The sequence below is a fragment of the Vigna radiata genome, chromosome 5 (genome assembly GCF_000741045.1).
Source record: "Vigna radiata var. radiata cultivar VC1973A chromosome 5, Vradiata_ver6, whole genome shotgun sequence".
NCBI lineage: Eukaryota > Viridiplantae > Streptophyta > Magnoliopsida > Fabales > Fabaceae > Vigna > Vigna radiata.
The window spans coordinates 23,842,687-23,967,239 of record NC_028355.1 but is presented as its reverse complement, the minus strand read 5'-3'; the positions used below and the strand labels follow the sequence as shown (position 1 = coordinate 23,967,239).

The window sequence follows — 124,553 nt, the reverse complement described above, 5'->3', positions numbered from 1 at the left end:
AAAGGTTATGGGGAATGGGAATTTACTCACCAGTTAGAAAGAGGAAAAATTGATCAGTTGAAATTGGTAATTCTTGAAGATTGGGCACTCAATCAACTTCTGTTCAACACAGAATGTTCAAGCTTGAGTTTAGATGGAGAGAAAATTTTGTACAAGAGAAAGGGAATGTTAGTGATGGAACGATGCAGAAAATGAAATGAATTGGAAATCTGAAGTTTTGTGAATTTGAAAGAGAGTTATTCCAACCTATCACCAGTTGCCAAATGTCCACCCAAAATATATTTATTTTCTAAAACTTTACATAAATCAATTTTAAAAAAATCATTTCAAACTTAAATGTTCCAATCTTAACAAATTTCACATCAAAATCCTACTGAAGAAAGAAAGAATATATATGTCGAGATTTCGTGTGTGTGTATATAAGATTTATGTGAATGTAAGTGATTTTAATTTAAAAAAGTTAATAAGAATTAATGGTTTAATTTAGTAGTTTTATGGTTAAATGGGCCATGAAAGAAGTTGTAAGTGAGGTCCATGAATAAAAGAAGAAAATGTTGTATACCCTACAAGTGGGCCAAGAAATAATTTAAGCATTAAAGGAAATTAAATATGAGTAGTATATAGTCTACAAATGGTCAACATTCATAATTTCTGAGGTCTTTGTCTCTTTCAAGTGGGGTATGCCATTCTTCCATTATTGGCCCAAATAGAAAGCCCTAGAACAATATTTCCCTCAATTCAAAAGTTTAAGTGAGTTCAATTTTGAATTTTGAAACTTCAAAGGACACTTCACACACATAATGTATAGAAATAATGTCCTTTTTATAATGGTATAAACTTATTATTTTGATAGTTTAAATTAATTTTAGACATATATGTTATTTTTTATATAAATTTTATTAAATTATGAAACTGTTTTAATTATTTAAAAATGGTAAATATTGTGCATAGGTTTGATATGTGTGTGGACTTGTGTAAATTTAAAAAAGAATATGTATACCACTTTGAACAAGTAATTCAAGTAGACTTATATGATTCTCGCAAAATAAGAAAGACATTACATAAAAATGTGTTGGTAACGTTTGTATAAAAAACTAAGCTTTAAATTAATTAAACTTAGTGAGTAATTTATAAAATCCAACAGTAAAATCCCATTTATTTAACCATCATATTATACTGGATTAAATTTAAAATATTATAAAGTTTTACCAAAAAATCACATAAGGATATTACATATTATTCTGCATGTCACACTTCGTTCTACATAAGACACATTTTTTAGAAGAGTAATAATATTACAACAGATTTTTAGATTCATTTGATAAAGAGTATAAAGTTAAAATAATCATAAAAATATAAATAATTATATTTAAATAAAAAAGAAAAAAATAAAAAATAGTAGTGTCAGATGAACTTAACAAACTTAAATGTATAAAAAAAATATTTTTCTTTTGAGAATTACATAGGACTGTCTCCACATCATCTTTCTAAAATTACTCTCAAGATATATTTCTTGACATAATATTCAACTTTAAAAATAAATATATTTTAAAATTGATACATTGAATAAAATATAAAAATAAAAATAAATTTATTTATGTTTATACCAAAGTGCTAAGGAAGTATTTATATACACCTTCTTATAAATTCAAATGATATCTCAACCGTTGACATCCTAAAATTTATTAATTATTTTCCATCGCAAAATTTATTAAAAAATAAATAAAAATAAAAAACATAAAATCATATGAAACCCGTCATAAGAATTATACGGACAACATATGAAAAAATAAAAATCTAAATAAACCTTGTTTATTAATTGAATATTAGATAAGTATTGGCTACCAATCAAGATCAAGAGCAACGTGTTAACATTCATGATTTATTGGTAAACCGTAGCATTATTAAAGCCTTCACTAGAAAAGCTCAAAATTAACAATTTAATTTATCATCCACTACCTGAAAAGTCTTTCAAATTGATTATTTCATGCTTCACTTTCTGAATTTAAGAACGTGAACACATGATAAATCAAAGCAAAGCTTAAATTTGGTAAGATAATAAAATGTTTATGCCAAATCAATTAAACTATTTTCAAATAATGTACAATCTCAGTCAATTGGATTAGGACGTAAACTCGTTGAATTCTACGCACGATCCTAATATTTTAACAATTTATCTTTTACAAAAATATTTAAAATAAATCAATAACAACCTATTCTTTATCAAAAAATTGTTAAAAAAAATTCTTAAAATTTTTTTTCATTATTAGAGAGCATAAAAGCTCAGAGGACGACGATTATCAAAAAAAGAAATCCTAAAACACGAATAATTAATACATTATTGAACTAAATTTGTTTCAATACATATTTTTTTTTTCTTTTACTTCAAACAAACGAAGTTATGAAAAAGAAAGAAAAAAAAGGAAACCTAAACAAGCTTTTGTATATGCAAGATAGATACATACACAATAATAAAAAGTAAAGTATGCATCAAGAAACACGAAAGATAAGAAACCCCACAAGGCTTTGATATGATGAAAGGAAAACAAAGCACACCACAATCATCTCCAACAAACCCAACAACAAAGAAGCCTTGTCTCAATCTCAGTGACCACCACTCTCCTTTTCTTTCTCCTCCTCTGTTTTGGAGTGGTAACCAGGAAGCTTCTCCTTTATCTTCTCCAATATACCTTTCTTCTCCTTCCCTTCTCCTTCATGATGACCACCCTCACCGTGTTCTGATGAGGTCGCCGCAGGTGGTGCCGGTGGCGGAGGAGAAGCAACCTCCTCGGTCTTCTTGTGCCCTGGTAGCTTCTCCTTAATCTTGTCCAGGAACCCCTTCTTTTCCTCAGTTTCAACAACCTCCACTTTCTCAACTGGAACGCTTGTGTCCTCCTCGATTTTCTTCTTTTCCTTCTTCTTCTTCTTCTTTTTCTCTCCATCTTCTCCTTCCTCCTCACTTGACTGCAAACACATTCATAGTTTAATAAAACGGATATTCATCAGTATTTTTTAATCCATTAACATAAAATTTCATATAAAAAAACATTTCAACACTGATTAAAGGATATGATATAATCAACAACTACTGCATGAAGAGGTTGACAAACTTATACACAGAAATATATAGATATTTGCATGGAAATGAAAAGAAAGACTTACAGAGCTAGAGCTGCTGTCAGATCGGTGAAGCTTTTCCAAGAGGCTGTGCTTCTTCTCTCCTTCTTCTTCCTTCTTCTCCTCTGACACTGTGACCTTTTCAAACTCGGTGACGATCACCTCTTCCTGAGGCTTCTCTTCTTCCTTTTTCTTACCGAGAAAGTCGAAAACTCCACGATCCTGGACCTCCACCTCACTGCTCTGAGGGGACTCGAACTTGTTCTGGCTTTCCTCTGCCATGATCGGATCTGTAACTGATTTTACAACAATAACAAACTCAACAAAAGAGACTTAGTTGGCACTGCAAAAGCAAACTGATGAGTTTCTGAGAAGAGAAATGAATTGAGTTGGATGATTTAAGCTGCAAGAGTGGGACACCATTTATACTTGCCATCACGCGCACTATCCGCGATTAAGAAAATCAAAAGGTGCTAACCGACGTGTGGATTAAGTTAAGGAAGAAAACACTCCATCCACGCGCCTTTATTTGCATCACTCTATATCCACGCTATGAATTTGGCTCCAAACCCAACCTCCTGCATCTGTAATAAACAAATTCATCTTAATTAATTAATATTTCTGTTTTACAGTAATGCATGTCATATTTTAAAATTACTGAAATACTGATTTCATGTTTTTTCTTTTATTATAACTATAGAATACAGATATTAAATCTATTCTTTTTGTTGTTTGTTTATTTGTTTTTTAAAATGTTTATTTAGAAACAATTAATCCGGAAAAAAAAATTAAATAACACATGAGGATTATTTTTAATTTAATTAATTGATTTGATAATTTTTCTCAATCTTTACGAAAGAAATAATTGAATAAATGAGTTTGTTAACTTTTATTCATGATTTGAATAATAGAGCGCGAGTGAAGATGGTGTGAGGGTGTGCGAGGGTGGGAGGAAAAAGAGAGAGTGATCTGTGATACGACGAATGAAGGAGAGACACGCGGCGAAAGAACGTGGGGAGGCGTTCAATTGACAGAAAATGCCGACCTCGATGGATAAATGTGCATAAGTCGGTGCATGTGTGGCGTTTGCGTCGGGAATCACGATTCTGTACGACACTCGCTAGCTCGACGGCGACGTCGTTTTAATCCCCTGTGTCCCAGTTTTACTCTTACTATAATAAATACAACTAGAAATTACGTGAGAACTGTTCTAGCTGCTCGATCTTTCTTAATATTATAATTTGCATTTTAAAAGAATATAATTTAAGATAAACTATAATATTAATGTATTTAAATTTGGGTTTAGTTGTAGTTGCATTGTGTTAAAAGTGAGAAAGTGGAACCTGAATACAGGAAACATTACTTCAACTATCATTAAATATAGAAAATATATATAAATATAGTATCAAAACTAATGACTTTTTTAATTATGTTTTAGATATAATTTGTGAAGAACTTTTAATTGAAATCAATTTGAAAAATATTCTTATTAATATCAATTACAATTATTTAAACTGATATTAATATTTTTCTAATATTGTTTAGAATTTTTTTTAAACTTACATATTAGGTCCTTAACGTGTCATCACATTTAAATCAAAAAGTGTTGCATGTTTTCTCGGTAATATTAAAGGCTTATTGATCTAGGATTTTACAATAAGCTTTGAAATGCATCATGTGAACAAATAAGTTAATGTTTTAATGGGATACGTTATGGTTATTAAGAAGGAATAAAGATACATTGTCATGTGATTGAGATAATGTTGATTAAATAGGAGTATATATGAGGATGATATCTTATTTGAATGGTTGAGTAATCCAGTTATTTACTTCTATAGTGTAATAACATTTTTAATACTTTTATTTTTCTCAACTAATTTTCTTCCTATATATTCCCATATTTTTTTTAAATTCTAATTATTCTCCAACTGAAATTAATAAAAAAATAATAATGTAAATTTTGTTGTTGTTTTAGGTTGTGTAATACGTAGATATTTTTTATCACATGATCTGAAATTCAAAAAATTATTTTTACATGTTTTAGAATGTAAAATCCGTAATGTATATATTCTTATTTTGAATTATATTTATAAAATAGGAGTTTGCTAACTTGCGCCTGTTTTTCAGTTGGTACATTTTAGCAATGTGTACTGGATTTCAGTAGACAAAAATACCCTTATATCATGAATTCTAAGATTTAAGGTTAAGGGTATTTTAATAATTTTCATTCTCATAATTAAAAAAATAAAAAAAAACCCCTAATCCCTTATCAACCTCTCTCATTCCTCTCAACCTTTCTCTTTCATGGCTTTCACTCCAACATTTTCTCTGTCATCCCTACTCTAGCCCTAATTGAAAAAAATAAAAAACATTTATCTTATTTTAATAATTTTCATTCTCAAAATTTAAAAAAAAAAAAAAACCTCAAACCCTTACTCACTTCATTCATTCCTCTCAACCCTTTCTCATTCATCTCTCTCACTCAACACATTTACTCTCTGTGATGCTCTAACTAAAAACACTCATTATTAAATAAAATAGTTAGAGAAAAAAAATACTTACATGATTTTTCTTTATATAATTATAAATAAAATTTCAAGATTTAGAATAATTTTTATTGTTTGATTTTATAATTGAGAATTTTATTGTATTTTGATTTGTTTTTTTCTTTAGTAAAGGAAAACAAGTTAATGAATTTCTACAAAAAAAATTAAATGGTCACGGAGCAATGTTACGTAGTAGTCTCATAATGTAAAGGAAGGATGCTCATAAGTCCTGGTGCAAGTTGTGTCCGTCGGCTGTAATATATATAGTGAAGATAATGAAATTAAAGAGATTTTGAATGAACTTTTTTCGAAAGGTGAATATGACTCAACTCTTTACAAAAGTAAATCGTTTAATAATGAATGTTTTTTTAGTTGGGGCTAGTGCAGAGATGACAGAGAAAATGTTTGAGTGAGAGAGATTAAGGAGAAAAGGTTGAGAGGAATGAAGGAGGTGAGTAAGGGTTTGGGGTTTTCTTTTTTTAGTTTTGAGAATGAAAATTATTAAAACAAGACAAGTGTTTCTGATTTTTTTTAATTGGAGCTAAAGTAGCGATGACGACGGAGAAAAGGTTGGAGTGAAAGAGATGAAAGAGAAATGGTTGAGAGGAATGAGAGAGATACCTAAGGGGTTGAGAGTTTTTTTTTTTATTTTTTTAATTTTGAGAATGAAAATTATTAAAATACCCTTAACCTTAAAACTTAGAATTCATGATATATATGGGTATTTTTGTCTACTGAAACCCGGTACACATTGCTAAAATGTACCAATTGAAATACAGGCGTACGCAAGTTAGGAAACCCCTATAAAATAAATTTAAATATTAAAGAATTCTAACGGAAAATTTAATGAGTATTCTAGCCTACAGGCAACAGCAAATGGTGAAGATTGATTCATAGTTTAAGAGGTATTTGTCTCTTTGAAGTGGGGTATGCCACTGCTTACATTATTGCCCCAAATAGAATGCCCTAGAAGGGAGACCAAGAATATTATTATCTTTCCCAATTCAAAAGTTTCAGTTCAATTTTGAATTGTGAAAGGACACCTGTACACATATAAATTCAATCCATAGCAATATTAATTCTGGTTCTAAGATTTGGAATAAACTTTTGCAGGAGTAATTTTAAAAAAGAAAAATTAGAAATAAGCAATTAAAGTTTTAAGTAATCAACAGGTTAAAAATGAAAAAAATAAACATGTTATCTTGTTAACATCTATTATTTTTGTATAAAATAGATCATGCATCTATTGTTTTTGTTTGTTTATTTTTAAAATATTTATATAGAAACAATTAATCCGGACAAAAGTTAAATGAACAAATAATTGGTTTATTTTAATAATTTGCAGCATTTATTATTCATAAAATGTAAAAGTAAAAGTATTTTACACAGAAAATAATGAATGGACTTAGTTACATAAATGAAGTTTTGTTTTCTAAATACTACTTTGTTTTGAAAAAGTTATGACGTCAGTGAATGATTTTAAAATATGATAATAAAATCGTCAAAATAGATAATAACTTTTTCATATATTAAAATTTTGAATTGAAGTTGTTATTTCGAACGAGTATAATTGATTTTGAATTAAAGTTTTAACATTTTTTTTTTAAATTTTCAGTGTTTAAATTCAATTATACTAATGTTACTATAAAAATATGATTTTTAATTCAAATTTAATTATAATGAAATTGTCATAAACAATGCCGATTTCAATTCAATCTTCAATTGACACAAAATCACAAAATTATTAATACCGATTTTAATTCAAACTTCAATTAATATCGACTTCTATTCAAACTTCAATTGACATAAAATCGTTATCGGTTTGAGATTTCACTTCTTTATTTTAAAGTCGTCCACAGAAATAACAACTTTTTCAAAACAAGATCGTGTTTACACAATACAACTTGACCAACAAATAGTTTTTTTAAGTAAAAATCAAATTATAAATTGATTTATATTTTTAAAGATTCTATCCTATATTTTTACAAAATATACTATTTATATTTAAATATATATTAACTTTCTAAACCTACAAAATCATTTTTGTAAACACGGTTCAAACCTAGTTAATATAAAAAAATTTAACATTTTTGTAAAAGTAAATTATTCTGAATCCTTCCGATGGAAAAAAAGAACAGTATTTCCCAATTTCGCAGGACACTACGTAGAAAAATGATACAAGACCGAGACACTATTGGCATGCAATTCAGCGGCGGATTGAAAATCTAGATCTCTGCCTATGTTTATGAGTACAAAGAAAGAATTGAGTGTCTACTGCTCTCATAAATAAGTAAAATACTTTACAAAAGTTCATCCGACTCAGAACAAGGACCAGAAAGAAGAGACAGAATCTACACTATATAATTACATAAACACGTCCTCCACTTCAAAGGAAACTGCATTTGTCCTCCAACCAAATACACATGACAAGTTTCCAAACTAGTCTCTTTCCATGTGAAAGTGAACGACTACAACATAGAACAACATAACTTTGTCTCCGTCTTTGTCCGGCCCCTACCCAGGATTAGAAAAGCAAGTTCTCCAGTACATTCATTACATATCTAACTCATTTTATCATGCTTTATATACTATCACACTATTACCTACGACGGCGTTTAGTGTCCACCTGCATAATACCAACCAACACACAGATATTAATTAATACATTAATCCTTCCTTTTTTTCAGACCAATACCATTCAACTTCAACAATAACAGATTAATGTTATTCCATGGCAGGCCTAAGAAGAAGAATCCAGATATCTACACTATTCGGGTGGTCAAAACTGATAATTCTTATGTGAAATATCATGGCAGGTATAAATGTTTACCACAAATAAAATGGTGGCACCGTCCTTAGGCATTAAAGACATACTAAAGGAAGTCCTAAAAATCACATTAACCAGAAATAAATGTTAAGTTAAGCACAAAAGGATTGGAAAAAGAAACAAAATACCGAATGCATGTCAGTCACAACAACTTTTTGTTATTTAACAAAAGAAATTAATTTGCAATGATACTCGTTCTCTTACTCAATAGGTGACTTCCTACATACAAATGAACCAAGTGATGCGCATGTGACCATGAATCACAGGATATTGAGGATATAATCAATTGACAATGGAATAGAATTTAGAAAACCAATAGATGATAGATGAAGATATAAACTTCTCCAAAGCCTCGGTGAGTCGATTCAATGGTATAAAGTTCAGAAAAGTGAAAACAACTCACGTTATCAAACAACAGTTATTTGAAATACCTTTGTATCCGAGAGTCTAGAAGCGGAATGAGAGTTCTGCAACTTTTTTTGACCTTCGGCAGAGCAGCTTTCACAAAAGAAGTGGTCAAGTCTTTTGGCTTCTTCAACAGTCATGTCTATGCAAGCAGGATGGAACCTGAAAAATAAATTATCGTGCTGAAGACTATATTCACGCAGCCCGACATCCATAAAATAATGGCACGTGTTGCAAAACAAGTTATTTTCAATGCACAAATGTGTTAATTTTAGAGATATCGAAGTCAATAATCTTCTATTCATCATGGTTTATAAATCAAACTAATGGCCCTAGATCTCAAAAGCCCATTCTTAAAAATGGCTTACCAGTAAACCTTACATATTTATCGTGCCTCCAATAACAATATGTAAAACATCTCAACATTCACAAAGCAGATCTTTAGTTAGTTCCATAGTAAGACTGACGAGGATAACAAATTTGCTATGAATAAAAGTTATGTTCTCTTCCCTTAAGACTAAGGTTCCAGGATTTTAATTCAGTTTTGCATGAACTAATTAGTTGATCGTCACGTCCCATCTAAAGGCTATTGCTTAGCTAGTTTGTGGACGTGCTGCTGTTTGAATTGCCAGTGGAATAATTATGCACATGGATTTTATCGTACATTCACTATTCGTATAAAAAAAACATAACAAATTAGATTAAAATTAGCAGAATGAAGCTTAAAGGAAAAAGATGAAAGAAACACTGAAAAAAAAAATAGTCTTATAAAATAGGAAGGAAAAAAATGTCAATACAAAGGTAACTTTCTTATGTAATGCAGCAATGGGCAAGGAAGAAGAGTTCAAATCCTATTTTTTAAAAGCAAAAAATACATTAGAAAATGGGGGAGAAATTGCAATTTTACACTTAAAAAACCTGAACAGTGTTGCTTCCCGTGAACAAGGTTATCAAACTCTTGAGTGTACGATCCTAGATAGAAAAGAGTTTATAAGTTGAATAGAAGAGTAAGTATACGAAAGTCCCACGAGTTTGAAAATCTTGGCCATCAATAACCACTGGTTTTGACACTATTTGAATCCCATTAGAGCCGCTCCCCCACTATGCTATAGTATGCTATTGACTACAATGGTTTAACCATGTTTTATCAACTCAGACAAATATTTATAGGGAACATCAGATTTATGCTATGAATTAGGCACATTAACTTGAGTGTCACTGCATGCATACATGAAGAGTGGAAGCACTAAAGTACAATAATGAATTCAAGTGCATGATCTTTTTTGATGAATTTGTTACGATATTTTAGACAAGATATGAAATTCCTGAAACAAGGTGGCTTTGATAATTGTCTAGTAGATAACCACAATAAGGAAAGAAATAAGAAATTAATGAAACACCTTATCAGTGGCTGATGACATGGATTGCCAAATTAAGAAAGACGAATAACACTGCCAACTAAAGTATTGTTTGCTTTAGGTTCCATCTCGATCTTACTTATATGGCCAAGAACAATTACAAATAGTTATAATTAAAAGAAACTTAGTTCTCTTAAGCTACGACCCAGATGTCAATAACCAACACACAAAACAGTTGCATAACACTTAAATGCATGCAACAATCCATGAATATACGCAATGTGTGGGCAGCTCCATAAATTCCATAAGAGTTTACTTCATATATGCCTATAAATAACGTAATAATTGGATGTTTCAATCCGGCAATGAAGTAGCTAAATCTAGTATTGCATTCATTACTGGTAAGCAAGTTCAATCAACACCAACTAAAAATGTGGCATAAGTGCATACAACATTATGCTTTAAATATTTTTTCATACTTTGCAATAATATCATATTTTTTATTATATTCTATACTTTTATTATATTACTATATATTTATTACACTTTATTTTGCAATTATTAGTATTATTTAGTTTATTATATTTTGTTAGGTTTTACATAAAAACAAAGAAAAATTTGTTGGATTCAAACTAAAACATTGAAACCCTAAGTATGACCTGGCTCATCAGCTGCCCATTAACTAGAGCCGCCCCCAAACATTCAAGAGAATGTAGAGGAGTGGGAGGTCATGGTGGCAGTCGGTGATGGTGACAGTGAACATGCAATTCCATGCTCTGCAATGGCAAAGGTCGCAGAGCCTTGTCTGTTAACAGCACATACAGAAGCCTGCAAATCATGGAAATGGCACCTTTACATCCATGTGCTCGGTCACGAGTGCCTTACCAGCGCCAAAGGACCACTCTGTTTCACCAACTTACAATTGAATACTGGTGATTAATTTAATATTTAAGCTCACATGATTTCACCCAGCTTGGGGTTGAACTCGTGAGTTTGGCAGAATTCATTTGAGTATGTCATAAACACATTTTAAGCAGACGTTTTAACATAGTTGGAGGTCTTATCCTTTCTTTAGTGTATAGAGGTTAATTCTTAGTTTTAGTAAACTAACTATAAATGAGAAATTAATCAAGAATGACCTTGATTGTATAAATTTTAACTGGCATTGTGGACGAAGACATCAATCAGGAAAAAGAATGGGCGATCTACCCCAATCCTACTGAGTTCATTGAACCTATTATACATTTTAGAATAAACTCGGGCAATTTTACCAGTTAAATTGCAAGTTTGATAACTTTGAATAAAAGTATATGCATAAATAAGTAACCATTTAAAGAGAAATGAGAAGGGTAGGGGAGAAATTACCAACAGCCTAGTCAAAAGCAAAAAAACCAGGTTGAAAAAAACAGCACGCCGGACCAATATACATAACACTGGCTGTTTATGGTGAAGAATAATCCAAGTGAAAAGTGACATACAAGGCAAAATGATGTCTGCATAGTTACTGTTGACTTAAAATACTCTCTTCAAATGATACAGCAATGGAAAAAAAAAAAAAGACAAAGGACAAATAGAACTGAAAGTTCCATCAGAGCGACGCAAGATATTCAAAGAACTGAACATTTCAGTCTTCACAAAATCAAACAGACATCTTACATAGATCAGGATAAGAGGGAAGGCCAATAATTTAATGATAAAATCACTTTAAATATTTTACTTACCAGTCACTGCAGCCCTCACATTGGACCATTAGGTCATCAGGATTGTAAGGCATCTCGCATTTACAATACCTGCAATGAAAGTTTATACAACTTCTATCAGGCAGAGTCAGCAGAATTCAAGGAAGATCTCACAGCTTCTCGAATCTAACAAAAAGTCTATACTTACCATTTCCAACTCAACATATAAAATCCTAATAACATAAACTGAGTAAATATATTCCAGAATAACCCGTAATCTGAGCCATTACCAGACTAACCAACAGAAACCTAGAATTTGTCATTAACCAAAGCACATCCCAAGTTAAGTTTCGAAATTGATGGCAGCTAAGTAAAAATAAAGAGAGAAAGTCCATTCATTCCAACAAGAAATTTTACCAAAAATCAAACAAATTTTGAAACCAGGACAGCAGAGAATACAAATAGAAAATATATCTGAGCATCTAAAATAAAAGTGATGGACTCACACTGCAACTCTGTCAGGATTGAAGGCACCTGTGGAGGAATTGTACTCAAACCGACAGAAGAAATCATCGTTACCAACGGCATCCAGTTTTGTGTAGCTCTTGAAGCTGTGGACCGTACACTTGCCTTCGATTGTGTCGGTGCTCTGAACATCAAAGTGATCAGAGAGAAAAACCTCCTTTGAGCCGTGAAACTGGCGGCGACCCCCAATTGACTCCTCTGGCCTGTAGTACCAGCGAACATGAATTTTCACATTTGCGCCACGCGCATCCGCCTCGATCCTTTCAATCCTGGCCACATACGAGGGTTTTGCCGGATCCGACGGTCGCATGAGCACGCAATCACCAGCTGAGAGACAAGAACAAAAAGAACTTTCAGAATTGGGAAAGCAAATGGAGCTAACACAAAACAAAATTAGTCTGATTTAATCCAATAATTTTTTGTCAAAATTGTTTTGTGAGAAATAGAGTGAGTTTACCTCTAATGGTTTTGTTTATGTGTTTGACTGAGTATGACTCTAGGGTTCGTCTTGGAGCCTTCGGCTTAGCCATGGGATGGAATGGAAGCACAGGATGTAGAAGATTGAGGATGAAAAAAATACAGAAAAATATTAAGTTTTTTTTTTACATGTAAGGCTTTATTAATTTTTTGTTTCAGTGCTGCGCTGAACCATGGGTAATGGTGGGGCGACTTTTATCTCAGCCTTCATTGAAATCCGAGTACACGTACACAAAGAATGGACCAGAAACTTTTGTATTTTTAACTTTAATAAAATGAAAAAAATATCAAACTTTGGTAATAATTCCACGTGGTACTCAGTTACGGTACTGTGCACATGTAATAATAATATTAATATTAATGATAATAATTAAAACAATAATAATATTATTATTATAATTAGAGATATCTTAGGATGCTGAGATAAACTAGTATTTTAGCTATATTTTTTTGAATTTGACTCATTTGTATTAAATATATAAGGAAAAATAATAATGTAACTTATTAAAGTTGAAATCTGATGCAATGATGATAAAATTATAAATTATAACGTAACAAAATATAATAAAGTTAATAAAAATTCATCATCTTTGAATACTTAATTACTAAAATTAAGTTCTCTATTAATGTAATTGTACAAATAATTAATGAGAATGTGGTTTTTAATTGATTTTTATATACTGTTTCTTTATTATTTTTATCTTGGTATATATTATTAATTCTATATAGTAAAGAAATTACAAAAAATTCAAAGAATTGTAAGTGTTATGAAAAATAATAAAGTATAATTGTTTTATGTGTATTATAATTTTAATATAAATGTATTTTATTTTATAATATTTATTTTAATTCATTTGATTTTTTTAATTAATAATTTTATGCACTAATAAATAAAATATTTACTTCTTTACTTGAGAAATTAAAAAATTAAATAGTTTATTATTTTAAAAACATTAAAAAAAATTGTGGCATAAATTTATAATATTATTTTATAAAATTATACATTTTAAAATATATTATTTTATACTAATATTTAAAATTATATATTTTAATTTAATAAAATTTAAATGTATGTCCACTTTTAATTAAAATAAAGAAAAATGCAAATCAAATTATATGCTTGAAATTAAGAAGCAAACCAGTGTGCACACAAGAAGAGAGGATAAGGGCAATGACAAAGGAGTCCCTTTAAGGTGTAACATGGTCAATTATTTATTAAATTTTGTCTACCAAATTTGTATGATTGATGTAGAAATCTTAGCTTAGAAGCTATGTTATAACTTGATTTTAAAAATAAAAATAATTTATTTTTCAATATTCTTTTAAAAAAGTTAACCACTATTGATATAATTAATTAAAATAGTATTCATATTTTTTATTAAAGTTTAAAATTTAATATATATTAATAATAATTTTAAAATTTTTTTGTTATTATTAATGATTTATCTATAAAGTTAGTATAGACAAATGTTTGAAAAATAAATAATATTAAATTTTCATTCATAATATTAAAATTTGATTTATTCCTATATAAATGTTTTGATAACCTGACATTGATAAAATCATTTTGTTGTGGTAAAAAACTACTGGTAATAATAAATATTTTATGATAGTAATTGGAATTGAGATATAAATTATAGAAGAGAATGTGAAATATTTTTCATTGGGATTTAAATTTATATCTAATATAAGTAAAAGTGAAATAAAACGAATGAGACAATAAATAAACCAAAAGTTATATATTAATTAGTTTTTCTTCATTGATAAATAATTCTAAGTTATCAAACTTTACTTCTATTATGACATGTGATTATAGCATGTAATACTCAACTATTTACGGGCCAATTGTGTTTAAATGCAATTTGTGGTTTTTACATTGTTCATTATTTGAATGATTTTGAGTCTTTAACATAAATTATTTTGGTTAGTTGAGATCTGTTTGATGTTATGTTAATCAAATGGCTAAAGCCCTAACATTTTAGTAATACAGTTTATTGGTGTTTTTATATGAACAATACCAATGTTATTAATGACGGATATTTATAATAATTATCTTTTTATAGTAATCATCATCCATATATAGTTAGAGATTTTTGCACTCTTTTGAAATGTGATGATTTTGAATTTTTTAATATAAATGTGTTTTGATTTGAATACAGTAATAGTTGTAACTTTTACTTGGTCTTTTGTAGTGATATTTATATTAATTAATTTTTGTAATTTTTAGATTGAAATAAATAAACGTGATTGATTTTTATTTTCTAGAATATTATAGTACAATATTATAGATGATTTTATTGGCAGAGTACATTATATATATATATATATATATATATATATATATATATATATATATATATATATATATATATATATATATATATATTGAAAAAATTATTTAGGAAATATAATAATAATACGTGATATAATCAATTTTCTATGATTTAAGAATATAATCATGTTATTATGTAGAAATATTATCAGATCTAAGTTATTGAAGTATATTATTAGATTTGTGTGATTAATTATACATTTTAATTATAATTTACTAAATATAAAATAATAAAATATGATTACTACAACTTTCATAACACTGAAATTAAAAGTAAAAACTGTGTTTAATTACAATATGTGTCTTGCATTTTTTTCAATTTTTATTATTCTTGATTTTGTGAAGAATAAATGTCCAAGTTAAATTTATCATTATGAAAGTGATCAGCCCATCAGCTGATATTACAAAAAGAATATGAAGAGAGAAATTAGGGTTTATAACAAGAAGAAGAAAGCAATAAAAATTTGTCAAACCTAAATTTAGGAACAATTTATAATTTTTTATCATCAATTTTTATATTTGATTTTGATTACAAATATAAAACAAATGTGAGTGTTATAATTTAATTTACTTTTGATAGGGAGAGTTTAAAAAAAGTTAGGACACTTGCACAACAAACAAGGTATATAATAATAGAATAAACATCATAATAATATATATATATATATATATATATATATATAATCTATTAAAAATAAAAACATAAACTAGTATAAATATTATATAAGAGTTACCATAATGAAAAAAATATAACAATAGAAAAATATAAAGTTGATTTACATTTATATAAAACATAATTACAAATAAAATTTCATACATAAGATATTAATCCATAACTATGTATAAAGGTGGTTTTTTAAAACAATCAAAATAAAGCATTCATATTAAGTAATTATACATCATTGTCATCTCTATCTTATGTCTGTTCTATAAACATGTCTTCTTTTTATTCACATCCATCAAATGATCATCTTCTATAGAATCAACCACACAATAATAATAAAGAAAGAAACACACCAGAAGGTTAAGCTAATGATAAAAAAGAGTCAACGTAGTACATTGAGGTTTCATCATATATAACATTCCACACATAATTAATCAAACATCCTGATAATGCCTTTGACCTAAACTTGACCATTCGGATACGATATGAATGTCTATATATGACGGGTTATGCACTTGTGATGGTTTTTATTGCTTTTCATAGTTACTGTCAATGGGTTTCACCCTATCATATACAATGTTGGTTTATTCAGCGTCTTAGGCCATATTAGGGCATCTTAGACTTGGACTTAGTACAAATCCCACCACATGCATCATTCATCTCTAATTGAGAATGAATGATCATTAAAGTATCAACATAACCCCAAGACCGAGCTTCCTACATTCATATTAACAACACTTTGATACAACCACAAATAATTCTCCTCATAACTCTTACAAACCATATTTCAATACCATCATATTTTAAACCATATCACTAAGTAAACAATAAAAGAGCACACCATTTATATCAAACACAGTAGAGGAAAGAAAAGAAAACAACCGATAATGCCCAAACATACTCACCTAGCGCCAAAATCATGGCGCCTAGCAAACACCATCTCGCATAGCGAGCAAATCTCGTTGTCCAGTGATAGCTCAAACAGAGAGCTACTTTAGCCTAAGGAGCTAGCGAGCCTAACCTCTGAAATCCATTGCCGAAACACCCTAAGTACTTGCCCAACAAGTTATTTTCTTACCAGGTACTCTGCAGAATTATGTAGAACACCAATTATGCAAAATTTACACTCTCTCAATCTCACATGTTCAATCTTATGCACTTTTAACAACTTATACCACTTCCATTTGATATTTCAAGCCTTAATTGACATATCCAAGTGTATATGATCCAACTTAAACTAAGTTTAACTCATTTTATCAAGAAATTCCAACTCAAGCCAACTAAAACACCGTGATATAAACCATAAATCAATTCTACCAATTTTAACACATAACTTAACAACTTAAGGGGTTTGAACAAGTCCAAAATGACCCAATAATAGACCTCATACACTCCATTTTGCCTTAGACCTTCAACATTAAAAACTCACTACTTTAAACTTCTAAAAATGCACTTAAAACCATTCAAAACACAACCAATTGGCTACCACCCTGTTCTAGATCACATATCTTCTAACTTACAACTCAAACAAGTTTCAAATAACCATAAAACAAACCCTGAAGTTCAATTTTCTCCCTTTTACTATTAATTCAAAATCTCATTTACCAAAACTCCTATTTTCTTTAAAACCAAAATAACCTTAAACTCAGCATAAGTTTTGTTTTCTCCATGCTACACCAAATTCATGCCATTAATCTTCACAAGATCAAACCAATCCACAACAGAATCACACTAAGCATCAAGCACCACACAACTAACTAAACACATTAAAAAAAAAAAACAATGAACACTAAAACATATAATGCAATTACACTCAATCAACATAGTAGTCCAGCCATTATCAATCATACTTGTAAATTTCAAAATTTAATCTCCCCTTACCTTGATAAGAATGTTGCCAAGCTTTATACACGCATTACCCTTGCTTCAAAATCAAGGAACTCTAGAAACATCTAGAAACTTCATATTTGTGATCGAAGTGAGTCCTTAAAACCTATGGTCAATAAAGAACTAGAAAATGAACTCAAATTGCACATGCAAATGAACTCCTAGCCATGGCCTTAAACTAAGAATTAAAGAAAAAAAGAGCATAAACTTACTCTACAAGGAAAATTGATCAGAGAATGATGGAGAATGCACTACTGTGATAAGCTTACTTGCTCTTCTAGACATTTTTTTTATTGTTAGGTAGATGATTTTGAAGTTAGAAATTGTAGAGAAAAAAAGAGAAAACTCATAAAAAAAGTCATAGAGGAATGACAAATGTTTTAAATAACGAGACATGTTTATGAAATTTTATTTATATTATTGAATTATTTTAATATTAAAATACCATGTATCATTATTTTATAATATCTATCAACTTAAATACTTTATTTTATAGGTTCTTACATATAATATAGAAAATTGAATTTTATTTTTAATTTTTATTAAAATATTTCTTATACTATATATCATCCATTAACACATGTTTTTAATAAATTTAAAGTAATATTCAAAATAATATATAAAAGTATATTTTCTGAAATATCTCAACTTTCGTGCATTGGTGGGTCTTCGAAATCCTTTCGCTGACTTATGTTGTGTTGAAGAGATATTTATATGAAAAGACAATCCTATTTCTATTCGATTAATATTTTTTATTAGTATTAAATTCGTTTGAATTAGTGATCTCAGCTTAACTAATCCTTTCTTCCGTAATCAACTGTTGATACTAATCTTACATTTTTATGTAGGAGAAAGAGAACCTCTACATGAATTTCAAAAAATTATACTATAGACAATGTGATGCAAATTTTTGTCTCCCATCGTTATACATTTACTTATACTTGCGTATTAAAAAAACTTAATTTAGTGATTTAATTTCTTTAATTTATTGGTTTAGTTTATTTTTTTTTCTTTTAAAATTTAAATTAGTAATTCTTTTTAATATTCAATTTAGTTATTTTCGATGATATTGAATTAAAATATTAAATAAGGGACTAAATATAAAATAATTACCGATAATAATCCTACATAACATTGTCACGTTAAACTATTAATGTCAAAAAGATTATTACTATCACATGACATAATCACCATATCATTTTATATATTTATTTTAAATTAAAAAACTAAAAAAATAAAAAATTTCATAAATTAATACCCAACATACGAATGCATCAAGAAATACTAAATTATTTTTTTTTTAAAAAAAAATTATAAGACTAAATGAACAAAATCATCACATAGTAAATCATTAATTAATTCTATTTAAAAACTTCAATTTTATAATTTTTGCAATTAGAAAAAAGACAAAAAGTAATTTCTGAATATTTAAAAGTTAAAAATACTTTTAGATAGTACAATTTAAAAGGATTTTTTCCTTAAAAAACTTATAAATCGTATAATTTAGAAGTAAAAAACAACTTATAAACCATGTAATTCAAAATTAAAATAACTTGTAGATTATATATTTTAGAAGATAGTTACTTTTTATTTACATATTACACAATTCAAACATTATTTTTGCCTCCCAAAATATATAATCTAAGAAAGCAGCACAAAATGATTTTTTTTTTATATGAAATGCAGGAAGAAACGGAGGTGCAAGCAGCCCACGAATAGGCCCATCGTGCAAAGATATATGAAAAGGGAAAGTTAGGGTTTATAGCAAAAAACAAAAGGAGGTAACCAAGAGATAACTGTGAGGAATTGTTGGCCGAGCCTCCATTGTCTCTCTTCAACCTTCTGATAATGGTACGATCTTGAATTCTGAATAGCCAATACTTTTCGTTATTCAGTTAAAATTTGATTCTTATGTTTGCGTCGGTTTTTGTTTTTTCAGATCATTCCGGAGAAGAACCGTAAGGAGATCTGCAAATACCTCTTCCAAGGTAGGTGTCTGAGTGTTTATCCCCAATAATCTTGGTTCGTCAGGGTTTTAACTCGTTGAGTAATCTGAGACTGTTTACGGTGCAGAGGGAGTTTGCTATGCGAAGAAGGACTTCAATTTGGCGAAGCACCCTGAGATTGATGTGCCTAATTTGCAGGTGATTAAGCTGATGCAAAGCTTCAAGTCCCGCGAGTACGTGAGGGAGACCTTTGCTTGGATGCATTATTACTGGTTCCTCACCAATGATGGCATTGAGTTTCTCAGAACTTACCTTAACCTTCCTTCCGAAATTGTCCCTGCCACTTTGAAGAAACAGGCCAAGCCACCTGGCAGACCCTTTGGTGGCCCATCCGGTGATCGCCCTAGGTATGTCAAGAAGATCACTGTTGTAATTGATTGAATAATATCATAGTATAAAGCAATAGAATAAGTGTGTTACTAAGTGAAGTGGTATGACCTTACCTAACTGAATACAAGGGGCGCTATACAAGCCAATCCAACTGAGCTAAACTAACTACTTTTTCTACTGGTTGGCTGTCATGTGGATGATCTGTGTTGCTTTGAACAGGGGTCCACCTCGCTTTGAAGGCGAACGGAGGTTTGGTGGTGATCGTGACGGATATCGTGGAGGTCCCCGAGGACCTGGTGGAGACTTTGGAGGAGACAAAGGAGGAGCTCCTGCTGACTACAGGCCCTCTTTTGGGGTAATTTCACTGTCAATGCAGTTCTACTGTTGTTTACTGTTGCGCATAGTCATCATGGTTGCCGTTTGTTTTTGGCCTAGTTTTCATCATCGTGATTGCTGTTGTTTAGTTTTTAACTAAATAGAACTTTTAACTTTTATGACTATTTGTTTTCAAGCTCTTACAAATGTATAAGTACTTGATGTGCAGGTTAAAGTTAACTTTTTTTCAACAAAGGTTGATTCATTCGCTATATTTTTGGTTTTTCTCTGGCAAGCTCTTGGTGATAAGTTTACTCGAATAGATTGAGTCTACTCGATTATAATTTCCATGATTCGCACCTTTTAGTCGCAGAAAATGTTAAACTAAGTCCTTTGCTGGGAACCCATCTATATCATGTAAATGTGCAATCTTTTCTTCAGTTAGGCGATGCAAATAAGCTATTTCCTGCATTTTTGGAAGCTTGAGGATTAAGTGATATAGTGTGATGTGATTAATGAAGATTTCGGAAGGTTTTATGGTTAATGTTTTGATTGCTGTGTCCTTGAAGCTGTACAATTAAATTTGTTGATAATCATGCTTGCATCTTCTACGGACATTTCATTTTACGCAGCAAACAATATATAGAATGGTTTTTGGTCTCTTTTCATACCGTTGTTTTCCCCCTCTCCTTATCAATTGGTTTGCCATATTGCAGGGATCTGGAGGAAGGCCTGGCTTTGGTCGTGGATCTGGTGGTTTTGGGGCGCCAACCAGCTCAAATATTCCTTAAGTACTATGATTTCCGCTTTATTTTTTGCTTAGTTTTCTAGAATATTGCCCTCTCCTATAGATTGTTTTATGGGCTTGACAATTACATTATATCCAGTTTTTCTTTCACTGAAGATTTTGATTTGAGTGTTTCTGCTAATTTGTGGCCTTCTCTCCCAACTTTGTGAAAGTTTGGTCAATACATCAGTATTTTTTTCTCTACATTGTAATGGACAAATTTAATATATAATAAAAAATAATATAATAAAAAGGTTACATTTAAAGAAAAAAGTCGCTTAAAAGGTAAAATATATTTAAAGGTAAAATATTGATGCAAATAATTATTTTAATTTTAGAAAACTTTTATTCAAATGGCTAATACTCAAGTTGGAAAAATAAACGTAAGTAATTATAAATGTTGAGGTAATTTATAGAATTGACACCGTAAAAAATGACTAAGATACAGTAGGTATAGGGATTATTATGGCTCCTAGAAGAAGTGGTAATAGTCTGGATATCTATTTTTTATCATTATTTATAGTTGAAGGGAAAAGAAAAATATAAAAATGGAAATTAAGAAAAAACTGATGAGTGTTGTTGATTCAAACTACACTCTCAGTCGCATATCAATTACCTATTATTACATAAATATAAACTTTCAATCTTTTTTTCATTATAGTTTGTGATAAAAAAAATCGAGATAGGTTTCCCTATATTAAATTTTATTATAATAATCAACAAGTTGGTTTGAACTTTGTCCTTTCAAACATTTTTTAATTTCTGCATTTGGTGAATGGAAACAACGACATTGTGATAGAGAATTCCATTAGAGATGTTTTATATTTTCAAGTGCTGTTAGGGATTAATTAAAAGATTGATATAACAACATTAAACTTTTAATAATAAATTAAATGGACTCTTAGAAACTAAAATCCTAAATTTTAAAGGTATCTTGCATCATTAGTTTAAATAAATATAAAAAGTAGACAAATAAATATTTAGAAATACATATATTTTAGAGAAATTTAAATTAGCAATTTTTCAAAGAAATGCTTTTGTGAATAAAAAAAGTTCAGATTTATTAAGAAAGTAATAGAATAAATGTAGTATAACTGAATTTATTAATTGTAAAAAATATATTATTTTAAAAAAATTATCTAATAAATAATTTATAGACTAATAAAGGTATAAATAAATAAATAAATACTTTAACTAAATGTATCAGAATCTATTTATTATTTATAGATCTGTTTAGTATTTATAGACGATAAATTATTATTTTCAAAGAATAAGAATTAATTTCATGGATAAAATGTAGGATGATTATTCAAGTAGATACACGACACAAGAGCAATGAAATATATACTTAATATTGGAATATGTTAACTCATTAATCAATATTTATTTCAAAATTTTATAAATCACTTGAAATTTGATAGAAACATTACAACTTAAAAAAGAAATTCAAATTGTATTTACAGTTTCGGTACAGCCAGTTATTCTCAGAGATTAATCAAGGGTCACACAATAATAATAATCATAATAAGAATAATAATAATAACTACTTTTTCTTTTTTCAAATAAAAGTCACACTCATTATAAAATACATGGAAATTACTGTTTACTATACAATGACTTTAATTATTTTTTTTTCTGTATGAAACTTAATGAATGATCACAAAATATTTACACTTATCTTATTCTAAAGAAGAGAAAGTGGTAATCGTGTAATATTTCATATAACATTTTTATTTATCTTACTCTAACATTATTTTTTATTAATCTCGCCATTATTAGGAAATATAATAGTAAATAATATGAAGTGAGATAAATACAATTTTTTTTATAGAGTATTATATTTTATCTTTAAAAGATGAGGAAAACCGGAGCATACACAACTTTGAATATGAAACATATCTTATTCACTAGATAAGTGACATTATAATAGTATATTATGAAAACTACATTGTCCTTATCTTTCTGAAACATCTTAGTAATATACAGCTCAGAATTAAAAGAAAAACAAATCTGCTTACATTATGGTGTTAGTGTCTTTTACGATCTTTGACCTACACTGTTATAATAATACTTTTATTATGTTTATTTTTATTCAATTTTGACAATTTTTAAATAAACATAAATAAAATTTTAAATTAAATATAAATAATAAAAATGGACAATAAAATATTAATAGATTTAAAATAAAATCTATTTAATTTATATCTTTTTTATATGAACAAAATAAAATAATATTATACTTAAATAAATAAAAAATCAAAATTATTTATAAAAATAAATATTATTATATTAAAACTAATCAAATAGAATTTAAACAAAATTCATGTCTGAATTCGGATTCGGCTGAAGAAAGACAGAAAAAATGAGGAGATAAACAATCGATCGATAAAACAGAGGAAAGGGAACAAAGAATATAAAATCGAAGAATAGAAAATAGCGCCAACGCAACCATACTTGAAAGGGTAAGAACATTATATTTTATTCATTCATTGGAGCAAGTGGCTGACTGTAGGGTTTTATTTTTGTGCCACTCCAAAACCCTTTAATGTCTTAAGCTAACTACTGCGTTTTGTTTTTCTTCCTTTCTACTTCATTCACGCCCACGCCCTTCTGCTCAGTTCCCTTTTCAAAGTTTTTATTTTTCCCCCACTTTTTTCTGTTTTAGAGTTTCCCAACACTTGATCGAGGACATGGCTGCTGTCAAGGAATTTGGGGTGTCTCAACTCGTGCAGGTTTGATTTTATTCCATCTCTTTGAATTAACATCGTATGATGCATCCTTTTTATTCATGAAATGTTGTTTTGGGTTTCATGATTTGATGATGTATTGGCATGTTTTTGATTCGTTGAAGGTTTGTACTTTTGCCATATCTTTGCTTTGATTTGTCACTTTTTCTTAGATCACTAGGTGCTGCGTGTTTAATTTATCAGATGAAGTGCAACAGTGTTTCATTGGTCTTACCTTTCCCTTGTGTTTTCCCCCCCTTTACTGTTGTACTAACGTATTGGATTGACTTTCGAGTTTGCATCGTTGACATGGCTTTTCATTTTTTAACTTTGTCACTGACTAGTTCGTGACCATGTTTAATTTGGCAATTTAAAATGCATCTTTGCTTATGGGTTTTGTGATTTTCGTTCCAGGGTACTTCTAGGCAAACTTTGTTTTTGAAGAAGAAGCCTCATAGACAGAGAAATCACATGCTATGGGGTACGCTTTGGAATAGGAATTGGGCTCTGGGATCAACTCGTAGAGCTTTGCATTTAAGGTGTCAGGCTCAAGAAAATCCCAGAGCTGTGGTTTCTGGGAGTGTGAGCTCTTCTGTAGAAGAACAACCTGGCTTGGTTCAGAAGCCTGCTTCAGAAGTTGATCATCTATACCGAGTCCCATTTATGCAAGAAAGTGCAGCTGCCGAGCTTCTAAAGGAAGCTCAAGTGAAAATATCTAGTCAGATTGTGGAAATACAAACGGAGCAATGTTATAATATTGGCCTTAGTTCACACCTTTCCACTGGAAAATTTTCAGTTCTTAAATGGCTTCTTCAAGAAACTTTTGAGCCTGAGAATCTTGGAACTGAGAGCTTTCTTGAGAAGAAGAGGAAGGAGGGTTTGAGTCCAATTATAGTTGAGGTTGGTCCCAGGTTGTCATTTACCACAGCGTGGTCTACTAATGCGGTAGCAATTTGCCAAGCCTGTGGATTGACAGAAGTGACTCGTTTGGAACGGTCAAGGAGGTACTTGTTATTCACCACAAGTGAGCTGCAAGATCATCAAATCAGTGAATTTGCATCTATGGTGCATGATAGGATGACCGAGTGTGTTTATTCTCAGAAGCTAACATCCTTTGAGACCAGTGTTGTTCCTGAGGAGATTCGTTATATACCTGTTATGGAGAAGGGACGAAAGGCATTAGAAGAGATTAATTTGGAGATGGGTTTTGCCTTTGATGACCAGGATTTGGAATATTACACCAAACTTTTCAGAGAAGACATTAAGCGCAACCCAACCAATGTAGAGTTGTTTGATATTGCTCAATCCAACAGTGAGCATAGTAGACATTGGTTTTTTACCGGAAAGATTTATATTGATGGGCAGCTTATGGATAAAACTCTAATGCAGATTGTGAAAAGTACTTTGCAGGCAAATCCCAACAATTCAGTTATTGGCTTTAAGGATAACTCAAGTGCAATCAAGGGTTTCCCAGTGAAGCAGCTCCGCCCAGTTCGGCCTGGTTCATCATGTCCACTAGAAGTTGCAGTACGTGAGTTGGATATATTGTTTACAGCTGAAACACATAATTTTCCGTGTGCAGTGGCACCTTATCCTGGTGCAGAGACAGGTGCAGGAGGTCGCATTAGGGATACACATGCTACAGGAAGAGGGTCCTTTGTTCAGGCAGCTACAGCTGGTTATTGTGTTGGAAATCTCAACACATCAGGTTTTTATGCTCCATGGGAAGATCCCTCCTTTACTTATCCATCAAATTTGGCACCACCTTTACAGATTCTTATAGATTCTAGTAATGGTGCATCTGACTATGGCAACAAATTTGGAGAGCCATTGATTCAGGGTTTCTGTAGAACTTTTGGAATGAGACTTCCCAGTGGGGAAAGGCGAGAATGGTTGAAGCCAATCATGTTTAGTGCAGGCATTGGACAAATAGACCACCTTCATATATCAAAGGGAGATCCTGACATTGGCATGCTGGTTGTCAAAATTGGAGGCCCAGCTTATCGCATTGGCATGGGAGGTGGAGCAGCCTCAAGCATGGTCAGTGGGCAGAATGATGCAGAGCTTGATTTCAATGCTGTGCAACGTGGGGATGCTGAGATGGCTCAAAAACTATATCGTCTTGTTCGTGCATGTATTGAGATGGGGGATAAAAATCCAATTATTAGCATTCATGATCAAGGTGCTGGTGGTAACTGCAATGTTGTGAAGGAAATTATATATCCAAAAGGTGCTGAGATAGATGTCCGAGCAATTGTGGTTGGTGATCATACGATGTCTGTTCTAGAAATTTGGGGAGCAGAGTATCAGGAGCAAGATGCAATCTTGGTGAAGCCTGAAAGTCGTGATCTCTTGGAATCAATCTGTAGCAGGGAAAAAGTTTCAATGGCAGTTATTGGAACTATCAGCGGCGATGGACGTGTTGTGTTGGTTGATAGCTTGGCAACTCAGAAGAGTATTTTGCATGGACTTCCTCCACCTCCTCCTGCGGTTGATCTTGAACTGGAGAAAGTCCTTGGTGACATGCCCAAAAAATCTTTTAAATTTAATCGGGTCGTCTATGAGCGAGAGCCACTTGCTATTGCACCTGGGATTGCAGTGATAGATTCTCTGAAGAGGGTACTGAGTTTACCATCGGTCTGTTCGAAACGCTTCTTAACTACAAAAGTTGATAGGTGTGTTACTGGTCTGGTGGCACAACAACAAACCGTTGGCCCTTTGCAGATCCCCCTTGCTGATGTTGCTGTTACAGCTCAAACTTTTAATGATTTGACCGGAGGTGCTTGTGCCATTGGAGAACAACCAATCAAAGGCCTGTTAGATCCCAAAGCAATGGCTCGGTTGGCGGTTGGAGAAGCATTAACAAATCTTGTATGGGCACAGGTCACTTCCCTTTCTGATGTCAAGGCTAGTGGTAACTGGATGTATGCTGCCAAGCTTGATGGGGAAGGAACTGACATGTATGATGCTGCCGTAGCTTTATCTGAAGCAATGATTGAACTTGGCATTGCTATTGATGGAGGGAAAGACAGCCTTTCTATGGCAGCCCATGCTGAAAAAGAAGTGGTCAAGGCTCCCGGAAATCTTGTCATCAGTGTTTATGTTACTTGTCCTGATATAACAAAAACAGTAACACCAGATTTAAAACTCAAGGATGAAGGTGTTTTGCTTCATATTGATTTGTCAAGAGGTAAGAGGCGATTAGGAGGATCTGCTCTTGCCCAAGCATTTGACCAAGTTGGGGATGACTCTCCTGATCTTGATGATGTTCCTTATCTTAAAACGGTATTTGAAGGTGTTCAAGATCTTCTTACTCACGAACTGATTTCTTCTGGTCATGATATTAGTGATGGTGGGCTTCTTGTTTGTGCATTAGAGATGGCATTTGCTGGTAACTGTGGAATTAGTTTGAACATGTCATCTCAAGGTAACAGTCTCTTCCAAACACTCTATGCTGAAGAGCTTGGTTTAGTTCTCGAAGTAAGCAAGAAAAATCTGGCTTTGGTAATGGATAAATTAAACAATGTGGGAGTTTCAGCTGAAGTCATTGGTCAAGTAACAGCCAATCCATCTATAGAAGTCAAGGTTGATGGCGAGACTTGTTTATCCGAAAAAACTAGTATCCTGAGGGACATGTGGGAGGAGACCAGTTTTCAACTTGAAAAGTTTCAAAGACTAGCGTCTTGTGTGGATATGGAGAAAGAAGGACTGAAACATCGTTATGAGCCCTCATGGGATCTGACCTATCTTCCTGTTTTCACTGACAAAAAGTTTTTGCTTGCAACTACAAAACCAAAAGTGGCTGTGATTAGAGAAGAAGGGAGCAACGGAGATAGAGAAATGGCTGCAGCGTTTTATGCTGCTGGTTTTGAGCCATGGGATATTACAATGTCGGACCTTCTCAATGGAAAGATTTCTTTGCATGAGTTCCGTGGAATTGTGTTTGTTGGTGGATTTAGCTATGCTGACGTGCTTGACTCGGCAAAAGGCTGGTCTGCTTGCATAAGATTTAATGAACACGTTTTGCAACAATTTCAGGAGTTTTACAAACGTCCAGACACTTTCAGTCTTGGTGTATGCAATGGGTGTCAGCTAATGGCTTTGTTAGGGTGGGTGCCTGGTCCGCAAATTGGAGGTGTGCATGGTGCTGGTGGTGACCTATCTCAACCAAGGTTCATTCATAACAAGTCAGGGAGGTTTGAATGCCGCTTTACAAGCGTGACCATAAAGCCCTCACCGGCTATAATGTTCAGTGGCATGGAGGGTAGCACATTGGGTATATGGGCTGCTCATGGTGAGGGAAGAGCTTATTTTCCAGATGAAGGTGTGTTTGACAGAATAGTTCACTCTGACCTAGCTCCTGTAAGATATTGTGATGATGCTGGGAATCCAACAGAGGCATACCCTTTCAATGTGAATGGCTCTCCCTTAGGGGTAGCAGCTATTTGTTCCCCAGATGGGAGGCATCTTGCCATGATGCCTCATCCAGAGCGTTGCTTCTTAATGTGGCAGTTCCCGTGGTACCCAAAGCACTGGCACGTGGAGAAGAATGGGCCTAGTCCTTGGTTGCGCATGTTCCAGAATGCAAGAGAGTGGTGTTCCTGAAATTATATAATGTTGCTTTTCATTTTCCCATAAAGTGCTTTCCTTGTTTTAGTTGATGACTTTTCCATCTCTCATCAATAATGAATTGACAGGTTACTCCACAACTCTGCACTTCACTCTATGTAGAATTTCACATGCAAGACAGCTTTCTAGTAGAAAGCTTGGGAATTTTCAATACCCCTCTGTATATTGCTTTTTTATTTAATTGTTGATGTCAGAAAATAAAACAAGTTAAAATGCTTGATCAGTGGAATGAACTCGATTGGTCCGAAAATGGCTTCATGATTAAGTCTTGACGGTTGGTAAATATAATGATTATTGGCTGAAAAAATCGCAAGCGGTAGTGCAAGTGTATATGCATAAATCTTGCGTGGCCTAAACTGAAAAAGAAAGCTTAACCCTATTAAAGTTCATTATTCTTTGTGTATGAAGCTAGCCCTTATCCTCTGCAACCCGGTGTACGTCCTACCTATGACCTCTTTTTGTTTTTTCTGGAATTGAGTCTAGAAACCAAACATCCGTTCTCTCTGCATCTTTCTCTTTCCAAGTTAACACTGTTAAGACAACTTTTACATGAATTTGGTTTTGTTCAGTGACTTTTGATTTTACTTTATTCTTTTTGAAGTTTAATTCTTATGTGTGTAGGCCTTAGATTTAAGTTCTGCAATTGAAACATGATGTTGGTGACATGTTAATTAATGGTGATGTTACTGCATAAAATTCAGTTCATGAGGAACACAACTTCTGTTTCAGCTTTCATCATTAGGCAATTAAAGTTCCAAACTTTGTAGCAACCACCATTTCTGTGACTTCTAGGTGGAAATAAAAAAGATATGACACTATCGGTCTCATTTACTGTTTTTTGGTTGTAGGCTGCCTAAAATTATGGAAACTTATGATCAATGTTCAAGTAATCAAAGGGATTTAATGCCTATGCTGTGTCTTAGGGAGCCTTTGCATAATCTGTATATACCAATTTTGGCTGGCAATATGTCATTGTATTTGAACTCTGCTACATGTTCTGAAATTCTCTTGCAGAAAAGCATATAAATTATTATTTTACTTCAGATTAATATTTGTATAAACATGATGGGGTAATGTTTTTACCTGTTTGAAGCTGCTTCCAAACCGACAGTGATTCTGCATCAATCCCAAAGACAGGGCAGCGTTATGTCAAATCACCTTCACACTGCTCTCTGTGCTAATTCCCTTTCCCTCTTCACTCACTCTTATCTTCTTTCTTTTTTCTTGATTTTTCTTCTCTTCCCTCCCACCATCTACACAGCACAACCCTTTGTCTTTCTTTTCTTTCTCCGTTCTCACTCAACTCACTCATTCTTGTTTCACTTAGGAGATGTTGAGTTGAACTTCCATTCAGCTTCCATCTAAAGAGTAACAAACACAGTTGCAGCAGCATACCTTCATGTTCTCTGCTTCTTATCCTCTGCAACCCCGTGTTAAGTCTTTCTTATGTGCCTCTCTATCATGGCAAAGAAAAACTTACTTTATTTTTCTGGAATTGAGTTGATAAACCAAACTTTGGTTCTCTATGCATGTTTCTCTATCCAAGCCACCTCTGTTAGGGAAACTTTTACATAAATGTGGTTTTGTTTAGCGACTTTAGATTTTATTTTCTTCCTTTTGAAGCTTAATTATCTGTGTAATGCTTGGTATACCTGAGATTGAAGATCTGCAATTGAAGCATGATGTTGGTGACATGATGTTGGTACAATTAGTTCATTTGAGCAGGCTTTTCTAGGAGGGAATCAGAAAAGTTCAGGCAGTATTTGTCTCATTCAGTTAACATTTCTCTATTTAACATGTTTCTAAGCTTAAAATCATGCAATGTATAAAAAATAAAGTAGATAAGGGAAGAAAATGTATGATAGGAAGTTCTAATATTTCTGATAAATGAAGATGTTCTTTGTATGTTTACATAAAAAGTCTGATGGCTTTGAATACGTTTTACAACAGGACCCTAAATTACACCCAGTAAAACTTGAATAACAAACGTACGTAAAAAAACTGCTGCAAAAATTATTTTTATTAAATATTTTAACAGAAAATTTAAAACATGCAAAAAAAAAAATAACGGATTAAATCAATATGTATGTTAAAATTTTACAATAAAAAATAATGAAAAATGAATAAAATTTTACAATAAGAATAAAATTTGTTATTATGTGAAAAAATGAATGAAAAATGAAAAAGAGATAAAATTTTACAACATTATAATTGTTATTATTATTTGTTTACATAATTTTTATTACAATATTTTTTTTAAAAAAATTATTGATAAAAAGTTTAATTTTAAATTATATTACAAAATAAAAATTTATTCACCTTTAAATTATTCTTTTATTGATTATAATTTAAACTCAATATTTTTAGTTATTTATTTTAAGTTACGTTTTCATAATTTTAATTTTAGTTTTTAATTTTTTAATTTTTCCTTCCCAGTTTAGAAAAAATTAAAATAAAATTAAAAATTCCTTTTGAATTTGATTTCCAGAAAAGTCGAATTTTGAAAAAAAAAAAATTGAAACCGGATATAAAAAATTCAATTAAAAATTCGATACTTTTAAAACTGAATTTTAAACTCTTATAATTAATAGGTCTATTTAGAAAAATATATTTTAGTACATCTATTTCATTTTTTTTTTAAAAAGTATTATTTTGGAAAAATAATCTGCGTGTCTTTATAAGTAAATCACTGAAATAACTATAGCAAACAAATCTTCATCAGTGTATTATATATTATTTTTGTGCAATTATTATTAATTTGAATGAACTAATATTTAAGTTGAAAAAATAAACATAAGAAGGTACAAACGTTGTGAGATAATTTATGGAATCCATTGACTGACACAGTACAATGTGACTAAGATACTAGAAATTGATATAGGTATTATTAGGACCCTTTTCTTTACGTATATGTGAAGTGAAAATAAAAATGTGTTATGGATGTTTGTTGCTACACTGAATATAAAAATTTAATATAATTAATTAAATTGAGTGAGACTGTTAGTTTAATTGAATTCAATCTAAATAAAATTAATTGAATTTAGTTTACTTATTTATGAAATTTGTGATTTACAAATTCTATATTATAAATAAATAAATTATGAAAATTATTCTATAATTGATTATTATGTATTATTTTGACGCTATATATATAAATCTATAAAAAGTTAATGCAGAAAGATAATATTTTATGAGTATGGAAATTTATTTACGTGTGTTGAAGCTTGTATATAAGATTGTGAAATAATAATGTAAAAATACAAATAAATTATATATTTTGTTTAGATTAATGTTTGTATAAAGATTAAGGTATATGTAATGTTTTTAGTTGTTTGAAGGTGGTTCTAAAGAAACAGTGATTCTGCACCAATCCCAAAGACAGGCAGCATTATGTCAAATCACCTTCACACTGTTCTCTGTGCTAATTCCCTTTCCCTCTTCACTCACTCACTCACTCACTCTTATCTTCTTCTTTCTTTTTCTTCATCTTCTCTTCTCTTCTCTTCCACCATTCACACAACACAAGCTTTCTCTTTCTTTTCTTTCTCTCTTCACACTCAACTCACTCATTCTTCTTTCACATTATCACATGTTTAGTTTACCTTTTAATCTTGCACTTCCTTTCAGCTTCCAACTAAAACAGTAATAAACACACGGTTGCAGCAGCATACCTTCATGTTCTCTGCTTCTTATCCTCTGCAATCCTGTGTAAGTTCTTCCCGTGTGTCTCTCTCTTTCATTCCAAACAAAAGCTTTCTTTATTTTTTCTGAAATTCAGTTGAGAAACCAAACTTTGGTCTTTTAGGAAAACTTTTACATCAATGTGGCTTTGTTTAGCGACTTCAGATTTTATTTTCTTCTTTTTGAAGCTTAATTATCGTGTGTAATGCCTGGTACGCATGAGATTGAAGATCTGTAATTGAAGCATGGTGTTGGTGACATGCTATTTAATGGTTGCGTTACTGCGTAACAATTAGTTCATTTCAGGAGGCATTCTGCTTCTGTTTCAACTTCCATTTTTGGACAATCTGAAGTTCCAAACTTGGCAGCAACCACCAATTTGTGACTTCTCGGAGGGAATCAGAAAAGTTCACGCAGTATTTGTCTCATTTAGTTAACAGAATAGATTGTGTTTAATAGTTGCGGCTTTTACTTACAGTCTGCCTAAAATTATGGCAACTTACTACCCATGTTCAAGTAATCAAAGGGGTGCCGTGCCTATGCTTTGTCTTAGGGAGCCTTTGCATAATTCGTATCCCGAGACACCAATTTTGCCAAGCAATATGACATTGTTGTATATGAACTCTGGTTCATATTCTGAAGCATTACCTGGAAATTCTCAGCAGCAAAGCAATTGCTTTGTGGTTCCATCACCGTCAGTGGGTGCTTCAAATTCCACAGCTGAGCAGCAAGAAATATTGGCTAATATTGGTGGATACCAAATTGGGATTCATGATTTCAGTGCTTGGAGGGAGGGTAGAAGTGAGATGTTAGTCAGACAATCTATAGATGGACATAACTTGCAGGGCCAGGGATTATCTTTAAGCCTTGGAACCCACATGCCCTCAGGAATTCAACTGCCTTCTGTCCATGATAGGAATCATTGCTCAAATCTTGATTCGTTTTTGGGTGCAAATCCATCACTTTCAGCCAACGAGGGCTACCAAAATGGCTCCTCTAGACATTCTGAAAATTTTCCTCCCGTGTTACCTGAAGCTAGTCATGATTTGAACAAAGCAGATTTTTCATTTCCTGGAATTTCCAGTGTTGGAAGAACGGTTCCTAGCTCCAAATATCTCAAGGCAGTGCAACAACTGCTTGATGAAGTTGTTGATATCCGACAAGCTATTAAAAGACCTGAAACGAGAAGTCACGGAACACATGAGAACTCTCCGAAGAATTCCAAGGAGGGTGGTGAGCTCCTAGAAAACGAACGGCCTTCTGCAATTGGTGTACCAAATTCTCAAGCCTCAGCCAGCAACTCTTCTTGTGAGCTTTCACATGCTGAAAAACAAGATCTGCACAAGAAGTTAGCAAAGCTTCGGTCAATGTTGGATGAGGTAAAACCTATTTGGAAAGATTTCCACTGTTTGGTATCTCTGATTTCTTCATTCGGGTGACCATTCTTTCAGAGCATTTTATTCATATGATTGTTCATTGTGTTCTGATGACTGTAACCTTCCCCAAGTTGAATATTTTAAACTCTTTATATCCAGTGCCTATGTTCATGTGTGTCAGCTTTTGTTAAATAAACACCCTAAACTGTCTTAATTGAGATTGACTTTCTTTCCTTGACGGCACAATAGTCGTGTTCATGATTTCAGTAGTGGTTTAAGCACCTTAAAGTATGCAAATGAAATATGTCAACGTGATATAAGTCCAAATTCTGGATCTACTTCCAGCTCTTGCGTGCTGCAATGGGGTGTGAAAGAAGGAATTTAAATTCTAATGTCTGTACAATTAATTATATCTTTTATGACTGATATCTATCTGATAACAAACCTCTCCTGTGATTATGAGCATAACATGCTTGGATAGAGCTAATTGTTATTTCCTCTCCTTTTTGTGTAATTTAGTACTTAAGATGATGTATATGATACTAATTTTATTGTTAAATACATAACGTTGACAGAAGATTCACCAAGATAAACAATGATTCTGCTCTTTCTTGCAACAATATAGTTTTAATGGGCACCTGTTAAATGATGTAGGTTGACAGTAGGTATAAACAATATTACCAGAAGATGCAGAACGTGGTGTCATCATTTGATGTGGTAGCAGGATGTGGGGCAGCTAAACCATACACAGCCCTTGCTCTACAAACCATTTCATGCCATTTTCGGTGTTTGCGTGATTCAATCACTGGTCAAATTCGTGCAACACAAAAGAGCCTCGGGGAGCATGATGCTTCAGAAAGTAATAAAGGAGTTGGAATGGCAAGACTAAAGTTTGTGGACCATCAAGTGCGACAACAGAGGGCTCTTCAGCAGCTTGGTATGATGCAGCATGCATGGAGACCGCAAAGGGGGCTTCCAGAAAGCTCTGTTTCAATTCTCCGCGCATGGCTTTTTGAGCATTTCCTTCATCCGTAAACCCTCTCATATCTATCAACCTTGATCTTCCGTTTTTTAAACTTTTGGATGCAACATCACCGTGGTTGTTTAATCTGGTTGTCATTTTCTATTTTTCAGATACCCAAAGGATTCCGAAAAGATCATGCTAGCAAGACAGACAGGCTTGACCCGAAGTCAGGTACAAAAATAAAATACTTTTATAACTTGATTCATTGTGGTTCTTTGTTTCTATTGTTGCTTGAAATTATTGATGTAAAAGAACAATAGAGGATGATATTTTTATGTATTTGAAATTTGGTTGAATTAGGTCTCAAATTGGTTCATAAATGCACGTGTGCGTCTGTGGAAGCCTATGATTGAGGATATGTACAAGCAAGATGTTTCTGATGTGGACATGGACTCAACTTCTTCATCTGAAAATGTCTCCAAGGCAACAAAAAGTGATGTCAAGATCTCCAATGATACGGTTGATGATTCACAGCACTGTCAGAGTCCAGTAGTAACCGATACAAATCATGGTGGTGGACAAGCTAAGGACTTTGGATATGATCAAGTTCTTGATGCAAAAATCATGGCATCCACTGGATTAGCTAGTCATGAGGTTGAAACAGAACATAGGTCAGGAAAGCAGTCTGGGGAGAAAAGGCCAAATTTGGATAATTGTGGTCTCTTCTCTGATAACATGGTTGTTCAATCTGATAGAGCTACTAATGATGACAGGTTTATAGCAGTTGGTTCAACGTGCCAAATGTCAGAGTTTGAGAGCTTCAAGTCAGGAAATGGAGTGTCTCTAACTTTGGGTTTACAGCATTGTGAAGGAGGTAATTTTTTGCCTGGTGAGACCCATCTCAGTTTGGTTTCCATGAGGGAAAATGGCATCTACCGCAGTGCAGCTGCAGCTTCTACAGTTGGAGTACATACAGCAGAACTTGAGCACGTTGGTGCTGGAAACCAGCGACAGAGGTTCAGTTCACCTCATATGTTTCATGATTTTGTTGTGTGATGATAATCTGTTGAGACCATTCTGTGAATGGCAAGTGCTGATGTTGGGACCAGTTTGCAGACAACGAGTCACAAAAGGAACGCAGTGGTCCCTCAAGGGATGATAGGACTGACAAAAACAGATGTATGATATCCTGAAATTTATTGGGAAGATCTATAACTTATGATTAATGTGTAGAAGGAAACATGAATATTAGGCCTGTTTATGCAATGAAGAAATTAAGAAACATATGACAATGGTAATAACAAATGGATTGGCTGACTGTCGTACTAATTTTGCAATTTAGCTAATCTAACATCATCAACAAGAATAAAAAGGCCTTTATCCATCAGGCTGGGTCAGTAACTTAGATTATCAGACGCCATGAATTTTTGTTGTGTATTAAGAATAGAAATAGACCATTTATCACTAAACCTTTCTTAATGGTTTGACTTGTTAATTTTTCTCAGTCTGATTCTACCTTCTACTATTAGACTCTGCAATCAAAGAATGGTGGGAATTCGTAGAGTTCTCAAAGCAAAATTGTTTTCCTCATGCCATGGTTTCTTTATAACAGAGAAAGATGATTGAAGGAATTGGAATTGCAGCTATTACAGAAGCTCCATCCTTAGAAAGTTAGAACTGATACATATAGAACATGAAAGTTTAACATATTAGCTAAGTTTTATAGTGAAACGAAAACGTATTTGATAGGTATAAAAAATTAATCCTTGCAGTCTTTGTTCTTGAGATAAAAACTTGATTGCTATTTTATACTTTTGAATTACGATTATACGATTTTAGTTTCTAAACTTTTACAGAATCAATTATTTTAGTCTCTCATGTTTTTAAAGAGTCAATCTGTAACTTTACAATTAAATATCTGAATAGAAAAGAATGAACAGAAGATGAATTTTGCCATTGAGTTAAAAAGTAAAGAAACTTAATTGGCTTAAAAAGATAATCAAAGTTGTACATAACATCAATTAAAGAAAGTAGAAGTCCAGTTCTCATCAAAATATAAATCAGGGTAAGTAATGTACAGACATGTCTTATTGCAAGACATATCTACATATAAAAACACACACACATACATATATTATTATTAGATGTTGATAACATGACAATATGTGAAGAAAGAAGGTGTTTATTTGAATTGGTGCAGCAGGAGGAAGGAAAAAGAATGGGGAAAAACTGGATAATAGATTGTTATTTGAATTTTCTGGAGTGATACAGCAAAAACCACATTTCAAGCGTGAACAGTTTGGCTTGAATTATAAAGTAAAATGAATGAAATCAATATATACATAGGGGCATAGGAAGGTAGCATATGGAATGAGTTTGAGCTACAAAATTGGAACTTGGAGTAAATAAAATGCTAAACGTTGACGTATGGAGTGGTTAATTGAGTGCAACTTGGTGCCCTTCGGCAAGGATATGGAGCAAGGTTGAGCAGTTCCTTCCTCTGAGAACGTTTCTTCCTTTTCTTTGCATCAGAGTGTTCTGGTTTCTTCAAATCCTCCACAGAGTGTACATCTTCCATGCAAACAAATGATCTTGATTTACCAGAATAATACCTAGACAATCCTCTCCTGTTCATGCATTCAACCAAATTTTCAAACACAGAAAACACATTAATTAATATATATTCTTTAGAAAAACCTCTTACTTACTTTTGTGGAAAGCTGGTTCCAAGAGAGCCCATGTTCATTATCAAATTGTCTATTTCTTGGTCCATATTCACGAGAGGCAAGGAAGATGAAAATGCTCTGAGAAGCTCAATTCTTAGGAAAAGGATTTGCTTTGGGGTTCAATAAATATTGTACATTTTTAAGCAAATGATGTATAAATTACCACAACTTTTCTACACTTCCTCCTGATCATTCAAGATGCTACTGTTTTTGGCTGAAATGCATGTTTTTTAAGCATGTTACTGATTTTAGCATGTTACTGCACCAATGGAAAATGGCTAAGAATTTGAGGCTGCCACAACCATCCATTTCAGAGACCAAACAAAGCTTTGCCAATACACTCACCTTACTCATCTACAATTTTTCTTTTCACCTCACCAAACAAAGTATAGATTATTTCTTTTACATAATTGAAATATTTAGTAAACGGTGATATTTTTAAATATATTATTAAATTATAATTAAAATTTATAACAAATAAATTGTATTTTAGATTTACAATTAAAAAAATTAATACTGTGATATACAATCATTTTTAACTATTTAGCATTAAAAAAAAGATTGAATTTGGATATAGAAGAAGGTAGTTTGAAATAGACAAACAATTAAGAAGTTAAGCATATGGTAACAGGTCTAATTAAGAGTGAATTAAGGATTGCAATATGAAAAAAAAAAACAAAAAAAAATTGTCTTGCGTAATATTTACATTTATAATATTTAATCATGTTAAATAAACATATTTTCCCCGAGTGATGAAAATAACAAAAAAGAAATATAATATTTGATCATGAAAAGGAATTGAAAAAGAGAAGAAAAGAAAACATTTATTATTTGAATGTAAGTTTCTTGGTGTGAGAAGAAGCGAAGTTCTTTAAATATGATTCCAAATTCTTTTGGGGAAGATGAAAGAGTAACGCAGAAGGAAGAGTTGGTTGTTGCTGTAACTGAGAGATGTCGGAGGTGACAGATGAAACTGAACGACGTCGTTCGGAGGAGACTTGGTATCGCAAAAAGCTTTCCCTTCTAAGAGATATGAGAAACCTAAGAGGATTAGGTCGCCGACCAACCCTGTTTCTTTTCTTTATCTTTTTTCACCTTCAAGTTTATGCAGTTTCAAATCTTTTTCATTCTTTTGATGTTGTTTGGTTTGGAATTGCGTTGTACTCAGTGAGATTGTTGGAGGAGGCTTTAAAAAGCAGTCTTGCGAAAACTGAGCAAGATCTCAGGTACTTGGAGGGTGCTGGTTTTTGGGTTGGTCGTGTTGTAAGGCCTAATGGCAGTGAACGCTGTAAGCATATACTCATGCATGCATGCATGGATGCATATAACTTGTTTTCTACGTTCAAGATTCAACAAATAGCTTATTATTTGATGCTATAACTTGTTTGGCGGATTGGTTAGAGATGAATTAAGCAATGCAAGCTTTTTTACTCCTTTCAGTTATTGTAGAATCAGAAGCTGGATTTAGATATATAGTTGACTATGATAGGAAGGTGGACAAGGAGAAGATAACTGAAGAAACAAGAGTTTTCCTGCACATGAGGACGCTGACCATCATGGGAATTCTTCCTCGCCAAGTATACATTTCCATGAGCCATTATTCTTGGATCACAATATTTTGACATTTATGCATGGATTCGTGCATTCATATGTTACTGTTTTATTGATCATGTGCCAGGTTGAAGCTGAGGTACAGAATATGATTGTTGAAGACCCGGGAAACGTTAGTTACAATGCACTTGGAGGGCTTTCAGATCAGATTCGAGAGCTCAGGGAATCGATAGAACTGCCTATAGTGAATCCTGAGATTTTTCAAAAGGTTGGAATCAGAACCCCCAAGGTATGTTCACTATATGGATGTTTAATTTTGGGAAGATTTTATATTGGATAAATTAAGATTCATGTTAAAAGGGAAAAAACTACTGATAATGTTTCTCACATACAACGCAGGGTGTTCTTCTTTATGGACCTCCTGGAACTGGGAAGACACTCTTAGCGAGAGCAATAGCCAGCAATACAGATGCTACATTCTTGAATGTTCAATACTTGTATTCTGTTCTCTGTGATTTTTACCTATTGCTTAATGGGGTACTCCATAAAAGAAGTGTACTTTCTTTACTTTATTCTAGATTGTAGGTAGTGCTTTTTCGGTTAAATATCTGGGTGAAGGCTCAAGATTGATTAGGAACATGTTTAGATATGCACGCGATCATCAGGTATTGGAAACTTCCATTGCTTGAAAATGACCTTTTTTTTTTCCATGCTCATCTGAAATTTGATTTTTACTGTTTGCATCCTTTTGTTTAGCCTTGCATCATATTCATGGATGAGATCGACGCCATTGGAGCACGACGTTTGAGCATGAGCTCAGCCGGTGATCGTGAAATTCAAAGAACCCTCATGGAGCTGCTTGACCAGATGGATGGATTTAATCAGCTAGAAAGGGTGAAAGTCATTATGGCTACAAATAGGCGTGATATTCTTGATCCAGCCCTTCTTCGCCCGGGTCGACTTGATCGGCAAATAGAAATACCATTACCAAATAAGAAGTCAAGGATGCAAATCCTCAAAATCCACGCTGCTGGAGTTGCAAAACAGGGCAAAATTGACTATAAAGCAGTTGTTAATATTTCTGAGGTATATATATAATAGAAGTGATACCTGTGCATGCATGCATATTGAAAGTGTTATTTTGCATTATTTTCCTAAATGGTTTTGTTTGACTTCAGGGATTCAATGGTGCTGATCTTCGTAATGTTTGCACTGAAGCTGGTATGTTCGCTATTCGCGAAGACCGTGATTATGCGATTAATATAGATTTCATGAAGGTGAAGTGTTTATAGTTGACAATGGAATGTAAATTTTGACTCACATTTATAATAAACACTTAATGCTTTTGACTTTGTGATCCTTCAGGCTGTGCGCAAACTGGTTGAAGCGAAGAAACTGGAATCAGCACCGATGTTTTTCTGATGTCTGCTCAGTTTGCCACTAAATTGTCCAGCCCATTGTGTTCAGTGATTAAACATGAATTTGATAATGGTTACCATATTACCTTAACCCCTTGGACAAGTTAGAAAACGAGTGGAACACAGTGAATTTCTTTAATTTTGAAACAGTTCAAATTCTAGTTTTGAACTTTGTTTATATGTCGAATTTTTGAACTTGTTTATCAGGTTTTGAGAGTTCATGAATCCATCCAACTGAGATAGAGATTAATTTCAGCAAGAGATTCAAGATTCCGAGTATACAGTTTTCAACTTAAATAAATGCCGAATAATAATGTTACGATTATTCCTATAGAAAGTTAATTCAAGCTATCACTTCCATTGCAATGAATCAAGAGCCTGTTGATGAATCTGTTTGTCACCCGCAGCCACAACCTCAAAACCTGTCACGTGATTTGTACAACTCATAAAAATTTCGTAGGTTTTGGCAGAAGACCAAGAAAAGCAACTAAGAATGATATTAAAATTAGACGAAAGGATATACTTGTCGCGATTGAAAATGGAGAAGCTTCCCAAAACAGTTTATCTCCTTTCCAATCAGTTATGACACCTCCAGCACCTTCAATAACGGGTACTAGTGCAAGAAAATCGTACGGCTGAAATTTAAAATTTAACAAACAAATATTGTTTTAACCATCTTGGGATCTTTATCTACATGGGTCAAAAGTTAAATATGCAACTAAAGGTGAGTGTGCAGCATACCTTCAAACCAGACTCAACAACGAGATCCACAAAACCAGAAGACAAAAGAGCATATGCATAGCAGTCACAGCCATATAATGGAATTTTAACCTGTAAATGAGCAAAAAGGAATAACTGAACGACAATAATATTTTGGAAAACAGAAAATTTTCATTTTGAAAATACTGCTTGATGTAGTCTTAGAAAAGTTAGATGCTAATGTACATAGAGACATAACAAAGTGGAAGACAGGCAACGTAATATTTTTAACAGAGTCAGAAATGTAAAAAGTACATGTTATTCTGGTGTCTTATATTCACATTTTCTGTGATACTTGAGTAGTTCAGAAGGCTGACTTTGAAATGATGAGAAAGGTGTTGCAAATAATATGTATAGGTTTTAAAAGTAAATTAGAGGTTGGTTTCAGCAACAATACAATAACAGATTTTTTACGAGACAAGTGGATTAATGTGCACTAACCCTGTTTGTTTTGAACTTGTGATCAATGCTTCAGTGGAAACTAAACAACCTTAAAAGATTGGAAAAAAAAACAGGCCTCAAACAAAATATTCTGACTAAATATTTCATCCTTTTATGATAGTATGTGGAGTCCCTATATGTTAAAAAATGTAACAAACCTTGCTTCTAACACGGATGAATGCCTCTTCTGCATCTCCACTGAACAGATGTGGGCTTGTGGTGTACCTATATAGGGAAGAAATGAAATTAGATTTGATGCCTGCTTTGTAGACCTATGCTAACCGTGTCTAGAGCTGCAAATAATGAAAAAGAATGTAAACTACTCTTCTAACAAGCTTCTTTTCTCTCTTCCAATAAAGATGAGGAAACAATTCATAATAAAGTTTGTTGAGGAAAAACAAGAAAAGTATACAAGTATGCTTGAGAAAGGTCTGCACAAGTGCGGGTAGATATGTCTTGTCCATTCAGTGTAGTTCTCTTTCCACTTATCCCGATCCACCTCTCTTTTAACACAGGTTGATCAATTATGCCAAGGATCTATCGAAAAGGAAACCAAACTCAACAACATAAAGTTTATTACTTGATTAACTGAATGATGACAATATCAATTTCAATTTCATCTGCACTTTGTCTACAATATCCTATGTTGGTAAAAATACAAGTAGCACTTCCAATCAGGCAAGTTGTATAAGTTAACAGAAAACAATGAAATCGATTGATGTTGATATTTTGCATCATTTTCTTTTCATATTGTAATGGATAAAGAGAAAAGACTCCGTTTTGTTTAAAATATTTAACAAAACAAGATGATTGAACATCCAGTTTTTCTTCATTCTAAAGTCAGAAAGTTGCAATAATTCAAGATGATTCAAGGAAAATAAAGTGTGAATGGGTCCGATAAGCATTCAAGTTATAAGAGACCCTTACTGGTATTCCATTTTGTAGAAGAGCAATGAGAGTACCAAATACGGGTTTCCCTGAAATGGAGACAAAACAAACAGAGCCAAAGTGAAATCTGGGAACTCTCACCCAATAATAATTAAAAAAACCATGAAAGAAAATCACCAGTAATAAAACTCTTTGTCCCATCTATGGGATCTAATACCCAAACGTAATCAGCAGTCTTTTCTTTACACCTCCACCCATTTTCCTCTCCATAACTGCAATTCAGTGAAAAAATCATGGTTGAGCTTCAGTCCACCTATTGCATTTACGGACTATTCAATGGATGCACCTAGCTGATAAATCATGCACTTAGGCACCGGGAAACCGAAGCATTATACATTACTCTCCTGTTTAGTTGTTTTAGTTGTAAGTTATAAATTGCATAATCACAATACAAATTTATCGATCTAGAGGCCAGAATTATGGAGCATTGACAAACTCAAGTTTTCTAATAGTAAAATCCCCCGACTCATTTCAATGGGGGTAATTCCTTCAGGCTAGTAGCAAATACTTTATTTCAATAATGTTAGCGTTTCAGTTATTGAATTACAACGAACTGAATGACATGCAATGTAACTGCAACACTCAACCCAACAATGATCCCATTCTCTTAACCTCATTTTCTTCTAAGAAAAATTGTTTAGTCTCTGTACTTGTGGTACTTCCTTAAAAACAAGATGAATTCCTAGAGAAAAGAGACTAAAGCCACATGCTTTGGAGTACCAAATTAATCAATAAGAAAGTGTATGATCCTTGATCACATTTGACCAAAAGAATAGCAACTAAAAACACATTTTCGACGAAAATGGAATCCACACAATTAGTCGGCAACAGAAAGAAAATGATAAGATTAAATAATTACATTGCATGAGAAGGGAAATTGTCAAGTATAATTGAAACCATAGCCTCCTCAGCCGATCGATCTGCAATGGTTACTGGACCTGCAACATCAAGTAAAAGCGCAAAACATAAGCATTCAAATAAAAGAAAATAAAAAACACTTTAAAAGTGAAAGGGACAAAAAAAAAAAGGTAACTAACTGAGATCATGTTTGTGAAGAACGTCGAAGTTCTTCCTGAAGTATTTTCGGATAACTTCTCCTGCAGCATCTGCGACAGCATTACCGACCTCGGCGAAGCGATTAAGCTGAAGAGGCGTGGTGTGAGGCGTCATTGCTCTGAGACGGAAGGTTGGGGAGAGAGAAGAATTGGGTATTGGGGAGTGAGAGTGAGAGAGAAAATGGCACTGTGAGAACATTGCTCTGCAATTAACAACCAAAAATCAATCTCGAAATCAAACTCACTCAATCTCTTCAAAAACAACACATGCTTCCACGGTAGCAGACACCCCTCTCATACCCAAACTCTCAGAATCAAACGAGGGTTCTTTAATCTCGCTGTTCATTCAAAATCAAAACGTTGCCGTTTCTTGAGATAATTAAAAATTTTTAATAGTTATTTTCCCTCCGTTGTAACTGTAATATTGTTGATCTTTTTAGAAATAAATTGTGTGGAGATGAGACTTTAAGAAATGTTTTTTCTTTACATTCTCAAGTTATTTTATTCTGAAATTATCAAAACAGGATAGCCCTTAAAAAATTATGTATTGAAACGATTTTACTTTAATTAAAATAAAATCATATCATGTCAGGAATTTCATAAAATATTAAAATTATTACGGTCGAACGATAATGATTTTAATGTTTTACTAAAATTATATAACATTATGATCTCATTATAATTTCAATTCTTTTATAAAATATATTAAATTTGTTTTAAAATATGACAACTTCAACTTTTTTTATTAAAAACATATTTTTTAAAGTGAGTCCTGTATGGAGCTTGCTTATAACTCATTGCATTTATAGAAATTATGAAGCTATTGCTTCTTTAGTTAATTAAAATATATATCTAATACCATATCATCAAAAATAAAAATCAGTGGAATCTTGAAACTTGTCCATGACAATAGTAATACACCGTTTTAAAACTGAAGGGTACATGATTTAAAAGATAATCACGTCACATAATACAAAGCATATATAATATAACAACTACGTACTTAATTAATTATTAATCACTCACATTACACAATACAAACCTATAATAACAACTAGTTAATTAATTAATTAATTAATTATTAATCACTACCCAAACTATATCAGAACACATAGACCCACAGAGAGAGATTTTCAGTGGTTGTGGTGGCCAGGCAATTTTTCTTTGATCTTCTCCATTATGCCCTTTTTGTGATGTTCAGGGTGGTTAGAGTTAGGGTTAGGATTTGGATTAGTGGCGGTTGGCCGTGTTGGTTGTGGAACACCAGTAGCAGCGGTGGTGGTAGTGGTGGTCGTTGTCGGTGAATGCTGCTCGTTCTTCCTCCCTGGAAGCTTCTCTTTTATTTTATCCTTCACTCCCTTCTTCCTCCTCCCACCTTGTCCATCATCCTCAGACTACAAACGCATACACGTTACAAGTTTAGATTCAACAATCTGTATAAAATTATTCAATGATTAAAGGAGAGAAGAAAAAAAAACGATAGGCGCGTACCGAGCTAGAGCTAGAACTGGAGGAACGACGAAACTCTCTATTGTCCCTTGGTTGTGTTGTTATGAGATCCGACACGGTGGTTGTTCCTGTGGTTGCACCAGGACCACCGTGGATCCCAAACCCTGAACCTGCAGTGACGGCGGGCGTAGCCGTGGTTGCGACTCCGGTGACGTAAACAGGGTTGCCGCGCTCGTCGGTTAATACAACTGGGTTACCGTGCTGATCGGTGAGTGAGATAGGATTGCCGTACTGGTCTCGCAGTTGTGCTTCAGCCATTTCAATTTCCTTCAACTTCTCACTTTCTTCTTCTTCAACTTCTACGTAACATAACATACCTTCTTTGCATTCTGTGCGCCTAATTATATAACCTCATGACGGTGAATATATGCATGTAATTTCACACGTGGCCTCACAATGCGCTGACACCTCACAATGTTGCCACGTGAGACGAATGAGGACAGGTGTCCCTTCATTTTTAGGGTTACGTATACCGAAATATTATGCAAATAAAGTTTTCAAATATCATTATTCTAATTTTGAATGTGCAACTTTTACGACTGAAAAAATTACTCAAAACTTTTGTAAGAAATAAACATGAATTTGTTAATTATTTATGTAAATATTGTTCTCGTTTCCCGATGTAACGATTTCTTTAACAGAGACTTTCTTTATTGTTAATAAAATCAAACTGTACTTCTGAAATCAAAATAATATTGAATTTTAAAGAGAAATGAGTAAAAAAAAAATGGAAATTTTATTTAAAAATTGTTTTTAATTTCTAATGTCGAGTATGTAAGAACCTTTACGTAAAGGTATATATAAACATCTTTTTCTTTAGAATATGTCGAGTATGTATAAAAATTAGATGATGTTTATACCTTCACGATAGATTGCAGGGAATCTAATGGATTGTTTGGGTGAGACATGGGGGAAAACGGTACTAATAAACTCTAAATAACTTGACCTTAAATGTAAAACGTAATAAATTTATGATTTCTAAAATACATCAGTAATCTAATAAGAAATTGATACAGCCGTGGTCAGAAATTAATGGGATGATGTGATGAATAGTGGAGCCTGTTTGGCATTTGATGAACGAATTGCGAGGATATTAATATTGTGAGAGTTCAGGTCGGGACCATATTGATCTTCTGATTATGATTTATGGCAAATAATGTCTATTATGCTATTGTGCTGACTTATCTCATAAATGCGTTCTCTGTGACTGATATTTATGAGTTACGAGTTGGTGACTCAAAAGAACAGTTAAATAACTGTTCTGTTCGAGGAATGCATATATGGTTTTAATTCATGTAGTACTGCACCCTAGTATTTTTAAGCTTGTCTCATTCATGTTTTCGTTTTGTACCTTTCACCTTGTAGGCTTATATTAATTTTCCTCAAACCAACACTGGTATTTTAAGGATTATACTGATACAGGACAACATGAATGTTGACAAAAAAAAATAAACAATAAGCCGTGCCTCATACTCATTTAAGATAATATTCGAAAAACATTTAATTTTTTATTTATAGTTTTATATTATCAATCAACTCAAGATATTTTGGAGGTCCCATTTAAGTTAATTGGTTAAGAGAAAAAGAATCTTATAATAATAAATAAAAAAATTAAACTTTAAATAATATTATCTCAAACTTTTAGATTAACAGATAAGTGGCGGGGGATCCTCCACAAACAGACAAATAAAAAGAAAAAGAAAAGTATCACACCTTCAATTCTCAGGACAAGAAATAAAAACACAAATAAATGAAAACTAAAATTAACAATTTTAACACTGCATGATTCAACGTTCAATCAATAAGCAACGCAACTCCTTCCACCATGAAGCACCCAACTCACTGATCTATGCATATAATTCAATTTGCCACCGACGAAAAACCATTAACTGGACAGGATGCTATGCTGAAACGTTCTTTCATTATAGCCAACACAACAGAATAATGTATACATACATACGATTCGATTCGCTCACTACAAAAAACACTAATTCGATAATAGGCTATCCTGAAACTGCTCTTTCATTAAAAGCAACCAACTAAGGACGATCCAGCTATTTAGTATTGCCTATCAATCTGTGAAAATCATTGCCCAACTTCAGAAACGCCGAAGGGCTAATGTTTTGCATTACATATAAGCAGAACCATGGACAACAGAACATCATTTGGATATAAGAATTATATCCATGCAATAAACAAATCAACCTGTACACAATGCAGAAAGACCCTTGGTCTCCAAACACTATTTTTTACGTCTGTATGTTTCATCTTCCTCTGATACTTCTGTATGTCTTGTTACAGATTAGTGGATACAGACGCAATCCGAAAGCATGAATTGCATCTTGTTCTTTCCCAAACCTTTAGAGGATGCACAGATGATCAACAGTGGAACCTGCTATAAAGAAAGTGAAAAAAAACAAAAAAGTGTTAAGTACAAAAGAATTATTTAAGATTTCCAGTGTGCCGTGCAGAAGAACCCAAATTTCTTCATTACAATGCATTACATCAGCTAAAGATGCTACTGATAAACATACGCATGCAGTAGATAAACATAAACATACAAGAAAAGAAAGATAAAGCCACTGACCTCTCAACAACCAAGAAGCACCTTATTCCTTGCTAGATTTGGCCCAAAAGAAACCCTTCTTTCTTGTAGGGTGATTATCTAACATGGATCTGGGACCTTTTGATCCAAAGGAGAAGTGTCGCCGCAAAAATGGTTTCCCAAAGGAGCTTCTCCTGCTGGAACTGGAGTCATTCCTAGGACATTTACCTTTAAAGCCATCAAACACAACAGAATCATCGTCAATATCACTGTCCACATTCCGATTCTTTGATTTATTGTTTCTAGCCTTCAAATCCATTTCAGCTTTCAGGGCCTTTGCAGACAACTTCATAGTTTGTTTTTCACCGAAAGTGCAAACTGGACAAGCTGGATCATACTTATTGATATCAGATGTCATTCTCTCCAAACATTCAGCGTGATAGACATGTCCGCAGATAAGTACAGAAACTACAGAAAGATCATTACTCGCAATTATCTTTTGAGTGCTCCAAGAGGACTTCTCCGCTAAAAGTTTAGAGCAAATTCCACATGATTGCAAATCAACTGATGAAGCTGAAAACCAACTACTGGATCTAACTAATCTTTCCCGGTTAAAACCAAAGGACTCACTATCAAATGACCACCTTTCTTTGTGAGGAGTTCCCATCAGCTCAGAAAAACCAGGTATAGACCAACCATCTGAAGATCCACCGCGCATACCCACGTCATTGTTCCATGAAGGAAATACTGGCCTTTCTTCAGACAGAGAGAAGCTGCTTGATGACTTGACTGCTGGAATTCGGCTATCAGAAGCTTGCTGTGATAACTGGTATCCTGGGGAATGGCAAGGCCACCTTACAGGGGTCAAGTTTGATGGAGGTATGTGACATAGGGATGCTAGAGGAGATGTTGATAGTGATGTTGAAGGCAGTGATGGTTTTGTGGGAGATGGACAAGATATTGTTGATGATTCCACCAGCCCATTCACCTACAGTGTGATTCATCGTTAGGAAGTGCTACAAAGAAGTCACATACCAAATATGTGTGTGCGTGTGTGTGGTTGTGGTGTTGGTGGGAAGCGCATATATAGTAAAAGGGTTATATTTTAATGAGTGAAAGAGTAAGTCGAAAATCATACAGATATACAAGGATGGGTGACTTGTAAAAAAACTTACAACATGCATTTTCATCTTGATCGTTGATGATAAGATCTAATGTCAATATTCATTTTTTTAACTGATAGAAAAAAGGCCTTCCCACTAAATACACCCCCCTTAAACAAACATTCAATAATATAATCTCACCTGTTCCACACTCATATCCGTAGAAACAGTCCCCGAAAAAGATTGGTCTGCAATAATCACAAATAACCTTGTCAGACAGTGTAGAAGAACCAAATGGCAGAATAATAGTAAACCATTGGATTAGTTAAATTTAAAGTGTGGTAATGATATTTTCATAAGATTCAAAATAAGCAATACAAAACCACCTCATCCATTATACTTATTTTCTTAGTTGCTTAAATTATATTCCCGGTTTCTATAGGAGATGTCCTAATTAAAATTCACCTACCCTATATAAATGACTAACAAACTTCAATGTCCTGAACTAAAAGCTAAATTGGTTAAGTCTGGGGTTAAGAATTCTTTCCTGATTTGATTCCATTCAGTATAACTACTTGAAGATATAAAATTCATGACAAAACGAACTTTTCCCATCTTTAACTTTGTTTTGTAGAACCTCGGAAGAAATAGAAACAAATTATTTACTAGAAAACATAGATAACTTTCAAGGATGATAGAATAGCCGACCTTGAATTTTTGTAGGGAGCACAAGCACGGATACAGTAAGAATTTTTCAATATTACGAAACTCAGCATGTTTGACCTCCAATTATTTTAATGGAAAAGGGTTGTTAAAAATGAATTCATTCTTTTTCATGCTTCAGTCATTCGCTTTTATTTTTCTACAAACTATCATCAACACTTCCAATCTGAAAAAAAGGGATCATCCAGATAAATCTAAAACTGTTTGAAAATCTGGTTTCTGAATCTCAAAAGCTGAAAGTCCGTAACTAAACTAATCTCATCCAAGTTTCACAATAAACAAAGATGATGCTCTTCCATTTATCGTCTTTTCACTTTTCGATTCCCTTCTGGATTATTGTGTGCATGGTTTAACTTTAAACATTTATCAGCACTGACAAATTTAAATTCCTAGCAGTTCATTTCTCTTATTATAATATTAAGGCTGCCATCAAATTTAAATAACCATGTATAACCCCTCTATTTTTGCTACAGCAACGATGTGAAAAATAAATAAGAAACAGCTGATAGTTCTGTGGTTTCAGCTCTTACTTTGCGATGTCAGTTTCTGTCATCTCATTCACTGACACATAAATTTGAGCCTTTATAGAAATATCCATTTAAGAAATAATTTTCAATTTGTCCTCACATCCGATTGCTTTGGACACAAAAATACGTGAGAATACATTGTTTCAGATATGTAGTAAAATTTCACGTCTCGATCATTATAAGTAGAATGAACTATGAAAAAACCGAGAGAACAGCCAGTTCTAGAAAAGTCCAACCCAAGTAGTTTAATGTTTAAAACCAAAAGGCAAAATTCCGAAGGCTTACCTGATGTTGAATTTCTCCCACGTACAGCAGTTGCTTCCGAAATTGGAGACTGTTGGAATCTTTTCCGTTGATAATTCTGCAATGGACTGCCGTCCTCTGACACATATGCTGATTCATTTTTATTCTCCGATCCATCATTTCTGCTAATACCATCAGAAAACCAATTTATAGAAATATCTTCACCAGCTACACGCCCTCGGTGATCCCACCGAAAGCTCCATGTTGGAGAACACCGAACATTTCGGTGCAAAATGTCACTGGTTGATCCACTTTGTATAGTTTTGTCTCTGGCAGCAACACAACAAGCAGCACCCATCGTGAAGTAGCAGCAGTTCTTAGTTTCTTACACCAACATAACCACCAAATGCATCAACAAATACAACCATTTCACTCGTTGACACAGCACTATACCTGGAACAATAATAAAAAAAAAGGCAGACCACCAATTGCAACGATCAATAATATGACAGTTAAGAGCATGACCCAAAAAAATCGTTATTCACTGTTACTCAACCAGTAATCCTCCTCAGGTTAAACAAGATTCCAAATCAATAACCCCAAATAAAATGAACAAACGATAAAGACCAAAATTAAGTTTAGAATCAAAACAATAGAATATTGATAGTGATGCTAAAATGAACTGCTTCAAGACAGAAATAAACTTCATAAATGATCTAAACAATAAAATATTGATAGTGATGAACACAAAAATTTAAAAACAGAAGAACATACAGGAAGAGGGAAAGCTAGAAGAGCATTATTGTTTCATAAAAATGATATTATACTCTCATCACGGATACCGTACCAACCTAAAATCACTGGCGACACAAGAAAAACTAAAAAGAAAAACAAAAATCATATTCCCCCAAAATTGAAAAGGGCCTCTGAGATGATCCAAAAAAATTGATAGAGTTTTAAAAATCAAATTAAAAAAAAAAAGATAAAGAAACCAAAAATCCGAAATAGAGAAAACATTGAGCTCACTGCAAAAGTCAGAAGGATCCGAAATAAACGCTGAAGAAGAAGAACTCACAGTGAAGACCTCCGGAGCTTGAACAGTAACAACCATAGCAATTAAAATTCTAGTAATTGAGGAGGGAAAGGAAAAACAACTAGTGATTTTGAAATTGGGAGCATAACATGGTTTTGCAAACAAAAAAAAAACATCTTATGGCTATAAATCCGACCCTCACGTACCTTTCGACGAAACCAAGAACCACACCAGAGAAATAGAGAGAGAGGGAAGAGCGGAAGGACGAGAAGAGGAGCGTTTCAGCGGTTTCTTACGTCGTTTTGAGGACCTCCCTCTTCTTCAGTAGAGGCGACTCGCACTTTGAGTTTTCTGAAATAATAAAACAAAAAATGCCTCTCGGCAGTTTCTGCCAAAAAATAGAGATTTATCAATTATTATTTTGGGCATTATTTTTTCTTTTTTATATTAATAAATAAAAATATAAGATAATATAAAATAACAATTTTTATTGAAAAAAAAAATTATACTAATCATGATAGCAATATTAGGGAGGTAGCTTTTTTCGTTGCCCTGGGAATTTATGCCATTGATGTATTTCTTTTCCCTCCTATCAATCTTTGCATATATTCTTGAATTTTTGTGCTCATTACTCTTTCTTTCTTTTCCTTTTCTATTAAATATTCTTTAACTTTTATATAGTTTGGTTATTATTTAAGAAACTTGTTGAATTGAAAGTTAGAATATTATTTTTAATTTTTTAATGTTGATTTTCATATATATTATTTAAAAGTTTGATGCAAGAACCAAAATCAAAAGCTTCCTTCCAACTCCTTTCGGTTGGTGCTTTTAGTTTAGCTCCCTTAACCCTATGCAATCTCTAAAGTCTTTCTTGGTTTTTTCTTTCTTAATTTAAAATAAATATGTGGTACCTAATTCCAAGCTTTTTTTCAATACAAAATTAAATCCACTTAATCAATAGTTATTAAGATTTCTTCAATAACTACTAACTCGGTTTTATTTATTTAATTAAACAGCTAAATCAAAATCGATATTCAAATTAGTGGAGTGAATTTTTAAAAGATGAATAGTAAGTACTTGTGAATAGTTATATATACTTACTTATATAAGCAATATGATTTTTATCAAATCAGTTTATTGTGTTCTTTTATCAATAATTCTTATAAGAATACACTTTATCTGTATTTTATTTATTTTTTTAGTTAAAATTATAAATGATGAACAATCTAAGTTTAAGGTTTCCGTTTTTTTATAGTAGAATCTAAATTTTCAATTAGGATTGTTTGAATAAATGGGTCTTGAGCAATGAATTTTGATCGTAGATCAATTTCAAGTTTAAAGTATCTGGTTTGACTGGTATGCATATACTTCGAGGGCTACATTATTATTTTCTATTTTGATCTTAATTTTGTTGACATTTACATCATATATTGACTAATTCGATATTGATTCGAAAGTTGCAAAAGTAAAAATCATAACTCCGTCAAATTAAATAATATAGTTAAAATTGAAACCTTTCATTAGATAAATATAGAAATATATCAATATAGATTTCAGAATTTAAGGTTTAAGTTTCATATTCAGTATAAATAAAAAAGTTAGAACATCGTATTAAAAAAATACTTGTAAATTCATCCTTTTAATATATTAGGTTAGAAGTTGGGTTAATTTTTTATATAGTTTGTGTTGTATTTTTTAATTAATCACTTTTCTAATAACTTGTAATTAATATTATAGTCTGATTAATCGTGTGTGGAAAGTTTACGTGATGAACGATTTTACAAGTAAAAGATATTCCGTAAAAAAATTATTAAAAATTTAGATACAAGTTTAAGTTTCATATATAATACAAATAAAAAATTGAACAACATAAGAGAACGATACCTCTAAACTTATTGTCTTAACTTTTTTAATTGAAAGTGTATTCCTTATAAATTAGACACATGTCTCATTTATATTGAATTTTTCGATGATCTTCAAAAGATCTATTAATATATAACATAACACTTTTATTTTATTATTAATTATGCATTGTCCTTCACCAATTTAATTATCTTATTGTTGTAATTAAAACCATAAAATAGCTTAAATATAATTTTTATTTATGACCGTGACATGAATTTATATTTTGAATTACAGTTTTTTTTTTTTTTTAATTTTGAGTCCCATTTGTAAGTAATTCTGTGATTTTTGTTCAAGAAAATTACCGTCAAACAGTCGTGATAGATAGATAACCAGCGTAAAGAGGCTGTGGCGGTGTTTCGGAGTTTCGGCGGAAGTTCAGCGTCCGTCTCCATTGCCCCTGATGAAAAGATAGAAGCTTTTGATCACCTCGATCATTTTCTTCGTTTTCGTCTTTGATTTTCAATTCCTCTCTGCGTACTTCACACCATGGCTACCGCTTCAGGTACTCCTTTCTCCCTTCCAAATCCCAGATTTTAATTTTCCAGGGTTTCTGATACCAGTCCCCCTTAAATCGTTATCTTCTTATTTCTCTGCTCATTTTTATTCGCTCTAAATCGCGCTTCAACACGTAACATCGTACGAGTCTACGATATTCTTCCCCTTGCCTGAAATTGACGTCACTTGGAAGTTACGATTTTGTTGAATCTGCTTGGATCACCGTTAAAAATCGCAACCCGCGTGGAAACAGCGAGTCTCGCGATGTAGTCTCTCCCAGCGGTGAGGGAGAAGCCGCCAGACGTCGCGGCGGTACCTCTCGCGATGCAATCCCTCCAGCGGCCATGAGCCGACAGACCTTGCGGCGGTGAATCTAGCGGCATCGACGTATCTGGCGGTGGTGCAGCCTCGAAGCTGGCCTCTAGTGCGTTCGTGAGTCGGACAGCTCTAGGGTTTTTTAGTTGGACGTTTTAAAACATTAGAAGTGACTCTTTGGAAACTTTTACTCCCAAATGAGGAAAACCGTTACTGCACACTGAAGAACTCCGTCTCTTCCGTAAGTGAGGAAAATTGACACTGCACACTGAAAACTGCTACCGCTGTCGCTCTTCCTTGATTAAAACGTGTCCAGACTGGCGCTCTTCTTTCTCTAAAACATAAAAATTCTCACTCTTTCTTCCGCTATTTAATTCAACTTCCAAACTCCTTTTAGTCTCATTCCAATTCAATCTATTTTTCTCTCTTTGTTTTTTGAATGGCATATAATGATTTTGTGTGTGAATATCAATTTCATAAAATTTGTAAGATCTTACTATCCGTGTTATAATTTTCTGATTTTACGATCTTGAGTAAGATCTTGATTTTGACTACCTTGCAGATTACCATTCAAATATATTAATAGTTACTCGTGATGTTTTGAGTTAATAGATGACAGAAACAAGTATTTTTGCAAGGTTTAGAGAGCGGGAGTTTTGTTTTTTCTCAGACTAGTTTAGTATTGTTGGCAAGTTTCAGAATTGGATTCGGATATCTGTAGAAAATTTGAAGTACTGGGGCTTCACTGCTGCTCAATCTGAGACTGTTTGCACCATTCTTCAATTTTAACTTTTTTAATTTTAATTGAATTTTAAACACCTCAATGTTTGTCTCATTATACCTGATATATCTCAATGTTTAAAGTTTTTTGGCACGAATTTCAGTGGCATTTAAGTCCAGGGAGGACCATCGCAAACAGATTGAGTTGGAGGAGGCACGAAAAGCGGGGCTTGCACCAGCCGAGCTTGATGAGGATGGGAAGGAAATCAACCCTCATATTCCCCAGTATATGTCATCTGCGCCTTGGTATCTTAATGCCGAGAGACCTGTAAGTGTCTTCACTCATTAGAGTCATTGGAATCGGTAGGAATTTGGGATGTTTGATGTATAAAAGTTAACATTTTCTTTTGTCCGATTGTTATGCTTGTAGAGTTTGAAACATCAAAGAAAATGGAAATCTGATCCCAATTACACCAAATCATGGTATGATAGAGGTGCTAAAATCCATCAGGCCGACAAGTATAGGAAAGGCGCATGCGAAAAGTAACTGATCTTTATTTGTCAAATATTTGAGCATTTGTCTGTGTTTAATGTATACTCCTTGTCTGACAAAACTCTTGATTAAACTTTTACTAGTATTGGTTATAAGTCAATAAATAAATATGAAGTTTACTTGTATGTAAATTCTCTCTCAAAGTAATGGGTTTAGGAAAACACTCGCATAATCAGTTGATTCTACTCTTGAACTTAAGAGGTTTCCAGGTGCAACTTTTGACTGGGTACTTGGTGGTGCTAGTCAATGTGTATTTTAGGTTTTCGAAGTCTGAATACTTTAATTAGTTTTCTATTGTTATTTAAACTAAATGTTAGTGGCTGGGAGTGGGACTGTATATAGCATAACAGATGACTTAGTATTTATGTTTTTACCTTATAACTTCATTAATTATGAGTACGTGAATTTGTTGTTTCATATGTTTGGCTATTAAGACATGTTTTTTAAATATCATCTTTCAAATCCTGTAAACTATTTGACAATCAGGCTTGTCTTTGAATTTATTTATGGACCACTTCAATCTCTCCTTGTTACAGTTGTGGAGCTATGACGCATGACGTGAAGTCATGTATGGAAAGACCACGAAAAGTGGGAGCAAAATGGACAAACACTCACATTGCCCCCGATGAAAAGATAGAAACTTTTGAGCTTGACTATGATGGAAAACGGGACAGATGGAATGGTTATGATGCGTCAACTTATGCTCGAGTGATTGAGAGGTATGAAGCTAGAGATGAAGCACGAAAGAAGTACCTGAAAGAACAACAACTTAAGAAATTGGAGAAGAGCAACCAAAACGGTGAGGATGCTGCAAGTGATGAGGATGAAGAGGAAGATGACCTAAGGGTAGACGAGGCAAAGGTTGATGAGAGCAAACAAATGGACTTTGCAAAGGTTGAGAAGCGTGTGCGTACAACAGGTGGTGGGAGTACAGGAACTGTGAGGTAATTTTATGTTACCATCATTTTAATACATCTGTCCAGTTTAATTGGTCTCATATTTAAGGTTATCTATTTCATTATTTATTTTAGATGAAATGGAGCTGAAATATTTTTTCCCTCAGGAATTTACGTATTCGAGAGGATACTGCAAAATATCTTCTTAATCTTGATGTCAATTCAGCACATTATGATCCCAAGACCAGATCCATGCGAGAGGATCCACTTCCAGATGCAGATCCAAATGAAAAGTTTTATGGGGTAACTTTTCTCTAGAATGAAAATTTGGAACACTGTAACTTGTTTCTACTGCTATATGGAATCTTGTATTTAGACTGAACCTGCTTTCGTATCGTAGGGTGATAACCAGTATAGAAATAGTGGGCAAGCTTTGGAATTTAAGGAGTTGAACATCCATGCTTGGGAAGCATTTGAAAAGGGACAAGATGTTCACATGCAAGCGGCCCCATCACAAGCTGAATTAGTCCATAAGAGTTTCCTTATCCGAAGTGAGGAGCTGAAGCATCAAACAAAGAAAACCATTATTGAGAAGTATGGCAACGCTGCTGATGAGAACAAGCCTCCAAGAGCACTTCTGCTTGGCCAAACTGAAATGCAAGTTGAGTATGATCGTGCTGGTAGAATAATTAAAGGCCAGGTGAGAGTTCTATTCTAAATCTGTGGAGTACTATTGTAATTTGCTTATAAATCTTAAACATTCTTGGTAGTGGGGACATTTTTCATGATTGTTAACATTTGGGTTTTACCTTGAATTTGAATTTTGATTTTAATGATTCTGCTTTATGGTTACTTGAGATTACATTTAATTGTTATTTATCTGATGTTTCCAACAGGAAGCAGCACTCCCCAGGAGCAAGTATGAAGAAGATATTTACATTAACAACCACACAACGGTGTGGGGCTCATGGTGGAAGGATCACCAGTGGGGCTATAAGTGCTGCAAGCAAACAATTCGAAATAGCTATTGCACTGGTGCCGCTGGTATTGAGGCTGCTGAAGCTGCAAGTGATCTTATGAAAGCTAATATTGCCCGTAAGGAGGCTGCTACAGGTTTGTCCGCAAACGAACATCACATCTAAGTTGTTTGTCTACCTATTTCTGTTTTTACTTTTGTTTGTAAATTTTGTTTAATTTCATTTAGCATGTTTATATTAATCACAACTTTTTAATGAACCTTAGATGATCCTGCACCTTTGGAGGAGAAAAAGCTTGCTACGTGGGGTACTGATGTCCCAGATGGATTAGTTCTAGATGAAAAATTGCTTGCTGACGCACTCAAGAAGGTAAATTTCATTCTATCATATGTGTCTACTCTGTACCTACTGGAATTAATTATATTTTTTTTTTGCCAATAACTCTGTCGAGCGTAATTACCAAGGACACAACACATTTAATTTAATGTAATTTTTTTGCATAATTTCTTGTAACAAATACGACTTTACGTTATGGATGTTCATTTCTAACGGAAAATGTATTTTTCTGAAGCATTCAATCTTTTGAGATGTAGTTATTCTGACATTTATACAAACGTCGTTTCACAGGAAGATCTAAGGAAGAGTGAAGAGAAAGATGAGAGGAAACGAAAGTATAATGTCAGATGGAACGATGAGGTTACTGAAGAGGATATGGAGGCATATAGAATGAAGAAAGTACATCATGATGATCCAATGAAAGATTTCCTACACTAAGCTTCAAAATAATATCTTTCATTGAAATTCAGGAGCTCGGGAAACTATTAATGTTTTTTATGCATCAGTTAATCACTTCTGAGTGGCATAATCATTTCATAGAGATTCGAAAAAGGCTTACCTGCTGAGCAGTCACTTCCATCTCCTTTTCCTTAGAATGAGATAAAGCTTTTGCTGATGCACCTTTTGAGCTTCAATTTTGTCCCTGATAAGATAAAGCTCATCCACCTTGCTTGTATACACTTAATAAGCTTCACTCCAAAAAAGGTTAACTTCGTCTGTTGATGAATATCAATATACCAGAACCACAAACGAAAACATACCTGGAAGAGAGACATGGGAAAGACGCATGATGTCATTACAGACAAAATCATGTTCATCCAAGCTAGCTCAAGAGCAACATCTGGCCGGATAATATCATTACAGACAAAGACGCATGATGCAAAACACGCCTTGTATATCAATATATTCCCTTTGTTAATTAAGAGAAAAGAACTGGTGCAGGAAATGAAGAACGGAGCAGCTAAATAATTTCAAGCCAAAGCGGGGGTCAAACCGTACTATGCCACCAAGTGGGGCTTAGTTTGGATCTAATCTAATAACTTATATTACCAAAGTTGAATATTTTAAGGAAAAGGACAACAAATAAATATTTTCTCAATAAAGTAGATAAGCAAATCTTATGAGAGTTCACGATCACCAGATTGAGAGCATGTTTCCATGCAGTCCTTTTAAAGATTGTCTTTTTTCGACAAATCAATTGGTTGCTTCCAACTTCCTGCTTTCTTGTATACAGCATTACGCCTCATCTCAAGAAGTTCATGCTTCTCAATCTGCAGAGGCTCATCTTTGATCTCAATCAATAATAATTTAAAAATCGTAAATTTACCAGTAACATTATAATCTCATCTTTTGCTAATTGTCAAAAATAAGACAAAAAAACAATGAGGAGATTCACCTTCTGTGCAAGACATATCTGATCAAAGTTGTCATGCAGATCTATTGATTCTCGAAGTCTGTCATATTATAGTCTTCTTCCTCGACAAAAAATTCATTCAGAGCTTCATTGACAGCAGATACTTTTTTGCTTTGAACTGCAACCATGTACGGATTAACTAATCTATGGTGGCCAGTCTAAAAATTATATAAAAAAAAAAAATATCCAAGCAACAAGCAATATTGTTACCTAATGACATTTGAAACCATTAAATTCTATATACATTCGAACCAATGTAAGACATATTTTTTTTATGAAGAAGTTGTATAATATTTTTGTCGAGTCTATTCATGTGACATCTAATCATATAAATGGTTGTATCTAAGAGAAACAAATTTATGATACAGGTTGAGATTATAGAAATGCATATTGAAGATACGTTTCAGATTACTTGTACTTTCCATCCTAGGTATCGTTTTTCTCTTCAAATTGTTTCTACTGAATTACAATATTGAGATTGATACCAAACTCCCTGAAAATGGTTAATCAGTTAATATTTGGTTAATTTTTCCTAATGTAACCAAATGAAAACTAAAGGCCTAATTCTTCATTTCCCACAATTTATTTATTGAAAGTGATATTTTTCTCTTCATTGAAAAATATATAATTCATGGATTGTGCATGTTCTTTGTGAAGCTAACCTAACCGTGATATCACCACCGAAGCATGAGGCAGAGCATTGATCCCGACTGTTATATATATTACATCCTCGTTTCATCTCTCACTCACCCAATCAATCATTCTGTAGCACCAAAAGTGAACCGCCATGGAAGGGTTTCTTAAGCGTATTCAAGTATTTGCAGTTTGTTTGGCCGTCGTTGTTCTTGTAGCCTCAGGCAAGTCCTTTGTTAAGCTAACCCTAGATAACGTACATTGCTGATTTAATTATTTGTGTGCGCAGCTTCTGAAGTGGATGAAGGCAGAGGCAGTTGTTGGCGCAACAGTAGAAGCTGGCCCCATGGAAAATGCTTCCATTCTTCCATTTGCAACCATCATTGCCAGATCTCAGACAACGCAATCTCAGGCCAATGTTTCTTTTTCAAGAAATGCAAATGCAAATTCTGCGATGACCCTCGCTGATTCTATCTACATAATAACACCTCACAGTTTACCTATAAGATAATGCTTTCACCAATAAAATACCATCCACTACTCCTAATTTCTTCATAATAATGGCTATATATGTATTTTATTCATATATATGATCTTACCATAGTTAATTTGATTGTGTTCTTTCTTTTTACATACTTATTATAATTTGAATTGTGAAATGTATACTCTTTGACTTGAAAATTCGGGTAAAATAAGATTTTTTTTGTGTCAAAATATGTTAAAAATAGAAATTTAGCATGGAAAAAAGAAATAAAAACTTACAAGTGGACTAATTATTAGTATTGATGAGATTAAACATCATAATTAAATTATATATAGATTCATAAAAAAACAAAGAACACAAAATGCCATTAGGGAGATTAATGGAAAAAAATTATAGTTAATGTCAAAATAGTTGATTTCTTTCTTACTCTGATTTTTTTAAGAAAAAAAATAAAAATCAAAATACTCTTACTTTTTTTTTACGTAACATTTTGTAAAATTTTAGAGTTTGACAGAGAAATGAAGAATACTTTCATATGGACTCAAATTAAGTTGACGATCAATATCAAATCGAAAAGATTTTATAAGGTAGTAATATAAAAAAGATCTTTTATAGATGTTGTTTTAGAATTGTTACATCGATTTTTGGTAAAGTTTTATGAAATAAATGATTTTGATAATAAAGTGAAATAATGGTGAACAAATAATCTACATTTACTTCTATTCTATTCTAAATCTGACTTCGTTAATCACCAACTTTCTTTCATTTTATAAAAAATCATTCAATTAATAAATGCTAAAGTTTAAAATATTCATTTAATGGTAGCTTTTTTTCATTCTAGTTTACAAAATCATTTAATTATTTACAATTATTTTTCATTACAATAACTATTTATGATGAAAAATTATTTACAAAATATATAAATAAAATTTATTGTTAACTTACAAAAATCATTTACATTTATTTTTTTACTGATACTAATGGCAATTTTATTATATTTTGTTATGATAAAAAAAATAGTACTTTTAGTAATAACTTTGAAATTTTATACTCTTTTACGTCATTGTTCTCTTTTCAACAAATAACTTCAAAATACTTTAATTTTAAATTTAAATATGCTACACAATATCTTTAGATATAAACAAAACAAGCGTGAAAATAAAAGTAAAAATTAATATATAAAATAATAAATTTGATTGTCTGAGTAGAATAAAATAATATTAAAATGTGTAGGAAGGGAGCGTACGGTTGAAGTGTTGCAGTGCAACGGAGATGAGAAGCGTGTTGAAACTCCGACCTACCCATCACCTCCAATCTCGCTCCTCACGGAAAACACCTCCGCGCTTCATCACCAAGCTCTGATTCACCCCCAAATCTTTATATCCAGAATGCCCTCGCCCTCAGATGGTCTAAATTTCACCATTTCAACCTCGCACGGACCCTGTTTGATACAATGCCTCAGAGACGTCGTTTCCTCGACCTCCATCATTGACGGGCTAGTCAACGATGGTCGACCCGGTGTGGCATTTCACATGATTTTCTGAGTTCCGGAGTTGATGTTGATGAACAAGAAGGGGCTGGTGAAGTCTACAGGGTCTAGTATCCGGATTGTGATGAACCTAAGCTCTTATGAGGAGTTTATGAAACTAATCTCTTAGATATACCAAGCAGATATCATAGTGAGGGACACAATACGTTTCCATCATTTCAGAAATGGAGAGTGTTCTTGTAAGTATTATTAGTAGCCCGAGAATTGTCCATGGTTTGAGTGTTATCAAGTATGAAATGGAAACTCTTGGAGAAATGTTCCCTGAGCAGTCACATTTACAAAATGCAGATGCCAAAGAATGTGCAATAGTAGCATGACAATTACTGCTGTTTTTAAATGAGAAACACGGTCGAAGATACGCTGTAGAGAATGCCCGATGTACAGTGACGCCAGCTGCTAGCTTCGATATCTTAATATGACCATTGACAAAATGCAAAGCCAAAGCATGACCATGATCACAGATTTGTACCAAATATCAATAAAGGGTTAGATGGGATATACTATTAATTCATAATTCATGACAAATGTGCACATATATGAGTCGTCTAATGATTAAGATATAGAAGCGGAGGAGCTGTATTCATTCTCAGAAGTTCCTTATCCAGGTACTGCTAATGGTATGCGGAATTGCAGGTACGTGGTGCTTATTGATAAATATGTAATTGTGTATTAAATTCTTTAATTTGTTTAGTTGAAAGTATTAGTAATAATGGATTTAAGGTAATAATTGAGTTTGCACTTTAATCTAATGTCAAATCATTAAAAAGTTTCTCAGTATCATGATTATTGTTTTCAAGTTTAACTTTTTTATTGCCATACTTATCTAGATAGGCAATAATGTCAATTTAAGAGTGAATCAAAACATCACTCATTTATAATTGTTGGACTCCTCTTTGTGCTGAGCCATGTATAATGTATCCTCATAAGATAAGAATCAGAATACCAACGTGTTCTATTAGGACCCCTTTTTGTAAATATTATATTGTTTGAAATGGATGTTTTATAATATATTGATTTGGTGTATGGCGTCACATAAGTTTGAACTTGATATCTTGTCAGTTGCAGCCAACCTTTCTCCATTCTCATGATTGATTTTAAAGTTAATGATTGAACACAGAATTTATGTAGCTGGTACAATATTTCGTTCCTTTTGCTACGTATCTAAATGCATTGATTTGTTTTGGCAAAATAGAAATGCAATATGAATTATATTCCAGTTTCGTGAACTTATTTTACTTTTAAGCATTAGTCCCTTTCTTATAATAGTTGCCCAACGAAATATTTATTTTGGACAAAAGCTAAAAAGGTAAATTATTAGTTTGTTAATAAAAAAATTTGTCTTTAATTTTTTTTTTTTAAATCAGAGTTGCAATAAAATGATTTTCTTTATAATAACAATAATTAAATAAAGAAAATAGGAAAAGAAAAAATCGTGCAAGTTAATTTAAACTACTTCAAATCAAAAGATCTGTATATTGAGGTTAAAGAGAGGAATTAATTAAATACTAAAATAAACTGAGATTATAAATAGGAATAAAACAGTTTAGAAAAAAATGTACAATCTCTTGAAGTCACATGAGAAATATCTCTCTTGAAAACAAGGAATGAGCAACTTCTTTTAGTCACACAATAAATGAAAAAATACTTTTCTTGAAATTCACAATGAGTGAATACCTGGTTTAAATCACACAAAAGATTATCAGTTTTACTTAGCAACAATAACATCTTATTACCTAACATCATACTTAGTGAAATAATAGAGCTTTGCTTAATTTTTAAAAAAATACTTACTTTAGAAAAGTTTATTTCAAAATTAGTTCAAAATATAAAATGTCAATGCACAATTTAAATAGATTATTCCCACAATATTTTTCGAAGATATTTTTTTATAATAATTGATTATTAATAATGATTGATTATCACTGTGTATTATTATGAAAAATTTGTTTTTCTCAAGTGATCCAATATATTCCATCTTTTCATTTTTGACCTATTAATTTAATTATATTAAATTATATACATAAATTATATGCTTTCAATAATTAAATTTATAAGTCTCTAATGAAATTAATGAAACCAAACATGCTTTAACTCTTCAACTGTTTATATTAATCATCATCAATGAGACTTCTAACTTTTCTTCTCATCAAAACTTTATTTATCTTTGAGAATAAGATAATCATTTTCTTCTTTTATCAAAACTTTTGAAGAATCCAACTTCATAGTTTAGTCAGCGTTATTCACCTGGAAAAAAAAAGAGTATCCAGACTTCAAAGGTTAGAGATGTTCTAAAGAAATTCGAATTGTTATATCAAATGAGATACCGAAGGATAAAATGTATTTTATGTTGTATGAACTATTTCAAGATATTTAACATTGAGAAATGGAAATATGTAAAATATTCTGCCATTTTCGTCATATCCGTGTTTATAAAAATAGAGAAACAATAACCAATTAACAAAAGTCAAAAAAGAAAACTACTTTATATCGTTTTAAATAATCTCCCACAGCCCCATGTGGTGACATGATTATCGTCAACATGTATTTAGTTAGTACCTTGCACTCCCTATTTCGCCGGAGAAAATAAATTCTTAGATCTTTGTCCGAAAACGTTACTTAGAGAATTGTTAATGCTGAAGAATCCTTTTCTTTTTTAAACTAAAGTCAACAATTGAAGATTACAACCTAGATATATTGTCTAATTGGGTATTTTTAGGAATAGACTTTAAAGTTAACTCAACTCTATAAAATCGAAAAATCGACTGTAAAGTTTATACTTAATTATATAATGTGTATTCAATTTCATAAAATCGAAAAATCTGAGTGTAAAGTTTGTATTGATCTTATCTTTAATCGATGTGAGAAATGAATAACGGGTTGAATCAATGGAGAAACCAATCACGGGGATTAAATGGCAATTTGGGAGACAAGATGCTATTCAAAGTATCAATCGAAGGGAAGTAAATTTATTAGGTTCAACAAATGGTATAAGTTTGACTAGTTTGTATAAAATTTTAAGCTCAGCTCTAGTCACTGGCATTATAAAAATAAAATTAAGGAGTTTAAACATTAGCAAAACCTCTCTTACCTATAAAAACACTTACTATCTACTGGTTGTGCTGTTATGCACACCCATAGCAAGATATAACTTTTTTATTTTGGGTCAAAAGCTGGTATGTAACTTTATTAAGGACCAATGGCATCAGAAATTGAGAATGCTTTTTATTCTAACTCCAAACGTGAAAGGAATGGAATGGACCCTTTAAAAGGGGAAGCACTGCGTATTTGCTCCTCTAAAGTTAAGCCCTGTGTTGGAGGAAACTTTGAGAGGTGTAAAACCATTACTTATAAAATAAACTGTTCAAGGTCCATGATAAAACGTATGCAGTTTTGTGACCTCAGGGAAGTAGCCATCTTTATCTTAAAATTGATTTTTTTATAAGCATAGATAATGTTTTAATCTAACAAAACTCTTGCTAACTTATATTCTTAAAAACCATACTATATATGACAGTAGGAGTTTCCATTTGCAAAGGTAAATGAGTAGTGTCACCAACTACAACTAACACCATTTAGCCCTCTTCCCTCAGTAAGGATCCTTAGTGGTAGTATGATCACATATCACTTGGATTCCCCATTGTCATTCACTTGTATCATAAATTGGAACTTTCTTTTTCGTTTTCTTATAAATTAAGGTAAAAATCATGACACTTGATACAGAAAAGGTTGTACAAACTAATCACTTATTTTTTTACTTATCTAAACAACACTTGTAGTTTTTCTTGATACTGCATTTCTGATATTCTAGAGCATTCTGGCTACATGACCTCACCATAACCTACTAAAATTAGATCCCAATTTAAAAATGAGGCATGCACTAAATATATTGAGTATTAGGACAACTTTTTCACCAAGTCATGTGAACCATTCAATAGCATGGCTGGCCACATGCTTTCCTCTTTCCTTATAAATAAATGCCCTAAACTTACTTTCCGAACATGTACTCAAATCCCAAAAGAATGCATCATGGGAGATTTCATCATCCTTGTCTCCTCTTTCCAAATGTCGGGGCCTCTGTGCATATAATATAATAATAATAATGTCACCCTTTCTCTCCAAGACATCAAATTATAAACCAAAATATCAAAGTACACCCACTTTCATCATTTCTGTCTTCAAATTTAGTCTCCTATTTGTGGTTTCTATTCCTCAACCAGGAGAGAATGAAATGCAAACCTTGCTATTCCTGGTCTCTCTTGCTTAACTCATTTGTCAGTAAAGCAAATAATGGAACTGATTCAGGACTCATCTATCTTTTGTTAGAAGTGAGTTTTAGACCTAACTCAACCCCACAAAACCGGCTTGTAACGGTTTGTAAAGTGAAGTCTGCACCCCGCTTATATATTATAAATCTCTAGTCGATGTGGGACTTCCAACACACTCCCTCACGTCGAGGTATATACATCTCGAGCTTGTAAGGTGAGGTCTGCACCCCACTTATATATTATAAATTGGTTTTATCTCTAGTCGATGTGGAACTTCCAACGTCTTTGATGCACCTAAGCCAAGTATTTCAGGTGTGGGAATCTTTATGAGTTATATATATTTCAACTAAAAAACAAATATGAATACCAATAATTTTTCTCCACAATTGCATTCCAATACAAGTCCATTTTTCTAAAGGAATGCATGGCCAGAATTAAAAATGTACAATTTGTTGCCTTACTGCTTCCCTGTTCTTTTTTTTTTTCTAATACTGGTTCCAAATGCAGGTAAAAGCATGAAATTAATGCAAGTTTCTTTCAAAATTATGGAAATGGTATAAGTTTTAAAAAATTTACAAAAATTTTGAAAAAAAAAAAAGATTGCACCATGATGTTTTTACCTCCAAATGCAAGTAGCATAGATAGAAGAGAAAACTTTATGTTCTGATTGAAAAATATTACTGTTTCAGAATTTTGGTCCTGACACCAATCTTGCTTTCACACACAAAAAGGCACTGCAGAGTGCAGAGCATCACTAAAATATATAAAATTTTCGCTTTCATCTCAGTGACCACTGAACCGTCCTTGTTATTCCGTATTCTTTTGTAAGCTGGCAATTAGTTTTTCTTCATTTGTGCACCCAAGTTAAGGGAAGGCTCAGAGTTCTCATAAGCATGGAAAGAAAAAGAATATGTAGCTATAGAATAAGCCTGATAAGAAATAAAGTTCGTATTCCTTTGCTTGTGTTCTGATGATAAACAGCATAAATTAAAGGATCGGACACAGTGATTTGAAGTTAATAAAGTTATCAGTTGAAATATTTTTATGATAGACTTAAAAAAGTTGATTCCGTATACCATTTAATTCGAGGGAAATGAGATAAAATATAAGACGATGTAGAATATATAATTTATTTGATCAAGGTTGTATTTTATTTTATCTTATTTCAAACAATCCACCAAACAGCGAATCATGATAACATTCTTTATTTTATTCTACTTCTTTTTATCAATTGAAATCAAACGTAGGATTGTTACAAAAAACTGCAGATATGTTACCAACAGAAAACAAAACATTATAATTTACAACTCAAAGGTCCCTTTTGTAAATCAGAGATTATTCTCCCGAATATGCTGTTAACTGTGAACCCTCCAATCGAAATCTTGTTATGTGCAGAAAAATATATGCGAATTCAGCTGTAGCCATTGAACTTAAAACTTCTGAACTTTGTAGATTTTGGCATTGAAAAAGAAGAGGCTGAGATTATATTCCTGTATCCTAGAGTTGAACCCCAACTGAAATATCTATTTAAAAGTTTTTTACTTTGACAGACTAATTAAGTGGAATTTCTCCTTTACACTATTTTGGATAAATGAATGATGAAATTAACAGACTTTTTTGTTTCAGCAACGAGCACAATGTATGTGCTGTGGTGGGTTTGATTTTTGCGGCTGAGTCAAAGCCTTACATGTTACTCAATCCAAGGCTACCATACATTGCAATGAAATCACACATGGATTAGTGAATCATTGAATCAGATCTCATGGTTTTCTCCGACAATGTATTCTAGACAGTCCAATGTTGCTTCCTGGAAGTACCTCCTTCGCATGCTTTTAGGCTCCACCACTTAACACCTCGTGTGAATAATATTATACTAAAACTGTGACAAAGAGAAGGTGAAGTGATAAATATGTTGATATCTTGGAAGTTCATTCTGAACATGTAATCTTGATGCAAGTCTCCATCTTAAAAGGAAAGAAAAAGCTTTTTTTTTTTTTTTTCATGGTTGGCATTTGTAGAAAACTGATCCAATGATACATCTGTAGTTTCAAGTTGGAATAATGCTGCATTTGTCTAATGTTTTGTTGAAGTTGAGAGATGCAACTGTCGTTAATGTAAGTCATCTTAATGCTTTAAACCAACATTATTTAAAGGGAATCATGGTTGCGTGAGTATTCGTGACATTTATATTTTTAATATATTTGGGGTGTGACCGAAGCATTGAAACCGCAGAAGAAAATGTACCATGCAAAGACAAAACATGTGTAGTGATTGGGAAAGGGGAAAAAACTATTTTGAGTGTGCTGTTTGTTTTCAAGCGTGTGAATGCTAATAGGAGTAGGGAAAAGAAAAAAAGAAAAGATGGTATTTTAAGAATGAAGGTAAAAAGAAGAAAACTATTCATTTGTTAGAAAGTTCTTCCATAACAAATGTTGAAGAGTAGAGTAAAAAACAAGCTAAAATACTTTTAAATAAATCAACTTTGTAAGTACAAGTAAGCGCGCTTACTTTAACTTTTTGAGGCATTAACTCCAATATCAAGGAGCAAGCAGCCTTTGCTATTGCAAGAAACTCTCCACCCTCTTTTTCTCTTTTGGAACAGAAACATACAATAAATTCAGCAAAGTTAGGTATAAAGCTATCAAACCATTTAAGTTATTACCGTTCTTCACACCAATAACAGCATTTCAACTTAGTAATTAACTTCTCTATGTTTGCTGAGAGATTCCTGGTCTATTTTTTCATCAGTATACAACGTGTGCTGCTAATTTATCTTCTAAACCATACTTTATAGATATTTAGTAAATTTTCACGTGACCAAACCACATGTTTTGGTGTCACTTGCTATTTAGTTAAATAAGATTTAGGTTCAGGTAAAAGTTACAGAACATAATAACACAGCATATGCAAACCATGACTTTCAGTTCTGAGATTTCAGTACCATGTCTAGAGATACTTGCTCTGAAAACCTTGGTCCTAGCACGTGAAAACTGTTCCCTGGCACACAATAAGACCGCACTCATATTTGCTCTTATTACTAAATCATGTATTTTAATCTTTATAACTTTCCAAGAACTTGGCGTGTCAGCTTTAACTCAAAGTTGTATAGTACCTTTGCTTTCAATTTCTTAGTTGTCAGTGCAAGAATAACCCTCTCATTAAACTCATATTTTACTGCATACACATGTATGCATTTACCTTTCCTGGTACCAATCAACACTGAAATATATTGCTTGTTAGCTATATGAGAGTGGCTTAAGATATAATGACTCGTAATTTTAGTTAGACATATCACAGACATTGGAGATATATACGTCAGAGTTCACCATTTCAAGAAATTTCTTCTAAGCTGCAAAACTATTATGAGAAGATCAGAAGTTGGGGGTGCCACAGGCAACTCTCTTCTTCAGTTGTCACTTTCTTTTGTTGGTCAGTTTTGGACTTTTCCTTCAGTTAAGATATGCGAATCTCTGGGTACTTCATGAGGCCTCCATAGACAAACCGAATATATTTCTACCAAGTATAATAATATCTTGGAATCTTAAACCTTTCTTGGTAATAGCATATTTAGCTTTTAGTTCTTACTATATCTGCCAGTATTAGTCTATTACAAGTCTATCAGCTAACCACCAAAATCTTGTATCAAGAGTAATGAAAGAAAAATCGGTGAACCATGTGAATTATTGAAAGCTCAATGAACCTAACTCCTAAATCTGTGGGATCAAAAAGTAAACGTAGCTCAGAAAAGAAGATGACAGTATAGAGCAGTAAAACTTGAGCCTGGACCCACTGACTGAAAGAGTGCGTACATCATGTCAAAGTTCAAACATGAATTACTATATACTAGTGAATTCAACTTTGTCCACTAAACTATTAATGAAGTGCAAGTATCAAAATTGTATACCACCTCCAGTTTAGTCTAAAGCACTAGCTCAGGATATAAAATAATAAATTGATTAATCAGAGTATTTGAGTAAAAGGGGCACCGCAGAAGGAAAAGGTAAAAACAATGCAACAAATAAACAAAACATGGAGTTTAGTATACAATAATGAATGATACAGAGCATTCGAGCAAAAGGGGCACCACAGAAAGTAAAATATGGAACAATTAAAGAGAGGGGTCGACAATATTATTACTATTGAAAGAGCTTAATTTTTATTGCAGTTTCGTTAAAAAACTGTCTCCCTTAACCAAACTTCTACTATATATGTGTAAATAAATTGTGAAGAAAAAAAAAAATCATATTAATAACTGTAACTTTCTATTGAGTATCATTATAATGTTTTTACACTTTTTCTGTTATGTTATGAATGTAAAATACCCATATATTATGATCTGATAATTTCTGTCACAAACATGATTGATCAGTCTTTTCGGTGGAATTTTTTTAAACCTCGTTTCTTTTGCCGTACAAATTTTAAACTCTTGATTTAGGTAGTGAAAGGCGATTGCATAAAGAAGATCGGAAAAAAGTTAAAGTGAAATGGAAAACAATGAATGAGATAAAACATGTTATATGATTTGGTGATATTACATAAACACTACAAGTGTAACAAAGGGAAGTACAGTTGCTGCAATAATAGGGTGATCTGATATGAGAAGAGCAAAGGGCCCATTCACAGAAGCAGCACCAACAAGCTTACCTACTTTATCGTATGATACACATTCATCATTATTCCTTATCGCACTCACTCTCTTTCTCTCTCTCTCTCTCTCTGCCACCACCGATTACAATCTCCCTACCAAACACGAACCTAAACACAAACAAACCCATCTCAGTACTGCAACATATCTGCAGAAGCCATGATCGGTTGGCTGAGATATGCCATGTTGAAAGGGTTGTTGAAGAAGTTGCTACTACCCTCGGGCTCAAGGAAGGAGGTTGGAGATGGGCCCGGAGGCCCAAAGACACCATTGGTGGCGTTCAAGAAGTGGTTGATCTCGTTCAGAGACTCTAACCTGTGGCTCAACTCGCTTACCTGTGCTCTCAGCACCGAGTTCTCCGCCTCCACCGCCAAGTACTTCTGGGTGGTGAGGGTGACCGATGTCAGAATCTGGTGATTCTCGTTCCTCAGCTGAGTCACCAGTGATGCCAGATCATCCAAGTGTTTCTGCTTCCTCATTCGGGATCGCCTCGCCGATTCGCGGTTCGATATCATTCTCTTCCTCTTCCTCTCATCCATCACCGCCTGCAGGTCCTCCTCTGAACCCGAATTCTGAAGCAGAGACGACCCTGAAGATGTTCCACTCGACGAAGCCATCCAAACTGACCAACACTTGAATCAAAACGTAAACACACAAGAAAAATCGAACCTTGAATTGGAGGACGCAGGACCCAGACACTTACAAAACCGAAAAAGAAAAACGCTGATGAAAAATAGTAGTAGTAACAGTAATACAGAAACTATAAATAGAAAGACTAATTCTAGGTAGAAATCATGAAACGTAGTAGAGCCAGTAGAGGAAGGCAACGGAGAAGGATTGAACTAAATGGGTCCTGCGTCTCACAGTGGAATTGATCATACACCCGGAAAAGAAGATTTCACTCAGAATTGGATACATCAATCTCAAACATCAAGAACAATATGTTGGGCATTTAAGAGCCTTCTTCAAAGCGGATTGTGCAGAACATTGAGAATCAATTTCTGCAGAAAGATTGAGAAGACGTTAAAGAAAGAATGAACGAAAAGGGTGGTGCAAAGATGCAGAGTGCCAAAAATATCTCAAAAGTTAGCTATGAGAAAGAAGGAAGAAAGTGGAAGGGGAGTCTCTACACTTCAACCAACCCAATTTATAGAACAAAAAGCTGTCAAAACAAAATTATAACTTTTTTTTTTTTTATTTCAAATCAACCAACAAGCCAAAATAAATTTTGTGTCTTTTTCTTTTTCTTTTGTATAATTATCATGGCCTATGTATCAAAAAGAAAAACATTTGTTTCTGGTTTTATATTAGTTTAATAACTTTTTATTCTTTGTTACAATAATTATTTTAATTTTATCTTATTTTCATAAGGTTTTAAATTTGACACAAATAACATATTTAATAATACGACTATATTACTTTTAATAAAAAAACTTATATTAACCGCTTTTTAAAAATGAAATAAAAAATATTAAAAATAATATAGAAAAATAGAAAATATATTTGATACATGTGAAATTTAGATGTCGTAGCAGCGCCATATCGATTGAGACAGTTACTGTGGAAATCCAGCTGGGAACCACATTAGAAAAACTCATTCAGCCGAATTTTAGAATTTCATTAGCACGTAAATATTCTATTTTTAAAAAAAAAATAAAAATAAAAAAGTATATATATCTCATTTTCCAATATTTATAAAATTATACATCACTACTTTACTTTATTTAAGAAATAATTCATTTTTAAACAAAAAATATATGTAATATTATAAACAGTTTTACGTCATCAAACATGATGATGTGAACATGTTATATTTTTATCATCACTCATGAAATTATACAAAATCCTTTTATATAGCTTACTTTTTTTTACTCATTTAAATAAGTCAAAAAATACATTTTCATAAAATAAATAATTTTCTTAATTTAGATTAAGTTAGTTTGTAATGGAAAAGAAAATAGTAAGATTCTCCAATTCATCAAAGCACACATGACATGTGCAGAGTATTTCTTTCCCATTTTAATTAAAGAAAGAATTCAAAATCTAAATTACTGTGTTAAGAAAAGCATATCATTTCATGTTAACTGATCTCTTATATAATTTTTAATTTTTTTATTTTTCTCTTACGATGTATTATTAAGTCAATTTTTTTAAAAGAAACCTATTAAAAACTTTTTATTTTCTTGAAAACATTTCAAACCTTTTATTAAATTGGGCTTCTAGAAGATCTGACTCTCACTCAGAAAAAACAAAAAATTAAATGGTGATCTTCTTCCAGTGCTTTTTTTATTGCATGAGTAAGTAGGAACTATTTTAATACTCTACCTTTCTCACTGAACTACTTAAGATACTGATTTTAGGATTCAAATAGTTTGACCGTAAATTCATATTTAATTTTCAACTATATATAAACTCGTGGCATAAATTTTTAATTTACAAAAATGACAACATTAATTAAGAAAATTAAGAAATATTTAATTTAACGTGTCCAAAACAGTTAAGGTTGAAAAACAAAATAAGTTACATCCATTTTCTTTTAAGTATAAAACTTTAAAAGAATTAAAGTTTGAGATGAAAACAAAACTAAAATCTTATTATATAATTTGGAGATTAAAACAGTTAATTTTTTTAAAAAATGATAAGAGAATAAAGAAGGGAACGAAAACTAACTCCGTTCACATACTCTCTTTAACTTATTACCATCATATATAACAAATAATAAAAAAAAGACAATAGAAAAACACAAATACAAATAAACATAAAATAAAAATCAATTTCATTACAAAAAGGAAATAAAATATAGAAATATTTATTATATTAAACTATCTATTTAATCTTTAAAATATTAATTACATTTTTTAATAACTATTACCTATGATAATAATAAATATTTCACACTAATGAAATAGTTATTCAAATAATAAATAAAATAAATATATTTATTATTATTTATATCTCCTTCTTTCATTCATCATATCACTAGTTATTCTCACAAAAAAATAGTCTTTTTCTTGCTCACAATTTTAACTGTAATACTTTATTTGAAAATTATAGATGACTAAAAAAGATTTTTTTTTATTTTATTTTTTTCTTTATTTAGAGTCACCATATATATTGTACTTTTTGAAGTACATATTAAAATTTTGCTCTTTTTATAACAACCGCTTTATGTATGATTAGAAATGAAGTATCATAATAGATGTGTAAGGGTATATAGTATTGGTGTGCGTATGATTTCTGTTTTTGGGCTGGGCCCAAGAGGTGAGACAGGTTGGGTAATTTTAAATAATATAAATAGCAAGTCATTTTTATTTCACAACCAGGTTTTGGCAAATTAAATTAAATTAAATTTTAAAAAAATTGAATATCCTTTCGATTTTTTATTTTCATTTTTTTATGTCATTCATAATTAATTTATTCATCACTATTTTAAATTCTACAATTTTTTTGTTCAGAACATCTAACAAATGAAACGTCAGATACATATTAATAACATAATCAAATTATATCCTTTCATGATGACTGAACGAAGAACGAATAGATAAAGGAAGAAGATAGGGGTAAATAAGTGTTTTCACATGTTTCTGGAGTACAGAATGAAATATGTGGAGGTGCAGGAAGAAAGATCATTCATGCACTCCTCAATCTAAGCTAAGAGAAACCCAAATAAAAGGTGACTTACAGAAACCCGTTGGCATGTGTTGTGTTAGACGAAGCCCAAATATATTTTTTTTTCCTTAATTATTTTTTCAATACATACGATGTTAGCCTTTTTCCTCAAATAAGAAACTTAGGTTGGGATTGCAATCTTTGTCTAAATTGGAAGCAATTATAGTATCATCTTCAACAAGATAAGATATATTGTATATATTTTCTTACAAATAAATATTTAACTACCTTTTAATAAAAATGTTTAAAAAATGAACTTAAAAGAAGAAAGAACTTTGGGATTTTTTAACTCTTCTTTCCCTTGTTATTTTGTATGACAAATATTAAGATTTATAAAAAAAAAAAAATATGCCGATTCAAATATTAGTTATTTATACTTTAAATAATTATAAAAGTTATAACATTAAGAAATTCGTATTTTTATATATCCAAAACATTTTTATCTTTCCAGAATATAAACCGTTAAACTTTTTTTATGGAATTTAAGCACGTGTATTAGAAGACGATAACTTTAGGATAATTTGATTTCATTAAATTTTAGTTTTGAGTAAGTTTTTATCTTTTTAATTTTTGGTTTCTTGTTTTTATTGTTGCAGGCATGCATGATTTCAGTTTGTATGTAATGATTGCGTTGAATAAATGATTAATGTTATTTTTATGTGTAATATTTTAACGTGTGTTTAGGTATGTATTGATTAAGTAAATAACTTCATATTGAAAGAAATATCATATCATTTTTATTTCATGAAGTTTTAGACGCTAAGTAAATAATTAAGTGAGAGAGATATCAAAATAAATATTATTACTTTAAAAGTTTAGTAGTTCACGTAATGATATATTGACACTAAAACAACAATTTGGTGTTTAAATAAGGAGTAAAATACAATCGTGATTGACACTCAAATGATAATATCTCGCTTAAGCAATTGTTCCTCTTAATAAACTATATTATTTTCTTTATTTTAAGGGAAATTTAATGAATATATGTATTATAAAATTTTGATTTTAATGGTATTTGATACGAGGTGGGATTACTGTGAAGTTGGATGAAATTGATGTTTAATGAGTTATGAAAATGAACATTTTGAGGAATTATAAAATGATTATTTAATGATAAATTATTAAAGATTGATTTATAAGAAACTATTATTGAGTAATTAAATATTAATATAACAAGTGAGTGAGTTAGGTTAAATAAAAGAACTTAATCATGATTCACTTTGAGATCAATGTAGTAAGTATATTTATATTTAACTTAATTTTATAAAATTAATTTGTAAGAAAAAAGGAGAAGAGTAAGGTTTTGTTCACTTGAATGGATGTGAGAGAGAGTAATTGAGGAGATTTGAGTGTAAATTCTTTTGTTGTTTATTTGGGTGAATTTGTAGGTAAATGAATGTAGATTTTGAACTAAATTTTTTTAATCTGTCAAATTAATCAAATCTTACACTAATTTTTATAAACTTTACTTCCAAATCCATTTTCACTTACTTCTAAATTCACTCAAATAAATAATAAAAAAATTTATCTTCAAATCTCTTTAATTACTCTCCTTTCAAATCTATTTAAATAATAAAAAAAAAACTAAGAATTTAAGTAAACAATAACTAAGGCAAAGGAAATCAACATGTGATAATGAAACATTTTCCTAACAAAAATTATAAATTTGGAATTAAAGGAATAATAATTCCCTACTTTCTGAATGGTATATATTAAAAACTAATTTATCAAATAATTCACACATGAATTTATAAATAATAATTACGGTGATAACGTGTTTCAGAGGAATACATTACTTAAGAATATATATATATATATACATGTATAAATTTTAATTGATTGGGTCACAGGACCTCTCCAGTCACACGTAAAGCCAAACCACCTTGAACTTGTGTACCTCTTCCATGGGGTAGAATGTTAAATATATATATATATATATATATATATATATATATATATATATATATATATATATATATATATATATATATATATATTATTAATTCAGTTTAACCTTTTTTTACAGTGAAGAGGTAAAAAAAATATTAGTATCTCTGTGAAGATGATGAAATAAATTATATATGTATATTTAAATATGTCAAAATGAGTTAGGACATGCTATACAAAATATTTACAACAGATTTTTTTCAATGAACTTTTACGGAAAAAGTTATCGAAAGAAAATAATATGACCCAAAATTATTTATACATCATGATAAATGATTAAATATATTATATATAAAAGTATAATAGGATTTTGATATACTATTGAGTATGATTGATGCGTGAGAAGCGCAGTGAGGCAAGTTGTTTATAAATAGAAGCAAAATTTGTTTGCGTGTTAATTATTTGATTTAGAAGTTTTCCTTAAGTCAAGTTGTTTGTAGTTTGCATCAAAATCAAAATCAAGACGACTTATATTTTGGTATCCAAAGTCAGTTTGATTAAGACAAGAAAGTTGAAGTACAATAAATGCAATTCACGATTATCTTTATTTACTTTTTTTTTAAAAAAAAAAAAGAAGAAAAAGCGAAGAGAACATAAAAAAAAAAGTGGCTTGCATTGAGTTTTTTTTGTTAGACATTTACGAGTTTAATGTAAAATGTCTTTGTAAATACAATTATGATAAAAATAAGAGAATGATTATGGAAATTTAAATTATATGTTTTGGTATATTGATACCATGTTAAATATAAGAAAAAAATATAGATGGTCTTTGTATTAAATATATGTAGAGGTATAGATGGCCTTTGTGTTAAATATATACACACAATATTTTCCATTTATGATAAAAACAATACGAGATAAGTTTAAGATAGAAATAATAATAAATTAACTAAAGTTAAAAAGTAAATATAAGATAATATATCCAACACTTTCTCTTCTACTAATGTATAGTAATCGTATGTATCAAGTTTTTTATTAATATAATCTATGAAGACACTTTGTAAAATATCTACTTCTACATTTAAGTGTTATCAAATTGTTAATGATTTGCAAGAGGACATAAAAAACGAAAATTCTTCCTAAACAACAAATCTAGAAGGTTGTTTCATATAAATTCAAACAGTTTAAGATTGAATGGTTTTATTAATTAAGAATATCTAATGAATCGGTAGATCGAGTAACATAAACTAACTGAAGGATTGATTTTAAATAAGAATTATGATTGATGATGATTATTTTAAACAAAAACACAATGATTACTAATTAGATTGTAATTAAACCGATACTAATAGAAAACTTGTTTTGAAATCTATAAATATAAGTTTAAAGTATTGTGGTAGATTAATTACTTTTAATAGACGTTTATTTGTTAGATTGTTTAATATTTAATACCTTTTGTATGTGACAAAAGTGAAAAAAAAAGGTGTGCAAGGAGTAGACGAACAAAGTTGCAAGAACGGTTAAATCGAACCCAAATAATATAACATAGTATGAATTTTCTCGTGGTTATGATAATTAAGGTAAGATTAGAATAAATTAAGACACGTTGACTTTTGTTTTTTCAGACGAATATTCGTTTGTTGGTTAAATTAGAAAACGATCATGAGAACGTTTTTGTCAAAGTTATCCGGTGTATCACAAAAAACATCTTTGAATTATGAAGGTAGTGTGATTCAGATGAATTGCTGGAATTTGACGGTGGATAACTTTACAGAGTTAGGTACAGTGAAGAGTGAAAGGTTTTACAAAGAAAAATAAGATGTAAGAAATTATAAGTAGATGTGAAGAAGAATGGAAGGTGAAATTATACGTTGTTTTTATGCGTAACTTTTAGAACACATTGAAAGACAGATGAGTATGGTGGTTTTTGTAAAGCTGAGTGTTTGACGAAATGCTTCCCAGAGGGAATGGAGACTGGCGCTTTCCAATTGGCTCATTCTCTGAATCTTCTTACATCCGCCACCGCCACGTGGCTGCGCCACTCAGCCAACTGGGACCCACATGCTGCCACCTTCTTTCTCCAGCTTCTATTCCTATAACACCTCCCACGCGCCTTCTTTCCTTACCTTTCTCCTCTCTCTAGCTGTCGCCGACGTCAAACGCTTCTTATTTATTCCTATTTATTTATTTCTTTTTTTTTTTATTATCAAAATCGTCTTTTACTTCACTCGCAAAAGCATTTCGCACCTTTGATCGGAATCACTCACAAAACAAGTATCACCTCCTTCAAATTCAATCCTATCTACGATTTATAGGGTTTCTCAACCCTTTATGTGTTTTTGTCGCAATTGATCATCGCAACCGCAATGTCCGGTCCCCTCGATCGTTTTGCTAGGCCTTGTGAGTCTCTCTTTGGTTAATTTCCAGAAAATTGCCCCAATCTGTGACGTTGAATAGTGTGGTTTTTTGTGTGTTTGTTTCGCTTTGAGTTTGATTGTGTGTTTTGGCAGGCTTTGAGGGGTTCTCGGGCAGTGATGAAAAGAGGGAAAGGAGATCTGACTTTGAGAACTCCGAGGATGAGAGGAGGACCAGAATTGGATCTCTCAAAAAGAAAGCGCTCAATGCGTCCTCCAAATTCAAACACTCTCTTAGAAAGAAGAGTAGCAGGAGAAAGAGCGATGGCCGTGTTAGCTCCGTGTCGATTGAAGACGTTCGTGATTTCGAGGAGCTTCAAGCTGTCGACGCATTTCGCCAATCCTTGATCATGGACGAATTGCTCCCTGAAGCGTTTGATGATTACCATACGATGTTAAGGTAATTCAAGGTTTTTCATTTGTTGTTGTCATCATCCTTGACTTTGCGGAAAATTGCAGCTGATGTGGCTGCAGTTGCACTTGCTATGCGGCCGCAGTGAGTTCGAAAACCTTGATTGTGCGGATGAAATTGCTGTTGCGGAATGTTCTTAAAACCATTATAGCACAAGAATTTCAATGGAAAAAAGTATCACAGATAGAACTGGTGTTCTTGAAAAAAAAAAAAAGAAAGAACGAAACCCTAGTTTGGTGTTGAATTTCTTGTATGATTTTGGACAAATGAACTTGTACCTGACTTTTCTTAATTGTCGTTTTGAAGATTTCTGAAAGCGAGGAAGTTCGATATTGACAAGGCAAAACATATGTGGTGTGACATGCTACAATGGAGGAAGGAGTTTGGCGCGGACACAATTATGCAGGTAAATGTGGTTGGAATTTGGCACATGTGTATGGCTTCTGCTTTGGCAGGTGTTTGGTGCCGAAACAATATTACGGTGAATGATCGCCTTACATACTGTTTCGGGCTTTTGTCAGGATTTTGTGTTCGAAGAGTTGGATGAAGTTGTAAAGTACTATCCACATGGCCATCATGGCATCGATAAGGAGGGAAGGCCTGTTTATATTGAAAGACTTGGAAAAGTTGATCCAAACAAACTTATGCAAGTTACAACTATGGATAGATACGTGAAGTACCATGTGCAAGAGTTTGAGAAAGCTTTTGCAGTAAAGTTTCCTGCTTGCACTATTGCCGCCAAGAGGCACATTGATTCTAGCACAACGATCTTAGATGTTCACGGAGTGGTATGTTACCTTTAATTATTCCTCTGTCTTGACTTTTAACCAAAGGCCTAGAACTTACAACTTGTTTGTTATATAATTGACATTACAGGGACTTAAGAACTTTACGAAGTCTGCTCGGGAACTCGTTACACGATTGCAGAAAATTGACGGTGACAATTACCCTGAGGTGTGTTTTCTTGTTCCTTGTGTAATTATTATACTTTCTTTTGGAATGCTGATTTCATCTATTATTGGAAATCTGAAACATATACACTATGGTCAGTGACTAATGATTCTTTTATTAATGACACACAGACCCTTTGCCAGATGTTTATTATAAATGCTGGGCCTGGATTTAGGCTGCTGTGGAACACTGTCAAATCTTTTCTCGATCCCAAAACAACTTCTAAGATTCACGTATGTAAAATGACCATTTTCCAGCTATGTAGATATCTGTTTAATGATGTTATGACTTATAAGACTTCTGAAGCTGTTTGATATTTCTTTCAAAACATTACTTAGGTTCTTGGAAATAAGTACCAAAGCAAATTGCTAGAAGTAATAGATGCCAGGTACTTAATGTCCCTATTTTTTATATGTTTATTATAACCTGCATGTTGCAATTTTATATTTTTTTATTTTTCTTTTCCTTCTTGGTTAATACTTCATAAGTTTCTGCACTTGTACAATTTGCACGATCCTTTTACGCCTAATGTATTATTTTGCACATGATGAAGTGAGTTGCCGGAATTTCTGGGAGGTACCTGCAGCTGTGAAGGAGGTTGCCTTAGATCTGATAAAGGGCCCTGGAAAAACCCTGAAATATTCAAGGTTATATGCTGTTCTTGGTTGATTTTTGATAGGTTATATGTATACTATGTCAGTTTTACTTGTGATAAGCTAACAGTTGATTACATGTGAACTCTAAATAGATGGTTCTCAATGGTGGAGCATGGCGGTCAAAACAAGTTGTAAAAGTTCTTAACAATGAAAGAAAGGTTATTGTGTATGCTAAGCCAGGATACCCAACGGTACTTTTTTTTTAAACGGAACCAAATCAATGGCATCGTAATCATACCTTTCTTCAATTTCCATCTTATTACTTGTCATATTTAATTTTATCACCTCTTCCTTACAGGTCAAAGGTAGTGATACATCCACTGCTGAATCAGGGTCAGAGGCCGAAGATATATCCTCTCCAAAAGCAATGAGGAGTTATTCTCACCTTAAGCTGACCCCTGTTCATGAGGAAGTAAGTTTTGACTTATTAAAGAAGTTGCTACTATTGTCTTGATGTGTGCGTCGTTTCCGGGCTTGTTAATTTAGGAGTGTTTGTGGATTGGATTGGATTAACTTTGGGAGGAAAGTAATTGATCTAGTCCCGTGGATTTCTTATTTTACCATCCTGTCATTTTGGTTTTAAATTCACATTCGATTCAATTAATCCGATCAAAAGTGGTTTTGATTAGATGGGTTTTTTTTTTTTTTTTTTTTTTTTTTTTTTTTTACTGTTATGGGAAATAGTAAATAAATCTTGAAATATACAACTTGGTATTGTGAGAACTATACCAAATTCAAAGTATCTAATATCTTTTAGAGGATTGCCCTGTGTTCTGTCCTAAATATAAAATTTGTTTGCATTTGTGATCTTTGTCAGGCTAAAATAGTAGGAAAAACAAGCTATGCCAGTAACTTGTCTGGATACGATGAATATGTTCCAATGGTAGACATACCTGTTGATGCTGGTTGGAACAAGCAAACCCCCCTACAAAGGTCTTACACCTCAAAAGGTTAGTGACTTATGATGTGGTATTTATTGATGTACACTTTTGATGAAGTCTTTCATATTTGCTTATTATATATTAATCCATATTCACAAATGCTTCTAAAATCATGGTATGTTGATAGGCTTTATGCTCCTTGTATTGGGTTGGTGTCGGCTTATTATTTGTATCTTAGATTTGTGGTGATTGTGTCTTTGTCTAGACTGCCACTATAACTCTCAAATAACTTGTCTTTGAATTTGGGATTCCGTGTTTATATATGTATAGCTGTGTACTATAAATTATTTATCTGGTAAGCTTAGTTTTCAGTTTATCATTCTTCTTGCTATTTGTGCTCATGCTAGAGATTTTGTGGTCTCGGCACTGAGATATTCAACTATTGGATCCTTGACATATACGGAGAATATGTCTGAACTTGATAGTCGATAATATAGGTTTGTGATGGGCCTGTTAGAGTCGTAGAGGGATCTAAACAATCCCTAGAAACTGTAACTAGGAGTCTTAGCTTTGTTGCTAATCAGTGCAACTTGCCTTTTGGATTTGAATTGTTTGATGCAATTTTCTCCAGAAACTTAATTGAATTTCAATACAGGAACATCTTCTCTTCCTGTCAATCAGAAAACTCCGGAGGGACTTCAAGCTCGTATTTGGGTAGCACTGTCTGTCTTCTTCTTGACCGTATTAACTCTTTTACGTCAAGTTTCATACCCTGTGACCAAGAAAATTTCTGCATTATCATCTAATGATGATAGTACTTCGGAACCACCTACTGATACAACAAACGTGGAAGTTCGAGCTACGACCTCAAATCCACCTTCTACAGAAGAAAACATCCTTCCCTCCATGCTGAAAAGGTTGGGTGAGCTTGAAGAGAAGGTTGATACACTCCAATCTAAACCGTCTGAGATGCCTTATGAGAAAGAAGAGTTATTGAATGCTGCTGTATGCCGGGTGGATGCCTTGGAAGCTGAGTTAATTGCTACTAAAAAGGTAGGATGCTTACGTTATTTTCTACTTTTTGAAGATCATGATATCATGCCTATGCTCTCTGTATTTATGCGGTGCATGTGTAAAGCATTAAGGTATATCCATGCCTTTTTCATATTTTTTAATCTAAAACTAAAAAATGCCATTTACACAGAAAAAAATTAACATCTGCATGTAATTGAGGTTTGTTGTTCCAAAATGACATAGTATAGGGTAGAGGTGTGAAGAATACAGTGTCTAACTGATTGCTTACCCGGGCCCCTAACATTTGGATTTGATGAGTTTTACATAGGCTCTTCATGACGCATTAATGAGGCAAGAAGAGCTGCTTGCTTACATCGACAGACAAGAAGAAGCCAGGTTTCGGGTAAGTTGGCAACTGTATCTTTTGAATAAAGTTAAAACCTTAACATACATCTGATTTTTTATATTTTTCTTTCCTTCATTGTCTTTGTTTTAATCAGAAAAAGAAGTTTTGCTGGTGAGATTTGTTACTGGGAAAGAGATTCTGCACAGGATGTCACGGTTGTTCTTAAGGAATGTTAACCTTGCACAAGATGTAACCCTGACTGCTGATTTTCAGTATAATGAGAATTGTTTCTTTCACCGTGTGTATATCAACAATACTGTCTTTGCTGGCTTGTGAAACACGAGCCTTTTTTCTTTTTTGTGGTTGCAGTCATTTATCTGTGTTTGCCTTTGTTAGTTGAAAAGTTCTGTTCTTTTTTTCAATCTCGAGGTATACTTTGGCTGAGTATTTTCAGTAATGCTAAAACACTGGCATACAAACTTACATTAGTGTCTCCGAAATGATTTTTTGATAGGTAGCCGTTGGCTATATGGTTCAGATGAAGTCTTCGTTTTAATCTAATGTTGTCAGTACATTTATTAAGGATTTACATTAATGTACCAATTAAAGAGAAAGGGAGAAAGTACATTTGATGATTATGTGAATGCGCACCATACTTCCAAAAACAACTGTATATGAAATTTTAAGACGATGCAGAACCAAAGGGTTACATTGATAAAACACTTTTTGTTATTCTCAATGGATTAAAGCTGGATAATATGATTTTTTTTTTGTCAAAAACGGATGCAATATTTCGACATACGCACAATTGTCTAGGAATGGCAAACATCATATTGGATCGGCACAAGGTTTATTAAAACATAGATAGGCTGTCGAAATGGAAAGCCTCCAGTTTTACAATTCTTCCTGATGCAGTAAACTATTTGATATCAAGCAGCAAAACAGCCGAAGCGGCGGAACTGTAATAAAAAACCAAAAAAGTGTGAATAAAAGTAGTCGATAGATAAACCTATAGAAAAATTAATGGAAATATATGTCTAGTACAACATACCAACTTCTTCTTCTTCCTTTTCTTGTCAATTTCAGCTTGGAGTTCTCTTTGTCGAGTAAGGGCTTCATCAAGTGCCTAAAGCCGAAATAGAAAGCCAGATAAAATACGAAGTTGAAATATAATGGAAATAACATTCATGGCATTAAAATAGGAAGGAAAAGTCGTAAACCTTTTTGGTTGCAACCAAGTCTTGTTCGAGAGTGGTGACTCTGTTTAGAGCATTATTCAGCACTTCCTCCTTTTCGGGTGGCATGATAGATCTCTTGTTGAGGACAGTGACTTTCTCTTCTAGTTCAGCCATACGCTTCATAAAGGTCATGTAATCAATGCATGAGAAGGGGGCCGCTTTCATCATAGTGCCCTCATAATATCCTGAATTGCTAAACAGTGTTGCTTCATTGAGTTTCCTTGGCATGTTCTTTGTCATGCGGATCATGGTTACAATCCCCATAATGAAGGCCATGATTCCACCAACAAAGTGATTGGTATTCACCTCAGATGTCTTGCTAGGAAAACTATCTGCACCTTTACGAAATTATAGTTATAATTTTAGCAGAAGTAGCCACAAGTATAGAAGTGCAAGGGAATATTCATTTTTATGTAAAATACCTTTAGAAAGTGCACCTTTGTCATTCTCTATTAATTTATTCCAAGATGAATTGACTGGCTTTCCAAGCACAGGAGCTAATTCCTCATATTTGCACACAGGCTTTACCACCTGTAATATATATTATAAGGGCAAGTCTTAAAAAAAAAAATGATAGTAGAGAGAGAAACTATGATTTACATTTCGTCAATGGAACTTACTTTTGGAGATACGCATGGCACATCAACATCGTATGTCTGTGGAAATGATTCTTTGTTTCCCTTGATAATATAGGCCAAAAAAGTATACTAAGTTATCAGATATTCTAACAAATAAATACGAAGAGTTTCACTACAAAGTTTTGCAGTCTGAAATTGCTGAAAGGATGGAAACTTACAACGTTTTGATGTGCTTTCTCGTCTTCTTTGACTATTTTCTCCTGAATCCCGGACAAGGTTTGTCTCTTGCATTTGCCCTCGCCATTTTGAATCATCTAATTCATCAAGAACAAATACTTTATTTTTTTAATTTGCTGCTTAACTAAAAAAATTTATCCTTCAGCAGTAGACTACCTTGATGATATCTGGGTCATTCCATGGCCCCTTGTCAGAAAGCATGCAGCCACCTTTATCTGCACAAGTACAAGTACCACCCAAGAACTCTGGAAGTTCACTGGTAAACAGGATAGACAACCGAGGTGTTATTTATAGTCTTTAGGAGCAATTCCAATGACATAATGGAAGAACATATTTAATGGTATTTTTATACATCAATGAATTTGATCATGAAGAGTTATCATTTCTCAATTCCAAATTACGTATTTGATGAATGAAATACTTCAATGGGAGAGGAGATAAATTTAACCTGGCGTCAATGATTTCAAGCAACTTGCTCTGGTATTTGTTACCTAGGACCTGTACAATAAATCATTAATCTGTTCAGTGTCCCTGCTTAACTGAAAAACACCTTGATTTTAATTGATCAGCAGGGTAAAACTTTTACATGGATTTTTGCAGTGGTCTTGGGATCTAGGAATGACTTAATGGTGTTCCACAAGAGCCTAAATCCAGAACCAGCATTGATGATGAACATACGGTTCAGTGACTGTAGAAAAAAAAAAGTTTCAATTAGGTTAACATAAGAAGGACGCATGCCCATATAGATAAAATAAACCAGTACCTCAGGGTAGTTGTCACCATCAATTTTCTGAAGCCTCTGGAGGAGATCTCTTGCTGCTTTGTTCAAACTCTTGAGACCCTGAGCAAGCATGCTAGTCAGCAATTTTATGAAACTTGTTTCCATTTGAAAAAGTAGTAACAGTGGATATGATATGATATGCACCACAAATAGTTGGAATGGACATTGGCTTTTTAAATTCATAGTGACTATCATATAAGGTGTAACTATTGTTCTTTTCTCATATTGGTTATTCTTTGGTAGAGAAGTCGATGAACTGAAACATGTTCATAAATTTTTTACACATACCACTCCTTGCACATCCAAAATAGTTGTGCTTTGGTCAATGTGCTTCTTTGCTGCAATGGAACAAGCTGGCAACTTAACAGCAAAGGTCCTCTCAAACTCCTTTACGTGGTACTTGAGATAACGATCCATTGTTGTTACTTGCATCAGCTTGGCAGAGTCAACCTGACCCAATTTTTCAATGTAAACGGGTCTGCCATCCTTGTCAACCCCATGATGCCCTTGTGGGTAGTATTTTAGAACCTCATCTTGCTCAGCGAATTCAAAATCCTTAAAGACAAAAAGCCTACAATGAGATACAAAAACAAAAAATCATACAAAAAGATCACAGCTTGAAAAGTGAGTTTCCTTTTCCGCAGAACAATACCTCCGAGATAGTGTCAGCACCAAATTCCTGCCTCCACTTAAGCATATCTGCCCACATTTGTTTTGTTTTCTCAATGTCAAACTTCCTTGCTCTCAAGAATCTGGATCATCGTACAATTATAGCTATTAGAGTGTGAAATTAAGATGTAAACAAAGTTAATTTGCTCATACTACATCTATTAAGTAAATCTTTGAGCAAGAAAACTATTTCACAAGGCCACCTTAGCATCATATGGTGATCATCATGTCTTGAGGGCAATAGTTCTTCCAAGATAAGTGCTTGGCGTAAAGCATCAACAGCTTGCAACTCTTCTGCATCAAGATCATCCTCGATAGCGACAGACATAACCCTGCTGTGCCTCCTCCCCTTCTTGGTAAGGGAACCCCTGAACTTAAATGAGGCATTCATGGCCACCTTCTTGAACGATCCTACCCTTTTCTTCTTTTCGTCGTCAGAATATTCACTTTCATGACCTGTGCTTGCAAGAAAGTAAAATTATCCACACAAGTTTGAACAAGATAATTTATAAAAAGAAATTCACACTCTAAACATCTTCATCCGCTCCTGTTGTACCTGTTTCCATTAACAACCTTGGCAAAGGTAAACTACATATTTTTCCCACACCATACATATATCTGGATCCATAAATACTTTCTGTTTGTTATCCAACCAAGCATTTAATTAATGATAGCAGTTATTTGTTGCAAAGTTTATATCCGTACAATTTTACAGGTGCATTAATTATGTAAACCAATAACATTAATCAGTAGTTTTTGTTTGAAACTCTGCATTAAAGTGTTTTTGAAATGGAAACCAAACCACAAAAGATGTCAGCCATATGCGCATTTCTACTATGACCCTCATTTCTGCAAACCGAACATCTAAATGTGAAGTGTTTGACTATGATAGCCTGCAAATTTCTTATTATGGTGTGTACCATTCCACGTTCTATCTAAAGTAGATGAAGATTACACTGTGCGTGTATAAAATAAAGTGAATGCCGACAAAGAAACTGCAGAGAAGATGTTGTAATATGAAATTCAAGGTATTATTAGACTTACCAAGTTTAACGGGTTGGTCAACAGATGAAGGCATGATTTCAGCCATGACTGATAATTTTTTCTTACACACAGAAGCAAAACCAGCCCTAAGGCAGTCAAGTACTAGAATACATCAATAACCCACAATGAAGCTTTGACGTACGCCTGCAACATATAGCCAGCAAAAAAGCACGAGTCAAGAAGCTCCAAAAAACCAATGCTTCTACGACAAAACGATGAATATCTGGTATGCAGGGAAAAAAGAGAAAAAAAAAAGAAAGATAGATAGATATCTGAAATCTTAATGATCAAATGCTGCTCATGCATGCAACTAGAAATCCTAAGAATGTGTGAGTTGAAACACATTCTGTCACATTCAACGCCAATCAAGGATGAACAACATGCATCAAAACGTGCTTGAAGTTTATGAATGAACATGATATTATGATAAGGAGGATGATATCTGAGAGGATACCTTGACTAAGGAATGTAGGGGTTGCAAGAAGCAAGAGATTAAAAGGCCAAATATATGGTTTCCGAATAAACCTCTCAAAGTGGAGGCACGATGAGATATTCAAAGGCTGAAAGTTGGTGGAACTAGTAGACAATTTTAGACTTTGCTATTTTCTTTTCCTTGTTTATTTATCTGTCATTTTCTGTTGAAGAGGTCTTGATTTGGTGATTCTTTGGCCTTGCGAAATGCAAGCCACTCTGTTGCTTCATAATCACTCATATATCCATCCATTCTTACATTGCCATTGTTTTTCTTCCACACACGTATACTCTCTTTTATGCAAAACTATACCATTCATTTTTACCAAGCTGACTTTTGGAGATATCACTATAACAACGACACAAAGTCATCAATCAGCTCATCTAATTAACTTTACTTCCTAAATTAGTCAGGTAAACCAATCTATAATGGAGAAGAAGGAAAATAATATTTTGACAATTCTTTTGAACAATTTTTTGACAACAAAACACATATAATTTTATTGGTATGTTTGAATTTATGTTTAAAAAAATATTTAAAATGGAATAACAATGTAATATCACGTATGCGTTGTCAAAAAATTATAAAAAAATATTATTAAAGAGACTTTTTTCAATTTGGAATACTTTTAGCAATATTTGAGAGAAACATCTCTCCTTAAAATTTATCAAAAAGTTAATTAAAAAAAATTGTTAAAAGACATATTATTATAACTTTCCCTTTTTTTAAATAATAATAGTAATAAACTCAATTAACATAATTTTGCTTAATAGGAAAGGGAGAAAGTTATTGGCATGATCTTCCCAATGAATTTAATTATTTATATTTGAGCTCGAATAACATTTTATATAATAGGGAGATCCACTCATATTCATATCATGCCTCCTACCACTTCCTATAAATTATAATTAAAACAAACATTAATATTTTTATATGGACGTGGTGATTGCCTTCATAATAGCTCTTTGTTTACAATTTTTTTTTTTTGTTTCTTATATAATCACTATTTTGGAGCTTTAATAGTGGTTTTTTATATATATATAATTTACTTTTTGAAGTAATTCTACAATGGAGATACATCTAAATAATATAAGACGTGTGAATTATGGACACTTCTCATCCATTTTAGATAAAAAAAATTGTTTTCTCTAAGTAACAAGATAAATATGTTTACATCTTGTCTTTTTTCTATCTAAAAGAATGTGGAGGCTATTTATTAATCAACGTTTTAGTTTCTGTTATGCTAAAAAATTACTCATAAAAGTCAATTTTTTTTATTATATAATTATAATCACGATTTTTACATAAAAAATCTAAATATTTATAACTATGATTTTATACGTATTTAATTATACTTTTAGTTTTCATGAAAAACTTGCCAGTATTTCTTTTATATAATTATAATACATAAAAAATAATTAAAGAATGATTTTCATAATTATTTTTATGCATTTATTTTTTATATTTCCAATATAAATTTTAATATATTTTAATAAGTTTTATTATAATAATTAATTTTTTATATTCTATTTTTTATTATATAAAAAAATGACACGCGCACGTATATTTCAACTGATAAAAAAAATGCTGAATTGAGTGAGAACTTCACCATTTTTTTACAATTTGAAGTTTGTTACTTTAATTCTTTCATTTTATTATGATTAGTCTTAAACTTATTGCTTTAACATATATAGCCCGCCCTTTCAAAACATATTTATATTTTTCATTTTAAAATTTGTTACTTTAATTCTTTCATTTTATTATGATTTTTAACATTTATGAAAATATACTGTACAAGGAAAAGAATATATTTATTTTTTAAACCATTAAAAGGTTAGGAAAACATATAGGAATTATTTCCATAATATTTTTTCAAAATAATTGTAATTTTATAACAAAAATATTTTGTAAATGTAATATTATTAAAATGGTTAAATTAATTTTACATTGGATTTTATTTTTGCAATGCGGGCCATTTTAAGCAACCACCACCTCCTGTGCCACCTTCACGGCGAGGAAGCAGGTCACGCCACCACCTCCGGGACAACCATCTCCTAGACCACCACCAACTCCCAACAATCTTTGCAGCGATCAGGAATCTTATATTTGGAATTTTATTATCATCAGCGGCGAACACACCCACGGCGGCGTACGTGACACAGGTTCGTCTTTTCTTTGATTTCTCTTTTAAGCTTCTTCTTCCTGCAACCCTACTTACACTGCCTCCTAATCTCCCGCTCTCTGTCTCTCACGCACCAGACATTAGTTAGCACCAAAACTCACCAACTGAACACAGAAAGCAAAATCGACGAATAAGCTAGTTGACCGAACAAAACAAAGATTCCACCAAAATCAATTCAACATCAAAGCATAAACCATATGCAGAAAAATCGAAGCGGAAGTGAGAGAGGATGTTGCGGATAGAACCTGAGGTCCGAAGAGGATCGGCGATCTAGAGCGCCGAGGACTTTTAGGCGGGCTATTGGCCATTGATTCGGAGGAGAAGGCGCGAACAGGAGGACGAGAATCCGGCGCGTGAGCTACACCTACGACGGTTTCGGCAACGGGGGGCTAGCCGTTTTAGGCACCCGTTATATTGGTTTGGTACAACAGGAGTTATTTTTTCAATCAAAGTGGCCAGCCAATTTCTTCTATCATTTTACGAGTTACATAATTTGAAATTAACTTTCTTATTTTTAAATTTTGAATTTTAAAATTTAAAATTATTTTTTTAAAATTAATTAATCCAGAATTAATTTTTTTTTCATTTGTTGAATGTGAAAGTTTATTTTCTTTGGTTAATCAGAAAGGTGAGAAGGTAAATGCCTCCTATAATTTCTTATGGCAAGAAGTTTAATACCACAAATGCGTCTAAACTTCATAAGAAACCAAAAGGGTACTTTAAAAAAATGGGGGTGTAAAAAGAAAAAGGGGAGGTGCAGATGGGCAACCGTTAGTTTGGTATTTTATTCCCAGTGAGGAGGGCGGGTTTCCTCGTTTAGAAGGCGGATCATACGGGCCTATCAGTCCGCTGTGACAGATTTTTCTGAAAAATCCATTTCTCCGAAAGCGGTTTCTGTCATCTTATTCGCTTTTGCTGCTGCTTGTTGCTTCCATTGCTCTCACCTTTTTTCTTCTTTAAATCTTCATTTTATTATCTCATGACCTTATTATTCTTTCTGTTTGGATTTACATTGTTCTTGACTTCAAAAGTTTCGTGGACTTTTGCACCAACTTTTACTTATTAGGTCATTATTCTTCCAAAATTTCGCGCTTCGCCTTCACATCGGTCAGTTCCTTCTTCACATTCTATGTTTTCTGCTGTTGCTTTTTGTGTGTGTATGTGTTTGTGTGAATATTATGTTGCATGTGTTGTCTGTTTAGTTCATATGTGTTGGATGGTTATTTTGGTTTTGTTTCGGAAGTTCACCACTTTTCGTTGTGCATTTCGTAGAAGATGGTTGAACTTTTTATGTGCCTCTTGCGCTGTTATATTCTATCAGTGCGGGTTTGATTTGGTTGTAGGGGACATATTTCGGGGAATTGCTTATTAATGGTTGGGTGGGTTCCAAATTTCATTACCGAGTCTTGGAGTGTATTTTCATTTTGCTGTGAAGTCTACTTCTTCACGCATTAGCTGCAGCAGTTGTTGCCGAAATATGGGGTTATGCTCCCTCTCCTCTCTCCAGTAATTAGTTCTTCTTAGGCAACCTAGGACTTAGTTGCATAACTTCCTGCTCATTTTTTTTTTTCTCTAACGGTATGCTATATCCCCTTCATCTTAATGTGTTACTTTGCGCGTGGCTGGTTTCATTTATATACCTTCTTTAATTATGGTCTACTACCTCATTTGGTTTCAGATTCCGCTGCACTTCCAAAGGAGTTGGTTGTGCAGTTCTTGTTTTCAGAAACCATCTTTAAGGTTCTGTCGGCGTTTGAGTTCTGTAATGGCCAGTGATTTTTCTGTCATCTCCAATGGAGACAGCAATGGCAATGTCAATCCTCAACCTAATCAGCAAAGGACATACCAAGTGGTAGTGGCTGCCACCCAAGATTGGGGCATTGGCAAGGATGGGAAGTTACCCTGGAGGTTGCCTACTGATCTCAAATTTTTTAAGGAGATCACTGAGAAAACATCTGATCCTGGAAAGAAGAATGCCATTGTAATGGGAAGGAAAACATGGGAGAGTATCCCTCTTCAGTACAGGCCTCTTTCTGGTCGCCTTAACGTTGTTCTTACTCGCTCAGGCAGCTTTGATATTGCAACGGCAGAGAATGTTGTTATATGTGGAAGTATTAATTCTGCACTGGAACTATTAGCTTCTTCTCCTTACTCTCTGTCAATTGAAAAAGTATTTGTTATTGGAGGTGGTCAAATATTTAGGTACTTCTTTGTTTTAAAATGTACTTTTCTTCATCTGCTCTGCTCTTTCCTTTTCATGTGAAGCTCTGTTATAGCTGATAATTGCCATGTACAGAGAGGCTCTCAATGCACCTGGATGTGAAGCTATCCACTTAACAGAAATTCAGTCAAACATTGAGTGCGACACTTTTATGCCTTCAGTTGATTTCACTATATTTCGGCCATGGTACTCATCCTTTCCTAAGATGGAAAACAACATACGCCATTCTTTCATCAGTTACGTGCGTGTAAGGAGTTCTCCTGTTGTGTCCCTGAATCAGAATATTGATCCATTTATTGATAAGAATTCTGATTCCATAAAATTTGAGGTCAAGGATTTTTCTTTTCTTCCTAAAATGATTTTTGAGAGACATGAGGAGAATATGTATCTTAAGCTGGTTCAAGACATAATTTCTGAAGGTACAATAAAGGGTGATAGGACAGGGACTGGTACCTTGTCAAAATTTGGTAGCCAGGTAACGTTTTTATTGGTATATTGAGGGTTGTTGTAGTTTATATGCTGACTTTGTCTTTTTCCACAGATGAGATTCAATTTGCGCAGAACCTTTCCTCTTCTAACAACTAAGGCATGTGGTAGAGATTATGGTTTAAGGCACATTTGATTTACTGTGTAAAAGAATCTGTTTTTAGTGTGAACTGTTTTCTTTTTTTACTTTGGTTTAATTATTATATTGTGTATACTAATTTGGATGTTTTCTTTGGAAGGAGAATATCTAGTTGTAAACTTTGATAGAAAATTTGACATGATTTCTTCAATTGATTGTAGAAAGTATTTTGGCGAGGGGTTGTTGAAGAGCTTCTTTGGTTTATCAGTGGCTCAACAAATGCCAAGGTAACAATATCTTCTGCCAATATTGTCCATACACACATGAATCCTCACCTATCCTTAGTTGGGCACAAAGAAGCTGATATTAGCCAACTATTGGGGAACATTAAGTTGGTGTATCTTATAACATTTGAGCTTGGATTTGAATAATAGATGTAATAATGTGGAAAGCTCAGGTGCTTCTAAGCTAACTCATTCCTTGTATTATTTATTTCTATAATATATTGAACTTATAAATATGATTGCATTCTTTTTTTAGTGTTGAAATTTTGAAAACAATATTCATAGATACAGAGTATAACATGTGAAAACATTGCAATTATAGAATAATTAGTTATGTCTACGTACCTGAATTGACATTCATCTCTATGAGCACTACCAAACCTTATTTTTCTTGAGATTTTTCTACCCACCTTGTAGAGAATTATTTAGAAATTATGTGTGCTAATTTATTTTAATGAAATCACTAATTTATTATCCCTCAGGGTAGGCAGGGTTTGATAATAACACAATTTTCGCTTGCTAAGCATTTGCTGATTCTTTAATAGAGTCATAGGGATAAAGGGTTACGGACTAAACTTTCATTCATAGTATGTCACATGCATCAAGCGCTTTATATTTTAGTTAACTGGAAATCTTTTACTGGTATGGTAGATTTTATTTGTATGATCTTCGATCTGAAAACAAGGTATATTTGGCAGGTGCTACAGGAAAAAAACATTCATATATGGGATGGCAATGCATCCAGAGAATACCTTGATGGGCAAGCATGATTATATGTTTTACCTTTGAAGTACAAATTGTGCATTTTTCCTTTGTATTGCAGTTAGTAATTGGCTGTACATGTTTTATTATAGTGTTGGTTTGACAGAGAGGGAGGAGGGTGACTTGGGACCTGTTTATGGGTTTCAATGGAGGCACTTTGGTGCCAGGTAGGGGAATTATACTTTTTTTTTTTTTTTTTCTGTATGTAATACAATAGATTGTTTTATTTGGAATTTGCTCAAACATTTAGTTGCCGTCTGACCTTTAATAGATACACTGATATGCATCCTGATTACTACAGCCAAGGGGTTGATCAGATTTTACAATAGATTGTTTTATTTGTAATTTGCTGAAACATTTAGTCCCTGTCTTACCTTTTATAGATACACTGACATGCATGCTGACTACTCCGGCCAAGGGTTTGATCAACTTTTGGATGTTATTAACAAGATAAAGCATAATCCTGATGATCGGCGAATCATTCTCTCTGCATGGAATCCAGCTGATATTAAATTAATGGCACTTCCACCTTGCCACATGTTTGCACAGGTCTGCAACTTAATTCATTAGGTTTTTCTTTGAAAACTGTCCCCTCACATATATTGATATTTGTAATTTTAACTTCTGCAGTTTTATGTAGCACATGGGGAGTTATCATGTCAAATGTATCAGCGATCTGCTGACATGGGCCTGGGCGTTCCATTTAATATTGCATCTTATGCCCTACTGACATGCATGATTTCTCATGTTTGTGGTATGTAAATTGTCAAAGCATTCGTTGTAGACCTAAATATGTAGTCAATTGATAAAATGTTTTCAGGTTTCGTGGGTGTAATTAGTGATGATGTGTATACCATTTTATTTGGTTGTTTGACTTTAAGCTAGGTAATAGGTTGTGTGGTTCTCAAAGATTAGATGTTATGCTCTGGCTGGGAAAGTCTTTTTTTTTTTCCTGTTTGCTAGAATCGGCACTAGAAGTTTAGCTCAGGTGGTTTGTTTAGACTTAATATGTCTTTTATATATCAATTTTGTTGGACTTTAGTTGTGTGTGGACATTTCCATTATAGTAAATGAGAAAATTTTTGCATAATAGAGGCCAAAGTTTTTGTTTTTCTTGTTGGTATTCTATCTGTATTCGAATTTTTCGGGTGTACGTAGGTTTAGGGTTTACAAGCTTATTGGTTTTGATAATATCACTAGAGAAAAAGTGCAACTTAAAAGGTGATTATGTAAAATAACTAACCCTTTTACTGTGACTTGGCTTTTTCTCAGATCTAATTCCAGGTGATTTTATCCATGTTATTGGGGATTCACATGTTTATCGCAATCATGTGAGGCCTTTGCAGGAGCAGCTCCATAACCTTCCAAAACCCTTTCCAGTATGTCTATTCTTTAACACTTCTTTTAGTTTGTCTTTTGACACTTTTTCCTTGTTGACTCCTTTAATGTACTTTCAAGCAGACTTTGAAAATAAATCCAAAGAAGAAAGATATAGATTCTTTTGTGGCTGCTGATTTCAAGCTCACAGGCTATGATCCTCACCAGAAGATTGATATGAAGCTGGCTGTCTAAAAGTGTGGGGTTTCTCACTTTCAGGCTGTTTCTGCTTTTTTAATTGAGGCAAGTACTTGCTTTTGGTTTTAGTTTTTATACAGAACTTTACTGGTTTCTGTTACCATTATTATTTATATAAAAGGGTTTCAATAGAATGTTATTTGGTGCTTTCTTTGGCCTATGATCAGTAGTAGAACCATGGTAGCATGATGCTGAGGTGGTCTGCAAGATAGCTCTTAATTTATTGTCAACACCTTGTTGGCAAGCTAAATGGCAGGTTCAGTACCGTTTAGGTTTTATAGCTAGTTTTGTAAATCTACATGATTTTGAATTTATTTAAAATCTTAATGCTATTTTGCATCACCTTTGTATAAGTATAACGGAACAAAATTTCTAAAAGTCGCGTGAAAAAGGATGATTCAACTAACATGTAAGGATAGTGCAAAAGTAATTCCCTTCCATGACCTGTATCAGAGTCCAATTTCAATAATCCAGCACTGCAGAATCCTTAAATTAAAAGGAAGTGAGAAAATAAAATAGAATTTTGATTTAAATTATTACGCAGTAGTTTCAAAATTTTGTTTTGGATTCTTTTGAACAAGTTTTAACTTAATGATGTAGTTAGAGTTGGCTTTACATAACTTGAATAGTTACGAAACAAAAAATAATTTGACGCCAATTTCAATGCACATATCTTGCTCTGTAATGTAGCTGTTTTTCAGAGAATTTTATTAACCTTTGGATGTATATATATGTACTTCATTCTTTTAATGGACATTAGTCACACTGCTTTCGCATTTTCTTATCTGGCCTTTTATTTGCTTTTCATGGATGTGATTCCTTGTGTTCTTCTCCTGTGTTTCAGGCACAACGATAGGAAGATTATGTTAAAATTGTGTACTACTAAAGATGATCTCGTAGACACGTACTTAGTTCATATATTTGTGGGAATCGGTTGGGTCCATGTGTTACGACTGTAAGGTGATTTAGATTAATTTCAATTTCCATCCTTTCCAATGTACACGCTCCATTATAATTTTGAGGGATCGATTTCTCGATGTTTTAGATAAACATTTTTCTGTTTTAATATTCGAACTTTTGGACAAGCAGCTTCAGTGCTATTCAACAAGTTTTGTTTTTTTTTTTTTAATAGCTTTGTCATAAATTTAACTATATACGTTGTGAAAATATTTTGACGACTTATTTTGAACAGGTATAGTAAAATTTATTGATATATTAAAAATGATTTAGCTTAAGATCAAACGAGCCTAGTATGAGTATTTTTTTCTTCAAACGTCTCGGTTATATTTTCGGTGAAGGTCCCTGAAGACAATTTATACTGTGATGATATCTAATGTCCCTTTTTATTTAAAATAGTAGTCTGGATCTTGGTCGCACATGGGTTTTGAAAAATTAATTAGTAATACACATATATAATAATCAAATACCTAGTCATAATTATAATTTTTTGTGTAATTTTATAAATATTTTGAACTATAACATACAAGTATTTGCAATCTATCAAAGTCACCATTGGAATATGAGGCAGTCGTTTTCTTTTTGAATTGTCATTCATCTTAACATCTTTCTGAATATAAGCTTACCAAATATTCTTATTTTCCATGCCATCTCATCTATTAAATGCAAGTCATCATAAACAAACGATCAGTTCGAACTACTTTCGTTTTAAGTGAGCATACCATCAATTATTTTGGAGCAAATTACAAATGTTAAAATTGAAAATAAGTTGGAACTTAGGTAGCACAACATTAACTCGAATTTAAAAATAAAAATAAATCTTTATAAATATAGATGACTAAAAATTATATTAGGATGCATATTTCACTGTTAGAGAAGGTCAACTTCGTGATTCAAAGAAATTGAGAGAAGTAAGCTGTGTATGCGAATGTGGATATTTTTTCTTACGTATGTGGTGACGTAAGAACTTTTGGACTGTAATGTTGCACTTGAAAGCCTCCGGCTGTTTAAAAGGCGATCCAGGAACCAAGTTCATCACTGTCGAACGAAATCATTACTCACCCACGCTTTCATCTTCACCTTGCCACACTGTGTAGCAATGGAAACAGTTCAATTTATTTTCGCTAATGGTGGAGCTGGAGAAGCAAGCTATGCAAACAATTCCTCCTTTCAAGTACCCATACTATCTAACTATATATTTTGCCTACACAATACTATCATCGTCGTTCCTTAGTTTTTTTTTTTTTTTTTTTTTTTTTTTTTTTTTTTTTTTTAATTTCATTAGTTTCGTGCAGAGTAAGATGATATCAAAAGTGAAACCCATCCTCGAAGAAAGTATGAAGTCCCTGTACTGCAACTCTGTCCCGAGCTGTTTCAGAGTGGCTGATCTGGGTTGTTCTTCGGGACCAAATGCACTTCAGGTGGCGTATGATATTATCGATGTTGTTCACAACATCAGTCGCAGCTATAACCGTGAGCCACCCATCACATTCCAAATTTACCTCAACGATCAATTTCAAAACGATTTCAACAACATCTTTGAGGCCCTACCTTGCTTCTACGAGAGGCTACGAGAAGAAAAGGGAGAGGGATTTGGTGCATGTTTCGTCAATGCAACGCCCGGAAGCTTTTATGGGAGACTCTTCCCGACCAATTCCATGCACTTTTTTCACTCTTCCACCAGTCTCCATTGGCTCTCTCAGGTTATCATCTTCAATTATTAATACGAACAAATAATTCATCCACATACACAGACTTTTATTTAGTATTTGTTTTACAATGTTTGATTTGGCAACAGGCTCCGAAAGGATTGATTAACAAGGAAAACATTTACTTCACTAACACGAGCCCATGCACGGTGTACCAAGCTTACCTCGATCAGTTCAGTGAAGATTTCAATCTGTTTCTAAAATCACGAGCGGAGGAACTAGTGCATGGTGGTGGTATGGTTCTAACATTTGTTGGCAGAGATGAAACTTCCGACATAATCACTCCTTGGGGGTTAATTGGTTTGGTTCTGAATGACATGGTTTTGGAGGTACAATCTACAACCTGTGGTTTCTTATAATTTTCATGGAATCATAACTTTATGAAGTGTTCATACTATGCAATGCAGAGTTTGATTGAAGAGGGAAAGTTGGAGTCCGTTAATATGCCAAGATATGGTCCTACTGCTAATGAAGTTAAGCAATTGATTGATGCAGAAGGGTGTTTTACTCTTCAAAAGTTGGAGACATTCAAGTCGAGATGGGATGAAGGCTTGAAAGAAAATGGTAACGGTGATTTGGCTTTAGATGTAAATGTCAGAGCCAATTTCATAGCCAAATACGTGAGAGCTACTACTGAACCTTTTCTGACTTCACGGTTTGGAGAAGGTATAATCGATGAATTATTCCTTAGATTCCGAAAGAAAGTTGGCAAACTGTTGGAGGAACAAAAATTAGAGTATACTTATCTGGTCATGTTCATCACAAAAAAGTGACACAGAATAATGAGTGAGTGAAACATCATGTGCTTCTACCGATGGCTCTCTCAACCTATATATTTCAAGTTTTTCTTGCTTTTTCTACGTTGCGACATAATTTAAGCTTAGTATCCAAACTTCACCTGACATGTTTACGTTCATTTTCTATCTCGTTTATCAAGCTTATATATAGTATACGTTGCAGGGAGTGCACGTATAATGTAATCGATTACGAGTTGTAATAATCAATTACACTAAAGTTATTATGATGCAAGATCACTATTAATTTTCAATGACTGAAATCGATTATAAAATGCTTATAATCAATTATCAATTCATAATTAAATAGATGGTTAAAAGCTCTTTTTGGTTCCAGTTTTGGTTGGGAAAATTCGAAATGGTCCCCATGTTTTTTTTTGTGTTCAATTTAGTCCCAAAGAACGTATTTGGTGTTCAATTAAGTCCTTTTCACTAACTCCGTCTAAATTAATAACGGTGAGATGTCCAAACGTGCAATTAGAGGGTGAACTGTCATTTATGTTCTGACGTGGACTAGACCAGTCATCATCATAAGGACCATATTTGAAAATAATTAACAGAAATGGGGACTAGATTGAACAACTTTCATTCATTACAAAACAAAGAGCCACATCACCATCTTCTTCAACCTTCAGCCCAACCAAAAATAGAAACCCTACTTTCTTTCTAAAAATCTAACCCTAGCGCCGCCACACCTAAACCCTCAGACCACCATCGCAATCACCACATACCTACAAACGAAACCCAGAAGACCATTACCATGACGCGGCTGCGACCACCTCCACGCACCACCATCTTCATCGCGCGCCTTCACCATCATCTTCTTCCCAGTTCGCGCTGCCACCATAGCGATTGAGGGTTTCGATTTGGGGGTTTTTGTTGTGTTATCTGATTTTTGTAAATTGGAATGTATGATTTTCGTTTCAAAATTGATTTGGGGAATTCTTGGTTCTTCTCTGTTTTGCGAGTGGTTAGGGATTTTGTTCTTCCTTGCAGGTATGGGTTTTGCGAAGTGGGGGATGAGGGTTCAAATTGGGAATGTTAGGGTTTCTGAACTTGGGGTTTTTCGTTTTGGGTTCATTTGATTCGCGATAATGGGTTTCGTGGTGGTTGTTGTTGGATGCACGGGTGGCGCCAATGAAGGTGCTGGTAGGTGGCCATGGGTGGTGTTTTTGGGTGGTTGTTGGACAGAGAAAATGATGGAGGTGAGAAGATGGTGGTTGGTCGTGACCGTGGCGGTGGTGGTTAGGGTTAGGTGATGGCTAGGGTTTTTGTGTAAGGGGAAATTAGGGTTTCTGGAGGTAGGAGATGATGATGACGTGTCAAGGGTGATGTGTCATTGAAAGTTGTTCAATCTAGTCCCCATTTCTGTTAATTATTTTCAAATATGGTCCCTATGATGATGACTGGTCTAGTCCACGTCAGAACATAAATGACAGTTCACCCTCTAATTGCACGTTTGGACATCTCACAATTATCAATTTAGACGGAGTTAGTGAAAAGGACTTAATTGAACACCAAATACTTTCTTTGGAACTAAATTGAACACAAAAAAAAAACATGGGGACCATTTCGAATTTTCCCAACCAAAACTGGGACCAAAAAGAGCTTTTAACCTTAAATAGATCAACCAATTTCGGATAAACATAAAAAAAAAAATATTATTTAAGTATAAAATCTTATTATTAAAATAAAGTTAAGTACTTATCTGTAAAACTTTTATTGTTAAAACATATTTGAAAGAAAAGTAATATGTAATTCTACAAACATTCTTAATAAGAATATAGGGAGTTATGTATTTTTAAATCGTTTATTCCTTATATTTTTTGTGGATCATCTAATTTGTGTATTTATAAAATAATTTATTATTTACATTTTTTTATATAGTTTATTCTTTGTATTTTTACATAATTTACATTTTCTGTGTGGTTTATGCATAGTTTTTTTCACTAGTTTATTCTATATATTTTTACATACTCTATCCTTAATATTTTTGAAAGATCCATTATATATTTTTGTATACGATCTATCGTTTTGTATTTTTAACTAATCTATTCTACATTTTATAAATACATATTAACTTTCTATATTTATAAATCATTTTTCATCTTAATTCTATTTAAAACTTAATTATAAATTTAAAAATATTTTTTCAACCACTAAATCTCTTTTAATGAAATATACATTTACTAACCTAAAAAAAACACAATCAAACATCATCACTTGTACGTACATACAGCTTTAAAACAAAGATCAACATCATCTATATTTTAATTAATACTAAATAATAAAATTATAAAAGTTATTATCTCTTTCTTAACCTACATCTTAATACAAAGTAATAATTTATTTACATAAAAATGAATTAATATTTGATATATTTATAATTAAATTAAGTACTAAAGATTATCGGTTTGAAATGTAAAATTTGACAAATTGTAACTTAATTAATTTTTTTTCTTGCAATAAACTATTTTGACATTTTACATATTCTGATTTATTTATTAAAACAATACTAAAAGTAAATTAGTAAACTAAAACACACATTTTAGTACATTAATTCGTTATTATTAAATTAAACATAAAAACAAATAAGAAATATACTGTAATTAATAAACATAGCCAACCATATTAAAGTTTTCATACAAATTTAACTATGAATTCAAAACAATTAAAATTACAATAAAAAAAAACATACAGCATAATCATGATCTTAAAACCACAATACGTTTCTAAAACATATAACATATAACTATCTCAAAATATCAATATATTACAATATTATCATAAAATAAGCATAATATTTATTAAAAAAATATTAAAATATAAAATCTAATTAAAAATTTATAAAACAAATATAATATAAATATCTCTTCAGATACTTTAAAAATAGTATTCAAAATTTAAAATATTTTTTAAAATACAATACAAAAAAGTAAATATTAATTTTTTATTTTTACCACAATTATTTAATATTATATATCATAAATTGAAATATATTATTTATTAAATTAAAATAATGATAATATATAAAATAAACTATAAAATATTTTATAACTATGACAATGAAGTAACTAAACTATTTTTTAAAATTGAATAAACTAATATAAAAAAATAACCTATTATAGTATATACTTAAGCATAGACATAAAGGAGGAATCAAAAGTGGGATTTTCACACGAAAAATAAAGCATGAATTAGGTGGCTCCTACTTGCCACATTTGTCATTAAATAATTAAAAGCAAAACAGAAGAGAAATTAAAAATAAAAATCCATAGTCAGTGGTGGCACCTTCACTTTCTGTCACTTACACTCTTACTTTTAGGATCTGTTAACTTGGAAGTGATAAGAGAAAAGTGATACATTAAATTTGAAGATAATTTTTATTGTTGTTTATTTAAGTGAATTTGAAGTTAAACAAGAGTAAATTTTGAAGTACAGTCTGTGAGAATTGGTATAGGATTTAGTTTATATGACAGATTAAAAAAATTTAGTTCAAAATCTATTCTAGTTTACCTCCAAATTCATTCAAATAAAAAAAAAATATTATCCTAAAATCCGCTGAATTACTTTTTCCTAATCACCCTCAAATGATGACAATCTTAGTGTCATGGATTTACTTTTTTTCACTTTCCTAAATTTCATACTAAGGTCACCACGTTTATCTTCAATCATTTCATTATACATTTCCAATTTCTAAAATAATATTATCTGTTTTAAGATGCAATATATTTTAAGATGAAAACAATAATGTACTGAGTTTCCTTTAAGCTCTACTTACATACATGTTATCTATACATCACATATTTAGGTTGTGTATAGTTTTCACTTTTCACCCAATAGTAGAACCAATATACAATAACACTTTTATTCTTGCTTTCGTAGCCTCTGTTGCCGAGCAATGAAAGCCTCAATCTTCCGACGAAAGTCGTCGTTGCTCATCCCATCTTCAGGGTAGGAATCAACGTTGCCAATCACTTTCTCAGTCTCACACCTCTGCAACACGCGCGGGGGTTTCTCATTCTCCACCACGCGCTCTACGATGTCCGATTGACATCTTCTGTAATCCTTATTCACCATCTCCAAACTTGTCTCTGTTTTGGTGGGATCAATTTGTTGACCCTTTGCTTTACGAGTGTTGCTGTGAACGATCAGTTTCAGTTTCGGTTTGATGGTGCTGTTTTGGAGAAACTCGAGATACAGATCGGGTTCTGGGGATGGTTTATCCGACGACTGATTTGAAAAGTGACCAGATTGGGCGAACAACGTTATGATTATGACGTTTCCGAGGAAAAACACAAAACGAGGACTGCCCATGAAGTTGCGGAAATACTCGGTTGAGTTTCTGAGAGTGGATGGTAGGTTGATGGAGAGCCTCGAAACCAAGACAAGAACAACGCACATCTCGGCGTAACGCAACACGTTCGCGATCTTTCGGAGGTAACGATTATGTTTCCGAGGTTTTCCGGTTTTGTTTGTTTGGAGCTTCATTTGGTTGATCAAACGATTGATTCGGTCAATCAAAAGGGACCGATGATTTGTCGGGAGAATGCATCTGACACTGGATATTGATGGAGACACCAACGTTTTCTAGAATTGGATGCATGGAAACAGATTGAGGGAACTAAATTTTTTACTGAATTTGGTGTATTGCATCTGCTTGGGAAGTGTGTGATAACTCAAAACTGGTTTGGCTTTTCTTTGTTTATTTTTTTAAAATGGGTGCACTCACTCTGATTTATAGAATCCAATCTAAGTGGGTAGAAAAATAAAAGCTTTAAAAAGAAAACAAATAAAGTTGTTCAATAAAATAAAAGAAATTAGACCCAATATGTTGTTATTGCTTTCACCTTTATCTGCCATTCCATTTTCTGCTTCTTCTTTTTTTTTCTACTTTTTCTCTGTGATTAGTGGCATGCGAAATTAAGACGCACTTTTGAAAATTAAATAAAAAATTGTGATGGGTTGATTGAAAAATTATGTCTAACCTGTATATACAAACAATATATAAAAATAAATATCTGAATGTAATATCATAGACTTAAAACTTTAGTGTAAAAAGTCATAAAATTATATTCTTACTTTTTTTTATAAAAAAAAAGTTATTAAATTATACAAATTCGTGTTAGAAGAAAAACACAGAATTTAATATTATCTGCTATTCAATCATAAGATTTATATTAAATGATTTTGTTTAAAGAAAACTTAGGTTAAAAAAAAAAGTAAGAATAAGGTAGCAGTACCTAATCGAAGACAATGACAGTTGGACTTAACATAGAAAACAAAACAAATAATTAAAAGTGAAGGCTTAGCGACTCATTTCTTAGTCGTTAAGAAAAAAGCCTTCACTTCCACTTTCGCTTTGCTTTGTTTCTTATTTCTCTAAAATGAAAGGCCTTCACTTGCACTGTGTTGGTCCCCCTCAATAATGAAGGACCGATATAAGGCTTTCGGCTTCCAACGGAACATCACTTAAACATTTTCTTTTCAACTTTACTCTCATTTTAGCTCCCCCAATTTAAACGTGATTTCTTAAGTACTAATAAACCATTCTTTTATTGGTGTACCAAATAAGTAGGTTGAAAAACTTTAATCACAAATCTTTTTTTTTATAAGTGATTTGAGATTTTAATCCATTATCACACAATATAATCATCCAATCAGTAATGAACTAAACTGTTAATAATTCTTTGGATTTCATATGAAATGGTCTGTGGATCATTTGATTGGACTATAGCACTAAAAATAATTATATCAAATCTATGTGAAATTATTACTATTTGGATCGTAATTAAATTGATATTAATCAAAAACTCAATCCCAAAATCTATAAATATAGATTTGATATTCAATTTGTTACTTTTATTACTCGTTTAACGTTGAAGTTTTCGAATAATTATTAATTTTAATATCAAAGTATTTTTTGTATGTATCCGACTCGATTGGACGGTAAAGAGAAGGTTAAAAACAAAACTCTGATCTAAGCTCAGAACTTGGAAATTATTTATGAAAGAAGACTTAATCTAAATCCATAAACGGAAACAATTACAATATTTTAGTTAATTAATAAATATATTTTTTAATTGTACTAGTTTTTGAAATATTTTAAATTGTAAATCAATTCAATATTTTACATTAATTATAATTTAGTTTTAAAGTTTTTCTAATCGTATGGAAAAGTTAGAGTTTGATATAACTCAACTCTAATATTTAATTTAGTATAACTCGGCTTTATTGTTGGTCTTTGTCAACTCGGCTGGAGATTCGATCTAGACTAGATCATTTTAATATTATATAAATTTTCGAAAGCTTGTTCAGCAACATATAATCTGAAAATAAATGAGTTATTTTTAAATGTTGAGAAGTATGCAACACAATTATGGGGTATAGAAAGTAAAATCACAGTAAATATTAACATACCAGGCCCATTAGTCCCATATAAATGATAAAAATAACCTCAACACAGACCCTATATCCTTCTATAACAAACTTGAATGTGAATGGAGCCTTTATCTGACAGCATTCTACCAATTTCAATTTTGCTAACTTCACTTAAGGCAGAAAATTATAATTTATATTGATTTCAATATGACGTGTTTTCCATGGATATAATATTATTATATAATTTTTATACATAGAATATCGTGCATTATTTCTTTTAATGTCAAGAAAAGCTTCTGTGGGAAAATATCTTGATTTGTGTTACTTATTTTGTTTTGTGTCATTATATTTTTTTTTTCTTTTTTTATATGTGTTAATGTCTGATCTAACATGCCTACATTACTTTTCTTTTTCTTTTTAAATATTTTTCATCAAAAAAATTAAAAATAACAGAATATTTTTTTTTATCATGGACCATTTATAATTTTTCTTCATAACAAAACATATTTAAACTTAAATTTAATGATACAAAATTTTTATAACTTTTTAAGAAGTGTGAATAACAATAATCAATGGCCTATATTGAAGAATGAAATGAGTAACAAAAATATTGATGTATGATTTGAAAGAGTAAAGTTATATATATATATATATATATATATATATATATATATATATATATATATATATATATATATATAATTATTTGAAGGAATGACATGTAGATTATAATAATATATAAATTATAGTTAATTAATATTTAATTGTTTAATATTCATTCATAGAATATTTGAAGTATTTTAATCAAACGAATTAATAACATCTTTAAAAGAAAAAAGAAATAAAGTTAAAAAAATATTTTTTGGAAGAAGATATGCAGCGTAAAATTAGGAGAGTAACGTTTATTTATTTATTTTAAAAAATCGGATCATTCAAAAATATATAAGAAAAGAGAGGTACTTATTAAATTGAGGAGTGTAAACAATGAATTGCTGTAACGCAAAACTTAGTGGGTACGAGAGCCCATTACCAAAATGGCCCAGATGAGTCACATAAAACGACGTAGTATTCAGTATTTTGCTCTTTTTATCCATCACACCTCATCAACTAAAAACCCTAGTTAGGTTTGTGATTTAGATTGCTTCACTTCGCTGCCGTCTCCAATCTCAGAGCTCCTGTCGTCTGTGATCGAAATCCATGGCAAGTTTCTCTGCTAATTTCATCATTATGTTTTCGTTGGTGCAATCTAATGTCCGTGTTTCTGATTTGATGGTACTTGCAGGCTCCAAAGAAGGACAAGGCTCCCCCACCTTCATCAAAGCCCGCCAAGTCTGGCGGTGGCAAGCAGAAGAAGAAGGTTCTTGTTTCTTGTTCAAGTTCTAATTTTGTTCCAATTCTTTTGGTTTGCCCATTTGGTAATTCTATATTAGTGTGATGGATGGGTGCGTGATATTAATGTTAGATTTTTGTTGCAACAGAAGTGGAGCAAGGGAAAGCAAAAGGAAAAGGTGAATAACATGGTGCTGTTTGATCAGGGTACCTATGACAAGCTCCTCTCCGAGGCACCAAAATACAAGCTTATTACTCCATCTATTCTCTCTGATCGTCTTAGGGTAATTGTTTAATTTCCTATTTTATATTCTTATGTTAAAGGATTACTTGTGTTGATAATAACTTTTATGTTTGTGGCATTTTCATTATTTTTATGCATGTTATGTATTTGTAGTCGTTTTATTGGGAAAGACGGGAGCTATTTTAATGTGAGTGTTAGATTAAGTAGCAACTGTTCCTTTATAAGTAGTCTTCTACGAGATCTGCATCCTTAGACTGACGTGCATCGTCTAAAATACATGTCTAGTATTAGTATGTTTTTAATTGGGTTTTCTCCACTGATTGTTGGAGATACAACTTCAATTTTTGGAAGTTTGATTCTTCGTATATTTCGTTTCAATTGAATAGAGTTTCAAGCTTTAAACCTAGAATTTATTGTTAGTTATTTCGTGTTTATGTGTTTCTTGAGGAATAATTCTGGATAATTGTTTTATGTTAACTGTTTGACAGTCTTCCTGCAACATGGGTATGCCTGCGTTTTCTTGCAATAGTCTTTTTAATATTTTTCTAGATTTGCTAACTACCGTTTTGCTCTGTTATTGGTAATTTCCGAACATTAAGTTTTCAAATATTATGTTCGAATTCAATAATCATTTAAAAACCTATGCAATTGGTAAATCTTAGGTACTCGTCATTTAGTTAGGAGGTATATCCATTACCTAAGGATTTGTCGTTTGATATTTGTAATACAAAAATTGGTATTAGCTGAAACTCAAATTCTCTCTTCTTGTGCATCTTCACGAACATAATTGTGTAATTGGTCATACAGCTTCAAATATAGCGTTTTTCATTCTCTATATTCCAGGATCTTTAATTTTTCTTAACAGTTGCAGTCGCAATTTCTCATTTTTATTGAAATGTGGTGCATTATCACCGGCAGAAGTGCCCTAAGACTCATGATATTAACCAGTGGCTTGTAATCATATGTATATATGTGTGTGTGTGTAATATGTGTATATATATGTGTATGTATATGTATGTATGTATTTCTTGGTTATAGGTATTATGCGAAGAAAAGATTCTCATAATTTTGTATGCACCTTGCAGATTAATGGATCACTTGCAAGGAAGGCTATACGGGAATTGATGGCTAGAGGTTCAATAAGGATGGTGTCTGCCCATGCAAGTCAGCAGATTTACACTAGAGCTACAAACACCTAGATGTAGTGTTGATGCACCGCCTAATTGATTTTGTTTTCCAGTTTGAGACATACCTTATGCTAGATTGAATCATTTCAGACAGTTTACTTTATTCATCGTTTATTTCCTTTTACATCCTTGATAATTATATATTTCACAACGCTTTCATGTTTTATCGTTGGGCATTGCTGGCATGTTATTCTGTTTCGTATTTTTTAGTTTGATTCATGATATGTTAGTTTCTACTTAAAAGCTAGCCTGAAAAGGGCCGGTTTATATTTTCAAATCTCAAAAGAGATTCAATCACTTGATAATCTTCATAAATTAACTTAGTAATATTGTTCAACATGATGTAGTGGTAAACATTCATCTACATGTCCTGCTACATGAAATATCAATCGAATTTGAGGGCAGTAACTGTGTCATCGAAGAAGAATGTGAAAAGGAAAACTCCATAGACCTTTCAAGATATTTAATAAGAAGCTCCTTAAAGAGATTTCCAACTTAAAAAAACTGTAAGTTGTTTCTCTAATTCAACAAGAAACTAGTTATCTCAATCAAACATTAACGCATTGGAGGCAGACAGAGTTTTGCTATCTCTCCTTTGTCACAACAAGCCTTGTGCTTCTATCTGTTAAGAGTTTCCACAATCATATGGAAAATTTGTTGTTATGAATTGGCTAACATCATAGGCAAATTATCATAAACATAATTTTCCTTTGAACTACCTTTAACTATAAAATTCATTTAACCCCACCTGACGATGATTTAGACACGGGTGTCGCTTACTTGTGATGAATGAAACTAAAAAAACCTTTTGGCACCAATACTAGTTATGTGGGAGGATGTATTGGATTTTAAAAAACTAAATAAAAGTTAGAACTTACGATATTTTTATAGAAGATATTTATGGTTAAGTTTTTGCAATTTATATTTAAATAAATTTGAACCTTAAGAAAGCTAAAAAAATTTAAAAAACTTAACAAATTTGTAAGATTTAAAAGACTTCTATAAATATTTAAGAAATCTACAAAATTGACGGAGGTGGATAAGGGTTGAATGAACAATCTTAACAGTAAAATTTCTCAGAATTTATTGTTGAGCTTTCACAAGAAAAGACACCCGAAATAAAAAGGTTTAGTAAAAAATAATTAAAATGAATGCGTTGTTATTATTTTTTCTATGCTTCTCAAAATACATTTGAGAAAATTGTAAACAAAGATTTGAGTATTGGAGGAAGGTTATTTTTTTTTTCTTTCCAAAAGGAAAATTCATTACGAAGAGATTAAGTAAATGTAACTCGGCCTAATCCATAATCCATAAAAGACTTTCTATGTTAGTACATTTTTTTTGTAACATTTATTTATACTGTTGTTGTTGATAATATTTTTATTATAATAGTATAAGCTAGTCCTTGAGTCGAACTAGTCCATGATACCATCAAAGTGTTTTTATTTTTTCAGAAAAAAGATTTCATTACAGAAAAATTATATAAATATTGACTTAAGTCCAATTCACACAAGAGACTCACGTAATTTTCAATTCAAAATTTCAAAAAATTGAGTTCATGAATTTTATTTTTTATATGATATTCAATTTTTCATTTTTAATAAATTTAAAACTTAAACTCACTTAAATTCCAAACCTAAAACAAAACTATTTTTTGCAAAGAAGAAATTGTGTATGATGAGAGAAAACACAAAAAAAAAATTAGGAAAGACCTTACACTAAATTTCATATAAAATCCATACTCTTTAAGTTTTATTTTTTTAATAAACCAACAAGCTTTTCTTTATCACAATACTTTTCTGTAATCTTGATTATCATAATTAAGTAGCACAAAATTTACTGATATAATTTAACAGTATCAATTGAACATAATAGGACTTTTATGTAAATAAATTCTTTGAAATCCTAATTTGGCAGACTCCCTTATTTTTCTCTTCTTTCCCTCACAAGTATCTGCAATGTATGCCAGCCTTGTCTCCTTCTGTCTTTTGTGTTATTTCCAAGTTCAGATTCAAAAGAAGTTACAGAATAACAGAAGAATTTGGAGAGAAGAAGTATGATACATTTTGAAAATAGGCAAAGGTTAAATGTTCTTATCTGAATTTAAGTGTTATGATCTAATTCAAATCTTGGTGTTTATAGGCTTCATGTTGTATGGATCAATCATTGGAACAACATCTCGTGGCTGATATCACAATTGCCTCTGCCCTTCGGTTGGTGGCTTTGTGATTGATCAACTGCTCTCCATTATCATTCGTGGGCTCAAATATCACAACTTCAATTCAATGAACGATGTGATGGTTTCTTCCTATTATTATGAGACAAATCAAATCAACATCCACATCCTTATCATATCTTTCTATTTTATGCTGACAGCAAAGCAAGGTCTATAATACACTAACACCGTCACAACTATCAGTTTATACTAAAATTATATTTCAGCAATAACACTATCTATATCAGGATATGGAATGGAGCCTATCTTGTTCATAAAATCCATCACTTTCATTTTCACAACCCATAATTTATGCAGATAAATTAAAAAAATAAATAAAATTGTTATTTTAGTTAAACTGACAATGCAGCTTCAATGGTCATACTCATCTCAGTAAACAGAAGACAAGGAACTTCATTTCTGTCATGGCATATCTGCTGTCATAGAGTACAAAGCCACCGTATAAATGAATGAAGCCAAAAAGCAATGAAACTTTCAAGTCAACCACCGTCACACCAGAGTACAAAGTGACAAAATTGAAGTGATAGAATGACAAATGATTGTATATTAATTAGTAATAATTCAAGCTGATTACCAAGAGGCATGGAGCTTTCCTTTTAGCAGTTCAAATAGTCTACACGTGCATACCTCAACATGGATAAAATAATTCTTCACAGAAGACAAAAGTTTAATTGTATTTCCATGATAATGTCAATGTCCTCGTGCAACTTCTGATAAAGAAACAGTGTACCAAAGGAAACCATGGACCAAAATCCAAGTGGGATTATAGAACTTTGAGGAAAAACTAATAAAACAAAGGGTATGAGTTGTAAAGATTAGGCGGGGGGACATCACATTAACATATCTCTGATAATATCTATATCATTTTAGATCTGTTTGTAATTATTTGTTTTACTTTAAGATGAGAATCCTAGTGTCTTCACAGCCATATATATTGATCAACAGGCAAGGAAAGATGGCAAGTTGGCCATTGAATTGCACATATTTAATACCAGCTCCCTCCTCTTGTCTAGTTGAAGAAAAATGGCAGCATCTTCATTGACCCATAAATTCCATAACCATGCTCGTTCTAATAGTTTACCCTCTAAACCACACCCTCTCATCCTTCAGTGCAATGAACACTTAGCAAAGTTAGGTGCCTATGAAACCGTATCTTCTTCATTGCTGGGGCAAAATCTAACTAGCCTTCTAGATTTGCATGAGTGCATTGAAAAGTTAGTTCAATTGCCCCTAACTCAAGAAGCACTTGTCCAGGAACGGCAAGAGAAATGGGTGGATGATCTCTTGGATGGATCTCTAAGGCTCCTTGATGCATGTACTGAAACCAAAGATGCCCTTCTGCACACCAAGGAGTGCACCCGTGAGCTGCAGTCAACTATAAGAAGAAGAAGAGGAGGTGAAGTTGAACTCACAGTGGAGGTTAAGAAATTCTTGACCTCAAGGAAGGTGGTGCGAAAGGCCATATTCAAAGCCTTGGAGAATTTGAAGGGTAATGCAAATAAAAGCAACCTTGCCCTCACTAACAAAGATTACCAAACCATGGCTTTGGTAACCTTGTTAAAGGACGCTGAAGTGATCACTTTTTCCATATTTGAGTCATTGCTGAATTTCTTTTCTGGATCAGCACAACCAAAACGAAGCAGCTGGGCTTTAGTTTCAAAGCTAATGCAAAGCAAAAGGGTAGGATATGCACAAGTAGCAGATGATAACGAGTTTGCAAAAGTGGATTCTGCATTGCAGTTATTTGCATTAAACATGTCAACCAAGTCCAACGATATTAATGATCTGCAGAAGAAGCTTGCGACTTTGGGAACCTGTATACAGGATCTTGAAGAAGGACTCGAATCTCTGTTTAGGCGTTTGATTAAAATCAGAGTTGCCCTTCTCAACATTCTTAATCACTAGTTTAGGTATCTGAAGGCATCAAATTTTTGTAATGGTGTTCTGGGGACAATTGTAGATAATGTACTTGCTATGTTGATGATATGCTAAATATATCACTGAATATATTGTTTATATATTACACATCTGCTTTCTTTCAGCACTCGTGACATATTTTCATGGAATAAATGTTCAGAAGATCCAATCACATTCAGTTTTTTGCTCCCATTTCCAGAACTGAATTCAACCAAATCGAATCACAAGCATATTAAGTTTATATTAGTTTTCCTATTTTGCCCTAAAATACACCTTAATTTTATTGTGAATATGCAGTAGTATTTTAAAAATCTTAAGTTTATTTTGATATGACCTGGGACTACTGCATACACATCGCCATCTAGAGATGAACAACCTGAATATGAAGTTAGCCTCACCCTCTTTCCCATTTTCAAATCATAGTTTAATTCTCTTAAAATGCTAATAATGGAGGTGATCAAATCAAAGTAAATGAAAATAAATTTTACAAGTGTTTTTCTTTACTCAATTGGTAACATATGATGGTAACAGAAAAGGCAAAAGACAAAGAGCTTGGACGGCAGAATATTCTCCAATTCTAACACTCTTCTTTAAGATGTTTCTTTAATATTCCAAGTCTTTATCAATGTAATTCGAACTTGCCTTCGTCACTATATCTATTAATTGATCTTCAGAACTGCAGTGCTCTAATCTGATCTTTCTGCTTCCTTGATTGCTTGATAGTTAACCTTGATATGCTTTGTTCTTCCATGTTGAACAAGGTTCTTTGCAATTGCAACAACAGACTTATTATCAACTCCTAAAATAGTTGCTTCCATATTTGTAGTACTGTTAAAGATTGTTTGCTGCAATCGAAGGATAACATGCACATGCCTGTGCCAATTGTTGATAGGAGGAGTGATGCTGAAACTAGATTCACAATTGAGGTTCAAAAATAGATGGCATGCAGGAAGAACATGAAAAAGGAAATTGGAAAGGCCTTAAAAAACATGAAGGCAATACAAAATAAGCTCACAGTTTCTTCTTCAATCAAGGACAAGGATACTTCTTCCATCTTTAGCTTCTTAGGAGAGGCAGAAGAACTCGTTAGAATCTGTTATGCTTCATTACTGGCCCCAAAAGTCAGCTAAAGAAGGACATCTGATTCTAAAGTGTCTTATACTAATGAATTTGCAAGGTTTGACTCAGTGTTGAAGCTTCACATTTGTTCAAAGTCAAGCCTTCAGTAACTGACAATTTTCATAGCCATGCGAAAAATCTAGAGTTGTGCATCGAAGATATTGAAGTTGGAATTGAATGCCTTTCAGATGCATTATCAACATTTTAAGCCACTACTCAACAAAATGTGTTTATAACCATTCTCACACTAGTACATAAATGTGATAAAAGAAAAGTGTATATTTTTTTCAATCATTTGTATGCTCTTCAGATTCTCGAATATCTTTTTCTTTTTCTCTTTGCGAAAAAAATGCTTATATATATTCCCTCTATTCTGAATCTCGAAGGACCCCCTAGAAATAGTGAATATGAAAAAGGTCCGGTAATCTCGACCCCAAAAAGAACAAGAAACTAAAAACAATGGCAATAGAACCCATGCATCCATTAGGAGGATGAGAGTTAACTCTAAATCTTTAACCACTTGTATCAACTCGCATTGGAAGAAAATTCTTATGTTTGAGATCTTAAGTAGAATCATTTAGTGCAATTTTATGGTGGATAAGTGCAAAAGGTGTTGTCATGATGTAATTGATGTTCAAGTTCCCAAAAAAAGATCCACTGAAGAGATAACAACAAAAATTCAGAAAGATTTTCAGTTCATTATATCAGTAGGCATATACATGTATGATTTGAATGTACAAATGTAACTATGTGGATGAGTACAAAATTCAGTCCGAGGTAAGTTGGACTAGTGGTTAAGGACATTAAGAAGGGATACTCTTATTCTGATTAGTCGCCTAAATAGAAACTCGAGTCCTTCTTCAAAGTCTTGAATGCAGGACTCCATTTTCTCNAAGTGGCTTTGTAGANTGTTTGTTTCTTCAAATTTGGATGTCTTGGAAAATACGAAGGAGTGCAATGCTGCATCCACTTGGGCAAATTCATTTTCATCTGCCACTTGGGAGCAACCCACTCTCTTTGGCTGAATTAGCTTCGAAATTGAAAGCCAGCTGTTTGACTTTGCTTGTGTTGACCCTGAGATAAATTGCAACAGTGTCTGAAATGTTGATAGTGTTGCCACTTCCGTGTCTTGTAATAAGGTAATCAAAGACACTGTTTGGTGGTCTTTGTCTGTTGTGGTGGATGAGATGTTGCAACTCTTTGAAGTGCCGTTCAAATTTGCCAAGGCTTTGGAGATGGCCTTTTTCACCACCTTTCTAGATGTCAAGAATTTCTTAGCTTCTGCTGCCAACTCCACTTCACCACCTCTCTTCCTTCTTATCATGGAATGAAGCTCACGCGTGCATTCTTTTGTGTGCAGTAAAGCATCTTTGGCGGCACTACACACATCTAAGAGTCTTAAGGATCCATCCAAAACCTCATCTACCCAATTCTCTTCACGCTCGTGGAGAAGGACATCTTGAGTGAGGGGAAGATGGGTCAATTTTTCAACACACTCTATCAGATCTTGCAAGCATCTTATGTTTTTGCAAAGAACTAATGAGGAAAAGATGGTTGCTTTGGAAGCCCTTAAGCCGTCCAAGTGCTCGTTGCATTCTAGAATGAGAGGGTGTGATCTAGAGGGCAAGCTATTTGAGCGGCCATGAGAATGGGATTTTGGGTTCAAGGGAGAGGATGCCATTTTTCCTCAAGAGAGAAAAAGAGATGAGAAGACTTGATTTTGAATGTAGAGTTGATGAGCCTTCCAATGGCATCTGGTCTATATATATTACAGTTTGTTGAGACATAAGGAATCTCTTCCTAAACAAATCAGTGTGGCCAACTAATCGAGATTTGGATGTAGACTTAATTACATAAATATTATAACAGTGTCTCCCCCATGGAAACTATCCAACTCGTATTTTGTCTCAACTTGCTCTTTCACTTGCATGGAAACTATCCAACTCGTATTTTTGACTCAATTCTCATTTAACAATTTTTTATAGGCTATGTATATATTATTGATATTCATATATACACGAATATTTGGTCCGCCCATAAACCTTAGGCTGTTTTCTGTAAATTCTATAATACCATTCATAGCAACTTGCAAGATTCTTGAGGTTCAATGCACGCGTAGTCCATTAAAACAAAACCACAATAAGTGAAAGTCAAACTCAAGCTTGTTCATCTACATTGTTTTCCCTCTGTTTTCCTGTTTCTAACTTACCATAGAAGTTGTGGGTGGAACCAGACAGGTAATGCTGTGGTCAGGTCACCCAAAATTTTCAGGTTTATGTAATATTTCTATATAAAATATGTGGGCCCTTCAGCTTTAGTTATTTCATGTATATGTTTTTTTCTTTCATATATTCCTTCCTTTGTATACAGCATTCTACTTCCTATCGCACCAGGTTTCAACATTGTTCCCTGTAAAGAAAAATTAATTTTTTTTAAGCCTATGCAAGATGTAACAGCCAACTTTTAAAAGAATCAAAGTAAAAGACATGCATGACTAATACTGTCTTACTATAAAAATATTAAACACCATTCTTTACTTGTACAGATGTTTTCATCGTTTCAGAAGCCAAAACCGCCACCGCACCACAGAAAAGAAAGATACAAACTGGAGCCACAATCCACTTCAGAATTATTAATTTTTCAATTCTTTGTTTTACTAATTTACAAGTGAAGTCTTTGAGATTTATATTTTCAGTCATACTTAGTGGTAGATGGTCATAATTCAATGAAGTGGGACTCATAATTTTGTAAGGTGAGCAATAAAATTGAATTATATTATGTGTAATTGAGTTATATTAATGTGTTATTTATTTCCATTCCTCTGCTGCCTTGCACAATCATCAGCATTTTTTCTCCCATTGTCCTTAAATTTTAAAAATTGAGAACATGTGCAGTACATAGATTAAAATTTTGATTTAATCATCTGCTGTCTTGCACAATCATCAGAAATTTGACTTTGGATCACCAGTGGATTTCAGTTTTCTAATAGTAAGACTTATTCCTCTTAGCCTTTGACCATTCATTCCAATTTCCTTCTTGTATAAAATAAGAAGGCTGATAAAATTGTTAAGTTTTCAAATGAAAACTATCTGCTTAACCCTTTTCTTTCCTTTCCCTTATTTTAGAAGTAAACATTGAAATACAATATGTGGAATGTACTAAAAAGTAGGGGAAAAGAGAGAAAAGTGAAATAACTATAATTTAGTCCTTAGTTAAAACATGTTCTCTCTAGCAAAAGAAACTTAATCGACATTAATGTACAGTGGGAGACAGAATTCATTGAGTTCACAAAAATCACAGAAATACTCTGTGTGTAGAGGCTTGTGACTGAGGCTGTTGATTCTTTAGAGTCCAAGCCACTCTTCAAGGCTGCATCAGTTTTGAGATGGATGACCAGTTGTTCTGCTTTTGTTGTTGCTTTGTGTCAAAAAGAAACAATAACAAAGATTCTAATGACCTCACTGTGACTTCTTCTGCTTCTGTTGAGACACTGAGCATTGAGAAGGCACCTTTTTTATGGGAAAACTGAAGACTCACTTTTTAGCCCTTTCAAATTTCTCAAGGTCCTTTTGATTGTCTTCTCCAACTTGTTTCTCCAACTGCCAAGTATTTTCCACCCTTAATTGTGAATACAGTTTCATCACCTTTCCTTCTCCTGATGACTGAGTGTAAGCTGTTGCATGGAGTGTGAACAGAACTCTTTGCATTTGTTACACTGATTTCCATTTTCTCTTTTCAGAAAACAAAAGGCCTAGGAGGAAGTAGGATGTAGTTTTGTCTATTCTGAACTCTTGAGTCTTGAGTTTTAAGGGTTGGTATTACTGTATATATAGCGAACACATTATGGGAGTCAAGGTATTTTTTGTTAATGTTTTTCCTGAAGCTTCACATAATGATCATCCGATTATATTTTATTATTTGGATCTAAGTTTCCTCTTCTTATGGAGATTGCTATTCTACACAAGGGAGACAAGAGGAATATCTTACCGGAGTTGTCTGAGATGCTGGCAATGCTTCCCATGCACCTAGACTTCTCATCCACCAAATTATTTCATTTTCCCAATTATATTATTGAGAAAAAAGGCATCTTTGCAAAATCAAAGTATCAAATGTGGAGCATGCATCATAATAGAAAATATTATGTGGAGGAGAGTTTATGCACTTGTCTGCCTAGAACATGACAAGAAAAAAAGACAGAATCTTTATTTTCTGATATCAATATATTAATTAAGCATTCATAAATGTATGAACTTGTGCTACTATTTGTCATTTTGTTGAGTCATTAGTACTAGAAATTAATTGAACCAAATTGGTTAGGAAACAAAAAGGGTGTAAGGAAGATACTTAAGCAATGCAGTACAGCGACAATATACCAGCTATCTGGTTTTGTTCTGCCGCTAGTATGAAACTTTATCATTACATGATTATGTACATTTCAGTCTTTGGTGCCTTCCTCTATTGAGATTAGTTCATTGGGTACAAGGAAAAAGAATACCATTATTCAGAAGGGATATGTAACTGAGCAGATATAAACATGTTAATGAAATGTGTCTTGCACAGGAACACTCCTAAATTGGCATCTTTACAAGTTGTTAATATAATAGTTCATCAATGTCACACCGTAACTGTTTGGTCGATGCTTTTCATGAATCAAGCTTCCTAAACCCCATTTCTTAATTTTTAAGTTGGGAATCAAACGAATATTATATGTGCCTATAGATGAGATACCTTTGCTATGTCTCCTCCATCTTTTCAGGTCTAAGATAAAATCTCAAATTGTGAACTCCAATAGAGCAGGTGATTGCATCGAACGTCGGAAGTGGATCTCGTGCCTGCTGGAGGAAAAACAGATCCATTTGTAAATACAATCAAACTGAACATGTTGTTGAACTGTATAGGGCTTGATAATCGGAACCAAATCAAAGATTGTTCATATCTGGATGGCGATGACCATGCAGTTTTCCCAGGTCATTTCAAATAATTTATTGCAAATGCATGTATTCTGCAGAAATATTAGCACAAGTTTATACATTAATAAATATTGAATTAATTCATTGATGTCGATCCTGTCTTGCTCTGGGTAGACAATAGCTTCTATTATGATGCATGCTCCATGGTGTCTGATATTTTATGTGATTGGCAAAGTTAAAAAATTCAGGGATGAGGAAGGGTGGATGCATTATAAACATTGTCAGGCCTAGACAAAGGGAATATATTCTTCTTGTCTCCCTTGTCATGTAATACAATATGATCACATGCTCATTATGTGGCATTTAAGGGAAAAATTAAATAGCAAACTTCTACCACAATTCCTCCACTATATATAGAGTAGATGCTAAGTTGCCAAGCCTTAAAACTCGAAGACTCGAGAGTTCAGAACACACAACACAGTCTTATCCCTAACCCTTTTGTTTTCTGAGAATAAAAGATAAATGGCAGTCACTGAAACAAACACAAAGAGCTCTCTGCACACTCGAAGCAACAGCTTTCCATCTGCACCTCACCCAGTCATATCGCAATATGAGGAGCATCTTCAAAGATTGAAGGATTGTGAAGCATCTTCTTCAATATCATCATCTTCACTAAGCCACAAACTTGATGGTTTGCTGGATTTGCACGACTGCACTGATAAGTTGCTTCATTTGGCAACCAAACAACAAGTATTAGCACGAGAGTGCAGTGACAAATGTGTTGATGGCCTTCTGGAAGGGTCTCTGAGGCTCTTGGATATCTGCAGTACAGCTAAAGAATGCTTACTAATATCAAAGGAAAGCCTGCATGAACTTCACTCAGTCATCCGAAGAAGGAAAGGTGATGAAACCGTTTGCACAATTGAGGGTGGAAAATACTTGGCTTCAAGGAACAAATTGAAGAAGGCAATTAGAAAGGCACTGAGAAATTTGAAAGCGATCAAGAGTGAGTCTGCAGTTTTTCCTTCGAACAAAGATCGTGACACTTTGCCTGTGCTTAGTATCTTAACAGAAGCAGAAGAGGTCACAATGAAGTCATTGGAATCTTTGTTGGTGTTTATCTGTGACCCGAAGGGACAACCAAAACAGAGTAGATGGTCGGCAATCTCAAAGCTGATGCAGCCTAAAAGAGTTTCTTGTGACTCTCAGGAATCAAACACAAATGAGTTTGAGACAGTAGATGCAACTTTTCTGTCTCTCCTCCGTCACAAGTCTTCCTCTATCGTGTATCTTCAAAGCCATCTTGAAAATTTGGAGACGTGCATTCAGGATCTAGAATTAGGAATTGAGCAGCTTTCAAGAAAACTAATTAAAAACCGAGTTTCCCTTCTCAACATCTTCAATCACTGATCATTGTACATGTCTATGATTTTTCTGAACTCAATTTTGACCCCACAAGTATTGTCTACCAATTGTACATTAATGTGAGTTAAATTATGTTCTTTCTAAAGAACATGTGTTTATTAAGGATCAAACTGCAGTTATTTCATCTTCTGGCTTGTTCCCTATTCTTGAGTACTCTCAAAATTTTATCTTTCAATTTCCCTTTATTCTTTCAAATGTTCACGTCTGGAATCAGTGAAAGCAAAGTATAGATTCAACAAACATTTTACAATTTTAAAACTGTAACACTGTAATCTGCTTTCTTGATCTATACAAGAAAGAAAATGAAAAGAATGGTCAAGGAGGATTACTTCATGATTAGAAAACATTAAATTATTACGAGAGGAAAGAAAAATGAAAACTCAGCAAATAAAGTATCCAACCCACATGTGATTCGGAGTCAATTTGAACATGGATCCTAGCTGTCAAGCTTAACATTGTCATCAGGTCAACGGTTAAATCGAAATTTAGATGTCCACTCGCACATGTTGGAAAAAAAAATACAAAAGGAAGATGATTGTGCTCCTTTTATGAAGACAAGCTGATTGGTATCTTATCTTAATGTGCAGTTTATTATTGATTGATGTGCAAGACAGCAGAGAGGTTAAAGTCAAAGTTTCATTGCTAAATTAAACGAGGTTCTGCTGTGAAGGACCAATAAGCTTCACTAAAATAGGACCATCTACCATTAGGTATAATTAAAAATATTTTTCTCAGAGACTACATGGGTAAATTAGTGATAGAGATTGGATTAAACTATCCGAGTCCAGAATAAACTTGTTACTTAATGTAAACTATGAAATTGCATTACTTAATCCTGGTGAAATTTTGTACCCTCGTATTTATCTGCAGAGAACAATTTCTTTACCCGTGTTCTTTTAAGATGAATAAGCCACAGAAACTGAAACACACATAACGAGTTTGTGACAGGAAAAGAGACGGAAACATCCTACAAAACAAGCTCTGGTTTGGCTTGACTCTTAGTTATCTGTTTCAATGAGCGCACGTGTATTGCATTTCATATTCCGGAAAAAAATTGTATAGCTTATTATAGAAAACCGGGGCACACCAAGGATTAGCTTAATATTAATATTTAAGTTAAGTGTTACGTGCGAACAAGTGATACGATGTGATTCTTGTTCCTAAGAGAGAGGATTTTCAAGCATTGTTTTACCATTAATTCAGAAGTCCACGGGTGCAGATGAGTTACATTTAAGGTTGAAACACGTTTTAGGTGAGGCATTTGCATTGAATATGTCATAATCATCAATCATGCATGTTAGAGAGCAAGTTGAGACAAAATAACGAGTTGGATAGTTTCCTTGGTGGGAGACATTATTCTAACACTTCTGTAATTATGTTTAGATCCAAATCTCGATTAGTTAGCATCACTGATATTTATTTTGGAAGAGATTCTTTATGCCTCCAACAGTTATAATATATATTGACAAGATGCCATTAGTTGAAGCATAGACTCATCAACTCTACATTCAAAATCAACTCTTTCTCTCCCTTGAGGAAAAATGGCGTCCTCTCCCTTGAACCCAAAATCCCATTCTCATGGCCGCTCAAATAGCTTGCCCTCTAGATCACACCCTCTCATTCTAGAATGCAACGAGCACTTGGACGGCTTAAGGGCTTCCAAAGCAACCATCTTTTCCTCATTATTTCTTTGCAAAAACATAAGATGTTTGCAAGATCTGATAGAGTGTGTTGAAAAATTGACCCATCTTTCCCTCACTCAAGATGTCCTTCTCCACGAGCGTGAAGAGAATTGGGTAGATGAGGTTTTGGATGGATCCTTAAGACTCTTAGATGTGTGTAGTGCCGCCAAAGATGCTTTACTGCACACAAAAGAATGCACGCGTGAGCTTCATTCCATGATAAGAAGGAAGAGAGGTGGTGAAGTGGAGTTGGCAGCAGAAGCTAAGAAATTCTTGACATCTAGAAAGGTGGTGAAAAAGGCCATCTCCAAAGCCTTGGCAAATTTGAACGGCACTTCAAAGAGTTGCAACATCTCATCCACCACAACAGACAAAGACCACCAAACAGTGTCTTTGATTACCTTATTACAAGACACGGAAGTGGCAACACTATCAACATTTCAGACACTGTTGCAATTTATCTCAGGGTCAACACAAGCAAAGTCAAACAGCTGGCTTTCAATTTCGAAGCTAATTCAGCCAAAGAGAGTGGGTTGCTCCCAAGTGGCAGATGAAAATGAATTTGCCCAAGTGGATTCAGCATTGCACTCCTTCGCATTTTCCAAGACATCCAAATTTGAAGAAACAAACAGTCTACAAAGCCACTTGGAGAAAATGGAGTCCTGCATTCAAGACTTTGAAGAAGGACTCGAGTTTCTATTTAGGCGACTAATCAGAATAAGAGTATCCCTTCTTAATGTCCTTAACCACTAGTCCAACTTACCTCGGACTGAATTTTGTACTCATCCACATAGTTACATTTGTACATTCAAATCATACATGTATATGCCTACTGATATAATGAACTGAAAATCTTTCTGAATTTTTGAATTATCGATCTTAATTTTTGTTTTTTTTTCATATATGTTCTTAGTACTTATTTGAATATTATTTATATATCACTAATTAAAAAATTTAAAGAACGATCAATCACCATGACAAAATAATCTAATTGAATAGTTATTATTTTAGACGAAGATACAGTAATAAATTTAAATATGTTGGATTTGAAAATGCTTGAACTACGGTATAAGTGTTTCATATGTTTTTACTTTTGTATAATATTCTACTGTTTGATTTTTATGATAATATAATAGTTATTTTTCTTATTTATAAGTCATACCTTATAATTCATTGCTTCCATTACTATAATATCTTTCAACTCACTTTTTCACTAAAATAATTTAGATTGAAAAAGGGACATGATTTGACTGGAGAGTTGAAGATAGAAAGATGAAAGTTATGACCACATTATTTAATTAGTAGCAAAATCAAGTGACAAAGTACTTATACAAAAATAAAAAACAATTTAAACTTAATAAAAAAAAACTTGAGCTATGATAAAAGAATATGAAATAATTAATAAATACTGAAACAGATTATGATATTACTAACAAAATAAAATGGTTGAGAAATGAGTTTTCATTCCAAACCCAAAAGGTTGCAAAGATTGATCATCAAAGACATCGATATAAAATAATTTTCAAACCATAGTTTCATACAATATAAAATATTTATCAAATTGATCAGCATTTAAACATATACATCATTTAAATCTTTTAGATTTCACAAGTATGAGTGAAAGTCAGGCATTCTAGAGTTTTATATAAAAAATAAAAAGCAATTGCAAAGATTGATCACAAAAGAAAAAATTTAAAACTGACTTAAAATAAAAATTATTTTAAAGTTTTTATATAACTTGTTTATGATTTAAAAAAAATGAGGAGAATATTTATTTAATATATTATTATTTAATAATTAAAATAAAGAAATAAAAGTTACAATAAAAAAAAAAAAAAACACCAATATGAGTTATCTCAGTCACTGTTTTGCATTTGCGTTAATCAATTGCTAGCAGACATGTCACATGAATGTTGTCATTTTGTAAGTTGTCTTTCATAACAGGGACAACCAGACCCTTCGGTATCAGATTTTTTTTGTTTTATTTATATCAATTATTTAATTATAAAAAATAATTAATTTAATCAAGGAGTATACACAACATTTATTATATTTAAATTCAAACTTAAAAATCCTTACTGATTTTTAAAAATTAAGTAAAAATGATAAATATGTATATACTAATAAACTTCATACTATTATACCTCCTGGTTAAATTGTACGTAGCTAGTTGCAAATATTTGAGAAATGAAATTTAATATTACTTAAATAAAAAAATATTTTTAGCTCAATGTTTGAGAAATAAAAACATTTTAATATAACATACAAGTCATTTTCTTATCAATTCATTTTTTTATTTATTATTGTACAAACATATTCTAAACCAATAAAAAATAACATATATTATGTCAAAATATTTAAAATATATATATATATATATATATATATATATATATATATATATATATATATTATTGAAATATATATATATATATTACTTTATTATATTCCTATTTAATATTTCCTTAACAAGATTCAACGCTGAAAAATGGTCGCGTTGTCAATTACAAAAGCTATATTTATCATTAGTTAAATAATTGATTATTTTAAAAATGTAAAAAAGTGCTTTTTAGTATAAAAATAAAATGATTGAAATATGACCAAGAGTTGAGAGTGATTTTGTCAATAGTCATGTCTAATGTTGCTGTTGAGTTGATATTTTTACATCCAACAACACCTTCGACGGTGGAGATCGAACACCTTCGCCAAGTGAACCATGATGATTATTTTTATAATATCATCGTATCATCCCAAATCCACCATTCATAAACAAATGAACCAACGGTGGAGGTAATGGGAGGGCATCATATTCACATGAATCATGTATGTACGTGTATGAGTAGCATCATGTGCTTGTTTGTTTCGTGATTAAACCAACTCACCCATCATCACCAACCCTATTGCATCCATCCCTTTCACATGCATTGTTCTCATAATCATCCGGTGTGGGCCTCCAATTTCTGATTAACGGGCCTCATCTTCATCTCCACATTCTTTTGTTTTTATACGGTTTTATTATAATGTAATGCTTTCAATAATAAAGCTTGTTTTTTTTTAAAAAAAAACAAATATTATTTAAATAGATTAAAAGTATTTAACATGATTTTAACATTTAAATGTGATTAATGATTTTGTAGTTTTGATAGTAATTAATGTTAATGAAGAACTTAAGGAGGAGATGGAAGGTATGGTGGACCACAAGAGATGGGCCCACTGACAGATGAAATGGGGCTTGGGCCCACTGGGTCTGTGTGAACCGTCCATCTAGCTGGCCTGGTTACTCTGGGCAGCCACCTGATCCAGCAGTTACATTATTTCATAAGATGACAATTACAAGATTGAAGATACCTTTGTACTTCTCCATCTCATGTTCTTCCAAATTCAAAATATTTGTTTATATACACCATCATTCTTTTTTTTCTTTCT

The 124,553-nt window shown here is 32.7% G+C and overlaps 21 protein-coding genes across 36 annotated transcripts; 12 read left to right on the top strand and 9 right to left on the bottom strand.

Annotated features, from left to right (window-relative positions):
* Positions 1-2,316: 2,316 nt before the first annotated feature.
* LOC106760808 (dehydrin ERD14) lies at positions 2,317-3,520 on the bottom strand. Its single transcript, XM_014644236.2, has 2 exons — positions 3,163-3,520; positions 2,317-2,964 (listed from the first exon to the last, which is right to left on the bottom strand). The coding sequence occupies exons 1-2, from the start codon at positions 3,397-3,399 to the stop codon at positions 2,605-2,607; spliced, it is 597 nt and encodes a 198-aa protein (XP_014499722.1). The 5' UTR covers positions 3,400-3,520; the 3' UTR covers positions 2,317-2,604.
* A 4,393-nt stretch (positions 3,521-7,913) lies between these two features.
* LOC106762610 (chromatin remodeling protein SHL) lies at positions 7,914-13,099 on the bottom strand. 3 transcript variants are annotated; one of them, XM_022781075.1, is made up of 6 exons: positions 12,915-13,096; positions 12,439-12,784; positions 11,975-12,043; positions 8,922-9,057; positions 8,494-8,548; positions 7,914-8,289 (listed from the first exon to the last, which is right to left on the bottom strand). In XM_022781075.1, exons 1-5 carry the CDS (start codon positions 12,985-12,987, stop codon positions 8,537-8,539), a joined length of 636 nt encoding a protein of 211 aa, XP_022636796.1. In that variant the 5' UTR covers positions 12,988-13,096; the 3' UTR covers positions 7,914-8,289; positions 8,494-8,536. The 3 variants fall into 3 exon arrangements, 2 of the variants coding, with proteins under 2 accessions (XP_022636796.1, XP_014502099.1); XM_014646613.2 differs by lacking the exon at positions 8,494-8,548 and having other exon boundaries at positions 12,915-13,094; XR_002667927.1 differs by lacking the exons at positions 7,914-8,289; positions 8,494-8,548 and adding an exon at positions 10,913-11,081 and having other exon boundaries at positions 8,921-9,057; positions 12,915-13,099.
* A 6,411-nt stretch (positions 13,100-19,510) lies between these two features.
* LOC106760925 (40S ribosomal protein S10-1-like) lies at positions 19,511-21,459 on the top strand. The gene is made up of 5 exons (XM_014644373.2): positions 19,511-19,668; positions 19,757-19,805; positions 19,891-20,170; positions 20,373-20,508; positions 21,185-21,459. Exons 1-5 carry the CDS (start codon positions 19,666-19,668, stop codon positions 21,257-21,259), a joined length of 543 nt encoding a protein of 180 aa, XP_014499859.1. The 5' UTR covers positions 19,511-19,665; the 3' UTR covers positions 21,260-21,459.
* Positions 21,460-23,628: 2,169 nt separating this feature from the next.
* On the top strand, positions 23,629-28,833 carry LOC106761995 (probable phosphoribosylformylglycinamidine synthase, chloroplastic/mitochondrial). The gene is made up of 2 exons (XM_022781074.1): positions 23,629-23,987; positions 24,396-28,833. Exons 1-2 carry the CDS (start codon positions 23,946-23,948, stop codon positions 28,584-28,586), a joined length of 4,233 nt encoding a protein of 1,410 aa, XP_022636795.1. The 5' UTR covers positions 23,629-23,945; the 3' UTR covers positions 28,587-28,833.
* A 3,099-nt stretch (positions 28,834-31,932) lies between these two features.
* On the top strand, positions 31,933-35,915 carry LOC111240485 (BEL1-like homeodomain protein 6). Of its 3 annotated transcripts, none has more exons than XM_014645783.2 (5): positions 31,933-32,318; positions 32,598-33,670; positions 34,322-34,698; positions 34,802-34,862; positions 34,992-35,915. In XM_014645783.2, the coding sequence occupies exons 2-5, from the start codon at positions 32,783-32,785 to the stop codon at positions 35,685-35,687; spliced, it is 2,022 nt and encodes a 673-aa protein (XP_014501269.1). In that variant the 5' UTR covers positions 31,933-32,318; positions 32,598-32,782; the 3' UTR covers positions 35,688-35,915. The 3 variants fall into 3 exon arrangements, with proteins under 3 accessions (XP_014501269.1, XP_014501267.1, XP_014501265.1); XM_014645781.2 differs by having other exon boundaries at positions 32,480-33,670; XM_014645779.2 differs by having other exon boundaries at positions 31,933-33,670.
* A 2,191-nt stretch (positions 35,916-38,106) lies between these two features.
* Positions 38,107-40,488, top strand: LOC106762077 (26S proteasome regulatory subunit S10B homolog B). The gene is made up of 9 exons (XM_022781076.1): positions 38,107-38,411; positions 38,526-38,645; positions 38,798-38,934; positions 39,036-39,197; positions 39,308-39,394; positions 39,487-39,573; positions 39,665-39,994; positions 40,087-40,185; positions 40,274-40,488. Exons 1-9 carry the CDS (start codon positions 38,309-38,311, stop codon positions 40,328-40,330), a joined length of 1,182 nt encoding a protein of 393 aa, XP_022636797.1. The 5' UTR covers positions 38,107-38,308; the 3' UTR covers positions 40,331-40,488.
* Positions 40,489-40,500: 12 nt separating this feature from the next.
* On the bottom strand, positions 40,501-44,101 carry LOC106762079 (bifunctional phosphatase IMPL2, chloroplastic). The gene is made up of 10 exons (XM_014645786.2): positions 43,775-44,101; positions 43,512-43,648; positions 43,334-43,412; positions 42,592-42,686; positions 42,454-42,503; positions 41,939-42,063; positions 41,685-41,751; positions 41,068-41,157; positions 40,850-40,961; positions 40,501-40,748 (listed from the first exon to the last, which is right to left on the bottom strand). Exons 1-10 carry the CDS (start codon positions 43,873-43,875, stop codon positions 40,678-40,680), a joined length of 927 nt encoding a protein of 308 aa, XP_014501272.2. The 5' UTR covers positions 43,876-44,101; the 3' UTR covers positions 40,501-40,677.
* A 307-nt stretch (positions 44,102-44,408) lies between these two features.
* On the bottom strand, positions 44,409-45,362 carry LOC106761796 (late embryogenesis abundant protein). The gene is made up of 2 exons (XM_014645363.2): positions 45,021-45,362; positions 44,409-44,923 (listed from the first exon to the last, which is right to left on the bottom strand). The coding sequence occupies exons 1-2, from the start codon at positions 45,351-45,353 to the stop codon at positions 44,663-44,665; spliced, it is 594 nt and encodes a 197-aa protein (XP_014500849.2). The 5' UTR covers positions 45,354-45,362; the 3' UTR covers positions 44,409-44,662.
* Positions 45,363-46,791: 1,429 nt separating this feature from the next.
* LOC106761962 lies at positions 46,792-51,599 on the bottom strand. Of its 4 annotated transcripts, none has more exons than XM_022781073.1 (6): positions 51,419-51,599; positions 50,222-50,632; positions 48,888-48,934; positions 48,070-48,571; positions 47,626-47,970; positions 46,792-47,430 (listed from the first exon to the last, which is right to left on the bottom strand). In XM_022781073.1, exons 2-5 carry the CDS (start codon positions 50,535-50,537, stop codon positions 47,648-47,650), a joined length of 1,188 nt encoding a protein of 395 aa, XP_022636794.1. In that variant the 5' UTR covers positions 50,538-50,632; positions 51,419-51,599; the 3' UTR covers positions 46,792-47,430; positions 47,626-47,647. The 4 variants fall into 4 exon arrangements, with proteins under 4 accessions (XP_022636794.1, XP_022636793.1, XP_014501085.1 ...); XM_022781072.1 differs by adding an exon at positions 51,255-51,303 and having other exon boundaries at positions 47,626-48,571; positions 51,419-51,598; XM_014645599.2 differs by having other exon boundaries at positions 46,792-47,433; positions 47,626-48,571; positions 51,419-51,598.
* Positions 51,600-53,409: 1,810 nt separating this feature from the next.
* On the top strand, positions 53,410-58,293 carry LOC106761961 (pre-mRNA-splicing factor SLU7-A). Of its 2 annotated transcripts, XM_014645597.2 has the most exons (9): positions 53,412-53,619; positions 54,812-54,975; positions 55,078-55,190; positions 55,737-56,144; positions 56,264-56,399; positions 56,497-56,796; positions 56,993-57,209; positions 57,339-57,442; positions 57,701-58,293. In XM_014645597.2, the coding sequence occupies exons 1-9, from the start codon at positions 53,604-53,606 to the stop codon at positions 57,845-57,847; spliced, it is 1,605 nt and encodes a 534-aa protein (XP_014501083.1). In that variant the 5' UTR covers positions 53,412-53,603; the 3' UTR covers positions 57,848-58,293. The 2 variants fall into 2 exon arrangements, with proteins under 2 accessions (XP_022636792.1, XP_014501083.1); XM_022781071.1 differs by lacking the exon at positions 55,078-55,190 and having other exon boundaries at positions 53,410-53,619; positions 54,792-54,975.
* Positions 58,294-70,249: 11,956 nt separating this feature from the next.
* On the bottom strand, positions 70,250-71,533 carry LOC106760792 (bZIP transcription factor 11). The gene has a single exon (XM_014644219.2). It carries the CDS (start codon positions 71,014-71,016, stop codon positions 70,531-70,533), a length of 486 nt encoding a protein of 161 aa, XP_014499705.1. The 5' UTR covers positions 71,017-71,533; the 3' UTR covers positions 70,250-70,530.
* Positions 71,534-77,874: 6,341 nt separating this feature from the next.
* On the top strand, positions 77,875-83,112 carry LOC106762285 (phosphatidylinositol/phosphatidylcholine transfer protein SFH6). Its single transcript, XM_014646108.2, has 14 exons — positions 77,875-78,355; positions 78,466-78,769; positions 79,088-79,187; positions 79,303-79,569; positions 79,658-79,735; positions 79,864-79,965; positions 80,071-80,120; positions 80,286-80,379; positions 80,481-80,579; positions 80,687-80,800; positions 81,206-81,338; positions 81,925-82,322; positions 82,612-82,686; positions 82,784-83,112. Exons 1-14 carry the CDS (start codon positions 78,322-78,324, stop codon positions 82,802-82,804), a joined length of 1,869 nt encoding a protein of 622 aa, XP_014501594.1. The 5' UTR covers positions 77,875-78,321; the 3' UTR covers positions 82,805-83,112.
* A 15-nt stretch (positions 83,113-83,127) lies between these two features.
* Positions 83,128-87,922, bottom strand: LOC106761402 (phosphatidylinositol/phosphatidylcholine transfer protein SFH3). Of its 4 annotated transcripts, XM_014644955.2 has the most exons (15): positions 87,631-87,922; positions 87,177-87,320; positions 86,336-86,588; positions 86,116-86,215; positions 85,752-86,018; positions 85,446-85,523; positions 85,269-85,370; positions 85,131-85,180; positions 84,839-84,938; positions 84,664-84,759; positions 84,488-84,547; positions 84,290-84,398; positions 83,850-84,205; positions 83,681-83,755; positions 83,128-83,588 (listed from the first exon to the last, which is right to left on the bottom strand). In XM_014644955.2, exons 2-15 carry the CDS (start codon positions 87,220-87,222, stop codon positions 83,559-83,561), a joined length of 1,722 nt encoding a protein of 573 aa, XP_014500441.1. In that variant the 5' UTR covers positions 87,223-87,320; positions 87,631-87,922; the 3' UTR covers positions 83,128-83,558. The 4 variants fall into 4 exon arrangements, with proteins under 4 accessions (XP_014500441.1, XP_022636789.1, XP_022636790.1 ...); XM_022781068.1 differs by lacking the exon at positions 87,631-87,922 and having other exon boundaries at positions 83,850-84,199; positions 87,177-87,551; XM_022781069.1 differs by lacking the exon at positions 87,631-87,922 and having other exon boundaries at positions 84,305-84,398; positions 87,177-87,551.
* Positions 87,923-90,658: 2,736 nt separating this feature from the next.
* On the top strand, positions 90,659-96,363 carry LOC106762733 (bifunctional dihydrofolate reductase-thymidylate synthase). Of its 4 annotated transcripts, none has more exons than XR_001375835.2 (13): positions 90,666-90,937; positions 91,509-92,032; positions 92,127-92,526; positions 92,593-92,637; positions 92,838-92,903; positions 93,599-93,660; positions 93,755-93,829; positions 94,046-94,211; positions 94,293-94,416; positions 94,935-95,041; positions 95,124-95,282; positions 95,408-95,493; positions 96,082-96,363. XR_001375835.2 is itself a non-coding variant. In XM_014646776.2 (12 exons), the coding sequence occupies exons 2-11, from the start codon at positions 91,596-91,598 to the stop codon at positions 95,232-95,234; spliced, it is 1,593 nt and encodes a 530-aa protein (XP_014502262.1). In that variant the 5' UTR covers positions 90,666-90,937; positions 91,509-91,595; the 3' UTR covers positions 95,235-95,282; positions 96,082-96,363. The 4 variants fall into 4 exon arrangements, 2 of the variants coding, with proteins under 2 accessions (XP_022636788.1, XP_014502262.1); XR_001375834.2 differs by having other exon boundaries at positions 95,405-95,493; XM_014646776.2 differs by lacking the exon at positions 95,408-95,493.
* Positions 96,364-97,212: 849 nt separating this feature from the next.
* LOC106761607 (7-methylxanthosine synthase 1) lies at positions 97,213-98,927 on the top strand. Of its 2 annotated transcripts, none has more exons than XM_014645174.2 (4): positions 97,213-97,368; positions 97,490-97,897; positions 97,993-98,232; positions 98,311-98,927. In XM_014645174.2, the coding sequence occupies exons 1-4, from the start codon at positions 97,294-97,296 to the stop codon at positions 98,674-98,676; spliced, it is 1,089 nt and encodes a 362-aa protein (XP_014500660.1). In that variant the 5' UTR covers positions 97,213-97,293; the 3' UTR covers positions 98,677-98,927. The 2 variants fall into 2 exon arrangements, with proteins under 2 accessions (XP_014500660.1, XP_014500661.1); XM_014645175.2 differs by having other exon boundaries at positions 97,480-97,897.
* A 3,501-nt stretch (positions 98,928-102,428) lies between these two features.
* LOC106761335 lies at positions 102,429-103,151 on the bottom strand. The gene has a single exon (XM_014644875.2). The coding sequence runs from the start codon at positions 103,099-103,101 to the stop codon at positions 102,565-102,567; it is 537 nt and encodes a 178-aa protein (XP_014500361.2). The 5' UTR covers positions 103,102-103,151; the 3' UTR covers positions 102,429-102,564.
* Positions 103,152-106,136: 2,985 nt separating this feature from the next.
* LOC106760998 (40S ribosomal protein S25) lies at positions 106,137-108,004 on the top strand. The gene is made up of 4 exons (XM_014644462.2): positions 106,137-106,278; positions 106,361-106,435; positions 106,557-106,691; positions 107,737-108,004. The coding sequence occupies exons 1-4, from the start codon at positions 106,276-106,278 to the stop codon at positions 107,848-107,850; spliced, it is 327 nt and encodes a 108-aa protein (XP_014499948.1). The 5' UTR covers positions 106,137-106,275; the 3' UTR covers positions 107,851-108,004.
* Positions 108,005-110,863: 2,859 nt separating this feature from the next.
* Positions 110,864-112,112, top strand: LOC106761611. The gene has a single exon (XM_014645179.2). The coding sequence runs from the start codon at positions 111,098-111,100 to the stop codon at positions 111,977-111,979; it is 882 nt and encodes a 293-aa protein (XP_014500665.1). The 5' UTR covers positions 110,864-111,097; the 3' UTR covers positions 111,980-112,112.
* Positions 112,113-113,756: 1,644 nt separating this feature from the next.
* LOC106761803 lies at positions 113,757-115,140 on the bottom strand. The gene has a single exon (XM_014645371.2). It carries the CDS (start codon positions 114,789-114,791, stop codon positions 113,898-113,900), a length of 894 nt encoding a protein of 297 aa, XP_014500857.1. The 5' UTR covers positions 114,792-115,140; the 3' UTR covers positions 113,757-113,897.
* A 3,303-nt stretch (positions 115,141-118,443) lies between these two features.
* LOC106760495 lies at positions 118,444-119,675 on the top strand. Its single transcript, XM_014643924.2, has one exon. It carries the CDS (start codon positions 118,543-118,545, stop codon positions 119,428-119,430), a length of 888 nt encoding a protein of 295 aa, XP_014499410.1. The 5' UTR covers positions 118,444-118,542; the 3' UTR covers positions 119,431-119,675.
* A 758-nt stretch (positions 119,676-120,433) lies between these two features.
* Positions 120,434-121,984, top strand: LOC106761816. Its single transcript, XM_014645383.2, has one exon. The coding sequence runs from the start codon at positions 120,987-120,989 to the stop codon at positions 121,878-121,880; it is 894 nt and encodes a 297-aa protein (XP_014500869.1). The 5' UTR covers positions 120,434-120,986; the 3' UTR covers positions 121,881-121,984.
* The last annotated feature ends 2,569 nt before the right edge of the window (positions 121,985-124,553 follow it).

Coding starts and splice junctions, on each gene's coding strand:
- LOC106760808 (XM_014644236.2), bottom strand. CDS start 3,399: ATGGCAGAGGAAAGCCAGAACAAGTTCGAGTCCCCTCAGAGCAGTGAG. Junction 2,965..3,162: donor CTGACAGCAGCTCTAGCTCT/GTAAGTCTTTCT, acceptor ATGTGTTTGCAG/TCAAGTGAGGAGGAAGGAGA.
- LOC106762610 (XM_014646613.2), bottom strand. CDS start 12,987: ATGGCTAAGCCGAAGGCTCCAAGACGAACCCTAGAGTCATACTCAGTC. Junction 12,785..12,914: donor CATAAACAAAACCATTAGAG/GTAAACTCACTC, acceptor CTTGTCTCTCAG/CTGGTGATTGCGTGCTCATG. Junction 8,290..8,921: donor CTAGACTCTCGGATACAAAG/GTATTTCAAATA, acceptor GGTATTATGCAG/GTGGACACTAAACGCCGTCG.
- LOC106760925 (XM_014644373.2), top strand. Junction 19,806..19,890: donor CTGCAAATACCTCTTCCAAG/GTAGGTGTCTGA, acceptor TTTACGGTGCAG/AGGGAGTTTGCTATGCGAAG. Junction 20,171..20,372: donor CCATCCGGTGATCGCCCTAG/GTATGTCAAGAA, acceptor TGCTTTGAACAG/GGGTCCACCTCGCTTTGAAG.
- LOC106761995 (XM_022781074.1), top strand. CDS start 23,946: ATGGCTGCTGTCAAGGAATTTGGGGTGTCTCAACTCGTGCAG. Junction 23,988..24,395: donor GGGTGTCTCAACTCGTGCAG/GTTTGATTTTAT, acceptor TTTTCGTTCCAG/GGTACTTCTAGGCAAACTTT.
- LOC111240485 (XM_014645783.2), top strand. CDS start 32,783: ATGGCAACTTACTACCCATGTTCAAGTAATCAAAGGGGTGCCGTGCCT. Junction 34,699..34,801: donor TTTGAGCATTTCCTTCATCC/GTAAACCCTCTC, acceptor TCTATTTTTCAG/ATACCCAAAGGATTCCGAAA. Junction 34,863..34,991: donor CAGGCTTGACCCGAAGTCAG/GTACAAAAATAA, acceptor TGGTTGAATTAG/GTCTCAAATTGGTTCATAAA.
- LOC106762077 (XM_022781076.1), top strand. CDS start 38,309: ATGTCGGAGGTGACAGATGAAACTGAACGACGTCGTTCGGAGGAGACT. Junction 39,995..40,086: donor CAGTTGTTAATATTTCTGAG/GTATATATATAA, acceptor GTTTGACTTCAG/GGATTCAATGGTGCTGATCT. Junction 40,186..40,273: donor TTAATATAGATTTCATGAAG/GTGAAGTGTTTA, acceptor GTGATCCTTCAG/GCTGTGCGCAAACTGGTTGA.
- LOC106762079 (XM_014645786.2), bottom strand. CDS start 43,875: ATGAACAGCGAGATTAAAGAACCCTCGTTTGATTCTGAGAGTTTGGGT. Junction 42,064..42,453: donor TTCTACAAAATGGAATACCA/GTAAGGGTCTCT, acceptor CCTTTTCGATAG/ATCCTTGGCATAATTGATCA. Junction 40,749..40,849: donor TCCATTTTCAATCGCGACAA/GTATATCCTTTC, acceptor ATCACGTGACAG/GTTTTGAGGTTGTGGCTGCG.
- LOC106761796 (XM_014645363.2), bottom strand. CDS start 45,353: ATGTTATGTTACGTAGAAGTTGAAGAAGAAGAAAGTGAGAAGTTGAAG. Junction 44,924..45,020: donor CCAGTTCTAGCTCTAGCTCG/GTACGCGCCTAT, acceptor ATGCGTTTGTAG/TCTGAGGATGATGGACAAGG.
- LOC106761962 (XM_022781072.1), bottom strand. CDS start 50,537: ATGGGTGCTGCTTGTTGTGTTGCTGCCAGAGACAAAACTATACAAAGT. Junction 48,935..50,221: donor TGGGAGAAATTCAACATCAG/GTAAGCCTTCGG, acceptor TGATTATTGCAG/ACCAATCTTTTTCGGGGACT. Junction 48,572..48,887: donor CGGATATGAGTGTGGAACAG/GTGAGATTATAT, acceptor ATCACACTGTAG/GTGAATGGGCTGGTGGAATC.
- LOC106761961 (XM_014645597.2), top strand. Junction 56,145..56,263: donor GGGAGTACAGGAACTGTGAG/GTAATTTTATGT, acceptor TTTTTCCCTCAG/GAATTTACGTATTCGAGAGG. Junction 57,443..57,700: donor TTGCTGACGCACTCAAGAAG/GTAAATTTCATT, acceptor GTCGTTTCACAG/GAAGATCTAAGGAAGAGTGA.
- LOC106760792 (XM_014644219.2), bottom strand. CDS start 71,016: ATGGCTTCGTCGAGTGGAACATCTTCAGGGTCGTCTCTGCTTCAGAAT.
- LOC106762285 (XM_014646108.2), top strand. CDS start 78,322: ATGTCCGGTCCCCTCGATCGTTTTGCTAGGCCTT. Junction 80,380..80,480: donor AAAACCCTGAAATATTCAAG/GTTATATGCTGT, acceptor AACTCTAAATAG/ATGGTTCTCAATGGTGGAGC. Junction 82,687..82,783: donor AAGAAGAAGCCAGGTTTCGG/GTAAGTTGGCAA, acceptor TGTTTTAATCAG/AAAAAGAAGTTTTGCTGGTG.
- LOC106761402 (XM_014644955.2), bottom strand. CDS start 87,222: ATGGCTGAAATCATGCCTTCATCTGTTGACCAACCCGTTAAACTTG. Junction 84,548..84,663: donor AGAAAGCACATCAAAACGTT/GTAAGTTTCCAT, acceptor TATATTATCAAG/GGAAACAAAGAATCATTTCC. Junction 83,756..83,849: donor ACTTGGTTGCAACCAAAAAG/GTTTACGACTTT, acceptor TTTCGGCTTTAG/GCACTTGATGAAGCCCTTAC.
- LOC106762733 (XM_014646776.2), top strand. CDS start 91,596: ATGGCCAGTGATTTTTCTGTCATCTCCAATGGAGACAGCAATGGCAAT. Junction 92,638..92,837: donor TTCCTCTTCTAACAACTAAG/GCATGTGGTAGA, acceptor AATTGATTGTAG/AAAGTATTTTGGCGAGGGGT. Junction 95,042..95,123: donor ACCTTCCAAAACCCTTTCCA/GTATGTCTATTC, acceptor ACTTTCAAGCAG/ACTTTGAAAATAAATCCAAA.
- LOC106761607 (XM_014645174.2), top strand. CDS start 97,294: ATGGAAACAGTTCAATTTATTTTCGCTAATGGTGGAGCTGGAGAAGCA. Junction 97,369..97,489: donor CAAACAATTCCTCCTTTCAA/GTACCCATACTA, acceptor AGTTTCGTGCAG/AGTAAGATGATATCAAAAGT. Junction 97,898..97,992: donor GTCTCCATTGGCTCTCTCAG/GTTATCATCTTC, acceptor ATTTGGCAACAG/GCTCCGAAAGGATTGATTAA.
- LOC106761335 (XM_014644875.2), bottom strand. CDS start 103,101: ATGTGCGTTGTTCTTGTCTTGGTTTCGAGGCTCTCCATCAACCTACCA.
- LOC106760998 (XM_014644462.2), top strand. Junction 106,436..106,556: donor GTGGCAAGCAGAAGAAGAAG/GTTCTTGTTTCT, acceptor TTGTTGCAACAG/AAGTGGAGCAAGGGAAAGCA. Junction 106,692..107,736: donor TTCTCTCTGATCGTCTTAGG/GTAATTGTTTAA, acceptor TGCACCTTGCAG/ATTAATGGATCACTTGCAAG.
- LOC106761611 (XM_014645179.2), top strand. CDS start 111,098: ATGGCAGCATCTTCATTGACCCATAAATTCCATAACCATGCTCGTTCT.
- LOC106760495 (XM_014643924.2), top strand. CDS start 118,543: ATGGCAGTCACTGAAACAAACACAAAGAGCTCTCTGCACACTCGAAGC.
- LOC106761816 (XM_014645383.2), top strand. CDS start 120,987: ATGGCGTCCTCTCCCTTGAACCCAAAATCCCATTCTCATGGCCGCTCA.